Genomic DNA, 111,316 nt, shown 5'->3' on the forward strand with positions numbered 1-111,316 from the left:
AGCATGTGTTTGGTCAGAACAAATGTCTTCTTCAGGACGACATGTTCCTCACAGCACATGCGCTACTGTTTGTCCTTTTATTGCAGATTGAATTTTCTGCTCTGTCTGGTTCTTAACAAGTGGAGAAGACCCATTAGTCTGATGTGACACACGGTTGACAACAATGTTTGGAAGAGGATTATACTCATGTCTTGATTAATGATACATTAGATTAGTATTGATCCAGTTTACTTTTTTAATCTTAGCCTACATTATATTTTCTTTGCATGCCTGGGTTGAGTTAATAGTTTTTGTCTCATGCACTCATGTTCACATGTGACAATTGTTTTAGCCTGTGTGAGAAAGAAAATAAATAATAGAGGCTATGTTCTCTGTGTGCATGTGTGTGTGTGTGTGTTTGCTGAGCTGAGCTGCAAAGGGACGCCTGAAGTCCCCCTTTACACATGTTTTAAGTTGTAGCCTACTTTAAATAATAACTTGTGTCTGATATGGCCTGTCCACAAACATAGTTCAACTATCTTACATTTAATGTATTCATGCAATTAAAAATTCCCAGAATATATAAAAATGCAAATATATTTAATTTGTGGGACATATTCATACTGTTGGAATTATTATATTCTGGTATTTTGGATGGGCTTTAATTGTCCTTGGGTCTGTTTTAGACTGACCCCTGAACTGCCTTCCTACAGTTTTTCATCAGAACATAGGTAATAATAATGATAATAACAATAATAATAATAATCTTTATAATGCACTAGAGCACTTCAAAATCCAAGTGCTTCCCAAAGGTCATAACATCATCAGGTTTTAGACAGAGAACAGATAAAGGAACACATTTTGTATATGAAAACTAATTCAGTTTGGAAAAAAGAAAGAAACATACTTAAAGGAAATAAAAGAGATCACTAAGTCAGCAGACCTGATTTCCTCAGGCCCTGACAGCAGATGCTCGGTCCCCTTAGTTTTAAGCACTGACTCTAGAACAAACAAAAGACCTCTGTCCAAAGAGCTCAAAGTACAGACTAGCATGTAGAGTACTAACACTTCAGAGATGCATAAAGAGCCCTTGAAGTAAAAAAAATAATCAGTAAGATCTTCAAATCTACTCTAAAACACACAAGAAGTCAGTGTAAAGAGGCTAAAACAGGTGATCTGATCACGCCTCCTGGTTCTGGTTAAAGGCCTGGCAGCTCAGTTCTGGACAGTCTGGAGTTAATCAACACATTATTGGTTCAAGCAAGTATAAAAAGCTGCAATAATCCAGGAGTGATGAGTTAAGAAGATGATATGGTGAAGCTTTATGGTGTGCTGCTCAAAGCTTAAATTACTATCAATCCAGAATCCAAGATTGATTGTGACAGGCTTGAAATGTTTAACCTCTTAACGCACGCTGTTCCATCTACGGGACAGGACGGATGTTAGGAGGTAGCCACACGTTCTTCTGAATGTTTTAAACACCAACCCTTAAACATACATATTCATGCCGTACATTGTTGGAAAGCTTAGATTCTCCCGATTCATTCAAGACCACTCACGACTTATATGGTTGCTCACAGCCGTAATAGTATTAGCGATTAGCTCGGCTAGCCCCTCAGCTAAGTAAGAAAAGCTATAATGCTACATACCTTCAAGGTCTTCCCTTTATCCACAACGATCATCTTATGACTCAGGACTTTCTGTACAGCTCGCCAAATATCCATTCTTGTGAAATATGAAATCCGTTTCCATAAAACCGAAATACTTTCCTCAATATGTCCATGTATTTAGTCCAACACGTAACGTAATAACACAAATAACAAACCATATACGGTCCGTTTACGTCATTTCCTGACCTGCACGTCCATCTCAGAGTACACGTGACTAGATGTTTACGACCGTGAGCCTCTTCTGCTTCTGACGACACCACACACAAGCCAATCGGTGTTTAGGATTAGGCAGTACACGTCTCCAAAGCCAATGAGGACATGTGACCCACAACAATGACGACATGGCTTTGATTGACAGCTGTTCCAGCCTATGGAAATATTCGGTGAAATGAAGTTGATAACCTTTTAGCCAATAGTCAGAGGTTTCCAACAGTGTATGACACTAAGCTATCAGGTTTGGCTGTCCATAAACAAACTCCAGGCGTAACCGGCGTGCGCCCGGTGCGTAAAAGAGTTGAACCATATATCATTACGCACTCGGCATTTTGGTACACGGTTGGTTCTTCTTTGACTTGACATATGACTTATAGCAAAATAAACAGATAGATAGATAGATAGATAGATAGATAGATAGATAGATAGATAGATAGATAGATGGACAGTTAGATAGTTAGTCAGTCAGTCAGTCAGTCAGATAGATAGATAGATATATAGATGGATATGGCCAAACAAAAAAAAAGGTTATATATAATAATATAATAATAAATAATAATAATAATAATAATAATAATAATGATATGGTTAGAGACCAAGATTTTGATTGTAGGCAAAGGGGTTGTAAAGTTATAGGTGTTTGAATGTTGTTATACAGCTTTGGTAACCAAATGTCCATTTGGAGTCTCCAAAAAGGACCTAAGGAAAACGCATGGACATGGACAAAATTCATCTTTTGGTCTTTTGACTCCAAATTTGGACTGCATGAAGCCAAGACCTGTGGCTGTGGCCTCATTGTGTCTATATCCTGCTGAGAGGTCCCTGAATGTCTGTACACATGTCATTGTAAAGGCAAACCTATGGGCGAGTAAACAACCCCATCATTGTAACCTCTGCCACTCTTTGTCAGTAAGTCACAGAATCACACAGACACTTTTACAAGAATCCTGAGAGTGTTTCCTTTCCAATGATACCAGACACATCTCTGAGTCTCAAACTATGTGGGATCTGTGCTGCTCACAACTTGGGCATGTCATTTAGGCTAACAACATAAAAAATAGGTGTATTAAGTGGTTAAGTGAGGAACCAGCAGATGGCAGAATCAATGGTGTAAAAGATTGCAAGGATCCAGGAGTAAAAGGACTGAGCACATTCAAAACACTTCTTCTCAATAAAACACCCTTTACTACAAGGCACCATTGAGCTCCTTTAACACATCAATTAGATAGGCCTACTTGACCTTTTTTGAAGATGAACTCGAGTCTATTATGTGCATTGAAGATTGTCTGGATGCAGTTTGGCTCCGCCTTTTTTGTCCTGTCAACATCAACACTGACATTTTGGAACGAAATCTGCCCGAGGAGGTAGATATTTGATCTAATTTTCTCTTGATTTCGAGGCCCTGCTCTATTTCAGTTTTCACCCTCATACTGTAGACCCCTGCAGCTTGTAATGGCAATCATTGCACATCATGTTTCATTTATATTTGTTTGATTATTTAAGTTTTTCCCCCCTAAAATATTTATATTTAGTTGAGTTAGAGGGAGCAGGGGAAAGTGAAGTAAACAACATGGATACTAAAATTGCCACAAAGAAAAACTCTGGTTTGAGGGGCGGTACATGATAAATATGATCAGATGGAGACCGCTAAGTTCAAAAGTGAGAACTTGATGGGATGGGATGGTTTAAACAATCATAATATAGAGGACACAGGTCAGGAAGCAGGCTATGACCGTTAGTTAGTAGTTAGTTTAGATTGAGTTAAAAAACATTAAATCTAAGTTTTCAGATGAAATACAATTATTTAAAATGTAATCTCACCTGAATGATAAGGCTAAAAGGGTGCACAGCTCTCTCTATGCTGCAGATGGCGGCCTATGAAACATGGTGTGATCTTGGTATAGTGCTTAGCTTTACCCATGGGTCTTTGGGAGTCACCAAAACTGAGTGGATAAGACCTTTTCTTATTAGTTTGATGCAATTGAGACCATCCAGAAGACAAGTGAGTTGCCATGGTGTAGATGTGGAAAAAATATAACTAGAATGAAGAGAAAGGGACAAAAAAAAGAAGCCTCATTGCCTCAGTAAAATGCTGCTGGTCATATTTTAATACATTTGCAATATCCAATAAAGATGGATGAGAAATTAGCAGTGGGTTCCTAACTCTTACCATACAGTAAATCATCATCATATAGAGACTCAACTTAAAATAAAACATTTAGTTTAGTGAAATATCAGCCTTCAGATCCAGCTACAAGCTTTCTGAGATAAATGGGTCCCACTGTATTATATATAGGTCTGTCACAAAAGTTACTTCATCACATAATCAGCGAGGATGACTGCTAATAAATCACGTTATTATTTAAAATGCAGGTTACTGAGTGGTGTAGTTTTGTAATATATTTTGGTAGGTTTAGAAAAAGGTTGAACCCAATGTAGCTGAAGGTACTTCCCAACACTAAGATGTCTACTATGATTTGTTGTGAGGATGTAACATTAGTGCTGATCACACATGGCTCAGCAGTTACTGAGTGAACTTTTTTTGTCTGAAGTATCACAAGATGTCACGGTTAATCAGAGCCTGGAAATAATGCTCTAATCAATTCTTTACAATGGACACTTTGCTCACATGTTCCATGAGTCACTTTCTGTGTGGTCTGTGTGATTGTTAAACATGGTTGGTAAGGTCAGTTCAGGTTTGGAGTTTTTAACCCTTACATTAAAGATTAACCCTTGTGTTGTCCTTAGGTCAATGATGGACAGAAGGAAGGACAGGAGGAAGGAGGAAAAGAGGAAGGAAGTAAGAGGAGAAGGAAGGGAGGAAGGAAGGAAAGGAGTAAGGACGAAAAGAGGAAGGAATTTAGGAGAGAAGGAAGGGAGAAAGGAAGGGAGGAAGGAAGGGAGGAAGGAAAGGAGCAAGGAGGGAGGGATGGAGGAAAGGAGGAAGGAAGGAAGGAAGGAAAGGAATAAGGATGAAAAGAGGAAGGAATTTAGGAGAGAAGGAAGGGAGGAAGGAAGGGAGGAAGGAAAGGAGTAAGGAGGGAGGAAAGGAGGAAGGAAGGAAGGAAGGAAGGAAGGAAAGGAGGAAGGACGAAAAGAGGAAGGAATTTAGGAGAGAAGGAATGGAGGAAGGAAGGAAGGAAAGGAGTAAGGAAGGAAGGAAGGAAGGAAAGGAGGAAAGATGAAAAGAGGAAGGAATTTAGGAAGGAGGGAAGGAAGGAAGGAAGGAAGGAAGGAAGGAAGGAGTAAGGAGGAAGGGAGGGAAGGAGGAAGGAAGGAGTAAGGAGGGAGGGAGGGAAGGAGGAAGGAAGGAAAGGAGTAAGGAAGGAAGGAAGTATGGAAGGAGGAGGGGGCAAAGAAAGAGGGAAGGAGGGGAAGAAGGAAGGAAAAATTAAAGAAAGAGGGAAGAAGGAAGAAAAGAAGGAACAGTCAAAAGAGATGGTGTCAATTTGACCCGGGAGGACGACATGAGGGTTAATGAGATTAATGATTCAGGTGCACTCAAAGCCAGACTCGTATATCAAAAAAATAAACAAATAGAAATAAATAAAGAATAAATAAAATGCATCCATCCATCATATACTCTCATCCTCACAGCAAACAGACCATACACTCATTCATGCCAGCAGTTGAAATGTGATAAAAGAAAGTGCTCATAGCTATTATTGCACATAGATATCATTGTACACTGTTGCTATGGTGATGGCTTTGGGATAAAAAACGTCCATACAGCGTGTGGGTCATGTTCTGACCTGTAGCGTTTCCTAGAGGGCAGCAGTTCAAACAGCTGATGGGTTAAAGTGGAGTTTAAAGTCTTTTCAGATGTTTTGTGACGTCTTCAGGCAATAGGAGGTGAAGATGTCATGATTATGGGGAGGTAGCTGTAGTCTTATGATGTTCTACGCAGTTCTTATGATTCTCTGCAGGGCTGCTACCGTATCACACCAGAACGCTCTCAATGGAGCTGCTGTGAGAGGTTTATCTTCCTCAGCGTTTTCAGGAAGTACAGTCACCTCTCTGCCTTTTTTGTCCTCTGAGATGTGTGTGCCCAGGAATTTAAAGCTGGACACCCTCTCCCCCCTCTCCACCCTCTCCCCATTGATGTGCAGTGGTAAATGGACATCCTGTTTTTTCCTGAAATCAATTATGAGTTCTTCAGAGTCAGGTTATTTTCTGTGCACCACACTGTCAGCCCCTGTACCTCTCTGTACACAGACTCATCGCCTTTGGTGATCAGCCCCTGTACCACGCCGGTGTCGTCTGCAAATTTAACTATGGTGGTGACGTTGTGGGATGGAACACTGTCGTGAGTGTACAGAGAGTAGAGGAAGGGGCTCAGCATGCTGCCTTATGGGGCTCCTGTGCTTTGTGTCAGTGGAGGAGGAGTGGTGGTTTGTCAGGAAGTCCTTAGGGTAACTATACTGTTTAGGGTCAAATTTGACCAATTTTTACACATTTCTTTTAGCCAGACTTTTCCTTATGGGACCCCAAATATGCAAAATGGAAATAAAAGACTTCCTTTTTTTAAAAAATGTATTTTGATACACATTGTTTTATATAGCTATGCAAATGTACAAATTTGACATGTGTTTTATAAAAATAAATAAATCAGCATTCAAACATGTTGTCATATTCTTTATATAAAATGTTCTCCTGGACCATAAAATAGCCCCCACCCCACACCCCCATAAGATAAATCAAACATGTATTAATGACTGACTGGGAATGTATGAATGTGAATTGGTGACTCAATTGAGTTCAATGGAATGGATAATGTCTGAAGTTAGTAGTTTTTTATATATGTGTGTGGTATATCTGGCAAATGTATGTTTTTACAGAGTCATACCTTGTCTTTACACAAAGTATATTAAAGGCATAAATAATAATTTTACCTAGTCTATAACTTTTTTAGATTGGCAAGACCCCTATCTTAGATCCATAGTTAGAGCTAAAGTGGACAATCTGGAGGTAGTTGCAGAGAGGAGGATGGGGAGGAAGCTGGACGCTATCCCAGAAAAAAACCCTCCCATTCCCATCTATGATAAGGTAGCGAATATTTAGAATCGCTTTCATCTTTTTTTGTATCACCACAAAGCGCCTTGGACAGTCCGTCGTGCCAGTAACCATCATCCTCCACAACCAAGGCTTGACTCCCTTTTACTGACCATTGACTTTTAACTAATGAATACTGAATAGACTTTGACACATTTGCACATGAACTCACTCATTCATATTCATATATGTACATTTATAGTTACTGATGGAGTGAAACTGACAGAATGACATGTACAAATATACATTTATAGTTATTAACCCTCCTGTTGTCCTCGAGTCAAGGAAGGGAGGAAAGATGGAAGGAAGGAAGGATGGAAGGGAGGAAGAAAGGATGGAAGGGAGGAAGAAGGAAGGAAGGGAGGAAAGATGGAAGGAAGGAAGGAAGGAAGGAAGGGAGGAAGAAGGAAGGATGGGAGGAAGGAAGGGAGGAAAGATGGAAGGAAAGAAGGATGGAAGGATGAAAAGGAGGAAGAAAGAGGAAGGAAAGGAAGGAAGGACAGAGGAAAGAAGGAAGGAAGGACAGTAGCAGGGAGGAAGGAAGGAAGGGAGGAAAGGAAAGGAGGAAGGACAGAGGAAAGAAGGAAGGAAGGAAGGAAGGAAAGAAGGAAGGGAGGAAAGATGGAAGGAAGGAAAGAAAGGAACAAAGGAAGGAAGGAACAGTCAAAACATACGGGGTCAATTTGACCCGGGAGGACGACATGAAGGTTAACTTCACATTCAGAGATCTCTGCAGGGCCAGCAGCTTTATTTTATCTTCATGCTTTATATTTGTCTTAGTTTGGTTACGGACTCTTACCTTTAGCCTATACCTCTCACGTGTTTCAATCTCACTGCCGTTTCTGCCATCACACCTGATTTTCTTATCTTAGGTTAACTTTCTCAGGATGGAGGTATTCCCACAGCTTTAGTTTCATCGCGTGAAAGGCTCACTACAACATTGTGACTGGCTGAAAGTACAAAGAACCTTTTCAGTGCAAGTCGCACCATGTCGAATCCCTTCAGACACCTGCTGTAGGCTACTAAATCTCCACAGCAACCTTGTGAAGAAAATCTGTAAGCTGCACTGAAAAGACAAGCGGTAACTAGTAACTAAGGAGTAAAGGAGTACTTTTTTGCATATGGAGATTTTTAAAGCTCATCAAGGAATAAGCTATTTGAATCCCTACAGTATCTGACTGCTGACTTTTATATGGTTTAGTGGCATTTACTCAACAGGATAATTCTTCAGCTTTGGAAAATGGGCATGAATAGACACATAGACTTTGCACGTGAAAAGAAGACATGGTGTAAAACATTATTTACAGTTTGAAAGAGCTTGGGAAATGCAGTCATTATCAACGCTCTTTGTGGTGATGATGTAGGTAGGTGAAGAGAGAGTGATAAATAAGGAAGTTAAAGAAAGGATGGCTGTTCATGGGCAGCTTTTGATGTCCACCGAGTTGGCTCAGAGATTAATTCTCACATCAGGAAACATTTCTAAAGCAAACAATCCCAAACTGTTCTTCTTTGAGTCCATCTCTACATGGTGTACTGACCTAAACACAATGCTTTAGTGCTTTAGTTTAGTTTTATTTATTTATTTTTTTAGTTTATTTGGATCCCCATTAGCTGTTACCCAGGCAACAGCTACTCTTCCTGGGGTCCATGTTACAATTACAATTACAATATAACATAAATGCATACCTAAATAGAGTGCCCCCCTGCCCCTCCCCCTTAAAACAGTGACTTCAAACTCGGTACAATTCGCTTTGCAACTTTGTTTGCAGTTTGAATAATAAATAATAAATAATAAGTATGAAGGATGGATGGAAGTGAGGAAGAAAGAGGAAGGGAGGAAAGAAGGAAGGAAGGAAGGAAGGGAGGAAAGATGGACGGAAGGAAGGAAGGAGCAGTTTGAATAATAAAGTATGGTGATTTGTTCCACTATACAGAACAGTTTTTTTCATAGCATTTGGTTTAGGTATAGGAATTACGACATGACCCCTCCTCACCTGTCTTGTTTCATGGTCATGTCTGTTCCCAGAAAACTTGCTCAGATTATCCCAAACAACTGCACTGTTTCTTAATCCTCCTGTTGTCCTCGAGTCAAGGAAGGAAGTTAGGAAGGGAGGAAGAAGGAAGGAAAGGAGGAAGGAAGGGAGAAAGAAGGAAGGAGAGGAGGAAGGGAGGGAGGGATGAAGGAGGGAGGGAGGAAGGAGGGAAGGAAGGAAGGACGGCGGGAAGGAAGGAAGGAAGGAGGGAGGGAGGGAGGGAGGGAGGGAGGAAAGGAAGGAGGAAAGGAGGGAGGAATGAAGGAAATGAGGGAAGGAGGAAGGAAGGAAGGGAGGAAGGAAAGGAGGGAAGGAAGGAAATGAGGGAAGAAGGAAGGACGGAAGGAAGGAAATGAGGGAAGGAGGGAAGGAAGGAAGGATGGAAGGGAGGAAGACGGAAGGAAGGAAACTTTGTGTGAAACTGTCAGACACCATCTGAAGATCACTACTGTAGCATGTGAGCTTCTATACAACAGACACTACGAAGCTTTGACGAGAACCTGCCCTCAGCTACTCCGAGCCCAGCAGAACCTTTTCTCAATGACCGCCACTCTCATGACAAGTCTCCCAAATATGGCATGACACAGGAGTGGATTGATTTCCACAGAAAAATGGGTTCACATTGGTATGCGGGACAGTGAAGTGCAACATATTTTTCGTGTTTGTTTTTCACACACTCGGAGTGTATCCAATCCCTGAGCATGCATGGTAATTATTACTAGGTGGATAAGTGCTTTTGGGTCAGATGAGGTTTCAACTGTGGAAAAATTTCAAAGATAGTAAAGACTGAATGGCCAATATCCAGAACCTTTTTTCCTTTTTTCGCCCCCCTCAAGTCAAAATGACAACATGATCAAAGTGAGATTATCTAGTCACATTTTTCAAACTACTATAAAATTGAAAATCAGATAAAGCAATATCGACTGAAAATATGCTCTTTTATTTTTCATCATATTTATCATAAGTTACCACCTGGCTCAAGGTTGGCAACAAGTAAGGCGGTCACACACAAACTATTAAATGTATTTACTACCTAGTGGGGTGTAAATAGTCGTGTTAGTAGTGTGTGTATGAGTGAAAATATGGTGGAACAACTGAGTATCATGACAGTTTGTAAAACAGTCACATAGATTTGTGTACATGGATATGAATTTTCCATTTTTTTCAATAAACTGAGCATGACTTTCATACTAATGTATTTTAGTTGGAAGTACCTTTCGTGTCTGCACCAAACTAAAACTAAACTGAAACAAAAAAGCAAACTGAAAAACTAAATAGAAATAAAACCTAATGAAAATTTCAAAACTATAATAACCCTGGTTGGGTGGACGGCTAAATAGAGATGCCTGGCAAAACACGGACTTGCTGCAGGAGACTGCTGTTTGCCTTCCGGTTTCCAACCACAATTCAGAACATTTATAACAATCATTGTTGTGGTGTTTATGACTGTGCTGGGTGTAAAGTGTGTTGGCAGGTGCAACCAACCAAACAAAGGAAGAAAACTGAGGGTTTGGGCCCGGTTGAGGAAGAGAGACACACACTGAAGGACGGTTCTGTTATGTCTTCTTGGAAGCCGAGCCCAGATCAGCAGGTACGAGCTGATGAAACCTCCCAGTGTCACCTGCCCGTAAATCCCAGTATTTATAAAACAGGCAGCAGAGCATGACAAAGAACACAGCCATGGGAACGGCTGTTACACATGCTGTTTAAATTGTTAATCATTCGTATCACTGCTTCATCAAGTCAATCAGTTCCTTCCTTCCGTCCGTCCGTCTGTCCTTCCTTCCTTCCCTCCTACCTTCCTCCCTTCTATCCTTGCTTCCTTCCTCCCTTCCTCTTTTCCTTCCTTCCTTCCTTCTGTCCTTCCTTTCTTCCCTCCTTATTACCTCCCTCCTTTCCTTCCTTCTTTCCTCTGTCCTCCTTTACTTCCTTCCTCCCTTCCTCTTTTCCTTTCTCCCTCCCTCCCTACCTCCCTCCCTCCCTTCTGCCTTCCTTCCTTCTTTCCTCCTTCCTTCCTTCTATCTTTCCTTCCCTCCTTCCTACCTCCCTCTTTTCCTTCCTTCTTCCTCCCTTCTTCCTCCCTTCCTTAACTCGAGGACAAGAGGAGGGTTAAAGTCTAAAGTTTGAAATGAAGTTTTAACAGAGGTGCACATTCTCGTATGTACACACAGCTGTTCCAGAGTCTCGTGAATGAACTGAATGCAGCGTTACTGCTGGCTTTACCCCCCTCGCAAAGAACCATGATGTCATGTCAGTGAAACAAAATGATCTGGGCATAAACTGATTAATGACCGTGTCTTTAAATGTCAAGTATGATAATGTGACAACTGAATGGTGCACATTTTGACAGGTTAACTACTGTGTTTTAAACATTGGTTAAACAATCAAATTGACACCAGTGGAGGATTCCCTGAAACTCCACCCAAAAGGCACCTAACTCCAAATATTTGATTGGAGAAGTCTTAATGAGTATGACAAATTAAAGATTCATGTGACAAACGTGCTTGTCTTCTCTCATAGGGTCTATCGTCACACAACAGTAGGCACATGACCGTAAGTCAGGGTAAATAAAGCCTACATTCGCTTGAGGCAGACCAGAGACATTTCAGCTGAAGGGGAGATTACAAAATAACTTAGCCACTCTCCTTTTACACTCACTGTAATATTCAGTTTCCGTGGTGATGTGAAGCGGTAGTTCACGTTGCCCCCTTTAAGTCTGCAGTCAGAGTTTTACTCCCACAGTGTGTGTTTCTGTCTGAAGTCCACTTCGCTCCCCTCAGAAGCAACTACACACCACCTTGTCGTGTTCACAAGAATGCATCTAACTACAGAGGCGAAAATAGAGCTGGGACTGAAGGAGCAGGGGACCGACAATCCCGCATTTGGGGTAAGTGAAGTGTCATCTTAGTTTTTTCTTAATTCTTAATTTTTGGTTTGTGTCACCAGCAAAATCTAACTGTCAAACTCTGGGTGAGGATGTGGGAATAAACACAGCTACATGTGAATCTTCTAAATGTGAAAAGTTTTGATATAGTTATTTATTATTTTTATTATTATTATTATTGAATGCATTAATTACCGCTCCCCACAGTAGAGCATGGTGCTATTTTCTTCCAGCATTACACCAGCGAGAGCTAAAAGTAAGCCACTGTGGAATGTGAAATGACTAAAGTGTGGTCTACTGATATTCCAGTGGAATCAATTGCATGGTTTCAAAGTATGTGGTTAATATCAGTGTTGAATGTAGTTGAGACAGATCAAAGAGCTCCAGGCTAAAACAAGAAATACTCTTTGATACGACTTTAACCAAGAAACATGAACTGAATAGAAGATACTGAAGTGGCAACCTGTGGTTTATGTATGTGTGTGTGTGTGTGTGTGTGTGTGTGTGTGTGTGGTGAAAGGTCTTACTACATGTGGAGTTCAAGTGTACACAGCTGATTCCAGGGTTGTTGTTTCCCCCTTTTTGTTTTCTCTCCATCCAAATGAAGTGAAGAATTTAGACCAGGAACACAAAACAAACAGCCTCAAACAGCAGATGTGTGAACACGTCAACATGCAAAATATTTTTCCATGTATTGTGTATTACGTACTTGACACTATCCGGTACAAGGCCCAACATTTGAACTTCCATCATAAAATAAATTCAAAAGATTGAGTTTGTTGAGTTTGGCATCCAAATTAAGTTTTCATTTAGCCTTTTCCTTCTCAGTAGCAGCTGCCTAAATCTGAAAGATGGTTATGATTTTCAAAAATAAACAAAAAAATAAAATAAGGTTATGGTTCTACTCAAGACATCCAAGATACATCATCACACACTAGCAGATATTCTCATCCTATAGAAGACTTGATTTTAACAGCTGATTGTGATATTTAGTGCCTTTTTAAGATTTTCTGCAGTGTTTAGAGCTAGAAACATCAAATGCATTTAACATGTGACCGATCCCGGCAGTCCCTACTTTTGGCTAATAGATAACTGATTCAAGCCATAATAAAATGGAAGCAGATGAGGATACATGTCTTTGACAGCGAGACCAAACAATTTGTGCAAGTGAAGCAATCAACAGCGTAGTAAAGTGTACTTTTTCAATTCTGTCTGTTAGGTGATGAGAGCCATATCCTATACCTCACATGTATGTACAGTAGATGCCTGCATTTCAGTTTTATAATAATTTAATGGAAGCAAGACTTTTATATATTTAGCATACCTGATACAGATTTTGTGTTTTTGCTCCCATGGTCACATTTGTAAATGGGTGAACAAATATAGTTTTTTTTCTTGCTGTTTAAACAAGTAAGCTTTTGTCTGCCAGTGTAGCTTGCAGTCCAGGGGCAATTAGGAAGAGCCCCAGACCATTTAGGGTTTCGGGTATCAACACAAAGTCAGAGATGCAAAAACTCCAAACAAAGGCTGGAGTCATGTGAAACAAAAACTACTTATCTGCTTAGCTTACTTCTCTTTTTACCTGTCTTTAGACTTTGGCATCTTCAGGTCAGAGGAATCTTGTCACGGTACACTACATCTGATCCTTAGGCTTCACATTGGCTGGTTTGATGTTGATAATAAGGTTTGAGGATCATTCTAGTATTTTAGTCATTGCAAATCTGTAAAACTGTGGTCATAGCAGTTAAACAATTCACTTAGAACAGTTATTATGCTTAATATGAAAATATCTCACCTAAAAATAGAACAGTAGAAAATAAGCAGCAGTATTAATAACGAGGATAGAAAATATGCCAGCGCTGTTAAATATGGCAAATGCAGTATGTATATTTGTTCATGCATGTTCATGTGAGAGTGTGGAAATCAGTGAGCACAAACTCCGTCAAGTGTCTGCTAGTATGCTGCACTAACAGTATGAACAGCTCAGTTTAGTTCCCTTAGAGTTGAGGTTATCAATGAAATTCAATTCTAGATCGTCAGTAACATTTTTGAGGATAACAATGATTATCATGCCTTATATTGTAGCTATGTATATCAAAATTTAGAAAAGACTCAAAGCAGGAAAAGCAGGTTAATGGGAGTCTAGTAGCCACAGAAGAAGAGATACTGTAAAAATGTAGAAAATGGTACACATTGGCAATTCTGAATGGTTTGATTCAACACTGATGTATCTGCTGTTGGCTTTAATGGAGCCTTGGTGAGCTTGACCTCAGTGTCAGGTTAGCTGCTGGGCTGACAAGTTATGTGAGTGTTTTTTCTGTGAACTTGGTTGTTGGACAGGAAACTCTGGACAAACAGTACATTTCTCAGAGCTGCTGCTGGACATCTGCCCATCTGCCTATCTGCCTAATGCATAATAACTTTGTGGAGTTGCCCGCCCACCGTTTTTAAGAAAATGAGTGTTGAGATGGTTTAGACATTAAAAAATCTCAGCATCAGACTGAACATTTACCATCAGCCATCCGGGAACACACAGTGAGCTTCAGTTACTGACTCAAGGAGCCACTTGAAGAACATCCATGTAGTCAGCAGAGCAATCGGTCTTTCATCAATCCGTATCATCCCAGCTGTGACGTGGACGACACACATCTCAGCACATGATGCTGAGCACTAAATAATCACGCTGTCCAGCTTCAGTGATGATTAACCACACTTACTGGACCACGCTCTATCGTATTAATATTTTACTGTGCTCGTTCTTCACTTCATGCTGTACTTTATCTTACAGGAAAGTACTTTAACTAGCTCCAGTTTCCAGAATGTAAACAGTTACTGTATTGATATTTTAACCCTCCTGTCGTCCTCCCGGGTCAAATTGACCCCGTCTCTTTTGACTGTTCCTTCTTTCCTTCCTTCTTCCCTCTTAAATTTTTCCTTCCTTCTTCCCCTCCTCCCCTCTTTCTTTGCTCCCTTCTCCTTCCTTCCTCCCTCCTTACTCCTTTCTTTCTTTCCTTCCTTCTTTCTCTCCTAAATTCCTTACACCTTTCCTTCCTTCCTTCCCTCCTTACTCCTTTGCTTCCTTGCTTCCTCTATTCCTCCTTACCTCCCTTCCTTCCTCCTTTCCTCCCTCCCTCCTTACTCCTTTCCTTCCTTCCTTCCTTCCTTCCTCTTTTCCTCCTTACTCATTTCCTTCCTTCTGTCCTTCCTTGACCTGAGGACAACGAGAGGGTTAATTCTGCCTCTGCCAGTATTTTTAGTAAAGCTTTCGACACTGTCTCTTATCCAGGTCCAAACCAAGTGTTTTACATGAAGAATATGATTTAAAAACAGCAAAAAGCATTAATGTAACATAAGATGTAGAATAATCCTCACTAGATAATACAGTACATAGAATGCATAACAGGTATAACCCACTGAATAATACTAATAATGTATAAAAATAAAGTTAAAAAAATATAACACATAGAATGCATATGCAATGCAAATCAAATAATAAACAACATTTTGAAAGAAGCAGCAATGCATTGAGAGTTTGGCTGTATGAGGAAAGTTGTAGCTAGTTAAAAGCTGAAAGTGCTAAAAGTTAATAGATATGTTTTTTGCTGTCTATTAAAAACTTTCGTAGCTGTTCCATAGTTGTAAAGCATAGTTGACAAATGCTGTGTTCCTTATTTTCTTTCGGCTCTTGCTGAGAACCTCCAATACACCAGCTAAACATGATTGCAGTGTTCTTGAGGGCAAAGAGTTAACAAGGGAGTTAGCAATGTAGCTTGGTCCTAACCCATTAGGGCTTTGTACACGAGAAGGCCAACCTAAAAGTCAATTCTAAATGTTACAGAATCCAAGTGCAGAGCAGCTAAAACTGGACTAATGTGCTCCGTCTTGGTTCTAGCTGCAGGGTTTTTTTAAGCATCTTTTAGATTTATGAATGGTTGCACTTCACCTATGTTTCTTTGGAAAAATTGTTAATGCGGGACCGGAAGCTTAGATCTGAATCTAGGATACCACCAAGACTTGTAAACTTACATTTCAAAGCCAGACAGACCAAGCAATTTTTCAAGATGATTGATTATTATATCATGGTCAACCGTATCAAACACTCCACATAGTAGACTTATGACCTACAAGATAAGAATTGAGATTTTTATTTTCATCAGAATTTAATCTGAAGACACTGTTTGTTTTAGTAAAAGCAGTTTCAGTCATGTGATATGTTCTTAAGCTTCCCTGAAATAAATTTAGTTTATTTACACTTTCAAGTTTCTTACTAAAATTGGATTATCAGCTTATCAGTGTATTACAGTCTAAATTGGGTTTCTTTAGAAAGGGTATTACAACACTTCTTTGGAAGGAATCTGGGAGGATGCCTGTTTGAACAGATGCATTTATAGTTTTTAGGATATGATTTGAAACACTGTTGAACACCTTAAAATGCTGTAACCACGGAGACAACACATACGATGCAATGGTCATATATGGTGACAGCCTAGTAAAGCTCAGTTAATTTAATACAAGTTAATGTTCTGATGAGTGGCTTCATTTAAATGTTGGCTGAGTTCAAATCTATTCAGTAATGTATTTCTTATTAATATGATTGTTTATGTCTTCATTCAGGATTAATCTATCTAAATGATCATTTTGAGGACAAGCCTCTATCAGTGTACCAGATGTTCTGTGATTTCTATGCTGTGTTTGACTATGCCAATGAAGTGCCATGGGGTCCGTCTCATCTCTGGTGGATACCTGAGTGGTGATGACTATGGTTCTTGCTGTTCAATAGTTCATCAGTTTGACAGAACTTCAGCCTGGCAGTATTAACTAATTCCTTGAGCAAGGTGAGGAAGCACTTATCCACACAGTCTTGTTTGGGTTTAGCATCCCAAGATCATGATGTAGATTGCTGCCAAGGAGTCTGGATCTAATGATGTTTGGATGAACTCCATCAGGTTTAAATTGGTCCTTAACCCTAACCCTAACCCATATCCAGAAGACGTCTGCTAAAAGATTCAATACCTTTCCCAAAAGTTGGTATTGGTCAAGAAATGTGTGTCTGTTGCAACTGACAGTCGCTCAGTTGGCAACATCTCTTTTAGTTCCCTGACAAATGTGTTATTTTGGTTTTTGCCATTCTTACATGCTTGGTTATAGAGTCCCCCAATAAGAAGTTGTGCCAGCCTCAGGTGCAAAGTTAGCAGTGTTTCTTCTGGCCTACCAGTAGTTTCTAGACTATTTCTTGGGTTTGATTAGCCTTAACAGTAATTATTATAAGTCAGACAAGAGGCTTTTGGTCTAACGCCAGTGCTGTGCCGGTAAAAAGCATCAGGGAAGGCTGGTTTGGGAACATCTGTAGCTAATCTAGGGCAGCGGAGGACCTCAGACCAAGCTGATGCTAATGCTGGTGTGCTAGTAGGGCTGGGTGCCGAACCTTGAAACGTTTATGGCATCAACTGAATTGCTTAGAGACTAGTTAGCATCAATAAATAAATAAATAATTGTCATTCGGTAGCAAATTTCGATACCTAGCAGGAGTCCGGTGGTCTGGAACATTCAGCTCTAGCTTCTCAACATAAACAGCAATGGCAGAGGCAGCAACAGGGTCTACAGTGAATTCATCAGCAACATGAAGTTGGACCAAAACATGTTAGCTGCAGGTAAGACAAGATGAAGCTGTATTAAAATATTAAAGACAGTGGTGGTTCAGGGGCTGGCAAACAGCTGACGGCTGTCTTCTGAGGCTCAGGTAATGCTTGCTAATGCTAGCTGTTTTGTTACATGTGGTGATATGGCCACACGGAGACTCCTTTACTATGTTACGCCCATTGACCAGCCACCGAACCACCACTGTTGTGATGTAAAACGATAGGCACTACCATTGTCTTTTATGTTTTGATACAGTTTCACCTTGTCTTAACTGGGAAGGATACCAGAAAACAAGAACACATCACACTGAGTCATCTTTACACTAACTGGGTTCATTGGAAAACTTAACTTATCACTTGTAAAGCCCAGAATGGTGTGGCGCCAAGCTATTTTTCTGACCTTTTCAACTCCCCCTGTGCCATCACGGTCCCTGAGGTCCTTAAATGCTGCTCTCCTGGTGGTTCCTAAACCCTGGGTAAAAACAAAGGTGAGTGTTTCCAATCAGGGCCCCCAGAGTTTGGAACAATCTTCCAGAAGATATAATGAGGGTGAAGTCTATAGCTTGACTTGACTTATATACTCTAGCTTTTCTTTGACCCTTGTATTATACTTCCTTGTTTTTACCCTTGTAAACCTTGTTTTGAAAAGGGGCTATGCTAATAAATTGTACTATTATTATTATTATTTTGTTTATTTGACAGCTGTAGTAATTAACTTCATTAATAAATATCATGTGGGGACAACTGAGAAAACCAGTTCTAAGTGTGTATGCAGGGCTTTCACACAATATTTATTTTATCCCTGCAGACAATGGGATGTGTTATGAAAGAACATTTTAAAATCAATAATTTCAGTGAACACCCTCTAGTCTGAAAACAGTGAACCTTGAAATTTAAGCGAATAAAACCTGGCTAGATTTTGTATCTGGATGAACAAACCCATGAAACATTACTTCCACTACTTCCACTGCTTCCTGTCCTCTGGTTACAGGAGTACTGGAGTGCAGGTAGATAACCACTAGATGGAAGCAAGCGGCTGTGTAATCACTGAAGCGAGCACTACCTGCTGAGAGCTTTGCAATGTGAGAGTAAATCAAAGACACAGAGGAAATGTGGTGCAGATGGGACCATATCTGCACGGTCTGCCTTTGTCATGTGACTCTTGTGTGAGACAGATGCTATAATGAGATGTGCACAAAAAGGTATTTTCTTTTTGTTTGAAGTCCTGACTGAATGCCAGACTCACCCTCTGTGTCACAGCAGGTTTCACATTGATTACTGCAGCATGTGGCACGTCCTTAGATGTAGCTCTTTGGTGTGAAATATCCAAAAATGGGAGTCTGACTCAAGCCGGAGTCTTGATGTTATCTTGCGTTTTGGCTCGAGTATGTTTGACACCCATAGAGTAAGATGGTGCAATAGTCATATGTGGAGAAAAAGCCAGATAACGAGAGGCATCAACCACCAATATCAGTTTTGAAGGAGGCTTAGAAGGCTTATTTTGTTTCTTAAGCTCTTTAACCATAATTATCTGCAATTTTGCTCAGGAAATATTAACTTTGGGCCCTAACCATTAACTTGACATGCTAGATGGTTTGTAATCTTGTCTGATGTTATAATTTTGCAAATCCTCTCGTAAGGTAACCTAACCCTAAGGTCAGGGGCTACAAAAGGCTTAGAAAAAAAAAGTACAGTGCACACAGTGAAGTGAAACATAACCATCCAGGTTCTTTACGCAGTTATAAAACCAGGGTTCAGATTGAGGGTGTAACGGGGGTGTTGTCAGGGGTCCCTGACCCGCAAAAAAGGAAGTTCAAATTTTAGGAATCTCATGCTATTTTACAGTATTACATTACAGGTTTTCTGTAAAAAAAAATCAAAGCCCTGTCATAATATGTCTTTGTCCTTTTCATCCACTTCCAAAATATATAGATCCCATATTTGTTTAACCTTACTGCAGGCTATGTAACACAGAGGCTTCTTGTTTAATATGGGCTATTTTATGAACACTGTTATCCGCTGCATGTAAAGACACCTTTTTCATCATTTTTTAATTTTTTCACTTTATAAAGCACCTTTCCTTTTTTTTTCTCATTGTGATTTTGAAGAAAACAATATGAACTACTGCATGTTTCAGAGTTTCTAGAACAATTTCTTTGTTAAGCTATTCTTCTCTTTCTTTTTACAAGATTCCAGCTGCATTTGCCACACCCTTTCCTTGTAATGTCAGCTCACATGTCAATACTAAACCCCCCATCTCTTCCACTCTCAAAATACCTCCCTGAATACCTCTTTTACAATTAAAACATGGGTGTCCTCTACTTACTTGCTTACACTTCAAACACACGGACACATCCTCAAGAGAGTCTGTTCAAACCCTTTTGGAAACTGATCTATCCCATGTGGACTGTATTAAGAGGGAACTGACCTCTTTGCATCTGAAGACAACTCATGGGTCACATAAGACATCCCATATTACAGAGCATCTACATATATAATAAAGAAAATATAATCCTGTATAATTCTTTAAACAGATTTTTAAAAGTTTGGGCTACAAAATATTTTGTTGCATGTGTTACACATTGATTTTACAGTGTACACGCATGTAACTACCACATCAGCCACACTTCAAACAGACATATCCTTAGAAGTGTTTGGACAAACCCTAAGGAAAGTGATCTGTCCCATGTGGCCTGTTTTAAGAGAGAGTTGACCTCTTTGCATTTGAAGACAGCCCCTGGTCTAACATATCAAGTGGCCCTTAAGGATCACTCTGTCTTAGTAGTCACACTTACATCCGTCATCATGGGCGATCGCTTTTTCCCAAAGGATGCCAAAGAAACTCCACTAAAACCCTGGATAAGACAGGCTACCTGTTCATCACAGGGATACAACTCTCACCTACAACCAAGTGTATGGGGAGAATTAACTTTCAATATTAGTGACACAATGGTCTTTGTTTATACATAAATAAAATGTTTTACCATTTGTATTTTGGAGGTTTAGATTTGTGGACTTGGTTACATTTTTGTTTGGAGTTTTGAGAGTCGATGTTGTGTTCAGGCGCTATGGGAAAACTTAGACATCTTCCTTTTTGGCAGTTAAATTGCACATTTTTCTTGTCGTATCAAACAGTGACTATATCCTCATCCTGACCACTTCATGGTAGATGGACATGCTTATCAACCACATTTTGTTTATAAATCCTCATGAGTTTTTAAAATGCTTGTATGTGTGTATCATGAAAAACAAATATAAAACACTATAGCATCAAGATTTATTACTCTCTATACGAAACTACCTGACTGTCCTTTTCTGTTTTTGGAAGCTGGGAGAAAAAAAAAGCCAATGTAACTTATCAACAAACCTCTTCACACCAGAGAACCACACTTTATGTCCATTTTTCCTTTATGGTGTGCCTTGTGCTTGATCTCATCAAAAATATTTACATAGCAAAGATAAATGCATCTTTCCAGGAATTAAACCCATTTAAGGATGTAGGAGAAATACAGATAAGATCTCCAGTCTCACCATTCGTTTGACATTTTTGTAAGTTTAAATTGAGGTGAGTCTAGCAAAGGTTAATGACTGAGCAAACATAAAGTATGTTATTCTATCCACACTTTGATGTAAAATATCTTGTTACTACCATATTCGTTTCTGGCGCTGTTAGCATCATATTCCAGACATCTGAACGGTGGTCAAAGACAAAAATAAATGTAAAGAGGTCTGGACATCAGAAAATGATTAAGACTGAATAGCTACACAACAAGGGAATGGGTTGAAGGGAATTCAATGTGTTTTCATCTGTTTAATTTTAAATCTATTAAAATCCACCCCCCCAAAAAAAAATGAAGAAATGAAGAAAAAAATCATGTCACACTTAAATACTCAGCAAGTGATCACAATCAAAAAATAGTCTGTTAGAGCGATGTTGCAATGAGCAGACTGATAGTTTATTATCGTACCAATCAGTGAAATGGTTCATGCTACAATTATTTTTTCATTCTAAACACAATTCATAAGTTTCTGTTGACTCATATGCTTGATCAAAGCTTAAGATAAATTCAGAGGTGACAAACTGCACCAAAACAGTAAATACATTTTTGCATTCATCTATCATTCAATACCAGGAAAGTGAGTAAGGGATGGTGTAATGTAAACTGTTAGATCCATTAAAAGAACAGCAGGATTGTCAGTTTGCAGATTTCAACGAACTGAATACCCTCCCCCCTTCCTTTCCGAACATGTAGAAGAAACATTGGTGACCATGAAACTTTGGGGGCAAAAACTGCAAAAGGCCCTCTCTTAGAACCAGTGTCTATTTCTGGTCTGTTGAAAAAACACGGAGGGCTCCATGGAAGAAGACCCGCTCTGCTTATTCAGATATAAAGGGCTCATTCAAAGATAACAAAAACACAACAATTCTTATTTTCAGGTTTCAGATCACTGTCTGTGAACCAGGGCAGGAATTTCTCAAGGGGCCACAAGGGCCACGGCCCTCGGGCCCTCGCAATTTGGCCTTGTGCCCTTGAAAAAAATATCTGCCTTGAGGCTACAGTGGCCTTGATGCCCCCCCCCCCCCCCCTTCACTGCCCCAGTTGATTTTGCGGTTTTGTAGTCAGCCTCTTGGCCAGAGCTGCTGTGTCTGACTGTCTGAATTTGACCCTGAACACACTTGTAGCTCTACCTCCCGCTAGCATAACACAGACAAGCTAACAGTGATATTAAGTTTAAGGAAACAAACACAGACAAGCTAACAGTGATATTACGTTTAAGGAAACAAACACAAACAAGCTAACAGTGATATTACGTTTAAGGAAACAAACACAGGCCGTTGGTTAAAACATAAATCTACATCATCTGAGGCAGAACCTGCTCAGAACAAAACAGCGGAGGCCGAAAAACAAATGAAAAAAGCGCCATGTGATGTCAACGTTAACAATGTTAATCCTCAGGTGACTGTGACGTTACTATAGTAACAAGTTTCAGGTTAACCAGCTCAGAGATATGAACGGCTCCAACTAAACAGCTGATATTAGCGGCGCAATGTGTAAAATGCTATGTCAATTTTAAGTCACTCAGATGTTTCTCATTCAACAGACCTGAAGAGAGAGAGAGTGAGGCAGATTCAACAAAAACGTGATGCTAATGCTACTGAAACTGAATATAACTACTTAACTATATAACTTGTAATTACTATATAGTTCAGAGAATAAGTTAACTAGATAAGATAGACTCAATGGCTTCCAATCTAATTTAATCCAATACAGCAGCTCTGCTATAAATTCTTATACATTTTTTGACAAGAGGGTGAAAATTCTGCTTTATTTTCATTATTGAGTGATTGTGGTGTGTAAGGGTGCATTTTATTGAATAGCGTTCCTAATATTTTGTCCACTCCATTAACATACATAGGGAGGGCAAACTATTGGGAACACCATTCAATGTAATGCACCAAAGTACACCATCACCACTTAGTATGACCTCAGTAATAAATAAAGTAGAATTATCCATTTTTTAACAATGTCAACAAAAACTGAAAATGTATAAACTTAAAAAAAAGCAGAATTTTTAGCAGAGCTGTTGTATTGGATTGAATTATATTGTACATGTTCCTAATGAAGTTGCAGGTGACTAACCCTATACAATCTGCGGTAAGAATAGGACAAAGTAAAATCCCCCCTATTGTGAAAAATGAATTTCAGGCCCTGTACATCATCGTGGTGGGTTTGATTCAAACCTGTCATGAACCGCTCGGATGGGCTATAATGACAGTTTGACACCCATCTATCACCGGCCAACCAGGAGGCCAACCAGGAGACTTAATCAAACACACCCCAGCCTCTTGTGGTTAAAAATGTAAGAGATGTTTCTTTACCTGCTTGACAGTTTCGACTGAGACTCTAATCTTCCTCAGAAGTGTCATTGGTCCTTAAATTAAATTCATTATGGACGTGGACTTCATTGTTTTGTTTTATGGCACAAAAGACCAAGCGGCTTTGCCCCCCTAAAATGATGAAATTCCAGGCCTGCAATGCACACACAACGAACAAGTCAGAAAAGTGTATCCATCAGAGGAAAATGGGCTGATAAGATAAAAGCTTGTGCAACAAAAATAACCTTTCACCAGTTTCACCAGGTGCAGCCAATTATTTCAGGATACTCTGGAACTGGAATTTTTGACTGAATGTATGTCCGTGGTGTAATATATATACCTGGCAGTGGTTTCACATTATTGCAACACTTGACAGGTGATTGTAATGCACTATAAGAAACCCAACAATGCCCCAGCAAAGGCAAGGAAGAAAAATAATGTCAAAATGTATGCTAGTAAATCCCATTCCCCCGGATTAATTTGTTGAAAGCAACATATAGACTGTGCCAGTTTTCACTGGTTATGTTACATTTTTATAAATAGTTTCTGTGATCACCTACAAAAAGGTGTTGGCAGCTGTTTCTCATGAGTCTGTTTGCATGTTTTGTTACATGTGACATGGAACACTGCCAGCAAGCTAAACATCCCCATGCTATATACTGAATTAATTCAAATGAATGGAAATGTCTACATGTCTACTTAATTATTGCCTTCCCCCCCCCGGAGAACAATATGACACACACACACATACCTGCACGGATGCATTGCATTGCATTCATTAACATGTAATGTAATAAATGCAAAGCAGAAATGCCTGATTTCATCTGCATGTAACCACTTTTAGCAGGTACTAGGCACTATGGCTCAACAACAAAGGGTTAGCTGTGTAGCTGCAAGTACAACCACACTAAACAAGTTTTACCCCAACCTAGAAAACTCACTGTCAAAGTATCCAATCTTAATTTAACACATGATTTCTAAAAGTGACAGAATTTAGTCTTAAACTGTATGTTATGCCATATGGCACAACGCAACTTGTTCTAATGTAACAAATAAATGTGATTCTCTCTAAAAACATGAAATAATCTATAAAAGATAAATAAAAATGTTGTGAGGGCAGACCATTAGAGCAGTTCAGCTCTGTGCACCCACATCAGCAGCATCTTGATAGAATTTGGGAGAAGGTATGCTATTCACCCCACGTACCTTCCACTATCGCCCACATAGATGTTCCAAAAGCCATTACTCACACTAATTGAATTGCGTACACTCATTATTTATGTCTTACATCTGACTTAACTAAACCAACAGCTGTACATTACAGTGAAAATTAGGTTTTCTCTGAGGCCCCTTGTATCCCAAAGACAAAGCAAAAACAAAGCCATTAGAGAACCTTTGGCTCTGCACGTGTCTCTGGTATGCTCACAGAACAGTGACGGGTGTAAGGTATGTTTGTGCTGTCAGAAAAATTTGATCAGGGAGCTGGTTTCCAAGTATCCAGGGTGGAATAAAACATAAGAAAATATTGTTTTTCATCTAATGTTTCATTGGTGATGGATTGATGATTTGTTTGCCTTTGCCCTGTGTGTTTTCAAGGGAAAAGACAGTGATGAACAGCCACAGCTGACAGTTAACATCGGGGAACCACACACAGAGGCCCTGGAGGAGACTGTGGACAAAGGTGTTGATTTGGTTTATTCCCTCAATGACAGGCCGCCATGGTACCTCTGCATTCTGCTTGGCTTCCAGGTGAATGTCTTTTTTTCCCTTCTTTTTTTCTTGCACACACCTTCTTTAAAACTGCATTATGTAATTGCCTCTAAGGGGGGCAGAATAAGGCCAAAAACATGCTGAAAGACACACAACCTGGATAAATGATCACTTTGTTAAGTTTTTATGGCTAACCCTTTCATGCACAGTGGTCACTACAGTGGACAGCTATTTAAAAAAGCAGTTTTCTTATATGCATGATGATAGATTTTGATGGCATAGTTGTTCAGCCACTACAACGGACACTTTCATACACTACCACTTCATCTACAGTAACTTTTTGGGGTTGTAAATCAGTTGACTTATGTTATTATAAATGTAATTTGATGCCTAAAGAGAAATAAAAACGCTTAGGAAAAAAAAAATCCAGACCCTTTCATGCATGAAAGGGTTAATACATTAGCAAAACATTACACATTGTACACCTTCAGCAGATACAGGACAAAATCAGCATTCATTAGGTTAAAAGGTTTTTTTGTTTTTGGTGTGGTTGCTTTTTTTTCTTTACCAACCATATCTTTCACATTAATTACACATATGATCACAACACACTTCTAAACATTGGTTTTGACTGTACTCATCAGCTTTCAAGCTTTTTGTTTTGTTAATCGGATGTGGACAGCAGAGACCTTGCAAGATGCTCACCATGGCAACAACAATAAAAATGAGATTGATTCAACAAAGGAAAAAGAAAAAGAAGAAAAAAGGAAAACGTGACATAGGTTACATAGGACATCTAGGGTGAAGGCGGATGTTCTGCACAGATTAATCAGTAATTAAGAGGATATTTCTGATACAGATGTCAACATGCCGGAAAAAGGACACGATAAAAAATCTTGCCCACTGGTTGCTTCTGTGATTACATAAGAAAATCAGAAGACCAGAAGGTCATGAGTTTGATTTCAGAGCAAAGCAGCCATGACATTTGAATCATGCAGTAAAATTAGTTACGAGGAAGCCCTGCAAAATGGATGCATTCTGAAGTGTTGGTCATGAACCGGCAATTTAGATATTTTTAGACTCTAATATTATCAATTTTCAAGTGTGTTCAAGCCCCCATCTTGTACCAAGCAGCAGCACAAAAAAAGAAGAAAAAAGTTGGCTATTATTTGAGGTGTATGAAACTTCTGAAACATTTTCAGTTTATTCCTTCCAGCAGGGGATGTGAAACAAGAACAGTCCATCCTCATAAGAAAAAAGACAGTAGCCTATAGGTAGTAATTATGACCCAGGGAGGTGACACAATTCAGATGATATCAATATAAGGTGACTTGACAACATGATTTTGCCTTATTAGGAGGCAGGTTGGGTGGATGGTTGACTGGATGTTAGATGGCAAATAGTGGACTTAGCTGTAGGAGACCACTGTTCATCTCACATTTTCAACTGTGAGCGTCATGTTTATGGGCATATTATAAGAGTTGCACGGTCACCAGCTGGTAAAAAGCATTTACCATATAGAACACCAGTGTAAAAAGAGTCTTGAAAATTGTAAAACTAGCACTGTAAAAAATCCCAAGCAGAGCAGAGAGGACAGACGACTGTGTGTGCATAGTTTGCCTGAAGCTGACAGTGTTCTACTAGTCGGTAATGGGTTAAAAATACATATCATTTTGTTAGCCTGCATTTTAAAATTCATCATGGGGACTGCCCATTGGTTTAAAGGCACATTACACACAAAACATGCTATTACTCTTGCTATTACTAAGATTACTAAGATTACTAAAATGGAAGTTATGTGTAAATATACCTGCACACTGATTTCCTGTCTTTTCCATAGACTTTAAAACTCCCTCTCTTGTATAGTAACTGTGGATATCACCAAACTGTCAATCTATTGCACTCTGGCCAATAGAGACTAGAGTCTTACATCTTTCAGTGTAGGTCCCACCCACAAGATTCAGTTTGCCAGCATGTAAAACTTTTGAATATACAAACAAAAGTTTTTTCACATTTTAATCACAAATTATTTTTTCTTACACTAAAACATTTTCTGATTGCAGTTCTGATTTTCTGTCGGTAGTTTCACTCCCAAATAAGAATTTTGATGGCAAACCTATTCTGTTTGATTGCATAATAAAGACGTCTTACTCCAAGATGTGTTTGACGAGAGCTTTAACTCTCTCTGTATCATCTGACCAAACTTGATTTATAAAAAGTAGACATTTATTTTTCAATATCAGGCATGTGTTTAATATCCTTTACACGTCACCCTCCTCTCAGCATCCAGGGCCAAGAGTACCTCTGGACGCTGAGAAAGCTTTTGATCGTTTGGAAGTAGTTTTATTTCTTGGGTCAAACTGTTCCTCCTTTGGCCTCTGTCAGAACTAATGATAATTATTCATCTTATTTTCCTCTTCGGCGGGGGACCAGACAGGGTTGCCCCCTTCACCATTGCTTTTTGCCTTAGTGATGGAGCCTCTTGCCACCATCAAACAGTGTACAGATATCAAAGGGATCTTTAGAGCAAATCAGGAACACAAAATTTTGTTATATGCGGACGATGTCCTTCTGTATGTTTCTGACCCCCTCACAGGTTTTGGCAGTTTCTTCAGGCTATAAACTCAACCTTGACAAAAGCGAGCTCCTACCTATTACAAAAGCACCTTGTCAACTCTCACTTCGCTTGTTACCATTCAAAGTCATTGATAATAAGTTTAATTGTCTTGGAGTGTGTATCACGAAGTCCCATTTCCAACCCTCGAAGGCTAATTTTATCAGCATAATTAAAATGAACATCCTCCCCAAATGTTTATTTTTATTTCAGTGCATCCCATATTTCCTGACAAAAATATTCTTTACAAAGCTTGACAGTCTCATTTCGTCCTTTATTTGGAATAATGTTAATAATGATGTTCCGGCAAAGACCTAAAATACATGGTGGTATGGCTTTACCTGATTTTCAGATTTATTATTGGGCCGCCAATATTAGGAACTTATTATGTTGGTGATGAGATACATCTTGCCTGGATCTCTCAGGCTGGTTGCAAATAGAATCTGGTTCCTGTCGTCCTATCTCACTTTCTGCTCTCTTGTGTTCGTCCATTCCCTTACATATTCCTCAGACCTGCCAGAATCTGGTCGTGCGTCACTCCTTAAAAATCTGGTCTCAGTTTCGAAAACATTATGGGCTGGGGCTGGTCTCCATGTAAATTTATTTTTCTATCACAACCAATCATTTATTCCCACCCTCTCTTTTAGATTATATGTTTACTCAGTAGCTTGAAAATTGAGTGGGGAATATAAAGATGTTATATAAGGATGGCATCTTCATGTCATTTGATCAGGTCAGACAGGATCACGAGCTGGTAAAGAAAATCTTTACCAGCTCGTGATTTTTTCAGATATCTACAAGTCAGGCATTTTGTACAGAATCACTTTATTCAATTTCCCTCACCGCCACCAAAATCACCACTTGATTCAATCCTTCTGATTCAACCCCATCTGAGGTAAGAGGAACAGTTTACAAAACTATATTTCAAATGGAAGGATCCTCTTTGTCCATCGTAAAAGAAAACTGGGAAAATGACATGGAGACAAATATATCTGAGGTTCAAAGGGTTAGCATAAAGAAATCATTCTTCCTCCATCTGTGCGAGGCATAGCCTCATTCAGTTTAAGATTGTACATAGGCTTCATATGTCCAAGGTTAAACTGTCCAAAATATTTCCAGATGTCAGCCCTATCTGTGATTGGTGCAAGCAAGCACCTGCAACACTTTATCATATATTTTGGTCATGCTCTGGTTTAACGACATTCTGGCTCAATATTCTTTTATTGGAATTTCTGGTGTGCCAAAAGAGGATCTTCTTCCACAAAAACAGCAAATAAATAGTATAGCCTACTCCTCCCTTTTCACACGGCAGCTCAAATCTGAGATACACACTAAATCAATGGGGAAGTTTGAGGTGGCATGGCGTCCATTTATTTCTTATGTAGAACAGCTGACGATGGCTCTTGACTCTGAGTAAAGCCCAATTTCCACCAGGTCCATCATCGGCGCATTACAGCTGTGCTGCGGTCACCGGAGCTGATAGGTACCACTATAATCAATGAGAGTGTTTCCACTGGGAGCGTCCCAGCAGCGTCTCAGCAATGTCCCAGCAGCGTCTCAGCAACGTCCCAGCAGCGGCTCTCTGCGCCGCAGCGCTATCAATCTGCAGCATTTCTATTTTTGATGTAGCTGTTTCTAACTCGCGACAAGCTCAACAGAGCAGATCGCACCAGAGAGGAAGTCAGACACAGAATCGGCATAATAAAACTTCCGTCTTTCAAAATAAAACAACCCGTGCAGCATCCCGATCGTATTTCAGCAACAAACATGAATAAAACAGATAAAGACTTCATCTAGCTACGTAGCTACTGACAGAAAAATCAAAGAAAATTACCAAATCAAACCAAAAATTGAGCAAGTTAACAAAATCGGGCCGTTTAGTTGCTGCTACTACAGTAATTACGGTAGACTAAAGGCACTTGTTCAGATTTGATTGGGCTGCCGTAATTACTGTATTAACAGTGCAACTTCATTTTAAAAGGCAGATTTCTCTCCCAGAGCTCCACTGCTGTAACACTCCCGGTGTGAGTTGACGCTGGGCAGAGGACAGAGCTAAACCGTAGCGCAGCTGTTCCGCATCGCTGACGGACCCGGTGGAAATCCCCAGTAACACGTTAGATAGATTCACTGTGGAATTTTTATTTATTTATTTTAATTATTTTGTTTTATTTGTTTTTTTGTGTTGTGCTGTTATCTTTGTTTGATAGTGCATTGTCATTTCTGCTTTGTTTTGTCATGTTCTATCTTTGTGGTTTGTTTGTATCTGGGTTAAAAGGCTCAATAAAAACACATTGACCAAAAAAAAAGGTCAAAGTACCATACTATAATTTCAGGCAATATTTGTTTTGCTGCTCGCTGTGTTTTATGACCTGGTTATTTGTGGGAAATCTGGATCGACCCTCAGTAATTGCTGAGGAACACGCTCAACTGAGTTTCGGGGAAGAAAGGAAGAGGACATGTTTATTGTGGGATCCTATTGCAACGTCCATTTTCAAGTTTTAGAGCCCCTTGTACCTGTTTTTGTCACCTCACAAACTGCATATGCTTCCCAGAAATTAATATCAGGAAAAATAACTCTCTGGCACCCAGTTATCATCACTTTGGCTGATATGTTTTTAGTTAACTTGTAACATGATGTCTATTTTCCAGAACTTTATAATTTGGCTGCAATTTTTGGTAATATGTCTCATCTTAGTTATATTTGTTTCAACATCTGACTAAAACCCAGATAAGTAACACAAACAACCATTTAGTGCCTGTTATCAAAGTGTAGCTCTAGTTAACACTGGGGGAGGCATGATTCACTGGGCATTTTAACGACTAACTCCTCTACACAGGAAAAACATAACAGGGAGAGTGGACTGAAGTGAGAAGCTGTAAATTCCCAGGTGTCTGTCCGAAAAACAGTCAAAACACCACATGTGTCTGCATCATCTAGGTCATCCAGAGCCATAACAAAACCCCAAACATTTTACTTGATACAAATCTTTTAATCACGAGTGTTGTGCACATCACATCGTTAAATAATTAAATCACCAATCACCTCGTCTGAATGCTAGAGAGCATGAAGATATGCCACAGGGATTATCAGGTACTCTTTTCCCTGCGTCTAAAAAGACTCTGCAGTTATTTCCAGCATCTGACCACCCTTTAATCCTCAGCCACACTCTTTTAATGTATATGTTGCTGCAGTAGCATTCAGGCCTAAAATCTCTAAAACATACATAACAGCAACAGGTGCATTAAAGTTTAGATGCATTTACATTTTATAATAATAAACTAATAATAAAGAAATTCTGTTTGAAACAGGTAGTTATGGTTAGGGTTAGGGTTATCAACTTCAATCATATTGCAATCAATTTAATGGGGAATAAGGGCCCTATTTTAACCATGTATAGCGCATGGCATGTATTTGGTCTAAAAGGGATGGACAGCTGCAGTGTATCTTAAGCAAGCCATACTCAAACAGGAGTGAATGGTGGATTGGTTGGGAACTATTTTAAGTCAATAATTAATACAAAATATACATTTCAGTGGGCATATATAGTAGCACTTAACTCAAAATAAACAGTACAGAGGTCTGGAGAAATAGTACAATAAATATAAGAAACACTCAATATGTGTTAATATGACCAATTTGATCACTTAAAAACACATATAAATACTTCAGTGGTTATTGTAAACCTTTGAGAGAAAAGAAAAGGTCCATGCAGATGAATTGTTTTGATTTTGTAAAACAGTGCCTGTCATGCCAGTCAAGGTGGTTAGAATTGAAACATAGTATGCAACCATTGGTTATTTATGCCCCCATTACTTTTAATGCCAATGCCAATGACCCTCTGGTTACATGAGGGTCAGTATGTCAATTTACACGTTAACATTTACACAGCTGTAAAGGAACTTTTGTCAATCTGACATGAATATATATTCACTGGGCATGAAATGAGGCCTCGTAAGTGTCTTTTTTTCCTCGAGGAAACATCCACCCAGTTTCTTCTGTCATGTAACTGACCTTAGCCATCTCCCTTTGACTTAGGGGAGTTAGTAGGTTCAAAAATACCCCCATAAATCTAGGGAGGCCTATCAACATCTGTCTTTGATTTGTTTTTTTTGTCTTTTTCCCCCTTCATCCAAATTCTTTTGGATCAATGGCAATCCTCACAGCACCCATTCCTCACAAAAGACACGTGCGTGCACTTGGGTGTGCTCTTGAGTGTACAGGACAGTTGAGCCTCACAGTTTAGCGGTAGAAGTACAAGATTTACAAGGATATTTTGCTTTAGCTCATAATCCCCCATGCCGCTTTTTGGCAGATTTATAAGGAAATAAATAAAAACATAAAAAGCTCAATACTGCAATCCACAGATTTGTGCCAAGACCGTTAAATGAAGACAGACAAAGATGGTAGATGTATTTACCTATAAAAAGTTATTCATGCCCTTTAAACCATCATATAACACATGTGATGCAGTGATGGGGGAATACTAGCCTACATAAACTACACAAAAGATTCATATGTGTCATATAGCTGTTCACATGGCTAGCAGTGGAATTGTATGGTGGCATGTAAGGTAACCACACAAATCACGTGAATGGGTTCCTGAGATAGATACAACACTACAAAAACACAAAAAATGGACACAACCCGAAGGATAAGCACCACTGGAGCAGGGGAAACCACTGTACACAGCTTATCAGGAAAATAACAATTACCTTCTTAACAGCTCACAATAATCTGACACCAGGTCAGTGAAACCAATGTTTCCACAGACAGACAAAAGAAAAAACTAAACACTGAACATCCCAAAAACCAGAAACCAGTTCAAAACCAGAGCTAACCCAACATTCAGATGGACCAAATCACATAATCAGTACCAATTTTCTAACAATAGACGATCCCCAATTTTTCATGAAACACCTTTTTGGCCACAACAAATAGGAGACACACCATGTAGTTTTAACAAGTAGACCAAATTAAAGGATTAACTATTCATAATATGATGTGATGTATGTGTTTGACTCCCACCCCCCATGAGGGACACTCTGGCTCAGCGACAGGCTCCTTCACTTAAAGTGTGTGAAGGAGTGATATTACAGGTCCTTCCTCCCTGCAGCTAACCCAGAGACCACAGCATGTGGGTAAAACCAACATTCAGATGGACCAAATCACATAATCAGTACCAATTTTCTAACAATGGACGATCCCCCATTTTTTATGAAACAGCTTTTTGACCACAACAAATAGGAGACTTAACAAGTTTACTTTACAAAATAGACCAAATTAAAGGATTAACTATTCATAATATGGTGTGATGTATGTGATGCATGAGTGGAGAGTGTGTTTGACTCCTTGACTCCCACCCCTGAGGGACACTCTGACTCAGCGACAGGCTCCTTCACCCGAAACTGTGTGAAGGAGCGATATTACAGGTCCTTCCTCCCTGCAGCTGTCAGACTGTACTACTAGCACTGCTCCCATTAGACCTCACACATGTACATTTCCCCACTGAGTGACTAATAAAGGAACATCTTATCTTATCTTGTGTGCATTGTAGGGTGCATGAAACCCAAAACGAAGAACTAACGCAACTTAAACAAAACAAGCAGGTGCCTGAAGGGAGACGGGGAAGGAGAGGTGCAGCAGTAAGGCAGTCAGGCATAAATAACGAAAAAAACGTGGGTCCTCATGTTCCCCCTGCAGAGACAGAGCAGACAGACATATGAATCACACAGCAAACCATAGATGACAACTGAGATCATCACAGGATCTTGACAGGGCCCGGTAGTTTTGTATTTTCGTTGAGTTAGTTTTTTGTCTTGTCTACTTCCTGTTTTATTTTGGAATGTCTTGTCTAACTTCCTCCCCTCCTGTTTGCCTCCCTTCCCCAAATGTGTTACACCTGTGCCTCGTTATCAAGTGTATATATGTGGTGTGCTCTTTCCCTTCTGTGCCAGATCGTCTTGTCAGTTCCCTGTCAGAGTCCCAGTGTTATCTCAGTTTAGATTCTTAGTGTTATTGACCAGTTTTTGCCCTGTGAATCTGGACTTCCTGGTTTCTGACGTTTGGACTGAATTAAATGACTTGAGAACTCTTCATCCCTGTGTCCCGTGTCTCTGCATTTGAGTCCACTTGGTCTGTGCCTGACAGATCTGTCATGTTTTAGTAGCAATATTTTAGATTTTGTTGAATAACTCAAGTCAAAGTTTTATGATTTCTACTTAATACCATGCAGTGAGGGGACACAATATTAGCAGCAGATGTACAATATAATGCTATCTGATACTGTAATAAATACCATCTGTAGGGGGCTTATATAGTGTTCAGCTTTCTTGAGACTGGTCTGATCCTGGTTTGTTTCATTTAATTTGTGTTATTACATTCAATTTCATATTTCATATTTTCGTCTACCTCCACAGCATTACATCCTTGCATTCGGTGGCATCATTGCAGTCCCACTGATCCTGGCTGAGCCCCTCTGCATAAAGGACAACAATGCAGCCAAAAGCCAGCTCATATCCACCATCTTTTTTGTTTCGGGGTTATGCACGCTTCTGCAAACAGCAGTTGGCACCAGGTAACGCTATCACTATCTTTCCACATCGTTAGAACACAGAGTACTACGACATTGCAGATTTACTGATAGAGTACTTGAGAAATTTCTACATGCTCCCGATTTGGGCGTGTGTGTCTGTGTACTTAGTAAGTGTTGTCTTTCAATTATGTCAGTTACAAAGTGATGCAACGCTCCAGTTAATAATATCCTTAAGATGAAGGAAACTCCCTCATAAACCTTTTCCCTGAATATTTTACACCTCTGATGATAAAATGTGACCTTTTACAGGATTATATGACAGTACAATGCATTCCCCCAACACACTCTCTACATACGCTGCCTCCTTCCAGTGGTCCTATGATGGCTTCACAAACGTCATGCCCAGACAAAGCAGCATTAAGCTGTATTTGCAACAGCCTGAGGTTACAGTTCAACTCAGCTCATGCAGAAACCCCTGTGGTGTTTCATGTGCTGTACAACAGTGAGTCAGTCAGCCACCAGGATATACATGACACTAGCAGTGGAAATGAGATGTATCCCTTACACTCTCCGATATGTACACAGCTTAATTTGTAGCTTTTCTTTAATAGAGATGTGAAATCCTGGGAGCTCTTTGGCATTTTGATAAGAAAATCCTTTTTGAATCTGATGGATCAATCTCTATACTTTATGAAAGCTTCCATCGGTGTCACAGAGCAGCTGCCTCCCACACATTGAGTACAATACAATGCAGGATTGTACTCTATGTGCGCACACATTTCTCTGCACAGCTGTAACTATAAGCCTGAGCAAACAGCTACGGTACCTGTAAGGCTTTTGTTTGAGTACTCCACCTACACAGTTTGGCAAAAGCTAAAAGGGACAAAAATGGAAACCCAGCAAACACGTTGACATTGAATAATATGGAAGTTAATCTCTATTTTCATTTTACCTGTGCAATGAACCGTAGAAACTGTGGTATGACGTCCTTTGTAATATGAAAGAAAGCGTAAGAGGTAAACATCCAGGGCAACACAACAAAAGCAATGAAGCAAAACCTACTGCACGCTGCAAATTTGGAGAGTATTCCTCATGGAAAGCTGTGTCAAAATGGATTTTTGACAAGGAATTAAAACTGAAAAATTGAAATCAGAGAGAATAAAATATAAGCACAGAGGAAAATTGCCAGTGATTTGTGAAATTATAAGATAAAACATAGATAAGTTTCAGAGTCATTAAGAATTGTCATGGGATCCATTGTATTCCACCCAAAAAGCTCTTGCATCATTTTGTTACCTGACTGAACCCCAGTCTATGACAAAGAAACCAACTCATTAAAATCAACAGCTCTCCCTTCAGATTTCACTCTAGTCTGCAGAGACATCATTTGGTCCAGTGACCTCTGACCTTATTGACTTGCAGGTTACCAATCCTCCAGGGGGGGACCTTCAGTTTCATCACTCCAACCCTGGCCATTCTTGCTCTGCCTAAGTGGCAGTGCCCAGCCCCAAATGCACCAATTATGGTATCCACAGAGCTGCAGAATGCAACCAGCCCGCTACAAATGGAAAATTCTGATGAGATCTGGATGTCACGAATGCGTGAGGTATGTAAAATATCAACTTGGGCCACCTTCTGAATGCTGTCAGTAAATATGACTCCCAGTGCCTTGTGTGCCCCCAAGGTGAATCAAATCCATTACTCTAGCTGTGCTAATGAATTTAGGGGGAACCATGAAGATCCTGTATCATATTATCACACCTCAATCTTTGTATGCTGAAGGAAACAGTCATATGGTTCATAAGATTCGGTTTATCTCTATATGTGTTCATCCAGAAAGATTAAACAAAAATGTACCACTTTGCATGAGAAGGAAAACTACCAAAAGCAATTTGCATGCCAAACTTCTTGGCAAGTATTGAATTTTAGACTTGATATGTATAAATTATTTAGGTTGTATATTAATCTCCTATGAAAATCTAGTTTCAGTTAAGACTCAATTATTTGACTGAAATTGAAGAATTTGAAAACAGGAATGCCAACATAAGCTTCAAATTGAATTAAAATATTAACCTTTTTGAGAAAAATATTTTAAATATGAGTTAAAAACCTGAAAAATGTTCAAATGTTTAACCCTCCTGTTGTCCTCGAGTTAAGGAAGGAAGGAAAGGAGGAAGGAAGGGAGGGAGGAAGAAGGAAGGAAGGGAGGATGGAAGAGAGAAAGAAGGAAGGAAGGGAGGAAGAAGGAAGGAAAGGAGGAGGAAAGTGGAGGGAAGGAAGGAAGGGAGGAAGGAGGGAGGAAGAAGGGAGGAGGGAAGGAAGGGGGGAGGGAGGGAGGGAGAAAGGAAGGGAGGAAGAAGTAAGGAAAGGGGAAGGGAGGAAGGAGGGAGAAGGAAGGGAGGGAGGAAGAAGGAAGGAAAGGAGGGAGGAAGAAGGAAGGGAGGGAGGGAAGGAAGGGGGAGGGAGGGAGGGAAGGAAGGAAGGAAGGAAGGGGGGAGGGAGGGAGGGAGGGAGGGAGGGAGGAAGAAGTAAGGAAAGGGGAAGGGAGGAAGGAGGGAGAAGGAAGGGAGGAAGGAGGGAGGAAGAAGGAAGGAAAGGAGGGAGGAAGAAGGAAGGGAGGGAGGGAAGGAAGGGGGGAGGGAGGGAGGGAGGGAAGGAAGGAAGGAAGGAAGGAAGGAAGGGGGGAGGGAGGGAGGGAGGGAGGAAAGAAGGACGGAAGGAAGGAAGGGAGGAAGAAGTAAGGAAAGGGGAAGGGAGGAAGGAGGGAGAAGGAAGGAAGAGTCAAAACAGACAGGGTCAATTTGACCCAGGAGGATGACACGAAGGTTTTTAAAAAAAAGATTCAAGTACACTGCTAAAAAAAATATTAGTATTAAAGTGACTTTGTCATTAAGAAAGACAAATGTGGAGTGATGCAGTAAGAAAACAGCGGTATATTTACTCTATCTATTCTATTTCTCCCTTGTCTCGCTATCCACAGATCCAGGGAGCCATCCTGGTGTCGTCTCTGCTCCAGATTTTCCTAGGGTTTTCTGGGATGGTGGGCTTTGTACTCAAATATATCGGCCCGCTGGCTATCGCTCCCACCATCAACCTTATTGGCCTGTCGCTGTTCATTGAGGCTGGCAAGAAGTCTGGAGGCCACTGGGGAATAGCGGCTCTGTGAGTGGAAAGGGTTTTAATTCACTGGGTTATTACACACAAAAAGGGAGGATTACATTCTTAGAGAGAAGGGCGTGAACATGTGTGTGCAATTTAATATATGTTGATATAATGATAATATGTGTCTATCCTTGTAGGGCCTGTAAATGCAGCCAAATGTCTATATTCATTCAGCGTGTATTGACCTGGTTGAAACATTTTTATTTAATTTCACTATCTAAATCCACCTAATCTCCATGGCTACTGTCACTTCCTACTGTTACTCCCTGTTTCACATAAACTCTCCTTTCATTTACCTTTGCCTCTGCTCTGTCCAACCTCATGAAACCTTACCGCTGCCGTCTCCAGATAATGCAGGCTAAAGTCATTACATAGAGTGATCCTTGTGGGTTTTAAAAGGTTCAGCACATCCACCTCCTGGTGCCATGTATGTATGGTAATCAGTCATATCCTTCTTAGCCTCAGTGCCCTGCTCCCTCTCAGCAGTTTCCGTACAGGACATTCAGCAGCTTACAGGAGCAGAGAGACACACACTGCTTGTGGTTGTAATTCAACACTCCTTGCACACAAAACATAATGAAGAAGCATGATCTGTATAAGTTAAATATTTGTTGAAATTCATCATAATGACAATCCAGGATCAAAATTCAGGCAGAATGAGGAGGCTTTTCCTAAAAAACAAAAGGAGAATGTATAGATCCCTCATGACACACTAAAAGTGAGTTTCAGTGCATTTATCTACAGAAACCTTGCCCTGTGCTGCCCCATATTCATTTTGCTGTGTGGAGGAACATGTATGGGCATTAACCTTTGGGGCGGTGGGTGAAAAAACCCCCATAGCAATAATGGTGTGAGGACAGGACTCTATAAAAACATAACATCATAGCAGCCAAGCACTTCTGGTTAACCACAACTGACAACTCATTCTGCCTTTAAATACTGTTGTGTGACAGCGAAGTGAGAGAGTTGCAAAGTAGACGTTTAATTTCTGAAATAAATCACTTTCCTCCTTTATTGGTGTCAGCACTAGAAGAGAGGAAGCTGATTCACATTTTCGAAATTGGTGTTGTCAACATGCATTACTAGTCTGGTTTTGGCTCACGGAGAACTTCTGCCTTTGGAGACTGTATACCTGAGCAAATGCACTTCTCCCTTCTGTCCTTTTCTGAATGGGTAAAGATAGCATTATCTTCAGCATGAAGTTCCAGGACAGACGTAGTGGAGACCTTTGACGTAACGTTAAACCTTAAGTAAACTTAAGTAGGAGAGCTTAGCATCTGATCTTTAGAATTCGTACACCAGATGGCAGGTTTTTACATATGCGTTGAGATGAATAACGGCTGGATGGCCCGACGGCTGATGGTCCCCAAGATCAAACTCTTCAGTGAGATCAACTAAGGCAATGTAGAGTGGTTGCCTTTTACACTGTGAAAATCATGCTTCATTTTTAGAGCCATAGCTCTACTGGAACTGGTCATAGCCTTGGTTAGGTTTACATGTGTATTCCTGGCTCAGGCAAGAATGTAATCAAAATAGATCATAGTTTTTGGAACGGGGATGCTTCCAGGATTGGATCTTCCTTCAGGATACCTGCAAGGATGTGGTCCAGACATGCAGAGAAGGATCCCTTTACATCCTCTTGTGAATGGTTGTTGCCCAGCTTTAAACAGACTGATAAAGCAATGGCAGTTTTATCATGTATTAATATTATATCCTTTTTGCTGTTATTGTCGTTGTTGTTGTTGTTGTAAACATTGCAAAAACAAAAAAAACAAAAAATGTAAATATATTACAATTTGGCATTTTTTAGTCAAAGCACATATTTTTTCATTGCATAATCCACTTATATGTTTAGACTGATTCTGCACTGAATGTAAATGTTTAAATCAGATTTGAGTAACATTTATTTTTTTCTATTTTTTCCAAAATAGAATAAGCTTTTATGAGGTCTATTTGTTGCTAAGTAGACATTTCCACTGAAATAACATGCACCATGACATTTGTATCCAGTTTTATGCACAGTTTGCAGTGTTTTCATGCACAGCATGAAGCGTTTCACTCACAGCATGGAATGCCATTCAGTGGCAGGGAACTGAATAAAGTATTATTTTAATGGTCCCTTCTGCCACACTTGCACTCACTGATATTATTCTTCACAAAAGTATCATGTAGACGTGCCTACTGTGTAAAATGCATGTTTTAGCTTGTTCTTACCTCATAACTATGCTTTATGGAAGCATAAAATTCTTAACAATTACAATAATAGTTGTGCGTGAGGACAAGGCCTCGGGGGAAACGTCTGTGAGTGACACATTTTGTCCTGTCTCTGTTTTCCCACAGCACGGTCTGTCTTATCCTCCTGTTTTCTCAGTATCTCAGCAAAGTGGATGTTCCAATGATTGCTTACAAGGATAAGAAGTGGAAGGTTTTCCAATATCCGCTCTTCAAGCTATTCTCTGTGAGTTGTCAACGTTACACAAACATCAAGCTTATCTATTATAGTAAAAAAAACAAAAAACATGAACATTTCCTTTCAGGTTGTTTAGCCCTTAAAACCTCTTTATACCATCCCTGCCTTCATTCAAAACTGTCCATTTTAAGGACTAATGAACAGCCAAACACTCTCTACTACAAATGGTTAAATATTCTGTATTCTGAAATCTGCCAGTATGAAAGAAACATCTGTCAATCCTGTAAGAAACATGAACTTAAACATACATTTTTTGTAATAAGTTTGGAGTGAATATTACAAAAAATACTCACCCTTTTTTGTTAACACCCAAATAGCAGTACATTTGACAGGAAAAAAATGAAAACAATTGTTTAAAATTAATGACAGGGTTGAGGGTCTTTTCTTCTTCCTCTTCATAATTGATGAAGAGGAAGTCGTTTGTCTTCAGAAGTCCCAACACCATTTTAAACCCTTGAACTGTGACTCTCTTATAATTACAGATACCACCTGTCAAACAATTGCCTTTGGTGATATGATTGTTTTAAAAAAAAATCTTTATCTATCCAAAGATGGGTTTTAGCCAGGCGGGGAGTTCCAGTCATCTGAAATGAGGCCAACGCAGAAGTAACATAGAACTGCATTCTATCAAAAGGCCACCAGGGGGCGACCGTTTTGGTGTCAAAAGGACTTCCGTCTCTATACAAGTCAATGGAGAATTCACCAACTTCTCACTTGATTTCTAACCTCAGTAAATGTTTTCAAAATGTGTTTATGGTCTCAATAAGTAGTTTAAAGCCTTCTTCAATGCAGTATGATGTTCATTTGTGAAATTTTGGCCTCCCTGATTTTATATTTGACGATAAAGCAGGGTATGCATTAGGGCGTGGCTACGTCGTGATTGACAGGTTGATTGTCCAATGTCCTCGAGGGCTGGATCTACAACCTATCGCAAACTCCCAGTCTATGGTTTTAGCTAAGCAAGCATGCTCCTTTTAAATTCCACACTGCTTCACCTTCATGATTATTGCACATAACCGAAATATTCAACTACTCACTGTCGAGCAGATCACACTCATATATATAATGCCATACACTGCATATTTTGTGCTACGGAATTCATTTTTATGAATATTTGCTTTAGTAAACAGGACACATTTCGTCTATCCAGCAACAACAAATACATACTGTAAGTGGTGGCAGAGGTGTTGAGTTTGGTCAATGGCAATGCTTTAAAGCTCCTGTGTGTGAATGTACATGAATCACAATTTACATGGTGAAAATGAAAATGTATGCTAAAAGACGACAACGTCAAACTGAATGTAGAAGTTTATGTACAGGGCTGAAGACTTTTGAGTCAGTTTGGCTTCAGGGTTTAATGGCTTTCAACACATTTTGGCAGAATGAGTCACATCTTTTGAAAGCCAACAAAACCCAAAGAAAAAAAACCCCTAAGGTTTGTTGACCTTTAAGTTTGTTGACATTTTTATAACTATCCATCAGTATTTTGTGGTTGTCATCATCAAATACACAAAACATATAGAAAAGCACGTTTCAGTGTAAAGGAATGAAGCCAGGGATTATATATCAGCATAATAAAAACCCATCTACAGTATGAGGTTAGCCCCACCCAACAGTATACACAGTGCGTTGCCAAGTCCTGTTCAAGTGAGCGTATAATGCATGACATATATCAGAAATATATTTTGTAGTTTATGTTTCTTTTATGGCTATTGCTCAATGTCTTCATCTCATCTTCCAGAATCCTATAAGTAAACGTGTAAAGATAAGACCCAAGAAAAAAATCAAGGAAATATAACGAACACACTTGGCTGGCATGTTGTCTGCACTGAAGCTGCTGTTTGTATGATAAACGCATTCTTGTGGGCACGACAAACAACACCAGTCTGCACGATTACATTTGTAGAGGCTTGTTTAGTTTAGTTTAGTTACAGTACAGTAATTAAATGAATTACCACAACATATTAAACTCATAATTCATTGTGTTCTCAAACATTCGAATAATTCAATAAAGGTCACATTTAGGGGTGGATCGATATATATTGGTTGTTTGATTTGACTGCCTTTGGCTCTTAATCCAAAAATGACAACTTCTGGGTAATGTTGGCTATGAGAAGATAGGTATTTGAGTGAGGATCTTTTACTTTGCACTGATTTCAGTCTTCAAAACACGGATTGAATGCTAACTCACCAGGATTTAAGGAACTCCTTAAAGGAATTGCAGTAGTGTGTATTTTGTGTTGGTTGAATCCCAGTTCAAATGAGACATTGTGTATCTGATAACAAATTCTAGGCTTTGTTCGGGATGTGTGGCGGGTGGCTGGTCTGCTTCTTATTGACCATCTTTGATGTCCTGCCTTCAAAGTCTGATGAGTACGGCTACTCAGCCAGGACTGACATCAGCCTGGAGGCTGTGACAAATTCCCCTTGGTTCCATGTACCTTACCCAGGTTAGTGCACAAATATCATACTTTAACACAATACTTTTGATACTGGATACCTAATTAGTCAAACCTGGTAAAATTTAAACCTTATAGCTATAAGCAGTCATCACCCATGATAACCAAACTCTCTTTCAATGTTATATATATAGTTGTACATAATGGTTTCTATGTTTTGAAGGTGGACAATGTGTTTATGTACTTCCACTAAAGAACATAACTGTCAAATTGTCTTAATTGTTGTGTCCTAAGAACTTGTTTGTACTTCTCTTGTAATTCATTTCATTCTTGGCCAGTATGCATATCAAGTGCAGAGAAGATGTTTATCTGAAGGCTGTACTCCCACACTCTAATGAACTCTAATGAACCAAAATTTCGCTGAATCTCTTGGAGCGAATGAAAATGATCAGCCTTTGTTTAAATTGCTTAACACATATCTCCAGATATCTTCAGAGGTCATGTTAGATCTGTTGAACAAGAACAGGTTTTCATAACTGCACCAGCAAGAAGAACTTTCTGAGAACAGTCATTCACTGTAACTAAACAGGCAATAACTTTGATAACAAAATTCCACAAACTTTGATTTTCAAGACTAAATGATACTACCAATAATAATTTTAGCAATTAAATGTTTCCATCTTGTAACAGATAGATATATAGATACAGTATATAGATATATATCCACATGTATTGTTTCTTCTATCAAAAATTGAATGCATATGTCTGTCAAAAGCTTCTTTGCGGTGTCAGTGCAATGCCGATTTTCTTATTTATAACTATAACAAAGTCTATTTTTGATTATTTGCACATGACACTTCCTGGTTGCAAGCAGTACATTGCTCTGGCCATGTGAGCCAGAAAATAATCTAAAATAATAACAGAGAAAACAGTATTTTTATACAATGGCAAACAAAACATATTCCCTATAAAGAAGTTTGGGAAAATGTCTGTATGTAATAGCTTTGGCAGGACATTGAGTGTAAATGTTTATGAATTAAGGATATTCACCCCAACAGCAACAGCAAGGTGAATCTGCTTATTTGACTCTGTTATCCTCATATGAACCCAAAACCCTTGTTTGACAGTGATCGTGCAGATAAAGTTAAAATTACTCCTCAGTTGTCACCTGTCATCATAAGGCAGAACTGATGCATCTCCAATAAAGTAATATACCAATTAAAGTAATTAAACAACATACAATGGAATTTAATAACTCTAAGTCATAAATTTGGTACTTGGTACATGGTACATTGGATATTATCTTCTTAGAAACTTAGATACTGTCACCTGTTAATGCCTGCCTTAAACAAACATTGATACATTGCCTAATAACTGTCAAATGTACCTTGTTGTTGTAAATGTTATATTAGAGTATCTATATATTGCCAAAGGGGAAATTGTTCCTGCAGTGACATGCATAAGAAGAGCATAATGCCAGTATTACACAATACTCACCCTCCAACACATCAATACAATAATTAAAATGTATAACGAAGGGTCACAGCAGTTAACACAGTATTCAGAGATGTGTTGAGAGCAAAAATAACACGCCAGGTGGGTTTTAAATACGTTAAGTACGTTAATTCACCATGTAGATGTTTGTATGCTTGCATTTGAGTGCATACGCATATATATACAGATACGTGGAACAAGGCTTACATTTTAGCATGTTGCTTTTGTAATCACTGATATTGAAATGGATGAGTTTGAAGGGAGCCTGTTAGATTTTTTTTAATAGTCTAACCAACTTGGAGAACATGCACTGTGTTAAAAATATAACAGAATGCTTTCAAAGAAGTTTTTCGCTTGGTTGAATTGGAAACATTTACACACCATAATAGAGACGATGATGTAGAGCCCGAAATGTTTACGCTCAGTTAAGTTCCTGCTTCTTCTCGTTTTACTGTTCACGAATCATTCATGTCATGTTGCCACCCTAGGTTGCCACTCACAAGTTACAAGCTTCCACTCCACCATTAAGATCAAACACTAATTAGATTGAAAGTCGTGGGGGGATTGGGGAGTTCAGTGTGTGTGTGTCTAACCACAATAACCCTGGTTCAAGTCCAGATGGAGCATATTGTTGCAACTTGTAGCAAAAATGCACATTATTGGATCTTGAAAATATTTGCATTAAAATCTTGAAAACAAATATATATTTATATTAATTTAAATGAAAATGAGCTGGATAATATCGTTAAACTTTGTTCCATTGAGGGGAAACATTATCCAAAACACTTGTACCAACTGACAGGAATAGCTTGTACAGCAAAAAAGGATATGAGCCCTCTCTGGCTTCCCACCCATGTACATTGGGTTTATTTGAGCATGACAAGTATTTTTATTGAATATATCCTCAATTCAATTACACAACTTTAAATATTTGTATTCGACTGTCCCCACATGTTAACCACGTATACCCTGTGGATATAAAAACTTTGGGAGTGCATGAAAAATAAAAATGCAAGATCATACATTATATACTGATGTTATCAAGCACAGGGCTATATTATTTCAAGCTGCGGGGTTGTAAGAACCATAGCAGAAGGAAAGAAGCACGCCCTTGCACAATATCAGACAGCCAACATCTGATATTCACCTGTTATTTGTGCAAGAAATTCATTATCCAGAAAATCAGGCTTCTGCTGGGACTAACTAGGTGCTTGAAACAGATGAGTTCACTATATTACAACCTTGCAAAATGTTAGGAAATAAAATCTTAGCATGGTATTTGGATGTCCAAATGTTTGCTTAAAAGATTGAGTAAAGTCAGCATTGCGTCATGTACACCTTTGTTCTGACAGATGTTGTGTACTGTTGCCTGTCTATAAATCCCTCGACAGATCAAGAGGAAAATAAATCTCGGCTTTTTAACATATGAACCTTGGGAGCTAATGTATGCTTATTCTGTATCATACTTAAGGTCAATGGGGTCTGCCTACAGTGAGTGTGTCTTCAGTGTTGGGTATGATGGCTGGCGTCTTGGCATCCACCATGGAATCCATCGGTGACTACTATGCTTGTGCTCGTCTGTCCGGTGCCCCTCCTCCTCCAACTCATGCCATCAACAGAGGCATTGCTGTGGAGGGCATTGGCTGCATCCTGGCTGCTTTGTGGGGAACTGGAAATGGCACTACATCTTACAGCCAGAACATTGCTGCACTTGGCATTACCAAGGTACACATAATAATTGTCTCCTCTTGTGTTGCATTCAATTATTTTTTTCTTTACAGATATGAAAGCAGATATGAAGTGCTAAATTGCCTTCTACTGACCTGATAAAGATACAGTTTTTAAATCGAGAATCACATACAAACCTACACATGATAACTTTAAACAGTTTTAACGGGCAATGGGCTGCATTCTAATCACACCCTTATCTTTATTTACATATATCCATAGACTGTATAAAAGAAATGGACATAACATCCGTGATGTCACCCATTGGTTTGTGGACTGCTGCTTGGAAGCCAATAGTTTCGAATCTGGGCAGCGCCATCTTGAAAATTTCAGGTGCATGCTGGGAAAAATAAAAACACGGATTCTACTTATATGGGCATGAGGCGGGGCCATGGGCGGAGCCAACAGGGGAGCGGGGAGGTTGCTATGGTTGTGAGGGCTGGATCTTGAGGACATTGGGCAATCAACCTGTCAATCACGACATAGCCACGGCTTAATACATACCCTGCTTTATCATCAAATATAAAAACAGGGAGGCCAAAATGTCCCAAATGAACATCATACTGCATTGAAGAAGGCTTCAAACTAGCGATTGAGACCATAAACACATTTTGAAAACGTTTACTGAGGTTAGAAATCAAGTGAGAAGTTGGTGAATTCTCCATTGACTTGTATAGAGAAGGAAGTCCTTTTGACACCAAAACTGTCGCCCCCTGGTGGCCTTTTGATAGAATGCAGTTCTAAGTTACTTCCGCGTTGGCCTCATTTCAGACGACCGGAACTCCCCGCCTGCATATATCCAAACATAAGCTGCCACTGTTAAATTTGATCTATTTGCTTTTAGAGCTTTGTGAGCAGAACTAGTTTACTGCATCTGGAAAGATAAATTCTTGTCATTTTGTGTGTGAGGCAGTGAAGCACTTTGAGATCTAGCAGAGCGTGTGCCTCTCTGCACTCGGGAGAATCCCTGCTGCTTTCTTTAATGCCGGTACATTGCAATAAAAACTCAAGTGGACTTTTGTAAGCTAAAAGGCTTAGTGAGGAGCACGCAAGGGTCACTTCCTACCCAGATAATTTTTTATGACCCAAAGGTTTATTATTATCAGGATTATCATTAATTATTCTTGGTTTTTAGGCCTGTTTGACAAAAACATGTGTTTGACATGTGAATTCCAGTCTTCATTCACACTCACATAGCAAAAGCCCAGTCATTGCTGCGTTATGCATTATTGCAACACATAATGACTGTTATGTATTACCAAGTGCAAAGGTGAATTATGGGGAATCAATACCAATGTAAACTTAACTTTATAATGTCAAGTTATTGGAAATTCGCCAAGACACTTTTCTTGCAATTACATTAAGTGTATGTTCATGGTGTAAAATCCACATATAATCCACCTACTGTTGGCACCTCACATTCTCTAGGAATTTGGGATAGGGTTAGTGAAGTTCATTCAGCATCATAATGTGTGTGTAAAATGTCAACTCAGACTGACTTAAAATGTTAAAACATGGGGGGTGGTGTAATTATTTTTCAGTACAGCATGGGAGGTTAGCTCAGTTCACAGCATCAACAACAACACACACATAGACACGTATATAATCAATAAGAGAAAAATTAAATTTTTATAAAAGTGAAATGGAAAAGTGTATCATTAAATGCATAGCTTTAATTGTGTGCTTAATGGGTTTTAACACTCATTCTATTCATACTCCTCTTCCCTCAGTGATTGACTGAAATAACTGTGCTGCCATTTTGGCAACAAAAAGAGACTTATGCCACAAGTATGCCTCACGACACCATTAAAGTAGAAATCAAGTATTTTACACAGGTTCAACCATGAGTCAGGGATTAAATACTCTTTAAAAGGACCATGATTCTGTGGACAGGGATTTATAGCTCCTGCCAGGCGGTAAAAGTTAGAAGAGATAGTGAGCACACTGACGGGGTCAAATACATTATTTTGCTAGACCTTTCGGTTATGGTCTTGTGATACAATTAATGCGAGGGGAGGCCTATAATCCTCGATGATTTATTCACTCTGCACTGCAGTTGTGTGTGAGACTCACTGTCTGAGCTGCTGACGAGACAGGTCATTGAAATTATGTTCATATATAACAGAAGGAAGAGTCACTCTTTCAACTTCAATTTCATGAGTTGTCTGAGGAGACTTGCAGTGCTGTCTTTGGCATGTGGTCTGAGTTGCTGTTCTATTTTAGTGAGTTGCTGATATGGTGCAAATAAATTAGATTCAGTCTGTGACCGTTATTAGTTACCTTGAGATGTATGCAGTATATTTTCATACCGGTTTCATAATTGTATTGCCAAACAGGAGGACATTGTTCATTGTACTGAAATTATGAAATGTCAAAATAATTATCATTGAGGCTAAAGTGACAAGCAACACTTCACATGTCAAATTGCCACCATATCTCTTTAAATTGTTGCATTCATACCTCTTCTAAATAAGAGATCATTAATATTGTTTAGCAACTGTCAGAAATGTTTGGATCATCCGAATAAATAAGAACATGCATTAAGGTGCATCGCTGTATTCTCTTGGCATTTACTGAAGGAGTTGAAGTGAGCAAATTTCTATCTATTCATGTGCATCTTCATGTGGTATTTCACTATATAGCACTAAGTCTAAATGTGTCAGTTTAATGTACTCAAGCCTGTGGAAAATAACTGCCTGTCTCTGAGCAGCCCGACAGCAGATAAAAGCCTATGTTACCGCTGAGTGTTTTATGGGTTTTGTGGTGTTGACCTGAGAATTCTTTTGCTGAGGCCGTCATCTGTGTTGTATCATATCTACATCCAAGTCAAAATCATTGCAGATAAGATAAGATAAGATAATGTCCTCACTTAAAATTCTGTATCCTTTTCAGTCTTGGTCAAATTAATTCTGGCATGATAAGAATGATCCATGTTAATCCATCCTGTATGCTCTGGATAACAAGTAGATGTGCTCATTTTATACCAGGTCGGCAGCAGATTGGTCATCCAGACGACTGGCATTCTGATGATCGTCCTGGGAATCTTTGGGAAGTTTGGAGCAGTTTTTATCACCATTCCCGATCCGGTTATTGGAGGCATGTTCCTGGTTATGTTTGGAATGATTGCAGCAGTGGGGATATCCAACCTCCAGGTAAACATATTTCTATATTGTGACATATTATATTTTATAAAGGTGAACACTTTTAACCAAAGCACCTGCTGTATAGACTGTTAAGTTGCCCACCTCCTTGGAAGAATGAGGTTCAAGACCCTGAAACACAAAACATCCTCCCTACTAAGAAGTTAGAGGTGCTGCTCTGGTACTGACCCTGTGACCTGAAATACAAGCAAAAACAAAGGACTCCTTAGGGGATCAATTATTAATAATAAACTTTATTTATATAGCACCTCCCATACTTAAAATGAAGTTCAAAGTGCTTAAAAGGTAACCAAATACGTAGATTTAAAGACTGCAAACAACTAAAAAATGAAAAGTAAAATACCAAATACACACATCGAGATCAAAAGGGTGAGTCTTCTTCTGTTTTGCATGTCAGATATTAAATACCAAACATTACTTTTCCTGCATGCATATTTAATGTATTTAGCATGGCAGTTATTAGCCCTCTGTGAGTTGATTGAGTCCATGATGCATCCATAAATGTGGTGATACACTTTTGTGGGCAGTGTAATTGGGAAACAGCCCAAGCAACAGGCAACCATGAGAGCTTGAGTCAACTGTAGTGCTAAGGCAGATCTGTAGCACTGCTTGCCCATTGAAACCACCCACAATTATATGCAGTATTTTATATTGTCACCATTAAAAGATAATCATATTGGGTTGTTGTTGGGAGTGTGCCTATATTTGTTATACTGTGAAAACATCAAGTTTTAGGGTTAATATCGTCCCTGACACATACGATGAGAGAATATTAAGAGTCTGTGCAGTACTTCTGTCCTCCTATGTTTGCAATGCCAAATCCTAAATGATAAACCACTTCTTTTTTTCTCTCTCTCTTTAGTTTCACAATGTAACTGTTAAGCCATAGTTGAAACGTCTGCCCTGCTGAAATTCTAAGCAGCAGGGAGTTGGAGGGAGTGTCTGCCAAAAAATAATCTCAAAGTACCGAAAGCTTTCTGGTGTATTTACAACGTTGTAATCACTATACCGTAAAGAGCCAAAGTCCCACCCATACGATGTAGTTTTCCCAGAAATGGTTTCTTTAATGAGTCTTCTGACTGTAAATAATGAAACATGATACTGGGATTTTGCTGGATGCAAACTATTTTGTTTTCATCCAGCAACTCCAGCTCCCATGAGTCTCAGTCATAAATGCCAAAACCACATGGGAGCCACAGTATAGTAGTGTATATACAACCTAATTGTCATTTTATCTTGGTTGGAACAACGTGGTGCTCAGATTTAGCTCAAAATCTGGACAGGAAACTCCAGTATCACATTTCAGTTTTTCAGAAAGACTAAGGACGGGAACTCTCAATGGAAAAATACACAAGAGATAAAAGCTAATGGAACAGAAGCTAAGTCAGAAGTAGGGCAGGACCTCTGCTCTTTATCAACCACTGTGTCAACCCCCCTCAGTTACAGTATCGTTGTCCTTTTGTGTAATGGGGCAAGGAAATTTTGCTTCTTTGCAATTTAATTATGCAGTTCAAGCACATTTATACACAGGGTTGCCCCTGCTCTGGCCTGTGTAACTTGTCATGGCCAAATAATTGTGAATCCTAAACCAAAAAGGAATCTGGAACTTTTTTAGTTTCCAGATTTTGTCTAATCACATTTTAGTGTGGTTCAAAAACAGAGATGGCAGCCAGCTGAGGCAGAACAACAAAATAATAGTTTGCATCTGAGAGTCAATAAACCAATTTAAACAAATTTGTGTCACACAATCTCTCTCTCTGTCTGTCTTTCTCTACCTTTCTTTCTCTCTCCAGTATGTGGACCTTAACTCGTCCCGTAACCTCCTCATCCTTGGTTTCTCTACATTCAGCGGCCTTGTCTTACCTACCTGGTTTCATTCCAATCCTGGCATCATTGACACAGGTAATTTTGACATGGATACACTAACTCACTCCGTGAAACCGGAAACGAATGTCAAGACAATTGAAACCTATAAGATCGTCTGCATCTCCACTAACATACACAGATGTGTTTAGTATTTACAGTCAGAGGACAGCACACTAGCTGCACTTAAACAGAAACAGAGATCCATAAAAGTGCTGCTTCTGTTAATTTATGGTGCAATTTGAACGAAAAAGACAACAAAGACTGTACACTCTACAGACAGAGTATGACTATACAAGAGTGAGACACTGAGCTGTGGTTCTGCTATAAAACCTAATTACATGCATCATTAAATCTAACTCACCACACACTATGCTGTTTTACCTGTTCTCCACTGGTTATTTTTTAAAGATTTCTCCCACTACCTGTTGTTGACAGTCTAACCACCCACTAAACACCCACACCTGTTGTTTTCTATGTAAGTCAGAACACAGTGCTCTGATGCAGATTAATTCATCCAGTCAACGCCCCAGAACAGCAGTCATTTCACATCATATTGGTATCCTGGACAGGAATATCCTGGCTAAACAATAAACAATTCCAGAAAATTACTCATCAAGACTCTAAATCCTTATCAGGAGAGCAACATGTTCCTCTGACGGTAAATGGGAGACTGTGCTCCTATTGCTCCACTTACAGATAACCCATGAAAAGATGGAAGTGGTTCTGCCAGCCTAAGCTCCTAAGGCCAAGGTGTTCCCAAATCCCACATGCCCAGATGGCATCCAGGTTACCTTTAGTCTTAAAGCCTAGATTTTAAAATGGCAAGAGCCTTTCTAATAGTCTTACTTGATTCTTAACACTGAGTGTATTTTAATGTTGTTGTTTTTAGTGAACTAGGGAGTTTAAGGATAGATAGATCAGTTGGTTTGTAGCTCACTTGGTCAGGCAATTGGATCAAACCACATTGGTCCAGTCGGGTGTACTGCAATTCAGCCTGTAGGGGGCACTGGTGTGACTTTTTGCACATTATCACTGGTTATAAAGCTTCGGGTGTCACATGTATTAATAGTGTAGGTGTTACTTTGATAGTGTAATTGACAGGGTGATTCAAACAGGCTTTTCCTGATTATGCATTATATTAGCTGCCTGGGGAAACTACGGTTACAGCACCAGGGGTGTGCAGCTTGTTAGTGATTATCAAAGAGGGAGGTTGATTCTTGGGAAACAACAACGTGGACAAAATCAAATTACTCAAGCAGAATCACTTGTCATATGCTTTTAATAATGAGTATTGCTCGCTCATTTTTAGACTGGGTTTCGTTTAAATGTTGATTTTATAATATCTAAATAAACAACAACAATTAAATAATGCTTTTGTCATGTGTACGTCACTCTGGACAAAAGCTTTATTCATGATGAGAGCAGGAAAGATTGGATAATGAGGTAAAACGTTCAAATTACAAAAAGTGTTTTTTTCTGATTGACAGTTTTGCTGCTGTCTGAATTGCTGTGTTGTGGTAAACCCCTATGCTACACCACATGGGTTATAATAACATCTTATGACTATTTTTTAAACTAAAAAAAAAAAAACTAACACTAACTCACGTTTGGAAAAGGGTTATAACACAGTGAAATACAATGCTGCACAGGTGACAAGAGGCAAAGGTCTTGCACATCGCCACCCAGGGTTTAATCCAAGTTTAATCTGGATTTAGTGCAACCTCTGGGTTGGTGGTGTGTTCCAGTTAACACAAATGGCAGTGGTTACGGGTGAAAAGATGGTGGATTATGTCTTTGTCACTTTATTAGCGTCACTACTGATTGGTCATCTAAGAAGAGGAGAATCAGTAGAAAACAAAATAAATTGCAGACAAAGGGGGACAATGTTTTATTTTCTTTGCATGAGAGGTAATTCTACACTTCAGATCTACAATATATTAAATAAATATAACAGACTGACAAACACACACACACGCAAATACGCAACAGGTAGAACCCAATTACATTAATCCAGCCATGAAACATTAATCCACCAGATAAAATTAGAACATGTCTAATCAATCGCAGATCTTAGAACCAGTCAGAGATCAATCACAAGCTATTAGCTGATGATTCACTGTTTTTGACGACCAATTTATTGGCAGTGGAAGTGTTTGTAGCCACTTCCTATGAAGTGCCATCAAAAGACCAATCCTCAAGATTAAACAGCTCTTCCCCTCTGCAGACATAAGACCTTGATCCCATGTGTCATGTGATGCGAGTGTCTCCCAGGAAAGTACTAATCCAGAGTTCAACACTGGGCATGAGGGCTTGTCTGGTTTTCTCAGGTCTAGGCTGCTTACCTCCCAATCCTCTTGGCTAGCCTCCATGTTACTGGCTGTAATCTGCCTGGTTCAGATAAAGCACTCTTGCCCCGGAGTCTTTTTCCAGCCTCAACACTCAACTGATAGCTCCACACAAGAGGAGACTTGACAATACTCTTTGTAAACAAACTGCTACCTGTCCAGACATCTTTAGATGTACAGGCTGTGAGACTTAAAATCAATTCAGCGGGTGCCTTGAACTTTTGACTGCTTTCTCTTTGGGCAGAAACTGTGTGTGTGTGTGTGTGTGTGTGTGTGTGTGTGTGCGCGTTTTTTTCTGTGTGTGTGCTTGTGTATGTTCTTTGAACAAGAGTGCGTTCAGAGACAAACTACGTCAGCGCTGTTTGCAATTCTTGATTCAATTCGGTACAACTTCATTAGTCAGTTTATTGCCAGAGGGGCATTATGAGAACAGGGCATCGGACATGCAGGCATTCACATATTCAATGGCGCTCTGTATTACATTCATATGCTGGTGGTAACACATGCCACATGAAAGGGCAACTCTGATTCAGGAAATTGGAGTGCAAGTGGTCTAGTGATTACAGAGACGACTCCTCAGCCACCAAGCAACCTTCTGTGTCTGAATATCTGGACATCTAAGGACCTGCAGACCTCAGACAACTCTGCTGGCTTAATGCTTTCCATTATTGTGGTTCCGTAACTTTGCCAGGCCGGCTTTTAGGAGAGCTCAATGTAAACAATAAGCAAAGCTTGTTCTGTGTATATTACTTTAATCTATTTCTGATAGGTCATGGTTCATAGGTGTTGTAAATACTTAAGCTAAGCTAAACAAAGGAATATGAGGTTCTCCCTTAGTCCTGGTGATATCCAACCATATACCTAGCTTTTAATTTTACTTGGTCGGATCTGACCTACACCAGTATAATGTAGGTGAATGGAATTTAGTTTGTATTGCTTAAAGAAATGTTATATTTTAAATGTTCTGTTCCTGTGAAGACTTTTCCAAGTGTGATTTGTGGATTATCAAGAATAAATGAGATGCTGTTTCTGAAAAGATACAACATTAAAACAACTATTTTGGACACTTCCCCATCCAGGCTTAAGTGCCAACGCAGGAAGCAGTGTAATCTTTAGGTCACAAGACTAAACATAAAGGTGTGATGGTCCAGCTCATGGATGAGTATTATGTAGAGTATTCCTTACAGTGGTGCTGAAGGCCAGGGTAATGCCATCCAGAATAGCTATATCATCAGGCAATGTTTTTCTAAGGTATTTAGGGTCAAGCACAATAACTTAATAAGTTTTGTCTGAGGTGTTGGCATGGTGTACTAAGGGCTATTATGGTTTTGGTCTACTGATAAACACCATATCTCTAAATATGAGAGCAACTCCACCCAAAGTTGGATGTTTGCTGTGTCTCTCCTAATCAGACCAGGTCTTCCCCAGAAAGTCTGCAAATTATCTGCAGAGCTCATTTACTCGACACTACCTCGATAGTGGTTGAATAATGACATGCAGTTTTACATTCCATCACTGGTCAGATTTGGCAGGGGCCCAAAGAAACCTGAGTATGAGGTTGTCTTTGCATATGTGCAACCAACTTCCATTGTACTGGTGTGGCAGCAGGAATCACAGAGGGAAATATCAAAAGGTCAGCATATAAAACCAAAATTATCAACCATGCTATATGTGTTTTTTGTCATTTCTGTAAAAGTTGTATAACCTCATTTATGACTAGTCAAAAGTATTTTCACAAAATCTTTTTTTTTTTCATTCAAGTTATACAAACGGTCCTGTACCTGTAGTAATGACAATGTAGTTTTTTGACATTTGGATAGAGTTACAGGTAAAGTATATGGCTCAAAGGGTTCATCACACATAGATGTGGTTCAGCTGGGTACACATACAGATACCCATCCCACAGATGGATTGCCTGTTATCCTGCCCTACAGTTGCCCCCAAATTTTGGTTTGAGGGAGCTGACATGACAAAGGGTGACAAATGACATTTGTTTATTCTCTCTTGTGTTTGAAGGAATAAAAGAGCTGGACCAAGTGATTGTAGTGCTCTTCACCACACACATGTTCATCGGAGGGTTCTTTGGGTTTATCTTGGACAACACCATTCCAGGTTTGATAAAACACTTACTGTTAATAATAATAATAGCCAGCAAAACAAGTCCTAACATCACTGTCAACTAACCTTGTATTTTCTTCTTAAGGCACTGACAAAGAGAGAGGCATCAAGAACTGGCAGGACAAGGTGCAAGAAGAATGCAAAAACATGTGTGATCAATCGTGCTATGATATCCCTTTCTGCAATGGCATTTTGAAACGGTTTAGATGTTTTAAGTATCTGCCCTTCCTCCCTTCTTATAAGACCACCCACTTGGGATCATAAAAATAATCAAGTGTTGATGCTGGCCAATTAGCCCTGTGAAGTCAAACAGTAATGTAAACCATACAATAATGAAACAGAAATTCCTCTATCCACACTAAAACATTATTGACCTTAATTGCTTCTGCATTCTTTTTGTGATATAAAACCCTCACAACAACGCCATAGGTTTCCTCCCACAGTCCATAAACATGCATTTTTGTTTATTGGCTGAGTAAAAAAATCTAAAGGAAATATAATTAGCGACTGTTTGCCTTTATATGGTAGTCTACATCACACCTTTATGCAGCCTGGGATTAGCAGCACTGGCTTTAACCTTCTGAAACCATCCTTCAGATCGCACTGCCACTGCAGACAGAAGGGCCCTGATCTGGGACCAGCCTAGCCCTCGTTATTTTGACATTCGACTCTGAGGGAAAAGAAATATATAAGAATCCACAGTGAATGAGATTCTGTTACATACATACTTTATAATCTTAACCTTATTTTCTTTAACAGTCCAAGTTAAATTCTTCTGCCCTTATATAGGTTAATAAAACATTCGTAGTGCTTGAACAAGCAAAGAGCAGCATGATCATCAATCCTCATAAAGCTAATTTATTGAAAGTAATAGAGATTTAGACAGTGAAACATTTTGTGATTTTTATTTTTTATTTTTTTGTAAAGGATATTTCTTAAGTATCTCTTTGGATGTGCACAAATCTTTGTGAGATTTTCAGTATGTACAGTAACCCCAGCTCATCCTTTTTGGACATCACATTGGAGTAAAGACTGAGTCAATAGTTGTTGCTCTGAAGCCACTGTGTAGGTGTTATGAACGTGCTGTAACTCAAACATTTTCAGTAGGATCATTACTACCTCATCAATAACTTACAGAGACACATAATTAATGTAATTATGTGATGTCTTATAAAATCATTTGTTTTTATTATTAACGTTACTTCTTTAAACATTTCATTTTGTCTTTCATCTCTGTATAGAGGTACATTTGTTAAATATGATGCTTTTACATTTAAGAATATATATATATGTAATTTTACTAATTTTTATACTATAATTTTGAATCTGTTCTAAACTGTGACAATAAAGGGTTGTTAATAAATTATACACTCAATAAAGACTTACATCATATTTCTCACAAATATTTTAACTTGAGATGTTAGATTAGCTCCTGAAATAACACCTGAAGTAATGTTTTTAAGCCACTTGAGGGCAGTGGGAAAAGCTATTAACAAGTTTAAGATGTTAGGACAAACGTGCTAGCATTCATTTGCCTGTTTACACATCTAGCAGATACTGTACAGATTAAATGTCAGCTCTTCCTTCTGCAGCCATCAATTATGTTATTAGAGCTGTGAAACACGACAGTCAAGGTGCAGAGAGGAAAAACAACACAATGAGCTCAAAGATGCTTCATAGCTGAGCTGAACTTAAGTGTTGGGTATTAATTAACTGGGTTTTGTGACTATGAACAACCCATTTCACGTTATACATAGTCATTTGATCCTTTTTCGGTTTATAAAAAAAAACTTCTGTAGTTTCTTACTTATTTACTTTTCCACAGGTTTGTAATTACATCTACATGTTTTCTTTGAATGTGTCCGAACTATCATTAAGTGAAATTGTATACAGTAAGCAGTTAAATTACCTAAAGGACGAGGGCTGTTAATCCTATGTTGTTGTTGTTCACCCTTTTAATCCTTTAATCTCAAACATTTTAAGGCACTCTTTCTAGAATGAAAGCAAGTTTCATTCCCTCGTGACTGAGACTTGACCTCTGAGATTTAACAGGATTTTAATTTACTTTTCCAAAAAAAGTGCAAATGTGGCTTTGAATTTTCAACTAGATAGAGATTGCATATACAACAAAACTCATATTGAGGGAAAAGTGTTAATTTCAGTGTAAAATAAGACGCATCTTTGTATGGTATGCTAATGCTAACCTTCTATTTATTTGCTCATTAAATGGTTTAAAGCCCAGAACATCACTTTTAAAATGCAATCATCTTATATTCTGGGTTGGGTGACATACCGTTGCCCCGACCTGCAGATATGTCATCTTATACAATAAGATCTTTTTTTTTTACGACTGTGCCTATAAGTGAAATGAAATATGTACTTCTAAAGCCCTTGGCATGTAAGTAGCATGTCAGGTGAGTTTGATTTATTTCAACAAGCATACAGTATGTTCATCCCTTTCTACCTAGAATCATTCATCATGTATAGACAGGCACACCCCTGCTGACACCCAGAGAAATCATTTATCTGCCTTTATTCAAACAAATTGGGGTAATTATTCATTCTAATTGCATAATTACACTTTATTACATCTGGTGATGGATGTACTGTAAAAGTGAATTGAGGGAACTTGTAATCATTAGATTACAATGATTACAAATGTAATCATTAGAAATATTTATTTTGTCACTGTGTTGGAGAGATAAATATGGACTATACTTATATAGCTCCTTTCTAGTCTTTACGACCACTCAAGCCGCTTTACATTACAACTCATTCACCCATTCACACACATTCATACGCTGATGATGGGAATTTAACCATTAATTCTCATTCACACACCATTGGCGCAGCAACGGGAGCCGGGAATCGAACCGCCAATCTTCCAATTGGAGGACTTTACCTCCTGAGCCACAGCCGCCCCATAAAAATCTAAATTACAATTAGTACCAAAAAACTGAAATATCAGTAACACCCTAGACTAATTTGTTCTCTCATTCTGTTATGTTCATCTCCTCATGGACAAGGAGCTAATGTCTATCAGATATCAGCACCCGCCACCTAAATGTCCTCAGAGTTTCCATATTGGGTACAATTTCACTCTCTTTCACTCAGATGGGATTCATCATGTTTACGAAGTTCATTTATGACTGTTTCCTGGTGATACGAGTGCTTGGTGAATCCGACGTGGCCTCTTCGTAAATTCCACCTCACAAAAAAAAAAGGGTGACAGACCCATTGTGCTTTACATAAAAACTAAATAACAGAAAAATTGACAGCATGGCAGCATGTCCTGTATAGGCTGAACAGAAGGGGTCCACAACTTCCAACGGTCACAAAATAACTCTGCACCTCCAAATAGGACTAATAAGAGCCGTTTCTGTACTGTCTTGAGGTCGAAAGCCTGATTGAAATTTGTCAAAAAGTCCACTGGAATTGAAGAAATTGTTGAGCTGACTTTCTCAACAATCTTGGCTATAAAAGGAAGATTTGAGATAGGTCTGTAGTAGGTTAACGTGGAAGAATCTCTCATTATCTTTTTTAAGAGTGGCTTTTTTCTTGCTGCAAAAGCGTTTTGCCTCGTTCACAGCTCCGTCACCCACTATCAGCCTTTGAGGCCCAGTGGTTAGCTCTTTCTGCAGCCTTTTACTATAGAATTTAGTCTCTTTCTCTGATGCTGGAAGGTGAGCTTTCTTTCGGGGAGTCAGGCTCCTGTTCACTGATTTGAGCCATCAGTAGAGTGGTTTCATTCCCATATTGTCCATTTACCTCCATCTTCACCTCCATCGTTTTGATGCAGTCAGCCTTGCCGGCTGCACCTGCATGTAATATTGACATGGCCCATGTGGTTTGAGTTAGAAATGCACCATAACCATCTTCACATCTCATATATTGCTTCCATAAAAGATTTTCGCAGAAGTGGACATTTGATCTCTAATAACTCATCAGCCACAACCACTGGTAAGCTACCAGCTCACTCTCCTTTCTATACCATGTAACTGCATTCTCACAGCTCTCAGAGGAACTTCACAAGACTGGCTCTTGGCAGAGTTAGAATGTAAATGTTATGAGCATCATGCCAGATGTGTAAAGGTGATGGGCTCAAGTGTTGTAGACTTAGTCAGGTCAACTGCAATAAAGGTATTGTAAAGTATCAGACACTTCTGGCAGGAAGTGTGAATATGATCTTCCCCATATGGAAGGCAAAGTTCAGTGGGATGGCTCTTCTCTTGGATTAGCATTACCACAGTTAAAGCTGGCTTTCTACAGGGAGCTTCAGGTGGCTTCGACTCCCCGCCAACTTCTCATAAGAATGAAATGCAGGTGGTGGGAGGCAGTGATGGACAATAAACAGTGATGTATGTAGGGCCGGGAAATTGGCCCCCTAAACCTGTGCAACTGATTGGGCTACTACCACGCAGAGCTCTCCAACGCTATGTGCTGAACCCACTGTACATATTTACATAAGCACCTCAGCACTCACTTGTACACGTTGTTGTTTCCTTATGGGCACTGTATTTAGTTTCTGCCTTTTGCATAGCCTGTAACAATAGGAATGACAGTTAACTTGAACTTGAACAGATACAGAAGGAGCACCTCCTTTCTTGCAACAGAAAGAGGGACTTGGACACTATAAAGATGATTACATTGAAAGATATGTAGTTGATTTGACTCATTTGCATGGATGAAACTTCATATTAAATTCACATAAACTTTTAAATGCATTTTTGCCAGTAGAAGGCTTGAGGATATTGCCCCACATCACTTACATTGAAAGTGGATTATGTCAGGATCCTCTGATGATCAGTATTAACAGGAGACATTATTACACTAAGAAAAACTTCTTTCATTGTTTAATGGGGCACCTAACTATTTTTTAAAGACAGACTTGAAATATTTGTACAGGTTTACGCATGGATATACCTGTGTCCACATGTTTTGACATTTCTAAATACTTTACTTAAAATGAAAGCTTTGAAGTTTATGTTTGACTGATGTGCCTTTATCTTCATCCTTCACTAAAAATCTGGTACTTTTGGGGATTATGATCGTATAGTATAGATGTCTCCAGGGCTTTTTCTCAGACAGTTTAAGCAACTATAGGTGATCAAGAGGGCTGTGTCTTTTTATCAAGCACATCATCTCACAACAAAGGTCACAGACTTTATCCCCTGTGCTATTTACTGTCTGTCTGTAAGTGTCATGTGCTTTCATAGCATAAAGAAAAACTATGGAAGGAAGAAATAAGCAAACATTGGGCATTTATGCTGATTCCATGCAAGTGATGTATTGTTGATATTGGGGTTTTTGTTGTTAAATAGGATCATAATCACATTTAATAACTGTGATGTCCCTCACTTGCAAGAAGTTTGAACCAGTTTTATCCTATTGCCTGAATTGTTCTCTAATTCTGTCTGAATAGGATTTCTGTCTGAACTAGAAACAATACTATATGTATGAATGTCTGCAAAACCTCTTGATGTAATACCAACACAGTTTTTAGTAAAAATAATCTGTCAGTCCGTGTTTGCTTTCTGGTTTAAACAGTTCCTTGTCTAATGGTAGTGTCTCTAATTCTTTTAAAACTGCTTGTGTGAACCCAAATCTGGATCCCTTCCTCAAAACTATAGACCAATTTCAAAGTTGCCTTCTATTTTATAAATTTTAGGGAAAAAAATGGTGTCCAATCAATTTCTCTCTACACTGGAAAATATTTTTTTGAAAGTTTCACTGTGATTTCCAGAAATATCAAAGCACTGAGACTGCGCCGCTCAAGCTTGCCAATTACCTTTTAATGGCGGCTGCTAATGGCATCATGCCTTGTACTCCTGAATCCAGCGCAGCCTTTGGCAGGATTCATGACAGCATCCTGTTAGACAGACTAAGGCAATGAGTGAGAGAGAGATATCTAATAGAGCTTTTATCTGACCTGTCAAAGCTTTTGTGTCTCTGTAAACAACTTTGTCTCCTCATTTTCTTCTGTTAAGTATGGTGTGCCTCAGAGGTCAGTTTTAGGACCAATTTAATTTTCTTTATACATGCCTCCACTTGGGCATAGACATAGTGTCTCTTGTACCCAGATGTACCTGCCAATTAGGGTTAGGGTTGCCCGTCTACAGACCCTGAAATGCTGAGTACCTAACAACTTTATTATGCTCAAAAAATGGATGTCAAAATTTTTTTCCCCAACTGAACTCAAATAAAACAAAATATCCTTGTCATTGGGTCCAAGCATATGGCAAACCAAATTCTGCCATCTGCTGGTTCCCCAGTGGAACATATCAAACCTGTTGTAAGGAATATTGGTGTCTGATTTGATAGTTAAAGTTTTGAGCAGCACCCAACAGAGCCTCTAAATAAAAAAAAAACCCTCACATTCTGGTGGCACAGCAGCTGCAGTGCAATGTCCACACATTTGCTGAACATGCAGGGAGTAGCAAAACAGTAGCCTTTATATTTTCATTATGAACCAATCCGTGTGCTGAAATGTGGAGAAAAGCCAAGTGCAAGTCTAAGTCTGAAGTCCAAATTTTCTGTGACTCAACCAGTACTGAACATGTTCGGCAACCAGTAACATACAGCTCTGAGTACATTATGCACATACAGTCATGTCAGTGGAAAGCTGTTATGTGCTCTAGCTGTCATTTGCTCAAGCTCTCTTTTAACTTATTAGTCTTTGGGAATGTCACAGTGCGTAACGACCGTCCCTGCCTACTTTTAAGTTCAGAGTCTTTATTACTGCTCTACATTTGGCATGCGGAGTAAAACCCCTTCTGTCTGTTGTGAGTGAAAATTAATCAAGACAGGTCCTGGATCCCCACAGAGAGAGAATCTATCCCCTCTTAGGAGGATAGATTTATCTCTTTTATGCAAGAGGACAGAGGAGGAACATGGCAGAACTGGAGTGGGTAAACCATTCTCTGTGTTTTACCCATCCACTCCAATAAAATGTAGCTGTGACGCCATTGCTTGTAAAACTGCGTCAGAGGATGGGCAGCCAGAAGCCTAAGAGATGCCCACTGCCAGCAATGAGACCGGGGCACGAAGGGCAGGAACAAGCCTGCGACTCCCATCTGTGGAGAAGTAAGATCAGTTAGCTGATGTCACCATCACTGAAGTGAAAAGGATGAGAGCTGCAGCACGATGTTGCCTTTTATTCTGTGTGAAACACGTTATTAGTAGGCTTGTCCTTCCATGCAAGAGACTGGAGAAGAGTATTTATCTACAGAGTCCAAAAAAGGGCGGTGCCTGTTTGATATTGAACCAAATATGCCTATACCATGTTTTACAAATACTCATCCCCATAGGACTGAATAATAAATATATTACACTTTGAATTCTTTGAAACTGAAAATTATCATAAACATTTAGTCAATGAGTTCAGTTAAATTCCTATAATTGTGTTGAAGGGACTACTTGTGAGATGGGCTTTAAAGGTTTGGATTTGAGACTGGACTCAATCTTCACACAAATAATTAAATCTCATCAATTTCATTCACAGCATGGAATTAGACATGGCTGGCCTCTTTCACCATTATTGTTTGTCAGTGCACATGGATGGGGAGCCAAGGGAGTAATTTGAATATAAAAGTAACAATAAAAGATGGTATGGCGCTCAAGTTACACTATATGTGGATGATTTACTAATTTATTTAATGCATTTTTATGCATTATAGCTGCTATTTTTTGTTTGTTTGACAGTACTGGTCAATGTAGTAAATCTGTCTCATACATTAATACCGTTCCAGCTGTAATATATGGAGAACTGTCGACTATAAACATCTATAATATCCGCCAATGTTAAGCACTAAAAGTAAGTAGGCATTTTGCATAAAAGTCAATGGTAAAATATCACAACAGTTTAAACAGGCATTGTGTTCAGGAGTGTCAGTTGTAGCTATATTGTTTTCTAAATTATATTTTTGTCATTGCATAACAATCTCCACATTCACCAATAAAATATAGTTGGATGCTTGTTAGAATGACCACTTAGCGACTGGTAAAGGGGTACCCTTTTATACTATATCACTTGTTGACTAGATTGGATGCTTCAAACCCCAGAATGAACACATAAACATAATTTCAATAAATATATATACACACCAAACTACCAAAATTCTCACTCACTACTATCTTATTAGTTGCTTCCTTTGTTGGTGTTCATAACCTCAACAACTATATCATGGTTTAAAATGTTAAATAAAAATACCATGAATATTAAAGAAATAGGGCCAATAATTATTGAATACTATTATTATTTAATACAAAATTTCTTTGGACCTTGCTAATGAAATGCAAAAAAATCGCTACCAAAGTTCAAAGTGCCTTCATTAAAATGCATAGTTGTTTGTTTAAAAGTGCAAGAGACCCAGTTGGGCAATATTTACAAGGCCAAAGTTGATAGACAGTAGTAACCATAACCAAGGGCTCTTTGTTACCCTTCCAACAACGTGCACCAGCTGGTTATGTTTGCTGAAATTAGATATGTACAATGAAATATTTAGTATTTAACATACGGTAAGCAACACTTCTGTGATACAGCAGGTAAAATGGAGCCACACACAATGAGTACCATATGTGAAAGCCATATGGCTGGGACATGTGCCAAGCTTCACACCTAGACCATCACCCGGTCAAGGAACAGGCCAGTTGCGCAGACATAAATTTAAGATGGTTGTCTAGCCTTGAAACTTGGTTGGCGCAAATCTAACAGGATTACCAAATCCTAATCTGGATTGACTGGTATCGACAGATGCAAGCATTCATTAAGTGAAGAGGCACCTTCAGCCACCGTGTTCCGAACGTATTAGAGAAAGTCTGTCGGGGCATTACCTGCCCTGGTTTTTATCATCTATTGGAAACGTGACTCATCTTGGATGTGTGCCACCTCTGAGATGAAGGTTTTGGATTTCTGGATGGAGAAGTCAAGAGCAGCAAATACTTAACTCAGCCCGTCAACCCGATCAATACTGTGAGGAAATTAATTATTTTTATATAACAAATAACATCACAAAAACTGCTTTTTGAAAACAGACTCTTGATTCATGAGGGTAAAAGGTTGCACAAGTTTATTTGTGCAAAGATTGAGTTATAGATAGATGATATGAAATCTTATCACGCTGCTGTTTTGAAATAACATAGTCATGGTTCATAGTCTACTTTTAAAACGAACACTATGAGCCTGGAAGAAAGTTTAGGATATCGGAGCACCATTTGGAAATTTAAGAAAATCAGGGAGAGTAAAAGAAATTCATCTACAAATGCAACCAAGACCAACAGATCAGGGATTAAAGCAAAAGATGTGCCGCGTTTCTCTTGCTTAAGCTACTTTATGCAGCTTTACTCCAAGGTACACCATATTGAATTAGTCAATAGGGCCCAGAAGGCTGAAAGCTGTTGGGTTTTAGTTGGGTCATGATGATTCTGGAATAATTGCAAGTTGCTTTGTTGTTTTCACTCCTGGATTTTCCATGGAAAGCTGCTACTTCTTACTCATTATCCGACTTTACATACTTCCCACCAAAAAAAGTATGCTTAGGTTTATTTTTGAAAATGTAGTACTTGATAAGTATAAAGAGTAGTGTTCTACATGTGTGTTAGATTTAAATATAGCAAGGTGTATTTAGTGTTTAATTTTTTTTTTTTTACTTGTGTCTACACACTGACAGTCAGCACCATGGACAGGTCCCCTGGGGGTTTTAAGGAAGTAGGTGTTTCCTCAGTGTTATATTCATTTAAAACATACTTTTTATGTAACTGTACTTGAACAGGGAATGTTTGTATCTGTAATCTATAGTATATAATTGTTTAAACATGAACATCATCTAAATGCCATCCCACTGTTGAAAAAAAAAAACTCAGTAGACTGTATACAATATAGGTTATTGTTTTCCAGCATTGTGTAACCAACCTTGACTTCCACAAATGACATTCATATGGAACTAATTTGTATTGACTAAAACAGTTATAGAGAACATGTAATGCAGCTTTATGCAGGATTATGTCCACAGGCAACATTTTGTTCCAATGCAAAAATAGTGTTATTTTCTCTGCAAGGCCAGAGTCAATGTCTCATGTTTCTTGTCACTGCAGACTTTTCCGGTGCTTAATAATCCTCCCCTATTTTTATCTATATGGCTTTTGGTTTCTTTAACTGAATCATACCATATTTAACATGATTTAACAATCTTTGCTGTAGTAATCAATATGTTTACATTAAAAGTGAATCTGTGTAAAATGAATGCAACTGCTTGCATTTCCAACTCTGCAATTCTAGATTGCTTTTTAGCCTCTTTCAGCTTAAAACATGCAGGGCAGTAGCTCTCCAGGAGCAGGGTTGGAGACCATGGGCTTAATTGTTTTGGGTTTGCTGCACAATTAAGATAACACATTGTTCATTATCAGTGCTATAATAAACATACTGTACACTACTAGGCCAGCACCAAGCAGCAGAGCCACAAAGTTAGTGATTAGCTGCTCAAGAAACTGAAAAATCTAATAACTAAAAGACCAGAATTTCTTCTCATGAGTTACAACAGAGTTTAAACAACTTACTTGGGAACAGAAACATGACTCCAAATGAATGCCTTATATTACCCTAAATGTGTCGTCTGTGTAAGTAGGCAAGTGTTTGCCAAGACATTAGCCACAACATTATCAAGTTTAGTAAGTCATTGTATTTGGAGTTCTTTTGCCTTTTAAGAAGCCAAATATGAAGAAAAACTATGCAGCTACTATTGAACTAGGTGCTTTGAGTTTCTTTGACAGACCTTTTTTTTCTTGTCTCATTTAGCCTTGTCAGAGGTTTTTTCTTTGACACATCACTGCAGAGGAGTACTATGTTAACTAAGTATTCTTGGGCCTCTTTACAAAAACTCTTCCAAAAAAAGCTTAGTACTATGAAAGCAGAAGGAATTGTACACTGCGGTTACACAGAATCCTGGCAATAAGCCATTTGATATCAGAGACTAAGCTGATGCCTCTGTGTAGGGAGTACACTGAAAAGGGAGTGGCTTATTTATGTTGAAGAACACTTTTTCATGGGCAACGGATTACAAAAAGACATGCAAGCTGTTGGGACATGTTCAATTTGTTAGAATGATATTACTTAGCTTAAAAGCATGCTGTTGGATGCACCAAAACACAAACATGGTGGGAAATGCCTCCTGGCTCATTTTTGAACGAAACTTAGGAGCAACCTGACAAGCCCATTACTGAAGAATTTCACAATAGTCTTTTCCTGCCATGGTAGGTGTGGGTGTGTTTTACTGATATTTCACCATAACAACTACCAGCTTAAATGTTAACAGTCAACTGTAATTGTAACGTTTGAAGGTCTGCAGAGACACAAAACACCAAATTAGACATGACAAAAAGTTATATACAAACAAATAAATACATTCACTTTATGCAAGACCATTTGGTTTACAGAAGCACGTACATTGTGGAGTTATATGGTCTCACGGGTTATAAAAAGAATGCCAGTGAGGCATTCACTGATAAACTTTCACTACATAATTGACACACAGAGGCAGCAGACAGTAATCCAATGATGTGTAGCTCATATGACCTCTAAAGATTTGAACAATCGTCAGTGCATAATCACATTATCTGTACAAACCTTTCAGTGGTACCATTTTAACAAAAACGTTTTGTGTGGCTGAACTTTGTCTAACTCTATTTTATCTACTAATCCAAGACCCCAACTGTCCAGCTGGAATGTTTGAATGTGCTTCAGATAATGCATGAGCCATCCGACATTTTTATGATTCATTACATGCTGTAGATTATGATTTCACAGTCAGTGTATATGTTACACCTAAAAATATAGACTATTTTATTTGGTACAAAAGTGAGTTATGTATGTTTGGATTTGTCTCCCGAAGCTATACAATATCTCTTTTTCTAATTTTTCAACATGAAGTTTAAGCATCCATGTTTAAGCATCCAGCATCCAGCATCATCATCACCATCAAACAAAGGTTTTAGAGCATATTTCTGAAGTGTACAAATGTTGTCATGGAATCAATATTTAAAGTGTATTGAAGGTTGTTTCATGAGTCTGGAGCACAACATCTAAATGCATTCAACCTCCTCAGGTACCTCTCGACCAGTAAGGAGATGAAAAGTTAAAATGACACTGTCAAGTTTTGATCCATGATTAACCATCCAATTTCAAGCCAAATGTGATTTTGGTGGATCGAGTAATCTAACATTTTCCATGTTTTTCCAGAGGGTGCAAGAGTTCACATTGATGTATGGCTCAAGTAGGGAACTTTAATCATCTTTGATGCCAAACCACACTGGTTGAAGGTAAAATTTAAAAGGTTGCCAAGGTTGAGATTAATTAGCAGCATGATCTGAAGCTGGGATGGCTGCTTCCTTATTTAGAAAAACAATTGAGCCAGTCAGGGCTCTGTAGGAGTAATTAAGAAACATTCCCTCTCTACCTCTGATTAATGTGAAGTCAAAGTTACAGTGACCAAGTCCCATAGCTCACCTTTGATGGCACTTGTTGGGAACATTTTTAAAGCAATTGACATAATTAAAAAATAATAAAATAAGCACATTAGTTTCCATTTCAGACACATTATCAGCAATCATAATTTCTGTCTCCTAGGAGTAGTTCTGTGTAAAGCAGATGCCACAGCACATACACACAATGCTGTGCCGTTTAACTGTGTGTCACCAAATGTTGTGCTGCATATCAGATCCCATTGACCTTGTGTAGCATTGTTGGTCTGGCTCTGCACATGAAATGTATTGACAATAAGAAAAATATCCATAATAGCACAGCCATGTCCTTTAAATGTATTGTTATTCAGCCTGGTACCAGCTGTGAATGGACAGTGGTTTTGGCGATAAGAGATGATGTCACTGATGTCAACCTGTGCACATTTAGATTTTTTTTGTAGTTACAATTTGTTAAACTAATTCCTGTAAAACAGATTAATGTTGCTGGTGGTGATGCTACTTGAACAGACACGTCTTTTGAATCCAGAGTGGGAATGGTGGATTTCATCCCTGACAATGCAAACTACTATGTAGAGAGGAAATGAGCCTACATGCAGTTAATGGCTATAGCAGAATGAATGCCAGCCAAATAGTATCAAAAATTGGATTTGATATGATAGAAATCTTAAGGATTATGACCTTAAAGCTGTATTCATAAGCAGATCTGTGAACTAAATGATGGGCAATAAACTAATTTAGTAGTAATTCAAACACGGTTTATTCATTCTATCTAATTTCATCTTTTTTGGGCCAAACTAAGAGACCCAAACTCAAGCGTTAATCTCTTTGTTTTCTGATATAAATCTACACAAGTGGATATTTGCAGAGTTCAAGGGGTTAATTTGACACAGACAATAAGGGAAAATAAGACAAGATGCTGGCTGATTGTTAAGGAATCCATGACAAAAACCCTTCGGAAAACATCCTGGAACGGTATCCATATCTGATGTCTCGTAGTCAGTCTGCCAGACGCATCAGCATGTGATCCAGAGGCAATTTGGCAGGTAAAACATTAAACTAAGAAGACGACATGACACAGGCATTTCAGTTTGAGATTGTTTTAAGACTGAAACTATCCTTTAAGGACTGCACAGCACACTTAGCTGTCTTTTGGTGTCAATTTGCAGCTGTGGTTTCTAATCATTACCACTTTGATTAAAACCTTGATTGTGAACTTTGTTTTCAAGTGAGAGGATGTACCTTAGCAAAGTTAACATAGCTAGGTTCTTCTTAGCCTGATTGCTATTGCTAGTTGGCCTCTAAAACACCTGAAACAGGATATTAAGAACAAGGATGAGCTGATCCTGTGGTTTTCATCTGTTGCCACTGCCCAAGCCAAACATCTCTCTACACTGGGCTCCAATGGGTGCCAGTACATCCAGCCTCTGTTGCACAAAATAATGCCACTCTTCCCTAGTTCGCTTCTGTCACCATTGGAGGGGAGCCGATCCTTTCATCTGATGTGCTGACTCTGAATGATGACATGTGGCCCATCCTTGGAGCTCAACCCAAATCTCAAGCCTACTACACTCCCTGCAACTCAGAGCCATGGGTCCTGGTCAAGAGTAGCAAGGGTTGTGCTAAACTATGTCCACTGCCATCTGATGCTCTGCAGCTGAGCAATAAATCCCAAACCATGGACAGAGGGGAAGGACTGCGGTCTCCAGGAATGCCCCAGTGTGTCAACTTCTGCTTAGGCTTTCTCTGAGCTGGTTGGTGACGCCACAGGCTATGATCTGAGCATGCCACTTTCTGGTTCTAGCACTGCCAAGAGTTGGCTTGGCTCCCATTGCTAGATTGCTGATTACAACAAATCCACATCTGGTTAAATGGAAGGCTCATATCCTCTACACAACTCCTGTAAGGCTTTTTTTTACCTCCTGACCTGTAGTAAATACTTCCTATACTACTGCCCTTGGCTCATACAGTATTCATGTTATGAATATGCCTATATTTAATACCTACTACCATATGCATTCTGTGTTTTTAATTGCTAGGTCAGGTAGCTTGATTGCAGTCTGGTGTATCAATTCCAGTTCAGCTGAGCTCCTTATTCCAGCTGTCAAGTAAATATTTCATTCTCAGTGAGCTACTTGCATCCCATAACCTTACATTAACATTCATATTGACAATCATTTTAACTCATTTGCTACAGATTTCTTTAAACATTACTAGCTATTTTCTCTATTTTTCTCAAGCTATCTTTTACAAATTTCAATCTAGCTGTCACCACAAGCATAGTACTGAGACTGCATTACTAAGAGTGATCAATGACATTCTTTTTCATGGAGACAAACGTGAATATTTCATCTACTCAATTTCACAGTCAGCAGTTGTACCATTTAACTTGATAGGTTGCATAACTGGGTTAGCTTTTCTGGCACACTTTCCACTTTAATTCTTATTTGACAAATAGAAAGTAACAATTTTATTATCATGTGTCCTCCTCAGCTCCCCTGCTGTGCAGAGTCAGTTCTATATCAATCTTCTTCTTGTTATACATGCTTGTTCTGGATCATTTGTTCTTCATTTGCCTCTTTTAAGACGTATCACTATTTGCTGATGATACACAGATCTATTTCTCTGCAAAACCCAATAAGCAAACTCAACTGTCCTTCCTCCATGATTTCTTAACCACCACCAAAGACTGGATGTCTCTTAATTTCCCTCACTTAAACTCTGAAAAAACAAGTATTTCTTAATTGGACCTGATAACTTTGCCACTGAAATTGATCAGTTTATTGGTCCATTTAACTCAAACATAAATTGTACAGTTAAGAATCTTGGTATCATGTATCATCTTTGACTAGTATATTACTTTTGACCATCATGTTACGAAGCTTGTCGGACCCTTTTTTTTTTGTCTTGAACTATTAATTCAAGCCTGTCATAGATATCCATCCCCCATCCATAGATATCCATCCATTTGGTGCGTAATATACCCCAAAGTAATGCGTCTGTTTTCCATGTCTGCGAGATGTCTAAACAAACATTTGCTTTCTTACATTTTCTCCTTAAATACTTACATGAAAATCATTGCTGTGTGTTATTTAGCTCATTAGGGAGTTCGACAAAAAACCCCAGAACAAAACAACAAAAACAAAACAAAAAGCTGGTCAATGCAGCTTTAGGAGTTACAGCAAAGTGAAAGAAGTAGTTGAAGATGAGAAAATTGTATTCATTGACCAATACCAAGTCACTTTGGTATCAAATAAAGTCGTTAAACATCAATTATGTAGTAATAGTAATACCAATATTGCAGATTCACCACAGATAAATAAGGAAGGTTAAATAAGGAATTATTTTCTACTAAGGAACTATTCAGTCTATCATGGGAAAAAAAAACATACCAGGGGTAAAATAGAAGTAGTGAGGTGTGACGTTGAGATTGGTTTGCATCAGAGTCAATTTTTAAGATCAAATGGTTGGCACCATCTATTCCATTTGGAGCCAGAGCTGTGTTGGGTGTTGCCTTTTCTCTGGAAATGCAGTAAAACACACACCTACTTAAATATTGAAACAATAATCTGATTCCAGGGAGATAAGCAGGTGGGTTAGAATCACATCTTTCAATCAATACTCAAATGACATCAAAGCTATCTAGTTAGTTTAGTTATTATTGGAGCAATGACTTCCAAAATGACTATTGGTACACTTAATCCCGATGCGCATGGCAGTGACCGCACAAAGTGTCCCTGTTGGTAAAGTTCAGTATTATGAAGGTAGAAACCACTCTTCACACAGACTTCTGGAGATAAGCCATTTCATATCAGAGACTTAGCTGATGCAAACATGTAGGGAGTACAGTGAAAAGGGAGTGGCTTTTTTATTTACAAGAACATTCTTTCATTGGTGATGAAAATACAACAAAGAGTGCAAGCTGTTGTGACATGTTCAAATTATTTGGTGATACTACTGGATGAAACTCAGGAGTAATGTGACATGCCCATTACAGAATTTCACAATAGCTTTTCCAGCCATGATAGGTGTGTCAGGTGCGATATTTCATCAAACACCAGCTTAAATGTTATTTTAAATGTTATTATAAATATTTAAGTAATTATATCCTGTGAAGGTCTTCCATTCATTAGCACCAAATTAGACATGAAAAACTGCTGTCACTGTATACATACATGATATAAAGCGCCTAAAACAAATAAATAGATTTACATTTATGTGAGGCCATTGGTTTTTTGAAAAGAACATATACTGTGGAGTTATATGTTTCCACTGGTTATAAATAGAATGCTGGTGATACATTCACCAATACTCATTCAGGAAATCATTGATGCACAGTGGCAGCAGAAAGTAATCCAATGATGTGAAGCACATGTGACCTCTAAACATTTAAACAATTGACAGTGTGTAATCACATTAACTGTACAAACCATTCAGTGGTACCATTTTAACAAAAACTTTTTGTGTGGCTGAAGTTTGGCTCAGTTTTAACTACTAGCCCAGACCCCAAACATGTCCAGCTGGAATGTTTGCAATGTGCATCAGATAATGCATGAGCCATTGAGCATTTTCTGATTCATTACTGTAGATCATGTTTGCAAATCTACATTTGGATTGGTCTTCCATAGCCAAACAAAATGTCTATTTTGTGCAGTTTCCACCAACAAATTTAAACATGTCAGAAATGATTCAGGCTTCTCAGGTACTATTGACGCACCATTTCTTCTGGTCAGTAATATATGTGTTGCTCTGGTGTAGATGGTGTGCTTCCAATATAGGCTCTTTGAACCCTCTGGTTACCAAAAATTGTCAATAAATCCAAAACTTGAAGTCTGATATGATAAGAGATAAGAGAGTGATCAAGGTCTTAATCAGTTGTTGATGTAAAACAGATAACCACCTTTCTAACAAGCCCAATCATGCTGGCCAAAGCACCGCAGTGAAATTGCTCTTTTCAGCTCCATGATAGATAGATAGATAGATAGATAGATAGATAGATAGATAGCCTCCTGAGGAAATAGAGCCGGTTCTGCCCCTTCCTGTACACTGCATCGGTGTTTGCTGACATTTGTGCCATTATCAGAGCATAAGTGTGACACAGGTTGTCTACAGCACATGAATCAACAAATGGCACTGATGCAAGACTCCAGGTCCAGTGAATGTGCGACTTCTAAATGATAGAAACATCCTTGCTTTATCTCAGTGGGCCCAAAGTAATCCACCCCCACGTTGGTAAATGGAAGCAGGTCTAGAGTTGTTCATTCTTTGGGGAGGTCTGTCATCTTTGATCACATACTTTTCCTTTGCAATACTTCAAAAATTGTAGCTGCATTACTTTTATCTCAACCCGGAGAGGATGTAATTCATCTCACTGTACCTTATCTGTTCTTTTGACAAAATGATTGGGTATTTTCTCTCTTCTGGCAATGCAGTTCTGGACAGCTTTCCTCAAATTCTTATCAGTGCGTCATCTAGTATAATCTTCATCTGATATATGGGACTACTCTTTTTTACAAGTTTTCTAGAGAGCAGTGCTAAATCTTTGCTTTTGGAAGAACTGGATAATAACATTTTCTGCCATTGATAGGTGTCAGTTGATAAACCTTGTCCCCCGAGCCTCTCACTCTCAACATCTCGAGTTCAATGTAACTGAGATACGTAGGGGAGTCCGACAGAAGTTGCTTCCTTTTTTGACTTAATTCCAATAGAGTCTTCTTTACTTTCAATATCTGAACAAATGCAGTTATCAGTCTCTTCCAATCAGAGTAATATACAATGAGCTGATTGGTTACACTTATTGCATGAACAGAGATCTCCTTTTTCACCACCTATGTGGGTTCATCTGGACTCATTGACAAACATATGTTTGATCTTTTCCCAATCAGGTTCCGCTTTTGCATCATAGGTCTTTCTCCAGTACATGTTTCCTTTCTAGTGATGCCAGGATCAAAGCTCTTGGCTTCAACTTGTGCATGTGTAATCAAAAATGAGGATTTGTTTTATTGACTTGCTATTGAACTATTACAACCATGACACACTTAATATTACTGAACAAACATTTGACGCACTGTTCATTCCATTTATTTACTGGCTTTATTGGAAAACCACAGCACCACTCAATGGCCAATATTGAAATGGCGCCAACTGGTACCAATCAGGAAATGTTGAGATGACACTACTACTCGCTATCTTTTTCATAACCGAAATCCGAAGTACTAATGTTGACACCAAAGTTTAGATAAATGACTGATCCATGTATCCAATTCATCCAATCTCATGCCAACTGTTTTGAGAATGTGATTTTGGTGGATAGAGGAATTTCACAAACAATTTTTTGCATCTTACAGTGGTTCGTGTAAATGTGTGATTGAATGAGGGAACTTTCAACCATCTATGATGCCAAACCACACTGGGTGAAGTGAAAGTTTAAAGGATTGCTAAGGTTGAAGGTCAATTAGCAGCATTTGTGACCCATAAAACAGTTCTGGCAAGCAGCTTTTGATCAGTAAATTCTCAAATTTAGTATGAAACAGTTTACGGAGCTCCAAGACAAATGTATTATTCTCAATAAAGAGTAAACAGCTGTCTGTCTCACTAGTGACCAAGATGGAATCGACATTGTTGCTGATTCTGAGATGGGACAACTAAATGATAAGCCCTGTCCACCTTTGGATATCACTGTGATGGTGGACAACTTTCTGTCAACATGAGTTTATGACAGCATAGATCATTTGTGAGATGTGGGCAATATATCTTCTTGTGGATGGCAGTAAGTGGTTCAGTACGTCATTAAAGGATTTATCAAAGCCATACTGAAGTCCAGCTTTCTCAATGAGTTTTGAAGCTTGCCTGGTTCCAGACCTTTGGATCACTGTCAACATAGGCTGAGGTGCACAAAATGTTCATCGCCTGGGTTGTGACAATATTCTGCGATATGCTGCATGAAGAGCTGTGAGTATACAGAGTACAAAACTCTGTAGAAAGGTTGGTCCTTGACAAAACATACAAGTAAAAGAAGTTTACTAAACTGCAGCATTTCACTCAAAACTGGATAAGAATGTCAATTTAAGAGAGGGCAATATTACACAATATTAGCTCTACTAGACATCAGCTCCACCATGGCATCCAAACAGCATCTGTCAGCAGCTCTAAACTGACAGAATCAGGCCCAACAAGCAATACCGGTACACAGATCCAACGGACCAAAAGTCATCAAAAGCTAGCATTCTTTTCAGATCTTTTGTGCTGAAAGCTTTAAAATATCAAGAAATATGTAATGAGAAACCAGATCACACCTGACCTGGCCTGGCCTGCTGTGGCAATTTGAACATTAACTGTGGTGAGGTCACAATTTTAAATTTCAATCTTAACCATTTTGGTGATATTGAGCTGGCATTGAGTCCAACTGCACAGTCCTCACATTTTATTAATTGTTTTTTTTCTAAAAACAATTTAACACATCATAAAAACATGTTATACTACATCACTAAATGAAACACATTTTAGCTGTCTACAATATTTTACTACTCCAGGCATTTAGGTTTCCAGGCCTACTTGAACTAAGAAAATTGACAAAGTGTTTGCTTGGCATAATTGGAACATCAGGGGAAAGGGGTGTGGCTTTGGATTAGTCAGCTAGTTGCAGGCTCCCTTCCAAGAACCTAGTTTTGGCTTTCCAAGTAATGTTGACTGGGAAATATCCCAATAATTAGAGAACTTGATCTCAATCCCCCTTTTTAAATGTCAGTACCACCCCTCCTGTCTGTGAGCCCAAAGCCACTGTCCTTATCCTCAACATGAAATTTGGAAATGACTGTTAGGTATGAGAGCATAACCATGTTACTGAATACTCTGTTGAGTTTTTAAGAAATTATGTTGGCAATTTGTAAAACTAAATCAAGAAAATTTTAAGTGTGCCATAAAGTCAGTGGTATAGCTTGACTTACATCTAATCAAAACCAAGCAGAAAGACCTTACAGCACTGTTTAGAGGGCTGAGGTTTTCCTCCCTAGATATGCAATGTACAGTTGTTTTCTATCTTTTATCCATCAGCTATCAGCTTCATAAAGGATAAGCCTGGCCATGTTCTTCATTTTTTCTTATCATCAACAAATCTCATGTGTAGAGCCAAACCAAAAATGAATTACTTGTGTGTATTGTATCGAAGCTTGATAAGCGTAGTTTCAGGAGCGGGAACACACAGCAATTACACCCCTTCCAGCTACATATAAACAGACCTAACCCTCTTCCCCCTCTCCCCCCCGCCCTCTCTTCTGTTCTTCTCTCCTCTCTCTCACACGTTCCTAGGGGTTCGTCGCTGCGGCAGATCCTTTATCCGGCCTCCCCACACCGCATCAAGAATACACAATTCATTCAATCCTGTCAATAAATCTGTTAAAAACGTATCTCGTGTATGTGTATATCCGAAGCTTCTATCTGTGCTGTAGACCTATGTTGTCCAAAAACACAACTACAATTACAAACACATCAGTGAGCCACACCATTGTCATTGGGTAACATGTTCCTTTGTCACTATGAGCTTGGGCAAGTTAGTTTGTTTAGAAATGACTCCAATGACTTAATATAGCAGTCGCAATAGCTACTGGTTGGTTCTAATTCAGCTGTCAGTGGCATTGCATTTTAAGGTAGTTCTGCATTACTTTCAACCTCAAGCCATGGAAGTATATCACATCATTTAATCACTTTATTTGTCTGTTACAAGGATTATCAGTGCACAATGACAGCATCATGACAGTTACTGCTGTTCTTCATCACCATTTCCAGTTAAATTTAGGAAACAGGAAGACAGGAATCAACATCATTTTTTAGTTAGTTGTCAATAAGTGATGTCTATGGAAAACTTGCTCTTGTATAATAGGCTGTGTTAATTTCCATTGGTTTCTTCCTATATTTACAATATAACATAATGTACAATGTCCACTGCATTTTACCATGCTTTTGAGTTTTTGATCCCACCTTTTGCACAAGTTGAACGTGCATGATAGGTTGATAGGTTACTTTCTCAAAATTATATAAAACTATTATGGCTAGTGTTGAGACTGTCCTCCCAAGAAAAATGACACGATAGACCAAAAATTACCTACAGTTACATTTAAGTGACAGATGCCATCTAATAGCCAAAGTGATTGCGATTTGGAGCAGTGGTGCACTATGTCGATGAATTTTCTCCTTCAGATGGATTCATTAACCCAACAGACTTTGCTACAGGGGATCGGTGTTCATTTTCTTTGTAAGACATCGTTAAAATATCGCGAGATCCCGCACAGCACATCTAGAGATGTTTACAGCTTTAGCAGTAGCAGCAGAGTAAAAGCCATCAGGTAAGTGTTTATTTTAATAAACTCCTGGTGTACTTACAAACTTTCCAATGCATGGATTTATGAGTAAAGAGCCTATTTGTACTACTGTAGAAGTTTGATAACAATCCAGACATTATTAGTGGGGTCATTTACCAGATACACTGGTGGTCCCGTTAGCGCCGGTACTAAGACGTTCAACTGATGGCTCTAACTCCACTATTTTCCGACCAAATTTTTAAAAAAGGGGCTGAGGCGCTGATTAGATAGACCTCATGGTGCATATGACGCTAGGTCGAAATTACGCCAAACCATCGCTTTAAACAACCCCAAGTTTCGCATTCTGTTTCTATAATTATCCCCTAACATTCACCTTGTTGTTATTATTGAAGCAATCATGATGAAGTTCACTTAACTTCAAACCCCATGACTTGTTTCTCTAACTATAACAAATAGATTATTTTATACAAAATCATGATCTTTTACCTAAATCTAACCAAGCATTTTTGTGAATAAACCTAACCAGACCCCAACCAAAGTGATGTTACATCATAAAACATAATTTTAAATAGTTTTTTGTAATGATTTTGCCAGATTCTTGCAAATGTTAGTTGCATAGTGTTGCTATGTGACACATTTTGCATAAATCTTTGGAATACAGTAAAATATTAATTTTATTCAGGTTTCTGGATAGTTTGGGAACACAGAACCACATGATCATGTGAATTGGCCAATGAGGCACTGCTCTCTTACTATGATCTGTCTGATCAGCATCCGGTCAGGGATCAGGCTCTGCGACAGGTGACTAGGAATAGATGATCCCTCATTGGAAACAGTCCAACTCTGGGGCAGTGAGTTCGCTTCTTGAGGAAAATGGAAAGTGATCTAATCCCAGTATGCAGCTTGTCAGTCACATGGTTTCAAACTCAAAGAATCTGTGCTCTAGAACAGTGGTAGTCAACCGGTTGCACAATAAGAGACGAAAAAAAGAGACATACCTTTAAGAGTATCATCACATCATGCATAAAAAACCCTTAAGGGGCATGGAGTCACACAGACTCACACAAGAAATTCCAGCTAAGTACAATGCCATTTTCATGGTTATGCAATATTTTCAGGTAGTATGAACACCATCCACCATCTTGCATCTGACAGATGCATCAGCCATTCTTTGAATATACAATATGTCCTGAAGAGCTTGAGGGTTTTTCTTGTGGAATAGCACTGAATATTAAAACCCAGAGGTTTGCATTGTTTCTAACAAAAAAATGATATGATGTCCACCCTCCCTGTTGAACATATTATATGTTCATCCTAATATTTGTGCTTAGCTTTACATTTGACATGACTGATTGACAGTCACATAGAAACTAACCAGTGTTAAGTTACCATAAAAAGATAAAAGCAAAAACAGACAAACAGAGGACCTCAAGAGGAAACACACAGGAGAAACAAGCACTAAAACATTATAAGGTGAACGAAAGGCTAATTTAAACAGGTTGGTCTTCATTTGGTTTTTAAAAGCTTCCACGGAGACAGCAGATCTTATACCTAAAAGAAGAGAGCTCCATAGTGTTGGAGCCATTACTTCAAAGCCACAATGACCTTTTGTTTTCAGACAGGAGTGCGGAATAACCAGGCCCTTGTCAGCAGACCTCAATGACCTACTATTTATACATGGATGAGGAAGCTCACATAAGTACTCAGGTTTCTGATTGATAAGATATAGATACAGTTTAATCAACCATGAAAACTGCCCTGTAGCTGTGCCAGGAAGAATACAAATATATGAGTAAGAGCGCATCTTAAAGTTTAAACTGAACTGGGAGATAATATGCATTTGTACACTATACTTCCATCCCACATGCCTAAACACTGATTGAACAGCCATGTCAATACTTCAGTTGGTTGCTGAATTATGGAAGATTTTGCCTAAAAGGAAGTTGTAATGTGTCATCTAACCTAATCATATAATCTCTGACAGTCATGATAGCTCATGGAGGCAAAGTCAGTACAGAGAGACGTTACTACTCTCACACACATACATGGTTTTAGATTCCAGGAAGACAGTCAATGGTGATTATTTGGTGGAGCTGAGATGCACATGATATAATGTTCACAAGGAACAGGTGAGAAAGCAAAGGAAACATAGCAGTAATTACTTAGGGGTTTTTTTGTGGGAAAAATTAATATATTTTTTGCTAAGCCTATTTGAGGAAAATCAAAACTTAGTGTAACTGCCCACATGTCAGTTCATTTAATTCTCATTTATTTATTTATTTCTTAGTTCCTACCTGCGTTTCAGTTGAGGCGGACGCATTGTTTTGTATTTGTTTCTACACGGTACTAATTTAGTGATACACCACCTGGCAGGGCATGACAGGGAAAACCACACGGTTGGTTGTCTCCACACTCGGTAAAGTTGATTTGAGTTGAGTTACGACATTAAATGTAAATAAAGAAGACAAAGACAGAAGAAAGGACAAGATTCAGCCCCTTTGGTAGTGTGCAGCCTACGAGGTGTGTTTTATTGGTGTATATGTGTAATATTATTAAGCTGCTAGCTCTGAATTAGCGCATGTATTTACCAGATTGTTTGTTTACTTTCATCTTCTTTAGTTCTCACGGGTTGGTCGGTGAATAAATTAAACCCTGTTTTGAAACGAGCTCGGGTCTCATGCTTTACTACCGAGAGGAGCTACAGTGAGAACTCGACTGCTTCGCGTGAGTAGCCGAGGAAAACGCCGCTGGAGCACGGTGATCCACGGGCGGGATGAAGCCTATCCACGTTGCGGGTGCGCCGTTTATTGCCGTCCTCACAGCAACCAAGGAAGCAGCCAGGAGGCTTAAGGTGTTATCGTGTGGATTTGTGTGAATAAGAGACTTTGAGTGCTTGCACAAGAGACTGAAACATTTTTGCATTTTCAAGTTGTACTTACCTTTCACAGCTGAAGTCTGTTGACATTCATTGATGCAAATAATGAGATTGTGTTTATCGATAGTTACACTGTAAAAAATGTGTCAAAACAAGTAATGTTGATATTAAGATAACAGCGCCACAGTAATTTAAAGGCGCATTGCAAGTGTTTATTACATTTCTAACTTACCTGTGCTAGAGTTAACACTCACTGGTGGTAACAAGAGTATAAGTGAATAAGCCAAACTATTGAACAGAAAGGCATAACTATTGCTACATGTTAAAACTGAGTTTGATTCAGCTACACTAAGGTTATTTTAGTCATTCTGTAAGTAACTACAAGGCTAAGAGTAGTATCACATTTAAATCTAACTGAAGTAATCAAAGTAAAATGTCACACATACAATCTTTCTCTGAGAGTAAGAGAAATGGTGGTGGTGAAGACATACAGCAGCATGGAACAGACACACAACCACAAGCATCTGAAGGCATCGAAGCTGCTAACCAGGCTTCTTCGTCAGAGCCACAGAGAAGTCAAAGAGCTCGCAAGTTAACGGAAAAGGGCCAAGAATTGCACAAGGAGCAACTTAAAAGGGTTGAACACCGTTTCATCAAGAGCTATGACAAGTGGAAAGCAGTCATTAAGGATGCTAAAGGAGTGCTGAGTGAAGAGTGCCCAAACAGCCTGCTGCATGAACACATTACTAAGGTGAATGATGCTGCAAATGACCTGAACGATGTCTATGAAGAGTTGAGACACATTGACATTCCAGACCCTGACACACGTCGCAGAATAGACACCTGTGAAGCAGTAACAAAGACAATAATTAAAACTGCTAAAGGTTATCTACACACAGAAACTGATGAAGATCAAGGGATTGAAAAACAAGACAGCAAAGAGAGAGATGGAGAATCTGTGTTTAAGTCTGCAGCATCAGATAGAACAAGCATCTCTCACCATACCAAATCCATGTCCGCCAGGTCTTCAGTTCATTCTCGAAGTAACTCAAAGATCACATCCAGACGCTCAAGCCAGTACTCTGCTCACAGACGGGAGGCTGCTGCTGAAGTCGCCGCCAATGAAGCTGCTTTGCAGGTACTGTTAGAGAAAGAACGTCATATCAAGGAACTCGAACAACTTGAGGCAGAAAATGCAGAGAGGCAAAGGGCACTAGAGGCCAAGCGACGAGAAGTGGAACGATTGGAGACAGTGAAGAAGTTAAAGGCTGCCAAGGCACGTCAGAAAGTGTATGACGAAAATGAATGTTCAGATGATGAAATAGATCAACTGCTCCATCAACATGTCTCCCTAAAAGAGAAGGAAGAAATTAAGGATGAAAGTAACCTGTCTCAACGTCAGCCTCCACCACAAGCTGTGACACTGCTAGGGAGAGAAGACAGCACAGCAGCTCTTGTGAGAGTGTTTGCAGAGTCCATCAGTGCAAGTCGTCTTCCTATACCTGAACCAACAACATTCAGCGGTGATCCACTCAGATTCAATGACTGGAAAGTTTCATTTCAGACACTCATTGACAGAAAAACCATACCAGGTGAAGAAAAGATATATTACCTGCGAAAGTATGTGAGTGGCACAGCCAAGAAGGCCATAGAGAGCTACTTCCTGCTAGGCACAGAGTCAGCCTATCATGCAGCATGGACTATCCTAGAAGAGAGATATGGCAATCCATTCCTCATCGCCAAAGCTTTCAGGGACAAGCTTGATTCATGGCCCAAGATAAACTCCAAGAGCAGTGTGGAACTTCAAGAACTTGCTGACTTCCTCCGCAGCTGTGAGGCAGCCATGTTTCAAATCAAGGGCCTTGAAGTACTCAATGACTGTAATGAGAATCAGAAGATACTCGCTAAACTTCCAGATTGGCTGACCTCTAGATGGAATAGGAAGGTCATGGAAGTACAAGAGCAAAGTCACAAGTTTCCAAGCTTCAGCAACTTTGTTCAGTTCCTCACACGTGAAGCCAGAATCGCTTGCAACCCAATAACATCTCTCCATGCTCTCAAGCCAAGTGAAAGTGAGAAGAACAAGGTTTCAAGGAACAGAGCCCCTGGAGCAAAGGTGCTGGCAACAAATTCAGGTGAAAAAACTGTTGTTGCCAGTTGTGCTTTCTGTGAGAAGGCAGGGCACAGTTTACTCAAGTGTTACAAGTTCATGGATGAAACAGTCTCTTCACGAGTTAAGTTTGTTCAGGAGAACAAGTTGTGTTTCGGTTGTCTACAATCTGGCCATCGCTCAAAGGAATGTGAAAGGAGACAGACCTGCAACATATGTGAAAAAGGACATCCAACTTGCCTCCATGACAATCGCACTAAAGAAAGAAAGATGCTAACAAGGGCTAATGGAGCAGGTAACCATGACAAGTGGAAGGACGGAAGCATTGAACGACGACCAGACAAAGCAGTGAGATCCTCATTTGAAGCAATGTCAAACAGAGTCATACAGAACATAAAGGACACTCATACATCCACTATCATTCCGGTGTGGGTGTCAGCCACAAGTGAGCCTGATTGTGAAATTCTTGTGTACGCACTTCTAGACACACAGAGTGACACAACCTTCCTCCTTGAAGAAACTGCAAAGGCTCTGCGCACAAAGAATGAACCAGTTCAGTTAAAGCTGTCCACCATGGCTTCAAGAAACACCATCGTGCCATGTGAAAGAATTACTGGCCTGCAAGTAAGAGGATTTTACTCAAACAAGGTAATTCCTCTGCCAGTTACCTATACAAGAGACTTCATACCTGCAAATAGAGAACATATTCCCACACCAGAGACGGCTAAAGTTTGGCCTCACCTTGAACACATTGCAGCTGAGATAGCTCCTCTTCAAAGTTGTGATGTTGGCTTGTTAATTGGCTACAACTGTCCTCAAGCTCTCGTTCCAAGACAGGTGCTGCCTGGCGAAGGAAATCAGCCGTTCGGACTGAAAACAGACTTGGGCTGGAGCATTGTAGGCTATGGCAACTTCTGTCTTGATTATGGAGATGCAATAGGAGTAAGTCACCAAGTTGTCGTGAAGCAAGTCATTCCAGATTGTCAGTTGGCTTCAGACGTGACAAGTGAAGTGCATTATGTCTGCAGAACACAGATCAAGGAAATAGTCTCGAGTCCTCGAGTCTGACTTCGTCGAAAGAGCTTCAGATGACACAAGCATCTCACAAGAAGACCTTCGATTCCTGTCGCAGATGCAAGGGAGCATCCGGCTCAACGATGATGGTCACTACGAGATGCCGCTACCTTTCAAGAAGGAGAGACCTAACTTGCCAAACAACAAGGTATGCGCCATCCATCGTCTCAGATGCTTAGAAAGGAAACTAAAAAGAAATGAACAGTACTACAAGGACTACAAAACCTTCATGGATGACATCATAGCTCGCGGAGATGCAGAAAGGGTTCCTGAAGAAGACATCAACAAGACTCCAGCGTGGTACATTCCCCATCACGGGGTGTATCATCCGCAGAAGCCCGGAAAGATCCGCGTCGTCTTTGACTGTTCTGCAAGGTTTCAAGAGACTTCCTTAAACGACCATCTACTAACTGGCCCGGAGTTGACAAACAACTTAGTCGGAGTCCTTTGTCGTTTTCGTAGAGGTCCTGTGGCGATAATGTGCGACATCGAGCGCATGTTTCATCAATTCTGTGTGAAGGCAGAAGACCAAGATTACTTGCGTTTCCTTTGGTGGGAGGAAGGAAATCTGGAAGCTCAACCATCTATCTACCGGATGAAAGTCCACTTGTTTGGTGCAGCTTCTTCCCCAGGCTGCGCCAACTTTGGACTAAGACATCTTGCTGATGAAGGACGGGGAAGATTCAGTGAAGACACAGTTCAGTTCATCAAAAGAAATTTCTACGTAGACGATGGGCTGGCAAGTGTCACATCTCAAAGGCAAGCCATCCAACTAGTGAAGGAAGCTAGAGAACTCTGCAGCACAGCCAAACTCCGGCTGCATAAGTTCATCTCAACTAGTGAGGAAGTCATGGCCACAATTCCTAAGGAGGAATGTGTTGAGGCTGCCAAGGATCTGGACATGGCGCTGGGTGAATATCATATGGAAAGAGCTCTTGGCATTCAGTGGTGTGTGACCTCAGATGAGTTCCAGTTCCGAGTAGTTGTCAAACAGAATCCACTCACCCGAAGAGGAGTCTTGTCCACGGTCGCCTCAATATTTGACCCGCTCGGATTCGTAGCACCGTTCATCCTGGTAGGGAAAAGGATTGTCCAGCAGATGTGTCGCGACAAGCTCAGTTGGGATGACACCTTACCTGACGACCTTCGACCTCTGTGGGAATCCTGGCTCCTAGACCTGAAAAACCTGGCTGGTGTGAAGATCCAGAGGTGCTACGTTCCACCAAACTTCGAAGTTCTACACTATGAGTTGCATCATTTCTCCGATGCCAGTGTGTCAGGATATGGAGAGTGTTCATATCTCAGAGTGATCAGTACATCGGGTGAAGTGCACTGTACTCTAGTCATGGGAAGATCAAGAGTCGCTCCTACTAAGGTGACCACCATACCAAGACTAGAGCTGTCAGCGGCAGTAGTGGCAGTCAGAGTCAGCGACATGCTCAAAAGAGAGCTTGAAGTGGATTGTGTGCAAGAAGTCTTCTGGACAGATTCAAAGATTGTTCTGGGCTACATCAGTAACGAAGCCAGAAGATTTCATGTGTTCGTAGCTAATCGTGTAGAACGTATCAAACAAAGTACAGAATCTGCACAATGGAGGTACGTTACTTCGGAAGAAAACCCGGCAGATCATGCCTCAAGAGGTCTCTCAGCTGACCAGCTGTTAACATCTAACTGGTTCACAGGCCCAGACCTGCTTTGGCAGAAAGAGTTACCAACTGGAGATGTCAAGGTGGGAGAGATCCCAAGTAGTGACCCAGAGCTCAAGAAGGCCCAAGTTTATGACGTGCAGGCAAAGGAGGTGAGGTCACTGTTGGATCGTCTACACAAATTCTCAGATTGGTCAAGGTTGGTGAAGGCCATTGCTAGATTAAAGCGCCTTGCTAGAGAAGTCAAAGGTCTGAAGTCACGGTCCTGTGAAGCCACAAGCCTAGAGGAAAGGAGGGAAGCACAGTTAACCATAATAAAAATGGTTCAAGAAACAAACCTCTCTCAAGAGATCCAGTATCTCCAGCATCATAAGGAGACACCACCGAAGTCTAAGCTGCACAGACTGAGTCCATTCCTGGATGATCAGAGTATCATCAGAGTTGGAGGCCGCTTGACTCATGCTCCCTTACATCCACATGTAAAGCATCCGGCGGTTCTTCCAAGAGACAGTCACATCTCATCATTGCTGGTCAAGCACTATCATGAAAGAGTGCACCATCAAGGCCGGGGAATGACCACAAATGAGCTCCGTTCTAATGGCATATGGATCCTCGGATGCAGCCACCTGGTCTCATCCCATATCTACAAGTGCACCAAGTGCAGGAAATTCAGAAGAGGTTTGGAACAACAAAGGATGTCAGATCTTCCTGTAGACCGAACAGAAGCAACACCACCATTCACTTTCTGTGGCATGGATTGTTTCGGTCCGTTTTACATCAAGGAAGGGAGAAAAGAGTTAAAGAAGTACGGACTGTTACTCACCTGTATGTGCTCCAGGGCAATTCACATTGAAATGCTCGATGACTTGACCTCGGATGCCTTCATTAACGCCCTGCGTTCATTCATTGCCATTCGTGGAGCAGTGCGGCAGATCAGGTGTGATCAGGGGACAAACTTCGTTGGTGCGAGGCGAGAGTTTGTTGAAGCATTGAGAGAGATGGATCAAGAGGAACTCAAGGAGAGGGGATGCGAGTTCATCTTTAATACCCCAGCCTCAAGCCACATGGGCGGAGTCTGGGAAAGACAGATCCGCACCATCAGAAGTGTTTTGATGTCTATCCTAGAAGAGTCTGCCAAACAACTTGACTCCTCCTCTCTACGAACATTCCTATATGAGGTCATGGCAGTAGTGAATAGCAGGCCACTGACTACAGATAACCTGAATGATTCATCCAGTCCAGAGCCATTGACACCAAACCACATTCTGACCATGAAGTCCACAATCATATCACCTCCCCCTGGGAAGTTCATCAGGGAAGACCTTTACCTGCGGAAGAGATGGCGTCGAGTTCAACTCCTGGCCAACAACTTCTGGTCACGTTGGAAGAAGGAGTATCTTTTACATCTCCAAAACAGACAAAGGTGGACTAAGGATCGCAGAAATGCACAGGTCAACGACATTGTTCTTCTGAAGGATGATGGGATACCACGAAACAGATGGAAGTTAGCCAAGGTCATGCAAGTTCATCCTGGGAAGGATGGGAGAGTGAGGACGCTCACGTTGTTACTCAGTGATCCAACGCTGGATAAATTGGGAAGACGCACTTCCAAACCAGTCTACCTGGAGAGGCCTATTCAGAAGACAGTTACACTGTTGGAAGCAGACTAAAGACCACAGTGTACCATTCTCGCACTCTCAGTGTTATTAGCTGGCCTTATTGATTGTTATTGACTTGTTACATGATAGTATTTGAAGTAATGTTCATATACAGTATATATGTCTCCCATAAGTCGTTCTAAGAAAATCACTCGTGATTTGGTGGGAGTGTAACTGCCCACATGTCAGTTCATTTAATTCTCATTTATTTATTTATTTCTTAGTTCCTACCTGCGTTTCAGTTGAGGCGGACGCATTGTTTTGTATTTGTTTCTACACGGTACTAATTTAGTGATACACCACCTGGCAGGGCATGACAGGGAAAACCACACGGTTGGTTGTCTCCACACTCGGTAAAGTTGATTTGAGTTGAGTTACGACATTAAATGTAAATAAAGAAGACAAAGACAGAAGAAAGGACAAGATTCAGCCCCTTTGGTAGTGTGCAGCCTACGAGGTGTGTTTTATTGGTGTATATGTGTAATATTATTAAGCTGCTAGCTCTGAATTAGCGCATGTATTTACCAGATTGTTTGTTTACTTTCATCTTCTTTAGTTCTCACGGGTTGGTCGGTGAATAAATTAAACCCTGTTTTGAAACGAGCTCGGGTCTCATGCTTTACTACCGAGAGGAGCTACACTTAGCTTCAATACATTGTCCTCGGCACATATACAATTGAACATTATTTGGATGTGGTCACTTAAAGCTGCAGTCTGTAACTATTTTTGCTAAAATTGTCATTATGATCTGACAATAGAATAAGATCTCGATAAGCTATGACAAAATTCACCATAGGCGTGGGAAGTGTTGGTGAAGCTTTAAAACTGCTATGAAAATAAAATGTTTGTGTGTGTGTGTGCCAATCAGATTTGTCTTGACACGTTTGTGCTTCAGCCTACACACGCACATGCACACTCACCCACACAACAACGAAGAGTAGCACATAGCAATGCCCAAACTCAAACATCGGAGGACTAGCGAGATTTCTCATCCAGCATACCTGAACAACATAGTACACCCCCCTCAACGATCGAGCTTGAGCAGGACAAGTTAGCTTCTGTCGTTACCGGTGCTAGCTAACACGACCAGGCTGCTGTGACACTTCCACTAGTTCACGTGCTGCCCCCCGACGAGAGTGTGACTGCTGTAGCAGGGACATCACCTTTACCATCTGAGCCATTTCAGCCAAGGTATTTCGACTTCCCCACTACGCGCTTGACAAAGCCCTGTGCTTTACTTGTTGGTCTGTGGTTGCCAAAAAGTTGGTACACGAAGAGAAAACGAGAGCTGACGCCGTATTCATTAGAATGCAAGAGGAAATGAATGTATGCGCGAGTGAGGTTGAAGAATGATTGAATGTGTGTGTGAGAGAGAGAGGAGGTTAAGGGGCGGTTAAATTGTTGTCAGTGGAGTAGTTCATCAACAGTAGAACAGTTATTTTACACACATGTTGTCTTTTGTTTCAATAATAAGGTAAAAGTGTATGAAGCGAAACAGTTTCTCCTTCAAGGTGAGAAAGAAGGCATAGTATGGCTACCTTACTATTTTGGCCAATGAAGACCAGAATATAAGGTTGACTGTTTTTTTCTCCATTTTCATCCTGTTAGTACAATTTAGTGAAAAGCAACGCTCCTTATTTGGAAGTTCCAGCACAGTCAATGTGTTACCCAAACTTTTTTACCGGAGACCCACTATTTAAAAATGGCAGACCATCATGACCCAAGTCAACATAAGCATCATCTAAAAATCATGGGGAAAACAAATTAGTGCATGAATAAACTTTCCTGACATGACTCCTTTAATCTTTGATATATTTTTAACCTGATTTTGTAATTGTCTTAATGTGGCAGTTGAAATTCAGGTCTAAACCATGACTATACCAAGATTTCTGGTGTTTAACAGTACCGATTAAAGCTGAACGCTGATTTCTAATCGTTCCAGCCAGTGGCATGTGAATGGTGAACAGAAGATGCCCCAGAATGGTACCTTGGGGGACTCCGGATGTCATTTTTGTCCGCTCATATGTGTAATTACCCACAACCCCCCAAAAATGCCTGTCCTTTTAAATAGGATTCAAAACATTTTAGTGCTGTATCTGAAGGCCTGCATCGTTTCCAGTCAGTCTAGTAGTATATTGTGGTTGATCAGGTCAAATTCAACGGTGAGATTCTGAAAATCTGCCACTGTCTGGGTTTAAGTTGATGTCATTGTAGACTTTAACTCATAACTCTTTTGACGGGAAGACATCAAAGTTTGTGCCAAGACGTTATTAAGCTGTTGAAACAGGATGTTCATTGATTTTATTGAAAAAACAGGACATTTTAAGCTTATATCAGTAAGTTATAAGCCTATAATTGTGCATTGGTTGATTGTTATATGAGTGGCTTGATGACAGCTTTTTTCAGAGCCTGTGGGAAAACACCTGAGAGAAGAGATGTGTTGACAGTTTGTAGAAGATCTGAAGCCATGCAATTGGCAGAATACCAACGCAGCACGGTGAAGATTTCAAATGTTGTATAACGCCCTCCAGGTTTTAATGGTTGATCAGATGTCAAGGTATTTGAAATGATTTTAAACTGACACAGGGAAAAACACACATACTGTTCCTGATCAAGGCACTGATTGCTTGTTAGTGAAGAAGGAAGCACATTTATTGTAGGTTTGGTAGATAGAAGTTCACAGACTACTGACACAGGAGGGTATGTTAGCCTGTTGACCGTAGCAAACAAGGCATGTGCACTGTTATTGTTTCGGTGATGATATCAGAGAATTAAGACCATCTTGCATTTATTAGTTTCAAATTGTCCACGCAAAGTCTCTCTTCATAGATAATAGAAATTTGTTTTTCACCTGTGTTCAGCTTTTCAACACTTTTTTTCTATTCTAACCAGCATGGCATTTCTCCATGGAAATCTTTTCTTAGCAGACACCACCTCCACCTTATTGGGTGCAATTGCGTAGATAACATTTGTAATTTTAGAACTTAAATTATTTACAAGCTCTTTGACTGAGACCCAAGAGAGGGTGAGTGGATACCAGAATATAAGGATGCCTGTTTTTTTCTCCATTTTCATCCTTTCAGTGTCAGTTTCTTTTTTAAATACACTTGCATTTGAACCTCTAATATTCCTGTGATACCCAAAGGGAACTTCAAAATATATATAAGGGTCAATATGTATCCTGAATACATATTTCACTGGTGTTTTCAATAATGTACCATTTGTGATTACCTCTGTTTGAACATTTTAGTGCACAAAGAAAGCACAGGAGGGATAACCACAAAGAGCAACATCACAACCTTAGAAATGTTCAGATCCTTGGAAACGTGTGTGTGTTTGTGTGTGTGTGTGTGTATGTGTGCTCTGTCACATGCTGAGTTAGTCAATAGTTATTAAGAAAAAAAACACAGTTATTTAGTGCCTCTGTCCTGGGGATTGCCAACATTGATGTTAAAATCACCAACAATAATTAGACAGTCAAAGTCAATACAGATTATAGACAGCAGTTCCACAAAGTCATTATAAATGGTTGCATAGTATTGAGGTGGTTCAAGAAGAGGAATTCAACTGAAGACCCACATAGTCAGTGTTTTCATAAGACATCTGCTTGCATTGGAGGGAATCATTAAACAAAAGGGCAACTCTACGTCCTTTCTTATGCACTACAGTTGCACTCTTATCTTGGTCTATAACAAAGTTTTAGTTAAAAACATAAAATCAAGCTTGTGTTTTTCCTGACAGACAATTTAATAGAGCTAGATTTAGTATCTTAAAAAGCATTATTTGCCCTTTTTTGTGACAGGCTGTGGCTCATGAGGAATGGATGCTAAATGTGATCAATGTGTTCAACCGATTGGGTGCTTCAGGTTTCTTTGCAGATTCAATAATATTTTTCTATTAACTATCAAGCACCATACTCATATTATGTAGTATTGAAAAAAGGTTTCTTGTTGAAAGTTTTTTGAAATGACTATCAAAACAAGTGCAGCTATAGATTTACTTATTCTGAATTTTATCTTTTTAGGCCTACTCCAAATATACAACTATGCATATTCATTTTACTTGCACCTTGCTAAATGTGGGCCTGCTTGCTTTTTAGAATTGCATTCCAATCCAGTGTGCAAGAGAGAGCACAGTGTATATACTGGGTGCAACGTTCTGTCTGTTTCGGTGTTCTGTCTTTATTTTTGTGAAACCGAAATCCCTGCTTCACACTTGTATGTGGATGTGAAAGGGAAGAATAGGACAATACTTGACTTACTTGATACAAGATATACCATCGAGATGCTTATCCAGAATGAAGATAATGTCATGCATCTTCTTTTCAGTGTTGGATTGGTGCTTCGCTGTAATAACTCTGTTTCTTCAACAAGACTTCAGCAAGTCACAGCTCCAGCAAGGACTGAGCTTTCAAACAGACAATAAAGAGATGTGGATTAGTCTCAGGTAAGAGGGAAAGAGAGACAGCAATGGAGAGGTAACTCATGCTTGTGTGTGTGTATCTGTCTGTGTTATGTCTGTGATATGAGAGTTATAGAGAGAGAAGCAGGATGTGGATCTGTGAAGGAGAGTGTGCTACACTCTATACTCTCCAGTATAACACTTATACAAGCTGGAAGGACTGTGGGAAAAAGTGTGTCAAAATGCTTAATATTTCCCAATGTGTGTTCTCTATTCCCATAGGCTGAGTATGCTCAAGATTTGAGAGCATTCAATACAATTTTGCCAGATTTCAACATTTCTCATAACCTTTGTTTAAAATTTCAGCCTTGCAGAACATACTCCTTCTGAGGCAAATTATAATGTTTCCTAACATTTATAGGAAGGCTAGGATTACAAGATGCTTTAGACTTGATAACACTGCTTGCCAGCACAAGGATGCACTAAAGACACATTTTTCTTGCAAAAACTATTAAGCTGTTAAATTGAGGTTTTCCAGCACACAATGAGCTGAATGAGGGAATTTAAGAAAAAATTCAAGGATTGAAAACATTTTAAAAAACTAATGTACTGTGCTTTTATTGTTACAACGAATTACTGTATAGGTATACACAGTGACTTTAAATCAATCAAATCAATTAAATAGAAATGGTCAGTAAGAGTAAGAGACAACACTGGATTATGTCGGGAAACACTTAACAGGATCTTCATCTGGTAACAAAACTTTAGATCAAGTTGAAATGCTATTGTGAAGAAGCTGAAAATTCATCTAAGCCCACATAAACATGTTTGTGTGCACTCCTAGTTTAGCTTTATCCAATGCCTAAAACCTGTAAGAAGGGGTTTAAAGTTAACATGATCCACATTGAAAAGTTCATGACCTCGAGAGGTGTACAATCACTTAGGTCACATACCCCATCCCATGTCTAACAAACAAGCCCAGAGTAGCTTTAATGATAATCTGTTAACTAAGGGTCATCCCACTGCTGAACTGGACCCAAAGGTTAATGTCTCAGTGAACCAGTTAAAGCAACGATATCTTTTGTAATGTGACATATATCAGAGTAAAGCAATATGCAGAAAAGGTATCGCTTCATTAAAGGTTTGATCAAAGTTAGACTTGATGAGTCTGGAGATAAGTATTGATCTGAAGGAGGATTTAATCCACCGGACAGTTAGTTATAGTATATACTCAATTTAGCAACACTTGGCTAATAAATACTATTTACTGTAGTTGTTGTTGAATTTGTATTACAAAGGTGAAGAGTTTGGCACCTTAACACTATATTTCAAGACAATGAAGTACTGTTGGACATGGAAAAAGCTGTTGTTGCAGGAAGTTAGTCATGGTAAACTGGGCATCACATTTAAACATTCAGGGTATTTGGGAAAGATAACGATGAAACCTGAAACCAAGAAGTTCCTCATACATGAACATTGAAACAAAAATACTGATAGCAGTTTTCAGTGAGAGCAGACACAAGGAACCAGAATCCTTTTTTCTTTTTCTTTTCAATGATAAAAACCTTTTCTACAGTGTGATAGCAGCTCCATTATGGATAGCAGGCAGTCACGGTTTCTGATTAAACATGTGAATGTATAATGCTTAAAGTGAGACTACATAGGACTTAAACTAAATAAATAAATAATGTAATTGTCCTATTTTAAAAAGAAACATTTAGTTCACAAGCAAGCAAACACATTTTTTCTCTTATCAGTGTATCCAAGAGTAATTCTACAACATGCTTTGGGGTTTATAGGAGGCGACACCACCCACAATACACTATTATTTTAATCAGTACACCTGACTCAATGAGTTTTCTGTAATTGTAGTGTTAAACTATGTTTTGATCTTATCCTGTAATTCTAACGTGTGGCCACACAGCAGCTTTAAATATAACCTCTTGTCACATAATCACATAGCTGGTTAATTAGCCAGTTGAAAATCAGGAAAAGTTCAGTTCAGTCAGGAAGGAATCTTTTTTTCATGCTTAGGTCTGTTTACTTCTCAAACCCTGATCCCTCACTTTGCTTACTCATAATTTCCTTCTTGTCATTTCCTGAGGCGTCAATTAAGATGTCAGCTGTTCACATCATCCGTGCACATCTAACCAATAGCCTGGTAACTAACCGTCATTGTCAGCTGTCAATGCATATCGCAGCTGTCTTTTTTAAATGTTTTCTTCCTCTCTGTGTAAGTGCTTTCCTGGTACTGTTTTGTATGCCCCACCATTTCCCCGTCACTTCCCAGTCTTCACATCACTACATCAGCCCTCATTAGTCTTAACAGAGGCGACCACCACCACCATTGTCTAGACTCCATGGGGGGATATTGCTGCTGCTCAGGACTTAAGTCCCTCGATTCAAAATCTCCCTGGAGAGTCCAAGTGCCACTTTTGATAATGCTTAATCATCAATATATCTGTTTAGTAACACTGTCTGCTTCATTCACTTGTCTCTCCTTAATGAAATAAAACTGACTATCTGAGTGTATTGTTAGTCTCCGAATGAGCAACAGAAGAGAGATCCTTCTTTCAGGATAAACTGTTCTGCCGGAGACACACACCTGCCTTGTTTTAGTTTGGTTGAGTTGAACCCCCCTGGTATGAGTGTCTACCCCCTGGTATGATTTCTTTGGGCATGTTTGAACACAGCAGTTACACTTAAGTGTGGACCAAAACAACCACACTGAGATCTTTCTGAAGAAGTTGTCTTGGTTTAATAATAAACAAACTCTGGTATGAACATGATCCAACTCAAGGCAGCGCGTCTTCTTCACAGGCGGGGAGTTCCGGTCCTCTGAAATGAGGCCAACGCGGAAGTTACTTTAGAACTGCATTCTAGCAAAAGGCCACCAGGGGGCGACCGTTTTGATGTCAAAAGGACTTCCGTCTCAATACAAGTCAATGGAGAATTCACCAACTTCTCACTTGATTTCTAACCTCAGTAAACGTTTTCAAAATGTGTTTATGGTCTCAATCGCTAGTTTAAAGCCTTCTTCAATGCAGTATGATGTTCATTTGGGACATTTTGGCCTCCCTGATTTTATATTTGACGATAAAGCAGGGTATGCATTAGGGCATGGCTACGTTGTGATTGACAAGTCGATTGACCAATGTCCTCAAGATCCAGCCCTCGCAACCATAGCAACCTCCCTGCTCCGCCCATGGCCCCGCCTCATGCCCATATAAGTACAATCCGTGTTTTTATTTTTCCCAGCATGCACCTGAAATTTTCAAGATGGCGCTGCCTGGATTCGAAACTATTGGCTTCCGAGCAGCAGTCCACAAACCAATGGGTGACGTCACAGATGTTATGTCCATTTCTTTTATACAGTCAGTCTATGATTTGAACTGAGGATGTGAACCTCAGTCTTTGCATTTTGATCCCTTGATCTCCAACTCCAGTACAACATATGAATAAAATTATTTGTTAGACAAATTCACATTGCCTGTGAATGTAATCCGGGTTTACCAACACAACTGTGAAAACAATGTAGTAGCATGCACATAATTTCTTTGAGGTACTGCAAGCACTAGGACCAGGGACCAGGGACCAGAACCACAAAATCTCATACCATGAAGACCGGAGAGAGAGTAGACAAAATATACTAACTAAGCTCAAAGACACCCATTCACAAAGAGGGAGAACGGACAACAAACACTAACTTACAGACACAAAAGCGTATTGATAGTTCAATAACTGATTTTGTTCTGTCCATCAAGTGCAGAGGTGTTAGTGAAAGATCCGGGTCTTTAGATTAAGTTTTATAACAAAGTTCAGGAACAGAGACCACGCCTCATACCTTCTCAATTTCCGCACAAGCAGTATTTAAGTCACACCCTATCCCCCTCTATCCCCCTTCGTCTCATTTCGAATATCCCTCCCCCCTCACCCTCCTTCTAATGTTCTCTCTCTTTTGTTCTATTCCAGGAACTGGGATCTGCATCACGGACCAGATGCCGAGACAGCTCCCCCACCCAGAGTCTCATCCTGCCCCGGTTCCCTTGACACACTCAACTCTAGGAGACGGGTACAGCATCCTGCACCTCCTCATCAACCCGGCACCTGGCTTCAACTTCCATCCACACTATATCCTTCATCTTTCTTCTTTTCTTCTCCCCCTCTCTTACATTCATCCCTTCCCCCATCCCCACAACTCTCACTTCTTCCTCCATACCCTACAACCCCTCGACCCTAACCCCTACATCCACTCGACCCTAACCCCTACATCCCACCTCTTAAACCTTTCAACTTTCATCCCATCTACCCTCACCCCTCATCCCACCTCTTCAACCTTTCGACTTTCATCCCATCTACCCTCACCCCTCATCCCTACCCCTCAACCCCCACCCCCCATCCCTTCTTCCCTATCCCTCAACCCTTTTTCCTTCCACATAATAAATACTTAAACTCATATCTTAGTTGGCGTGGTCTTTGTTAGTGTATCTTCTCTTAAAGATTGAGAGGAACTCTGTGGATTGGTAACTTGTTCCACCACGGGGGGAACTGAGAAGAGTCTGGCTGGTGACTCCAGATGAAAAAATGGCATTGAGATAATGTCACATTACCTTTTTATGAGGGAGAAAAAAAAACATAAAATGATTGGCATAAAAGGTGTGAACATACTGTAAAACCCACATTGCTCTCTTGAGTCTGAAAGTAAAATGTATCTTCATTTTTTGTTTTTCCCTATTCAAAGGTTTCTTTAGGAACATATTATGGATTTATTGTGCCTTAATGCGCCATATCTGTTACTTTATCATTATTGCTTCTCCAATACAAAAAAAACATGTATAATATGTGTCTGTCTGGACATTTCTCCACTTCATGCACCTTCACACTTTACGACATCCTTGAAAATATCAAGGATGATTTATGGATCATTTGGTGCCATGTAAAACTGGCAACTGTCTGATTTTTGTTATCATGACATCTGAGTTTTGCAATTGTAAGTTTCACAACACCTTGACTTGTAGGATGCCTCTTTGGCAGTTTACAAGCAAATAAAAAAGCGGCAAAGAAGCTACATCACTATGAAAGGCAGATTATCTAGTAAAGTAAAATGGTCCAACAAAAACTATTTTGTTGTCTTACTGGTTAAACACACAGACTCTGATGGTGCCAGAACAGCATTTTGGGAGGAAAGGAAAGCAAACATGACGTTCCCAAATGACATGCCAACAAGGTGCTGATAGATATACTACAATTTAACGTCTTAACGTACGCTGTTCCGTCTACGGGACGGGACAGATGTTAAGAGGTAGCCACACGTTCTTCTGAATGTTTTAAACACCAACCCTTAAACATATATATTCATGCCGTACATTGTTGGAAAGCTTAGATTCTCCTGATTCATTCAAGACCACTCACAACTTATATGGTTGCTGACAGCCGTAATAGTATTAGCGATTAGCTCGGCTAGCCACTCAGCTAAGTGAGAAAAGCTATAATGCCTACATACCTTCAAAGTCTTCCCTTTATCCACAACGATCATCTTATGACTCAGGACTTTCTGTACAGCTCGCCAAATATCCATTCTTGTGAAATATGAAATCCGTTTCCATAAAACCGAAATACTTTCCTCAATATGTCCATGTATTTAGTCCAACACGTAACGTAGTAACACAAATAACAAACCACATACGGTCCGTTTACGTCATTTCCTGACCTGCACGTCCAGCTCAGAGCACGTGACTAGATGTTTACGACCGTGAGCCTCTTCTGCTTCTGACGACACCACACACAAGCCAATCGGTGTTTAGGATTAGGCAGTACATGTCTCCAAAGCCAGACATGTGACCGACGACAATGACGACATGGCTTTGATTGACAGCTGTTCCAGCCTATGGAAATATTCGGTGAAATGACGTTGATAACCTTTTAGCCAATAGTCTGAGGTTTCCAACGGTTCATGACACTAAACTATCAGTTTGGCTGTCCATAAACAAACTCCAAGCGTAACCGGCGTGCGCCCTGGGGCCTGTTTCAGGAAGCAGGTTTAACTAACTCTGAGTTAAAACCTTAACTTTAGGTTGACCAACTCTGAGCTGTCAAACTCAGAGTTTTGGGTTTCAGAACAAGTGTTAACAGTTAGTTCAATCAACTCTGAGTCAAAGTAACTCTGAGTGAAGCTCGTGCATGAGGAGATACCAAGCCCTCATCAATGGAGCACAGATAACATGATTCACCATGACAACAGGGAGAAACAAAGGGCTCAGTCCTCCTACTTCTCCCCAAAGGAGTTAGAAATATTAATGAATACATGCAGATGATGAGTATATTTAAGAAAAGACAGTCAACAGTGAATATTAATGGAAAAAAAGAGAAACATTTTGTCTCGAGTGGTCGACTTATTCAACATTTATATTCTGTGTATGTGTGTGCGTGGCACATTTAACATTCATGCAGACCCCAACAGGTACAAAACGTAGGCCTACTTGGCAGCAACTGAATATGAAATATAAAAATATAGCTCAAACAAGTAAGGTATTGATTACAAGCAATTGTGGTGTTGTTTAGCCTGCCCTACCTCATTAAACAGCATTTAAATGCTACATTCAGCATGTGATATATATTTCAGTAGTTGATGAAATCTTCTAAGCAAAAAAAGTCACATTTTCAGCCATCCCAACACTGCCAGTATTTAATATTGTCTATTTGAAAGCAACACCTACATGCCTTTATACATACAACATTACAAAAATGTAAACATTTAAGTGTAATAGTCAAATTTAGTTTTATGTTTGGGCACTTGGCACTTTCACCTTAATTTAACAGTAGCTGGTATAGAGAGAGAGAGAGAGAAAGGTTCCTCACTGGTATTGAACCAGCGACACTGTCACTATGAAGCATGCGCAGTAACCACTTGGCTATCAATCACCTTCAAATATTGCCTTTGTGACAGCCCGACAGACGGTTGCCTTGGAAACATGAACTTGAACAGAGAACTTATTCTGAATTGAGAGCATGTCCATGTGGTGTCGTACAGACGATACGAGGGCTGAGAATATTGTTCAGATAAATTATCAGTACAGAAAAATGGAAACACTCAAACAGAACATCATCAGAGAATAACATCCCAGCAGGGTCCGATCACCCTGACGGAGATTTGTGCTTCGTATTTGTGCTTCAATATTAACCGACTCTTTAAGAAAAGGACACACCATGTCTGACACCTCCTTCAGTCTGCAGGCTTCAACTAAAAAGGAGGAGAAACTCAGGGTTAGTTGAAGAAAACCTGCCAGCGAGCAGGTTAGGTTCACGGAGTATGTTGCCAGGGTAACTGACTCAGAGTTAAGCTGAACTGGCTTTGTGAAACCGAAAAACCAGAGTTTCCCTCATCTCAGGGTTAACTAACTCAGAGTTTTCACTAAACCTGCTTTCTGAAACAGGCCCCTGTGCGTAAAAGAGTTGAACCATATATCATTACGCACTCGGCATTTTGGTACACGGTTGGTTCTTCTTCGACGTGACATATGACTTATAGCAAAATAAACAGATAGATAGATAGATAGATAGATAGATAGATAGATAGATAGATAGATAGATAGATAGATAGATAGATAGATAGATAGATAGATAGATAGATAGATAGATATGGCCAAACAAAAAAAATGGTTATATATAACAATAATAATAATAATAATAATAATAATGATAATAATGATATGGTGTCAGCTTTCATTTGGTTAGGGACCAAGATTTTGATTGTAGGCAAAGGGGTTGTGAAGTTATAGGTGTTTGATTGTGGTTATACAGCTTTGGTAACCAAGTGTCCATTTGGAGTCTCCAAAAAGGACCTAAGGAAAACACATGGACATACATATGAAAAATAACCTGTGGCTCTGGCCTCATTGTGTCTATATCCCGCTGAGAGGTCCCTGAATGTCTGTACACATGTCATTGTAAAGGCAAACCTATGGGTGAGTAAACAACCCCATCATTGTAACCTCTGCCACTCTTTGTCAGTAAGTCACAGAATCACACAGACACTTTTACAAGAATCCTGAGAGTGTTTCCTTTCCAATGATACCAGACACATCTCTGAGTCTCAAACTATGTGGAATCTGTGCTGCTCACAACTTCAGCATGTCGTTTAGGCTAACAGCATAAAAAATAGGGGCGTGTATTAAGCTTTCTTATATACAGTCTATGGCAGCCATCTTCAACTCATTCCACAAAGGACCATGTGGCTGCAGGTTTTCATTCCAACCAAGCAGGAGCACACCTGGCTCAATTCATTTAATCAGCTGAACTCACTCTTCAGTCAGCTGATTGGTGTGCATGTGTGCTCCTGCTTGGTTGGAATGAAAACCTGCAGCCACATGGCCCTTTGTGGAATGAGTTGAAGATGCCTGGTCTATGGTATTAAGTGGTTAACCACGTGCAGGTCAGGAAATGACGTAAACGGACCGTATGTGGTTTGTTATTTGTGTTATTAGGTGTTGGACTAAATACATGGACATATTGAGGAAAGTATTTCGGTTTTATGGAAACGGATTTCATATTCCACAAGAATGGATATTTGGCGAGCTGTACAGAAAGTGCTGAGTCATAAGATGATTGTTGTGGATAAAGGGAAGACTTTGAAGGTATGTAGGCATTATAGCTTTTCTTACTTAGCTCAGGGGCTAGCCGAGCTAATCGCTAATACTATTACGGCTGTGAGCAACCATATAAGTCGTGAGTGGTCTTGAATGAATCAGGACAATCTAAGCTTTCCAACAATGTACGGCATGAATATATATGTTTAAGGGTTGGTGTTTAAAACATTCAGAAGAACGTGTGGCTACTTCCTAACATCCGTCCCGTCCCGTAGACGGAACAGCGTGCGTTAAGAGGTTAAAAGCCCTAACAACAGCTACCTTAAAAATACAATCTTGTAACTGGTTAGTTTTGTTTGTGTTCTTGTCATACTTGATATTCAACCTGAAATTCTGAGATTTGGAAGAAAGTTCATCCACAAAGCATGCACTATAATCACATTTTTTAATTTTTTTCCCCTGATGTCAATTCTTGCATTTTAAGGTCCTTTTTTTTTGTTTTTGATTTGTTGTTGTATACACTAGTGCAATGCTCGTGCAAAAATTGTTATTGTGTGTGTTTTTACTACAAAGTCAGACATCCCAACTCTCCCGCATATTGATAGCTGCTCCCTGGTGTCCATAAATGAGATCCAATCTCCGGAATCAGTGTGCAAGCAAGAGTCACGCCAGAGAGTGATTGCGTGTGTATGTGTGTGTGTGAGACTATTAATGCAGTGTGTGTGAGAGCAAAGTGTCCTGATAGCTCTGTGTTGCCACTTATCAGAGCAATCCCCAAATATTTGCTATCTATTGATACTACTTGTGGCTTTTGTCAGGGCTTGCTGAAGCTAGCAGGATAGAAGCTGAGTAATCTGTATCTGAGTGAGATCCAATAACAATACAAGTTAGACCACCTCCAGATGTGGTCAGTTCAATGCGATTGCATTCAGATCATGACATGCATTTTCCCTGTTCTGGTTAGATCAATGCACAGATTTCATGATAATGAAATGGCTAAGCATGACTGGTAACAGCATCGACTGGGAAGAGACTATGCTATGTCAACACTAGGCCTCATCAAGCTCAAAGAGGTCTCTAACCTCACCAAAGACCATCCTCCGTCCTTAAGGCCCATTTATGCTCAACGTTAAATACGGATACAGATACGGACGGAGCCTTCTGTCCGTGCTCTGCGTTCATTTTGTCCGTATTTCTGCATGTTTCCATAAAGCTTATGGATACGGACCAAACGGAGCAGTACCACCAGAAACCATGGGGGGGCAGTGTTGCTGTCACTACTCGATACGTAGCTTTAGTGAGACACGAAGAAGAAATAACAATGGCGGAACTTTTTGAGGAAAGGTTTTTGCGAGTTGGTTAGAAACTTTAAACATATCGTTTTTGTCTTTTATGCAAGAGGAACATTATCAATATCACCTCCACAGTCACCTGTTTGTTTTTGTCATAAACTTTTGACCCTGTGCTGCCCCCTGGTGGATGTATTAGTTAACATCCATGCCAACCTAAAGGACGCATGGAAGTATGTGAGCAGTGACAGTAGATCGTTTGAAACGGACGTATACATTTTCGTACGTCTGTTGAACATAAATGGGACCTTAAACCAACACAAAGGTTATGATCTCCTCCCATATACAACCACCTGTTGTTACATTGTTGAAAGCTATGACCCTTCCTTATTGTAAGTAATAAGTCCCTCTGAACATGAAAGCTCTACCAAATTTAAAACAACACATGAGGGATGAACCTTGCTTTTGTCTTGTCTATGCTCTTCTCACTGGTTTGAAGAGGATTTGACCTGGAAAAAGGTTTCTACCAATGGACTGGAAAATGAAGTGCCTCTATATGGTACTTTTTAGTGCAATCTGCTTCACCCATTCACACAGATTCTCATACACCAATGTCGGACAGCTACCATGCAAGGTGCTGGCCTAAACATCTGAATTTAACTTCAAAATCTGAATCAGCACTGGTGAAATATGATGAGGCAACTGAAGCACGCAGGTGATTGTGTTTGGTGATCTGCAGAAAAGGGAAACTCACTGCAGGCGACTAGTGGGCAGATGAGGTACGACAGGCTGTACATTTTTAAAAACGGACACCAGGGACTGTAACAGGATTCTGAGTCTGAGGTCGACAAGGGGAAAAATAGAGATGATCCAGATATCACAGAAAAGACTTAGGGTAACTTACGGAAAGGTCCAGTCACTGCATGAAAAAGATTACCTTGTGGAGCAGTAAATCTAACCTGACAAAGCATTTTATGTAACATGATTTTTATGTTGTACTCATAATACCTCAGAAGTGATACACTGATACACTAATTTGTTTTTTCTTATTTATTTTACTCTTATTTTATTTACTTTTAATTTTAGATCACCTGTTGTGCACTAGTAATCTTGTGATATTTGTTGCAAGGTTTTGGTTTTTATAATATGATTAAGTAATTAATTTAATTTTAAGCAGGTATTTCTTTAATTGTATCTAATCCTTACATCCAGTTGGTCTTGTTTGACAACTTTTAAATGCACTTAAGTGACAGTGGCTGGAGCAATTACTACTCATTCACCTGTCCAAAAACACTCCAGGAATTCAAATAGCCAGCCTTTCATTCACAATTGCTTCTTAAACCACCCCCTGGCTAAGGAGATAAAATTAGTTTTGATTGCAGCCCTGAGCCAGCCAGTTTGGCTTGACAATGAGGAGATAATTGCCACACAATCTTGAGAATATTCATTACTATTTTACTTTAAATCGCTGTAATTCTAGGTAATCCAATTGCAGCAGCAACAATGGAGTATTGATTCAGGCACCTCAGAAACTAGTCCATTTATACGCTTATCAATCTATTTTCGGTTTGGACGACTTGTCATGCATGTAAATCCTCAACCTAGCCCTTTGGGGGACAACTATATGTTTGCATACTGATGCTGCTGCCCTGAAGGTAGTGCCATTTATTTTTGTGCAGTTAATCCTGCTGCTCTCCTAGTATTGGCCACAAGGGCAGTTCCACTTCCTGTTGACAGGGGAAAGTAGGTTATTATCTGGCATAATTATAGACATTCAGTCGTATGGCACAAATCCATCCTCCCCTTATCTGCATTGTTATTTTCACAAGCTACATGTTAGAATATAATCAGTGGTCTTAACTGGAGAGACACCAGTGAATGAATCATAGAGGCATTCTTCAGGATGCTACTTGGATGGTACAGTCCTTGCAAGACTTGAACTATTGCTGGTAGCTGTGTCTTGAGTAACAACCTTAATTTACTTACGCAAACAATTGGTCTCTGTGCTTTTCAGCTAAGCCTAAGTAATGGGTTAAAATTAGACATTCAGTTTACCTAAACCATACACAAGCCGGGCATAATACAGCAAATATCCACAATACAGAATCTACTTGACTATTTTGGCATTTAAATGTATTCCCAGAAAGAGAAGTAAAACATGATTGAAGATCACAAAAATAATTGGATCGGTTTGCAACCTAATTCCTACTTAGCTTTCCTTTTGACCTGAGTCTGTGGCTTCTTAGCCCTGTCTAGCCTGTGCAGCTCTTCCTGGCATTTCTCCCGGGTCTGAAAATAAACTAGTCAGACTTCAGGTAAACCTGAACAGGAACCTCTAAAGACAGTAAATATTACTGTACCATGATGGTATGAACCAAGCAGCTATTCAGGCTTGGCAAACACCAAATCCTTTGTTTTTGCCAAAAAATGCCAGACATTAAAAAATAAGCTAATTTTCAATTTATGTAAATCTATATAAGCTTTTTGAGAAAAAACTAATACTACAAATGTTTTGGCATCCCCCTAAAGCTAAACAGGATTAAATTCAGTATTTATGAATGAACTTCAGTGTAGCACAGATGTGGAAGTTTCCCTGAGGTGATAGGTGCAGTTTAGTGGTGTGTATTGTATGTGTATCATATTGCCAGCTGTCGTTGAGGATTACCTAAATCCTAATAAGCCGGATTCTTTTTGACGTGACCTTGCAGCAGTTGTTGAGGTAAATATGCGGTTTCAGTATTAGCTTGTGAAACTCTCTCTGCGCTAAAGCTTGAGCGCTCCATTGGATTTTTTCTGGAAGTACTTTATGCCTTCGCTAGGCAGTGACAGCAGAGAGATGACAAGAAACCACAGAGAGAGACAGACAGGGTATGGCATGTCCAACTAAAATATTGCCATTATTCTATAGTGTAACATGAGTAGAGGCACACTGCCAAACCGATTTACTTTTTTTAATGATAAAAATCGGAACATTAGTATCTGTGAACAGCATCTTGTCTAGTAGTGCATGTTTTTGCATGTGTTGTCAGTCTACTTGTCTAATATCTACATTATTTTTAAAACATTGATTTTCCGTACTCTGTGAATGCAGGTAGATTCTCAAATATTAAACTGAAGAGCATAAAGTTGTCTATTACTTTTGTATTGTTTCTGAGTTCCCATGATAGACAGTCTCAAAGATGTATACTCTGACATAGCATCCTAAACACAGTCTTTGTAATGTGCTTTGAGCCAAAAGAGATGAGGAGACTGATTTGCAGCGAAAGATCCTAATCCTGAAGCACAGCCACAAGGACTGTGCTTCTGCAACTATACAACAATACTTTTAGAGGCAAAGAATTTATAAACATGCAACATATTTGTTGAGAAAAATATATATTCAGTCAGTTTTTGACTGTAGTGAAAGAAAGATGTGAAGAAAGAGGAATCAAGGAAACATAGCAGAGCTGGAGCAACACCAGTAGTAATAAAGGTGCACAACCATGCAGCCTTGTTATTTTTATTATTTGTCAGCACAAAAGCTGAATTAATTTTAGCAATTTCTACTGGCAGCCAGACACGTTGCACACATAGACCCCCGGATGGTGCTCAAGCATCTGCCCTTTTGTTTCTTATTTTAATTTCATATTAGTTTTTAGATGTGGCCAATATCATCATTTCTCAATTAAAAACATGTTATTGCCATGACAGCATCATTCATCAATTCTGCAAGACGACACAAGCCCCTGCCACTCCCTATTCAACTTCCCTTGTTATAGATATCACAGTTAATGTTTGCATATCGTATTTTGTCACTGTTTTGAAATGAATCCACTAAAACATACAGCCAGAACATGCTAGTCTGGTGTAAAATAGCATTGTCAGTGAAAACAATTGGGTTAGGGGTTAGGGTTAGGGCTAACCCTCTGGTAAGCTAGTTAGCTACTTTGTCAGGCAACTGAAACAACTAAAAATGCATTGTGCGGTTAATATTAAATCTATGCAATCATATATGGATCTCCAGGGCGTTTGGGTTTTCAACGATCAAAGATTTTTATTATCATTCCAGCCATGTAGATACATGAAAGAAAAATGAAATACCTTTCTCAGGTCCTGAGGATCATTATTAAAAAAACATAATAAATATGTAAAGAGAGCAGTGTAGCATATTAGCGAACAATGCCCTGAGGTATATTAACATCATAATAAAAGTACAAACAAGATGGTAAAGATTAGCAGGAGTTGATTGCAGATCAGAATCGGTGTGGTTCAACAAGGCACTGAGGTGCAGATTGTATCAGTTTATCAGCATCCAAGAAGAAGCTTTTGCCCCCAGGATGTCTGTGCATGGCCTTGCTGCCTGGGATGCACTTTTATTAATCATTTACAATATTATCTGTATTTTTTGATGGGTTTTTTTAAGAATAATTATTTAATAAGGCTATGAGAAAATTGAGAAAATATTTAGTAGCCTATATGTTTTAGGAAAAGTATGAATTATTTGAATATGTCATGTCAAATATAATTTCTAGCTGAGACAGGGATTTTAAGTTAGTCTCATGTAGGTAAAAACTGATATTTAATTAATTTAATTTCCCCCATATCATTACATATCACCTACAGACTCTCAGATCCAATCCTTTTAAGTAGATGTCTCTCCCATTCCCCATCAGAAAAGGAGTTTAAGATATTGTTATATGAGAAGATAAACACTTTAAATGGGAACCTTTGGTCATGTGATAACAGGTGGTCATATATATTCAACCAGTGACAAATGGGATAGACAGCAGTCCCCAACAAGTCTGGGATAAGGGTTGGGGTTTTTTTTTTTAAAGGTGGTCTTTGGACTTTGTCTCAGTGTCGTCAATATTATGTGAAACAGAGGAGATAATACTGCCAAAAAATGCATTTTGAGTTCAGCACTGTCTTAATTTTTATGTCTTTTTGACATCCAAAGAACAACACAGATTGACATTATCAGTGGTGGATAATAGTGCTGCCTGACCATGTGCAGTTTACAAGAAGACTTGCCGGCAGGAGATTGACTGTAGTGGGATCCATCCTGTATTATTGGAGACTTTCAGTTTAAATAACCTTAATGGCCGTTATCTAGCGCTCTTAATGCACAAGTATGGAAGTAAGAGACATAAGAATGTTGAGTGCCGGATGCTGAAGAAGAGAAAGACTAACCCTAGTGGATTACAAAGACTAAGATAAAGATTTTTTATGTAAAGACGCCGCCGTGGTTGCAACAGAGACAAGATAGCAGTAGTTATTGACTCTTCTCTACCTAATAGAGTGAGACCATTTAAACCTGACAGTCAAATAAATACTTTAAACAGACTGCATGACTTTGACTTGTATGTGTCATGTAATGGAAGCTACTGAAAACCTTTACTTTCTTTAAATTAAATAATAGACACAATGCATTTTTCAGCACACTTTAAATCTGAATTTTAAGGCAATTGGCTGAACATCCTGATTCTAGAAAATGATGTTTGATTTTGATAGTTTCGAAGTTTTACAGTGTTAAATGCATTGATAAAAATTTGCTGGTGTTTTACTTTGATGGCCGAGGAGCAAGCAACCATTAATACGACTTTATAATGATCAGCACTAGCACTTTATTTTTGTATTTTAATGTAATAATTTCTGTATAGTTATATATGGATTGTCTTTTTGTATATGTTTATATCTTCTTTTTTTCCCTGTTGTTTCTTAAATCTTTTTATTTTATGTATGTGTATGTATATATATGTATGTATGTACAGTCAAGCCCGAAATTATTCATACCCCTTTTGGACATGCCACTTTTTGTTCAAATGTAAATAAAAGCTGACTGAAATATTTTTTTTACCACAATGATGCCTTTTGTACATCGTCTTTTTATCTTCTTGGAGACGCCTGTGTCACTTCCGGTCAAAAAACAACTTGCTGGTTGAATAAAAGTAACTTTAAGTCAAAATTTGCCAGGGGTATGAATAATTTCGGGCTTGACTGTATGTGTGTGTGTATATATGTATTTATATGTTCTTTATTTTTTAAATCAATCTATTAATTTTATCTTATTTTATTTTTGAGAGACGGTGTGGGTCAACCCAACTATCTATGACATACTTAAGCTTAAATTACCAAGAGAGGGGGGAAGGGTGGGTGGGTGGGTTAGGGTGTTCATTTAAGTTCATTGAATGTTATAAAGAGAAAAAGAAAGAATGCTATGTGTATGTACTTATGTAATGACTGTCTGGCATTTGATAAATAAAAGTTATAAAAAATAAAATAAAAAAAACTTGCTGGTGTTACATATATATATATATATATATATATATATACACATACTATATTGTACCATATAGCAATAAGGGTTTAGTAAGCATTGCAAAGGCCACAGTGTGCACAGAAGCTTACTAATAACATTGACATTTTGAAAGCTTCCAAGCATATTATTTGTAGGAATGCAAACCCTTCAGGGGCCAGTAAGTCATTCAAAACTATAAACAGTGACAGTGCCTACGTTTGATTACAGTAAATGATGAAACTGATTTACTGTAAGGATGGTTGTAAAAGTTTGAAGTAGAACGCATTACAGATGTATTAGATGCATCCCGGGTCCACTTTAGTTTCAAACGTAAAAGAACTGCAGAACATTTCCTGTCAGGATATTTATTATATTTCAGTACCAGATTACATTTTCTTTTTTAAATCTGATTTTTGAGTAGATCATGAGATTGATGTGTTTCAGACCTCCTCCCGGTTATATGTATATGTACAGTATAAAGATAAATGTATCATTTTACACCAGCTGCAATTTTTCTTTATACTGACCCTCCTGTTGTCCTCAGGTCAAGGAAGGACAGAAGGAAGGAAAGGAGTAAGGAGGTAAGGCGTAAGGAGGAAAAGAGGAAGGAAGGAAAGGAGTAAGGAATTTAGGAGAGAAGGAAGGGAGGAAGGAAAGGAGGAAGGAAGGAAAAGAGGAAGGAAGGAAGGAAAGGAGTAAGGACGAAAAGAGGAAGGAAGGGAGGAAGGAAAGAAGGAAGGAAGGAAGGAAGGAGGAGGGAGCAAAGAAAGAGGGGAGAAGGGGAAGAAGGAAGGAAAAATTTAAGAAAGAGGGAAGAAGGAAGGAAAGAAGGAACAGTCAAAAGAGACGGGGTCAATTTGACCCGGAAGGACGACAGGAGGGTTAAATAAACTACTGACAGATTATCCTAAAGTTTATTGGAGAAAAAAATCCATAGTTCTAATCTCTTATATTCATAATCTACATCACAGGATTTAAAAGTTGATTGATAAAGAGCATCGATCAGGTGAATCTAATCCTGTCAAATGTTTAATGATGCAACATGCTTGAAACAGGTTTGCTAAACTCGACTCTGCACCCCTGCTGAGTGTTTCAGCATATTTTAGCTCATTGTTCCTGTTTTAGATCACATTTTCTGATTGGCTCACTCTCAGCACTCTCATTCTACTTCCTGCAGCACCAGGCAAGCTTTTTTTTCTGGTGAACTGGTCAAGCAAGTGGAACTTCTAAGCTAAATATTTTTCTCAGGAGTCGACCAAAGAGAAAACAGAAAAAATTAAAGTCAGTGTAAGACATTTATGGTTGTTCTGGCTTTCCACATCAAATTTTATGACATGTCAGGATTGTGAGTCTAGCTTCTTGTTTTGGTGTTTTTCTGGCCCCCTAGTGAGTAAGAATCAATTAATGCAGCTTTAATGTGGATACAGTCGCCAGATTCTCCAGACATTCCAGGGGGACTCGCATTGTAAGTACAGGAAATCCTGTGTCTTGAAAAACTGGATTACATTAATTGATAAATATCCGTGGAGGCGTAGTATATTACAGACAGATTTGAATAATAAGCACATTATGTAATTATGCCTCTCAGACCGCTGCTGCCCTACGTGAGAGGTAGGCAGTCAGGCTGTGTTTCTCAATTTAGGTGGTGGTGGTGGTGGTGGTGGTCATTCAGGAAACAACTATGTCTCTGATTGTTAAGCCTATTATTTCAGTGGAGCAGTGTGAAGCAGGTTCTGCAACCAAGCTTTTTTTGAAAGCTGAGCAACAAAATATTTGCAGATCATTAACGTTAACACCTCATTCTTCTCTCTCTAAGGAGCCCCAGACAATCAGGTGGTGAAATAAATATGCTTGAAGCCCTGATGACTTAGAGATCCACAGCAAAGTACTGATTCTAAAAAAAAAAAAGTTTGTTTCACCCTAAAGGCACTGAGTGTTATTTGCTGCATGCTTGGGTTAGGAATCCTATCATTAGAGGTTTTTCTTCAGGCACAGTAAATAGAATCTGTCTCTCTGAAGCCTCCATAAACATGAAAGAGAGAGTCAAATAATTAAAACCCCCTCATCTTAACCTAACTGAATATGTTTGACTCTGTATTTTTTTAAATTTTGAGGTAGCATCCTGCATGTAGCTACAAATATGATCAAACTCAAGTTATGTGTTAACAGCATTATCTCTTATTTAGTGGTTAAATACACTATGAGATGCAGGTAGTGTGTGTTGAAACAGGTGGAAACATAAATAATTATATTTTTGTGGTTATTTTTAAGCATCCAAAACTTTTTTTTTATGGTTTATGGTTAGAGAGAAATACATGATTCACCTGTTTATATGCACTTTTTCTTTTTGAATAGGATTCAGCAGATAGATTCAGGAGAGGCAACAAGAGGCGGGGGTGGAAAGGATGGCATATTGGGAGAGGGGGGGTGGGGTGGGGGGGAGTGACATGAACTGACAAAAACAGATTTTTTTAACACACCTTGATGTTGTGTGCCAGCGTTTTTGACACAGACGAAACCGTTGAGATGTTCTGAAGAAAACCACATTGAAATACCAAGAAGATCGAATATTCCAGTTCCTGGTGCGTGGTGAATGCATGAACTATTTAGTCATGTAGCTTCATGTTTAACAGATGTGCATATAGATAGCTCACAGAAAAGAAATGTATCCATTCAGCCTTTTTTTGCCAAATTTTTAATGAAAACCATAAAAGCATGAAATGAGATGTAAATCCACTCTGACGTCTTCCAAACAACTTTCACTGCTTCTTAATGACCTCAATTACTTTCAATTGTGTAAAAAAAAAAAAAGCTGAAGGTTGAAAATTACTCATGGAATCAAATGTTTTTGAGACAGTAGATAAAAGCAACATCTGTATAAAGAGGAGAGCCTCAATTAAGAAAAGGAAAGACAGAGACAAAATACTTAGGCTGTGTAACATGGGGTCTTTTACATATGTCAAATTCATTCCAATATAATGAGACTTACCAAACTGCATTGCTGTGGTCTGTCTCCAAACCTTTAAAGCAGTCTGTACACATTTTATTGTCAGAATAAACCAGTTTGCACATGATGTTTACTTGCAAATTTGTCAGTACTTCAACTGTTTCCAACTCCCCGATGGCCAGGATTGTAATATTTCAATGGACTCTGTTCAGTCAATAAATGTCATGTAGGTCTCATTAAAATCATGGGACGCTGATAGTATTAATATGTGCTCAGCAGCAGTTAAAAAAGAAAAAGCTTGAACAGACCCATAGTGGTAATGACTACCATATAATTCCTTTTGCTTGTTCTGAGTATTCGCTCTTGGCAAATACTCTGCAAGCTTCCACGTTTCCCCTCCAGATCACCCACAGTGAGGCCTTCCATTCACACAAGCTGAAAAAGGTGCTCTTACATTCCACATTGTGTCTCACGGCCCCAGGGAAATGCTTTGATGAGGATTCATCTATCTGATCTGCAGTAAAGTGAACATTGTTTCAGCTTATTTAATTGAACCACAAGTCACAACCTCCCAAAAATATCTGTTGTAAAACTTGCACATGGGAAAATGCTGAAACAAATATTAGTTCATCAATGGTTTGACTTCAAAAGACTTTCAACACACATGAATGCTGTTTCAAAGCAGGACAGAACACAGTTAGGACATACGGTGACTGTTTTAGTTTTTACTGAAAAAGTAAAAGTTGTGGAAAAGGCCTCGATACAAACTATCACTACATTACAACTGTTCACAGTGACCACTGGTTAAAAATATCCAACAAATATTTCTACTATAACCTCAGAGGACACTAACAGGAAATGCCATTGAATAGCAAGGGGTCACTGTAGAATCACTATCAGGCTAAATGAACAATGTAAATAACATCAAATCCCACTATTATATCCCATTATAATGAACACCATAGATATGCAGATTTCCATTCAACACAAAACATCATACATGTAATAAAGGCATCTTTCCATTTTAAATACATATGCTAGTCTAAGCACATTTGATCTAAAATAAGGGTGCTATTGTTGGGTATAAAATATGACAATTTTGAGAGTGATCTTAAAGACAAGTGTGTATGTTGAAACTTTTGTATTTACTCAGGTTTAATATACGTTAGAACATGTAAACCTTACTAAAATTACACCACTCACTCAATCCTGTGTCTCGCCAGTACTCAATAAAAGACACATTGTACAAACTGAATGACACCAGTCATGTCGTAAACTATCGGTTTAATGGTGTGTTACTGAGTCATTCATTTACTAAATTACAATCACATAGACAAAGGGAGGGCTCATCTTCACTGACTAAATGTTTTAATGATAAATCATGTTGTGAATTGCTACACATACACTTAAAGGAATGCACAGTTTGTACAGATTGTTACCTAACAAACAGGTCCAAGAACATGAACTCATATTTTCCCTTTACATATATTTTTGAAAAATAAATGAGATCACTGAGACAAATAGGGTTAGCTATGCATCTGTATGGTGAGTATATGTGTGTGTCTGTGAGATTCAGAGAAGAGATGAATTTATGGGTTAGAGGCAATAAAATTAAATGAATTTCACATATGAATTTGCCTGTAGTTTTTTTCCCTCTAATGTACCATGACAAAATAACTCAAGCTTTATTTTTCTTCCTTCTCACTGAGGATATATTA

General features: G+C 39.2%; 1 protein-coding gene across 1 annotated transcript; it reads left to right on the top strand.

The window, feature by feature from the left end:
• The first annotated feature begins 11,762 nt into the window (after window positions 1–11,762).
• si:dkey-106n21.1 (solute carrier family 23 member 2) lies at window positions 11,763–55,212 on the top strand. Its single transcript, XM_053319474.1, has 12 exons — window positions 11,763–11,834; window positions 24,945–25,097; window positions 34,090–34,247; window positions 35,628–35,811; window positions 37,186–37,367; window positions 39,708–39,825; window positions 42,131–42,287; window positions 45,202–45,455; window positions 48,446–48,610; window positions 50,413–50,521; window positions 54,847–54,942; window positions 55,034–55,212. Exons 1-12 carry the CDS (start codon window positions 11,763–11,765, stop codon window positions 55,210–55,212), a joined length of 1,827 nt encoding a protein of 608 aa, XP_053175449.1.
• Window positions 55,213–111,316: the final 56,104 nt, after the last annotated feature.

Source organism: Scomber japonicus, chromosome 5, assembly GCF_027409825.1.
Source record: "Scomber japonicus isolate fScoJap1 chromosome 5, fScoJap1.pri, whole genome shotgun sequence".
NCBI lineage: Eukaryota > Metazoa > Chordata > Actinopteri > Scombriformes > Scombridae > Scomber > Scomber japonicus.

What these genes read in the sequence shown, in the direction of transcription:
- si:dkey-106n21.1 (XM_053319474.1), top strand. Translation starts at nt 11,763, where the DNA reads ATGCATCTAACTACAGAGGCGAAAATAGAGCTGGGACTGAAGGAGCAG. An exon ending in GTTCCATGTACCTTACCCAG is followed by an intron (nt 42,288 to 45,201) that starts GTTAGTGCACAA and finishes ATCATACTTAAG; the next exon opens with GTCAATGGGGTCTGCCTACA. An exon ending in CTTGGACAACACCATTCCAG is followed by an intron (nt 54,943 to 55,033) that starts GTTTGATAAAAC and finishes TTTCTTCTTAAG; the next exon opens with GCACTGACAAAGAGAGAGGC.